This window comes from Amaranthus tricolor, chromosome 4 (assembly GCF_026212465.1).
Source record: "Amaranthus tricolor cultivar Red isolate AtriRed21 chromosome 4, ASM2621246v1, whole genome shotgun sequence".
In the NCBI taxonomy this organism is placed as follows: Eukaryota; Viridiplantae; Streptophyta; class Magnoliopsida; order Caryophyllales; family Amaranthaceae; genus Amaranthus; species Amaranthus tricolor.
In genome coordinates, this window is record NC_080050.1 from 3,180,415 (window position 1) to 3,324,593 (window position 144,179).

The window sequence follows — 144,179 nt, forward strand, 5'->3', positions numbered from 1 at the left end:
TATATATATACATATATATATATATATATATATATATATACATATATATATATATATACATATATATATATATATATATATATATATATATATATATATATATATATATATATATATACATATATATATATATATACATATATACATATATATACATATATACATATATATACATATATATATATATACATATATACATATATATACATATATACATATATATATACATATATACATATATATACATATATACATATATATATATATATATATATATATATATATATATATATATATATATATATATATATTTATATATATGATCATATCATATCATATATAATGTATTATGTTTAATAGATATAACTATAACAAAAATCACCCGTTTCGCAAAAAAAAAATCCTTTTTCCAATATATAATCTTTCACAAAGTTTTGTATGAGACAGTCTCGCTATGAGACCCGCCTCATTCTTAGGTTTAATAGCTCAAAATAGAAATTTTTAGCTTATGGGCTTCTTATTTTGAGGTCGTCTCATCGTGAGACGATTTTATACAAGATGGGCTGATAACCTTTTGATTAATTAATTCTAAGTTTTTTGTTGATAATGCATGATCTTCTTGTATTATTAACACTTAGAAAGGTATGCTACCATAAATAAAGGATGTATTTTTAGAAATTGATTTTAGATTATTTTTTAGATATTATAATTAATTACAAATTATATAAGTGAACATTATAACTATGCTATCATAAAGTTTAACTAAAGCACTGAATTTATATCTTAGCCACTACATTTTATCTTTTAATATTAAACCTTACTTAGCCACCCTTTTATTTTGTTGGCATTGGTTAAAGCGGGGTGTAATGAATTTGAATGTGCATTTATCTCGCCTCTTTTTATCAACCTCCAAACCGTTGACGGTGCCAAGTCTAAACATGTTGTCACATCTCTAATGCAAGTACGTTCGCCAATTGGTTTAGACTTAAGTATGTTTGGTGGTACCACGACTCTTTTTCTTCCATAGTTTTTGTACTTCAATTCTACAACGTATAGCTTGTTTGCTTGTTTTCATAAATTTCTTATGGTTCTATGATGATAACCGTATTTTTTAGCAATCCGTTTGAATGTACCATGAGGAAGTGAGTCACTAACTTTTAATGACAACATTTCTTGAAAAATAAGATGTCTTAACTCATTGCTGAGCCTTGGCTTATAATGATCTATTGGTTGTGCCTGTTGTTCCTCCATGTTTTGTGGTTCTTCTTCTAATTCTAAAATTGACTCTGGATCGTATGCATTTGATCCAAAGGATCAAGCCCCCTGTTCCTCATCCTGTTTTCCTTAAGCCATTAAAAGGCAATGATGCACTGAAGTTATGGACTGTTTTGGTTAATAATTTATGCACTGATGGTACTATGTTGGTTTAGCTTTGTTTCAATGGTTCAAGTTTGTGTTTTTGGTTCAGAAATTGCAGGTTGTGATCCTGATTCCTTATGGAAGGTTTTATATACTCCCAAACCAGAATTTGGAAGGTTTTTTTTAATGATTATCAATGTAACTTATGATTAGCTAGATTTAATGTTATTAATCCATGTACTCCTAAATTGCCCGATGCAATTGTAAGTTTCTGGATCTTCAATTTGGTTTTTTTAGTTTTTTTCCTCCTTTTTTTAGAATACTCACCAAAACCTTCTTAATTTGGAAAGTTTAGTGGGTTTGTTACATTGTACGGTTCTCTCTCATTCAATTTAATGCAATCTTTTTTTTAGTTTATGTTTTGTTTCATTTTAATTTTCTCTCTCATACTTCCAATACAATCATTACTTTACACTACTATCTAATTAAAATAACACCCACTATAATAAAAGATTATATTTTTCTTAATAAGTATGAAAAACCCAAAGTGGAAAGACATAAAAGAACGAAGGGAGTATTTCAATAATAAATAATTAATCCTATCGTATAAATATTTCATTAATGTAATAAGTTAAACTATTAGTAATACTTTATCTTCTAATGTTTAAATTGTAGATGTATTAATTTTTCAACCCTAGTCACCTCGTCTCCCTCTTTTCTCTCCCTTTTTTTCAAATTTTAAATTTTTGTACCCATTTAATAAATTTGTAAAAGTTGGTTTATTGATGAAAATTTTTGTAGCGTTAAAGTTCGGATATTTCATGATATACCACTGAGTTTCTTCAAAATTCACCATATACCACACGAAATTTTCTAATTCACCATATACTATTGAGTTTACGTCCGTTAGCACAGAATACCATTAATGAAAACTGCCGTCAGTGTGCCATTTGTGGTAAATTAATAATTCACCATATACCATTTACTTTTTTTATTTGCGTCAAATACCATTTTTTTTAAATATACCCCTTGGAATTATGATAAACAAAAGAAGTGTCATACAAACCAAGTAGTTAACATTTTGTTCAAAAACAACTTGACAATAAACAATGCTCACCCAAAAAATGACACTAAACAATGCTAAGTAGCAGCCTTTCTCTTCCCCCTAGTGTTGCCTTACTGTGAAGAGGAAGCTGCATGTGCTGTCTTCTTTGATGATGCCTTTTTTGCCTTGCATGTCACTGCATTGTGGCCTAGTTCTTTGCATAGGCTGTATTTGTTATTCTTATGCCTCTTTCCTTTTTTTGCTTCACGAGCAGCTCTTCTCCTTTACTTAGGTGGTCTGCCAGCATTTCTTTTCCCTTGGGGTGGTGCAATTTCTGGCACATCTAGTGAAGGCCAGTGAGTTGGATGAGCCATGGGGTGGATGTGGTCTCCATATGTGAGATTGTAAGCAGCCCCCTTGTAGAAAGGTGAGACAAAGTCCCTAGGATCAAGTCTCTGGTTGTAAATGACCCTTAGCCCATGCTTGCAAGGGATCCCTGATCCTTGCCATTTCCCACACCCACAAGTCATATTTCCAAGGGTGACAGGGAACTTGACATGGCCATCCCTCACTTCAAACTCTCCACCACCAGCTGCAGTGACATGGCAGAACCTAGAATTATCAGTCCTAGTCGCCAGCACCCCCTTTGCATGCTTTGTTAGATCATTAGGTTCCATGCTTACTGCTTTATCGAACCTGGAACCCATCCTTTTCATGCACCAATTCCTGACATCTTAATTATTCAAAAAACCAAAAAAAAAAAATACACAGTAAGCAACAACAATTTTTTTGCATTTAAATAAGCAAAACATGGACACAAATTTACCTCCAGCAATGTCAACACAGGCATGTCCCTGTTGGCCTTTGTTATTTCATTGAATGACTCCACAAAGTTTGTTGTGTTATGATCACAACAAACTATCCTGTCAAACATGTGCACACTCCACTGCTCTTCTACATTTTTGAGATAGTCATATGCTGTTGCATCAAAATCTTTTATCTTGGACATAGCTTTTTCAAAAATGTACTCATTGTAGGCATTTGCCGCAATCCAAAACATCTTATGAAATGCTGCCCCACTCCATCCTGCAGCCTTGCAATTTGAGTACAAATATCATCAAATATCATATATAACGATCGTTATATCTAAAAACATGAATTAAGAGTAGTTAAATAAGATCAATTCAGTAAAAAACAACTTTTTTTGTTTAGTAAAGTTAATCATATTCCTCCAACTCTCTTATGATATGGGTATAGTTAGATTGTTCATTACTTTCCCTCAGACTTTATTTTTGAGTGGAATATTCAGTTGATAATTATAATGAGTAGTAAAAGAAGCAAACAAAAATTTTTTAGTAAATTTAAGGAAAAATTAATTGGGAGTTAACCAATACAAGAAAACCAATCACACTAACATAAAGTTTTAACAATTTTTTATATATCTAAATAAAATTTATGACTTTAATTTTAATGAAGCTTTGTGATTCTGTAAAAATAAATTTTAGTTTATAAAATAAAGCGAAAATAACACGATAGGTGGGGTAATTTTCCCTTATTTTTTCTTGGTTTTTGACTTAGTTTGATGAAATTTCCGAAAATGAAAAAATAATATTTACTTGGACTTGTTGGTTGGAACTTTATCGGTCATTCTTAAACAAGTGTGATTGCTTATTGTGTAAATTTAACAATATTGGATTAAAAACACAACTTGAGGTATGAAGTGGTTTATAATGAGACGTGCTTTGTGCAAAATAGTCTAACAAACACAAATAAAAAAAAGAAATTTCTGATTAGAGCTCCAAACCATCTTACCATTGTAGCTCATTAAAAAAATTATATATAAATTACTAAAAAAATAAAATTAAATCTTTCAGAAAGAAGATTAAGATTTAAAGTAAGAGATTTAAGACTTAAAGTAAGAGTTTTAATGCTTGAACTTAACAGTTTAAGAATTAAAATAAGTGTTTAAAAAGTTGGGATAGATAATAAAAAAATAAAGTTAAACCTTTGAAAAATGAAGATTAAGACTTATAATAGGGAGTTTAAGTGTTGAAAATTGCATTTTTAAGTCTTTAAGTGAATGTTTTAAGTCAAAGAATTGATAGTTAAATAACATAAATATTCTCACTTTTGAGTTCATTGGTAAATATTTCTCAAAAAAAGAAGCTCTATTTTATATTTCACAAATTAGTGTTCTTGCAAGGGGTTATAGTTTTTTAAATTTGAAAACTTTCAACCTTTGGTTTTTTTTAAAGACTTACACATTTTCATTTCTAATCCAAAAATAAATTAATAATATAGATAATTACAACTAAAAGTAGTCGCAAATAAGAAAATACATTTTAAATACATATTTTAGTATTCTTTGTAACACTGTAATTTTTCAACCACAATTTTTTACAAGAGCACTAGTTTGGGAATATTTTAAAATTTTTATTACGAAAATGCATCTAAATTAGTTTGGGTAAGATGTGGTGGGAGGTGAAATTAAGTTAGAAAATAAAACAGATGAAAAAAATAAGTAGGTAAGATGAAGAGAAATAATGAGTTCTTAAATTAGATTAAAAAAAAATAAAGTCATTACCAAAAGAGAGAATGATAAATAATAGATGAGACAAACTAAAATAAAAAATAATAATAATTAAAAAAAAAAGTACAAATCAAGAAAAACAATGAGAATAATAAAGAAATTTTTAATTTTTATAGCAGTAAAATATCATTACCCTGGATTGAAAGTGTGAGTATTTACTCAAAGTTTTGAAAATAAATGTAATTGGACAAAGGCAGCCCCTCTCACAAAACCCAATAGTTGTGGGTACATAGTAGCAGCTTTCTTGTCTTTCTCTCTCTTCTACACTTTCCAATTTCCAGCTAGGCATTATCTTAATTAACACATAGTGATAGTACCCTCTTCTCCTCCCTATTCTCCATATTTCTTTTATTTTATTAATAATATCATTATAAATTTCTTTCAATCCCATATTTATCTGTTTCTTTTTCATCTTCTTAGTCTTCTCCCTATTATCTTAAAAATACCTATATTTTTTCATTTTTTAGTCTTTACTGCATATTAAACCATCTAGGTTTTAGTTTTTGAATTCTTAAACCAAAAATCCAAAAACTAATTTTTATATTTTTTATCTAAATTTATACTTTTTTTTCATAGAATAAATCATCAATTATTATTATTATTATTATAATTATAATACATTTTTATTTGAATTCCTTTGATTATGTCTCAACCAAGGCAATTTCATATAGTTGGAGAAAATTATAATTATGGAATTCAGTTCATAAATAATGATACAACTTATACAAAAATATTTGTGGGTGGTTTAGCTTGGGAAACTCAAAGAGATACTATGAAGAAATATTTTGAACAATTTGGTGAGATCTTGGAAGCTGTAGTCATCACTGATAAAACTACCGGAAGATCTAAAGGCTATGGATTTGTAAGATTAATTCTACCTTTTTTATCATTTCGAATTTCATTTACGTTTTGTTTTGGTTTATTTGTTATACTTTGATCAAAATTATAATAAATTTTTTAATAATTAATACAAAAGTATTTAAAATGGGTTATTTTGTAAATAGTTTTTTTTATGGGATTATTGTTATTTAATATTTTCTATTCACTATTATTATCTCATTTGTTATTTCAAATAATTATTTATCAATTAATCTTAATATGTATTTTATTCATTAATAAGTTAAAAAATAATCAAATAAAATCATAATTGATTCTTATAGATATAGATTTATTAATATCAAATTTTTGTTTTTTTTTTAATCGGAAAAAATTGTTTTTATGTGGATGATTTTTAGGTAACATTTAAGCATCCGGAATCAGCTTTTAGGGCATGTCAAAACCCATCACCAGTTATTGATGGAAGAAGGGCAAATTGCAATCTTGCTTCTTTTGGTGCTCAGAAGAACCGTCCACCCACTCCTCAAAATGGTTTATCTCTATAAAACTAACAAATTTTGGTTTAGTGGGATTGGTTGGGTGATTTTGACCAATTTCAATGCAACTTAACTGCATAGATCATCCCAATTGGTTGTTTTTGGACCACTAAATGTTTATACATCGTAAAAATAAGAAATAATTTCTTATTATATTTATTTGTTATAAATATTTAATCAAGAAATATCTCATATTTTTGTTAAATATCTCATATGTTTGCAAAAATATTGGTTGGACGATGTGAATGTGCAAAAACAATCGCATTTTGGGTATATAATATATTTGTTAATTATTTAACGTTACCATAACTGTATCAGTTGACTGCATTGTCGTGTTGTTATACTAAGAACTCTACGATTATTTTAATTGATCTGCATTATATATTATCATGATTGATTATATGTAAATATTTTTAAGTTTAGTAAATTTTGGATATATTTTAGAATGGGTTGCATGCAAGAAATTTTTGATGAAAGTTCTGTCAAAAAAATTAAAATTTTGGAATTTGATTTGATTCGGTTCGATTCGATTTGATTTGATTTGATTATTGCATACAGTTGTTGCAGGAGCAGGAAGGTATAGAACATCACCTGGATTGATGAATGCGCCTGCTTATCCAGGTTCATCTTCACCAGCTTACTATCATCAACCATCTGCTCACCAACCTCCATTTCCTTATTCATCTTATGGGTAAGTCATAATAATGTGGCCATTTTGTTAAATTAAATTAATATTTTAATTATTTTAATTTTTTTAAAAACATTATCATAATTACTTTTAGTTAAGGATTTACCATGATCCATGATTTCACTTTTTTGTGAATATATCATGTTATTTGGGGCCAGTTTTGAGGAGTGGTCAAAACTATTATAGACAACTAGACAAATACTAATGCAGAAAAAATAGTCCAAAATACAACAAAAATATTACTTCTATTTCTTTTACATGCTTATGCAACCCAAACTTTAGTGTAAAGAATTTTAATATTAACTTTATATATGTATTAAACTCTTAAACTATATATGTTAAAATTTAGTCGTGTGAAATCTTGTTTGATTCATCTTAGTACAAAGTTTTATAATAGGAGTATATATAATTTTAATTCAATTAAATTAGAGATATCAAAACTTGAATAAATGTCTAATATGTTTTTTTGACACTATTCCGCAATTACTTTTAGTTTGCATTTTATTCACAATCTATAAATCAACACATAGTCAATTGAAATCTTATTTGATTCATCTCAGGTTAAATTGATTAGTATTAAATTTTTATAGCTTTTAATCAAATACAATAAGAGTTTTAGGGTTGAAATAATATATCAGCAAGTCTGCAAAATCAAAGGAGAGTGTATGTTCATGTAATCAAATTTATACTCTTCCCTTTTTTTAATCAAATGTCGTCTCATTTGTTTTTACTCTATTTTTAATCACTCTTAGTTTAAAACATATTTTAAGCGAAATGTTGCTTAATTCGTTTTAGTGTAAATTTTATTTATATTAATTTTTTAGTAACTTAGAATCAGACACAATTAAAAATATTAAAGATTGAAATAACGAATCAACAATTGTATAAACTCAAACGAGACATTTTATAGAATAGGAAAGAGTCAATATAGAACATTTTATCTTCTATTTTACCAAACTTAACAAAACTGAAAAGATTTTTTCATATTAATTATCTAAATTAAATTTTCAACCATTGTCTTTAAATAGGGTATAAAGTTTTTAGAAGGGTATTTTATTATCCCTATGAAAGCAGTAATTTTAGCTACATTATTATTATTGAATAATAAAAAGATCAACGAAAATGCCAGTGCCCCCTTTTCAGATACCTCTTAGGTAGTGAGATTTTTATCCAATTAAATACATGTAACTTTTTCCCTTTCTTTTAAAAAACATGGTCAAAGAACAAAATCACTGTATTTGACTGCATAATGTCTTCCTAATTGTTACTGTGGTAAATGCAGTTGCAGAAAAGGGAATATCCAAGGAAAATGTTTTATTTTTAAAATTTAAAACCTAATCCTATTAGATTAGAGTAAAATTTTTTAGTAATTTATTTACTGTCATATTGAGATTGCTATATTTAATTTTAAAAATTATTATATTAATATATAATAGTAACAATTTCATAGGGACAAAAGGTAATACTTTTTCTATTGCCCTATCTTAGTTAGTATATTTGATTTCAAAACTCAAAAGCTCTCGTATTGATACATATAATGTATTAATTTCAGTGGGATAAAAAAAATTAACACTTTTCTAATGTTATATTGAGATCGTTACATGTGCTCTCAAAAGCTCTCTTATTGAAACGTAATTTTTTTTTCACCGTCTTATTAAAATTGGTACATTTAATTTCTAAAATTTAATATTTATATATATAAGTATAATGTATCAATTTCTATGTAATCCGAAAAATTCAAAATACATTCTAAGACACTTAATAAAATTCTATCATTAATCATTATGTTTTTAATGGACTTTGTATTATTAATCCAAGTTCAAATTAAAAATCCATTAATATTTCCTCTTTGTTTTCTTGTGCCTTGATTATATTTGCAGATTCACTGGTTATGCACATGATACAATGTACCCTATGGTAATTGCTAGCTTCATTTCCATTATTTTTTTTTTATTAGTACACTCTCTCTTACTCATCTTGATAGTCTTATTATTTAACTTTTGTCACTGATTATCGATTATTTTTAACTTGTATTTATTCTTAATTTATAAGTTATAATTAACATAGTTAAGTGAGATCATGAATATCTACTTTTTACAATATGGACAATTAAATATATTAATGATAGAATTATTACATTGGTAAATGTGCTCAGTCAAATGAAACTAGGGTGTTCATTTGAACCATCGGGTTAATTTCGAATTAGGTATTTCAGTTCGGTCCAGAATAGAGTGTTGTGTCTACATTGGTTTTTAGATACTTTTACGTGCATTTTAAAGTCGGATCAAGTTGAATTCGGTTACAATGTCGGATAAATATCAGATCGAATAATGTGTTTTAAACACCTCTAAATAAATCTATTAGGATGAAAAAGAGAAAATATGTGATATAATGCACTAAAAATTAACTTAAATTTAAGTTCAACAATTTCCCTAAATAAAAATATTTTATGACCCACAGAATTACTATGGTGTGTATGGTCAACAATTTTCTCCATACTACCCAACAACTGGAACAGCAACAGCAGCATCATCATCAACAGGGACAATAGGGTATTTTCACAACTATTACCCATATTATGCCCCTTATGCACAAAGTAATCAAGCTCTTGGTTTTGGGACCCAGTATCCTCAAATGCTACAACAATACCCTTTCTTACCCCAGCAACTTAATACCAGTGGAATCTTATCACTTCCCACTTCAACTATGCCAATGCCTAATACTATCACTTCTACTACAGGTTATTATTTTTTCTTTATTCTATTTTTATTTTTTTTTTCTGTTTTTTTTTTTTTTTAACTTGCAATACATTCGTGATACCGATCGATATATATGGAGGAAGAGAACGAATAATACTACCTTAGGTCTTTAATAGTTATTGTTGATTAATTGATCTTATTTAGCCTATATTTTTCTGTATTTAACTAGAACATAATTAAAATGAGATCTTTATAGATTCATCTTGATACATATATTTATAATATAAGTTTTTAAAAACTTTTTATTATATAAGACTAAAGATATTAAGGATTAAAATTACACATTGAATTGCGTGAAAAATAAAAGTAACTATAAAAACCAAAAAAAGTATAAATAGACATACTTTCTCGTTCCATATTACTTGCATCAAACCAATTTTTTCACTATTCTTCATTCTATGACAATTTACTTATTTCGGCTATTATAAGAGGAAAAAACACAGTCATGTGGGATCTTGTTTTATTCGTCTGATCATATATTTTCATAATATCAAATTTTTATAGTTTTTAGTTATGTAATACTCTAGATATAAACGATCCGACAAACTTATTAAATTGCGCAAAAAGATATTTGGTGAAAGTATTTTGAAACGAGGAAGTATATATTAGCTTTAAAACTTACTCACCGATACGATAAAGATGTTATCTTAATATGGTTTGATTTATTTTAATTGATCTGTCCTTTTACTTTCTCTCAAAATGAATGTTTAAATGATGAGTTGCGACTTTCAGTATAAAGAAACAAAAAAAGTATATATTTATAAATAGGTATTTATTTTAGCTATAATACAAAGTTTTCAATTTCATTTAGAATAGTCTAAAATGATGTGGCTTGACTTTGGAATGACGTAAGAAAACTCACATGGTTTCATATCATTTGGTGTGCATGATCTTGTACTTAGGTAGAGTTTGGGTAGTACAAGAGTTACTATTAAAATGACATAAATGTCCTAATTGATTTTAACATAGTTTTTCCTCTTTATTAGGACATTTTCATCGTTTAAATCTTATTTTATGAAAAATTTAATACCCTAATTCCTTTGAATTTATTACATTAGATCCATAAAAATATCGCTTTAATTTGTATAATGTAACAAATTCAAAACAAGAAATGAATATTTATTTAACATGTTAGAAAATGCATGCAACAAAATGAGAAAATTGTAATTAGATAAATTTAAAGAAACTACACCCTAGTCGGTGTTTAGCAAACCTTTAATTTATTTCATTCTTTGAATTTTGACCGTTCTAATCCTAAAAGTTTATCTTCTGAGTGATTATTGTCTTCTGATCTTATTTGTACTCATTTTCTCAGCATTATTTTCTCATTTGATAATGGTTCGTATGATTCTTTTTTAATTCATTTACAAATTCATTTATTCTTTCAACCTCATTAACCTATTCCTTAAACCGAGGTGCAAATAAAATAAATTTCTTTTTTAACACAAAATAAATAATAAGTGCAGGAGTGACAACAACTATAGAGATAATGGCTGTATCAACAGAGTCAGGTCCTTCTCAAGCAATTACCACTGGAGCAATTACCTCTGAACCCATTTCATCAACCTAGCAAGAAGAAGCCCATGTGCTTTATATTATAAAGACTAACAAATTTCATAAAAATGTGAAAAAAAGAAGAAAATATTTCCCATTAATCTTCAACATTGAAGCAACATAAGCTCCATTTCTTCCCGGGATCGCGATAACAAGAGCTTGAAGAAGATTTAGCCATGTTTATCGTCCAAGATTTTCATAAGATTGATCAAATTAAACCATAATATGATCAATCTTTTAATCTTGGTTTATGTTACATGTTTAATTATTAGGGTTATTATAGTTAATTAGTAGTATTAGGAGTCATTAATTAGCATAAGTAGGATTATGAAGGGGGGAAAATCATATTGATTAAATTTAATTTTTTGGCATATTTTTCATGAGGTTGGAACCTAAAATTGGTATTGGTTACAACCCAATTAGATAATTTTGGTTTATGTCATGGATGCATGAAGCATCTCTAGGGCATAAATCTTGTTCATATTTAGTAGCATTATTTTTATTATTTGGTTCAAAAGGTTGGTTTTATAACTTTTGAACCAAAAAATTTGTTGTTTTTATAGGTGCATTTAGGAAGGGGAGATAGGATTCAAACCCTTTACCTAATAGTCAGGATAACCAATATGTGGCTATTTAGGCCCTTTATTGATCCAATTGTATTTGTTCTTTATTATAAAAAAAAAAAAAAAGAAGGCAAGCTTGGATGGCCTTGTCAAATGTTGACTAGTAGTACCCATTTTTTGTTCTAATTTTGTTAATTTATAATTTATTCAATAATTTATTGATAAATATTCAAATATGGATTAATCACAAAGTGATCAAAGACTTTCCTTTTTACCCTTGTAATAAAAGAGTTTGATTTTTATCACCTATATTAAGATACATATTCCTCTCCTATTTGTCTGTAATGGATTATTTCTACTTCGAAATCAAAATACATTGGAGTTAGTTTCATTCAATTCAGTTTTATTGATCACTTTTTCTACCATTAGAATGAAGTTAAAGAAACAAAAGATGTAGATTGTCTTTTTTAACATGGTTGTTATACTAGTACTTGACAACCCTTTTAGGTTGTGAACTTGTGATGCTTCACTTTCACCCTACTTTCTCTTTTTCTTTTGAAAGGGATAGTTTATTGTGTCTTCTTATATGACTTTATTTTATTTTTGTCTCCCTCTAAAGGTTGCATGTAGAATGTAGTTGGAATCCAAGGGATCTTGTAGAAAATGTAATGAATTTAGTCCTTTTTTGCTAGTGATCTCAAAGTTGAGCATGCAAGTCTACATGATATGTAATTCTCCATTGGATTCCTACATGACAAAGATTTATTCATGTAAAAAGGAAAAAGTAAAGGTAAGAATCCAAGGCATAATAGTATTTGAACATACTATGAAAGTATATCTACAACTCTAATACAACATTCACATGCAATAAGTGAACTATTATCATGAAACCATTGGTTGAAACTTTGGTTTCAAACAAAAAGCATTGTGTTTTTTGTGATCAATAGGTTGAGTAATTTGAAAATATGTCAACTACAGTCCGTTTGATAACTTGTATTATATAGTGGGAATGGTAATAAAATATTAGAGTAATTTTGGTAGAAATATATTTTGACAAGTTTAATGGTCATGATTATTCACCTTCAACAACATGATTGTCTTAAAAAAAATATTCTAATTCTTTACCATTTGCAAATGTGATATTAGATGGTAATAGAAAATCGTGAACAAAAAAACTTTTTTATGATTAAACTTTCATTACCATAGAAATGACTTAATACATATCATGAAATTTTACACTATAAATCATTTTCATTCCTACCTTTTAATACAGATCAGTAAATGGGCCGTTAAATCCAATCTCAAGGCCAAATAAAAGAAAATGTCCTTATGAAGTTGTTAGGATTAACTATTGGCTTCTTCCCTTAAAGTCCGAAAGTGTTATCATCTTGTTACAAGTTTTCTTTCTAGTACTAATATCGAAGTACATATATAAAATAAAATATTTAAATATCGATATAATATTTTTATCAAACTATTATAAATCTAAAACAATTACTAAACTTGAAATAAAAATTCTAAATATATGATTCAGCTTTTGACTTTTCATATAATGTGTAGTAAAAATAACATTGTCAGTCTATTAATTAACATCTTATTATACCACTTTAAGCAATGACATAATTTAATTTGAACTTTTTTTTCCTAATACAATACTACGTAATGACAACTTTAAAATCATACTCTAACAATGGTTAGATTAGTGGTAGAGGTAATGTTTTCAATACTAAGAGGTCAAAATTTTAACTTTATTTTTTAACCTAAGTTTTGAAGTTTAATTATTTATCCCTTTCCTTTTTAACCCAGTTTTAAGATCTACGCCTTTGCCCCTTCTATTTTTCATTAAGTTTCGATATAGACTCACTTTAAAGCGTCATAAATCTAACACACAAAGTTAACAAAGTAAAAATGAGAATAAAAGTAATAAATTTTAGCTTATATTAATGGCATGATATAGGAGGAAATTCATGCACATGGAGATAAGTTTTGGCGTTTACTACAAATTAATACTTATTATAGCTAGTTGATAAATGATAGTAGTAGTTTATGGATGGCTATGATTGCGGGGAAATGGCGCGATTTCACTCGAAATTGGCAACAATCCCATTCTCACCTACTTGACTGATTCCTTTTTAAGCACTATATGTACCTTACCTAGCTGTAGCTCATTGCTCTTACTCCTTCACTCCCTATGATTATGCAACAATCATTTTTCACAAAGATTTAAGATATACGGAGACGATTAAATTATATGGATAAGATTAAAAATAAGAAAAATAAGAAAAACTGTGTAGATAAGAATAAAAAATATTATAAAAAATATTATCTAAAATAAAAAATATAATTGCAAAGTAGAAAATACGGATCAAAATAAAAATATTGGCAAACTAGTAGGAGTACCATTATACTTAACTTTCACTTCTTCCCCAATTTATAACCGTTTGCCATCATTTATTTTGGTCATCTAACATGTGATATACTAGTATATCATGATTCAATTTTCAATGGATGCTTTCTTTTTCAATGATTTACCTAAGAAAATTATTGGTTTCTACTAGTTAAATATCTTTCCTTTTTTATTGTTGGTTCGTTTAAATTATATTTTGTAATTTGGTTTAATTTTTGGATTATAAGTTAGGCTGATAGAAGGGAATGATTAGATGGGATTTAATTTTCGAATTATGTCTTTAAAAGACGTTACTTATTCCAATTGAGACAAGACTAATATTTAAGTTTGGTTTAAGTACTAAATTAAACCATGTTCACCCTCCAATTGAATGAAGATTAAAAAGTAATTAAGAGTATAAAGTATCTTACAAGTGCATCTTATAATGCCAAATTAATTCTATAATCAAACCCTAGATGGCCACATATGTGGCCTAGATTGTTCAACTTTTCTCATTATACATTTCATGAATGAGTTTATGACCTAATTGGAATTGAAACAACCCCCTTAAAATATAAACCACAAGGATACAATAATCGATCAATGTGCTAATTATTCAACTTTCACAATGATGAGAAGAAAAGAATAATACTTATTATCTTAACCATTATCACTAAATCATGATCTAGTATATCATTTATGCTCGTTGTAAGAGACTGTATTTCAGTGAGACGATATCAAAACAAAGAGCTCATATTCTCATTATTAATATTATCAGCAAATTTTGTATGAGACAGTTTCATTGTGAAATGAGTCAGTTCTCTAATGGATCCCTTTAAAATTGTAAGTAATCGCTTTTAAGGTTATGAGTGATCACTTTATTATGACTACAAAAGTGATCACTTTAAGGTTTTAATTGGTCACTTAAAGATTCTAAGTGAGCATTTTAAAACTATAAGTGATCACTTTAAGATTATAATTACTCAATTTAAGACTATCATTATTTATTGGACCATCCTAATAAAGATGGTCTATCCGTGAGACTTTCTCATTTGAAGATTTATGTCATACTAAATGGGTTTTTTGAACCATGTATGAATTGTCTAACAATGAGATTGCCTCTTACAATAATTCATTATACAATTTCTCTTGAGACGAGTTTATACAAAATGTCCATTATGCGAAAAATTTCTATTATTAGACTATTTAACCCAAATATATGACACGTCTCACGGCGAAATCGTTTCATATAAGAAATTGTGCTTATAATATCCTTCAAAAAAATTAAAAGAAATTAATCCACATTCAAACCAAACCTTGTGATTGGATGAGAGTCCATCCAAAAAAATTGAAAGAATAGGGCCTAATGGTTCAAAAGATTTTATGAAGCGCATATGAATTATGAATGGACCTAAGGAACCAATAGGACCACCATCTATTGGTACATAACCATAACACGCTTCTGGGCCTAACCCTTTTAAAAGCGGGCAGCCAGCCTACCACATTTGGATAAGAAGGATATAGAAAATTTGAAATGTATAAGACAATTTATTAAAAAAATAAACAAAATAATATAAGTTTCAACTTTATTCCAAAATCAAACGCAAAATTCTCAAATCTGAGGGAGATTTGGGGCTGTTCACAGTTAGTAACTACGAACAGGTTAAAAAAGACAAAATAGTTGTTCGCAGTTACTAACTGCGAACAGCTATTTGACCTGTTATTGTGGAGCATGTTGTTCGCAGTTACTAACTGGGAATAGATAAAAATAGGTCAAATAGCTATTCGCAGTTAGTAACTGCAAACAACTATTTTGTCTTTTTTGACCTGTTCGCAGTTACTAACGAACGGCTCCAAACCTCAAATTTGGGAATTTCACGTTTACTTTTGAAATAATATTGAAACTTATACTATTTTATTCATTTTTTTTATAAATTATCTTATACATTTTAATTTTTCAAGGATATACCTAGTGGCCCGAATATCCCCATAATCTTTTGCTTGAAAAAACTATACTGAGTTGCTTTTATAAGTGGCTGATCTTCGGTGATACAATTTTAAATAAAAAGCTTAATCTCATATTATGTATTAGATGGATTATTTAACTCTTAGGTACTTTCCTGTGAAACGGCCTAAGTCGTGTAACTGATCCATGCCCAATTATTTATAAAAAATTCCGACATACTAATTTCAAGACTTAAAAGGATAATTCAAGACTTAAAAACTAATATCAAGAATTAAAAGGTCTATTTTAAGTTTTTAATATCAGTTTCTTCATTTAAGTCATCCTACTTTAAAGTAGAAATGAGAATTTTAAGTCTTGCTATTGGTCTTTTAAGTCTTGCTATTGGTCTTTTAAGTCTTTAAATTGGTCTTTTAAGTATTAGAATTGAGCTTTTAAGTATTGAAATTGTCAAATTCCACGACTTAAAATGACAATTTCAAAACTTTAAAATTGATCTTTTAAGTTTTCAAGTTGGTCTCTTGAAATTGATATTTTAATTTGTGAAATTGGTTTTTTTTAAAAAAATAGGTCGGCCCAATAAGACGTGTCTTACAAGTGAGATGATCTCATCTAAGATTTTGTGATTTAACCCATGTATAATGTGTGTCTTACCATGAACACCATTTCATTCAATAATTTGTGAGTAAAAATTTGTGATACTCACAAATTTTTGAATAAGATGGCGTCATGGTAAGACTATTTCTATTGGGTTGGTTCATATACCTTTAGTCTATCAAAGTGACTATTTACTATTTTTAAAGTGAACAATTAGAAAAATTGACTAATTATATGGGCATGTCTCATGGTGAGACGTTCTCATACATTATGAGTTGTAAAGTAGTCAACAAGTCTTGTATGAGACTGTTTCACCATAAGACGGACTATATAATTAGTTTATTTCTCTCAACGATCACTTTCAGACTCATATTTAAAGTTATAATTGGTCATTTTAATATAATAAGTGATTATTATAAGTGATCACTTTAAAACTGTAAATGTACATTGAGTTAGCCCAGCAAAAATGTTATCACTGTGAAACTACCTTATTTGAGAATTTATCTATAATTGCTTTTTTAATATAATAATATAAGATTAATTGGACGTATTTATTTATGTACATTATTAGAATTTTATAAAAAAATTATTGAACATTTAAAATCATCATCCGATTTTGCATGTAAACATAACGATTTTAAAATCATTGATTATATTTACAATGATTATCACCTAGATGGATACCCATGCACTTATTTTATATCTTATATGTATGATAGATTTTTTACAATTCATATTTACTATGTATTATTCAATAATTTATCCAATATGTTATAAAATAATATTTGTATCATTAAATAAATAATATACATTTATTCAAAATATTACGTAAAGCTTTTTATTAAATCTTTATCTTTTTCAAATTGGCACATTTCATATTTAGTTTTTAAATTGTTATCCTTCCTAAAATTTTGATATTTACGATCATTATCAATTAATTTTAGAGCATTATTTAAGATAAAAAAAATCAAACTAATATCCCATCTTGGAGTGGTGAGCATATATCCTATTCATAAGTGGAGAATTTTTAACCGCCGCCTTATTGGGTGAATCACATTTTAGCCTTTTATTTATATTATTTATTTAAACTTGATTGGTACCGTAAACAAAGTATTGATCTAATTTTTAAAAAAATATCTAATTTTAACTATTTGTGCTATATAAGTTGCAAGTATATATGAAAAGTATATTTAAATTTTTTTTTTTGTGGGATGATTTATTAAATTAAATGTTGAAATGAATTAGAGTAAAAAATCTAAACCCGAACCTCACCATAAAAAAGTTTAAATTAAGATAAAGGGTGACAAAAATAATAAATATAGAAAATTTAAATAGTGGAAGATATTATTAAGTCGAGACAATATTCTATTATTATAATTTCATTAAGTGGTTTCTACTTTCCACACAAGTGAGATAATATTAATTATTATTTTTATTTTACTTATAATTAGATCTTAATGGTTCGACTTAAATTCGATCATTAATATGACCCTATTTATTATGAGCCTATTATTTGATACTACTTCTATACATCAAAAAAATTACAATATGTTAATATAGTGATTAGGGTTTGACGTTGATTCTTAATCCTTGATTTATATGTTGTGGTGAAAAGATGTGAAAAGGTGTAAAATTCATATAAGGTAAAAATTAAAAATATGGATTCTTAATCCTTGGTTTACTTAGACTTATACTAAACAACTTATTAATATAATGGTTACTATTTTCATTTCCATATCATATTTGTCACCACTTCCTTTCCATTTCATGACAAATACCAAACAACTCCTAAGTGTATTAGTCCCTATATGTTATAAATAGGGCTAAACACATAATTATTAGACTAATGCTTTCTTAATTTTTCTCTCTCTCTCTCTCTACAAATTAATCTCTTCTCTCCTTATTCTCTATTTCTCAATTGTAATCATCATCATCATCTTTGTATCTCCATTGGAGGATCTTTGAAGAACCAATAACACATCTAGGCTAGAACCATGAATGTAGTTCAATTAAGAGTGAATCACGTAAATTCTTGAGACTTAAACCTTTGTTCCTTTGGATATTGGGGTTAAATTCTTCGGTTAACTTTTACACTATTTACGAACAAAGTTTAACGCAAATGATTATTCATGTATATGAGCATTTGATCTTTTTGATAATGCTAATTTAAAAATAAATTTTGAACACTTGATTTTTATTTTTAGTATTATTTAATTTTATCAGCCCGTTAAATTTAAAAAATTTTAAATATTAATATTTTCTATTTATAGTATACAATATTAACTTTAAAATTAACTTTAGCTTAATTCTTTCAAGCTCACTTTATATAAAATTCAAATTCGTTATTTATATGAGCATTTAATCTTTTTGATAATGCTAATCTAAAGTAAATTTTAAACTCTTAATTTTTTTTTATTATTTAATTATATCAGTCCATGAAATTTAAAAAATTTAAAATATTAATAATTTTTATTTACATACAATATTAACTTTAAAATTAACTTTAACTTAATTCTTTCAAGCTCACTTAATATAACATTCAAATCCGTCACTAAATAAGGCAATACGTGATAGATTTTTTTTTTCTATTTATCAGCTTAAATTAATTATGTGACACAAGATTTCATTAGGGTAGGAGTTTTTCATATTTTTTTCCAGTCTTGCTTTGCTTCAAGCTCCAAATATCAGAGCCTATGAGGCTGTGACTCTGTGAGCAAATCCAGCAGTTTCAACTGAGCAAGAGCTGAGAAGAACACTCTTTTAGTTCATCAAAACAGGTTGTTAACTTGTAACTTTATTAATTAGATCTTCAATTTCTGCTATTCCTTACAATATCTATTCATATATTGCTACTAAATTTTAATTTGATTCTTCATTATACTTGAATTGATTTCTCTTTACTGTTAGCTATAAAGTTTTCTTCTTTATTATTCAATCTCTTCTGGGTTTTTTGTATGATTTTTGTTTCTGGGGTTTATGGGTATATTGTGTTAAGTGTATGTTTTGGGAATGATGTGAAATGGTACAATTAATTAGATGGGTGTTGCTAAATTTGGATATTAAGTTGTAGACTATGATTTTTTGAAAGGGTTAATTTCATTTTTGCTTAGAAATGAGTATTGTCAAAAGATCTGATCTTGGCTTGTTCTAACACTTTTAGGCATTTTCTAGATGGATAGGTTTTTAGAATCCTTTTCTGGGAGGCATAGGTTGTGATTAATCAGGAAGTATTTGTTTGAAGGTCTTGCATTTGTTAAGGGCTTAAGATTCAAGTTCAAGCAGCATTTGGATTCAATTTTTGCTATACAGAACTTGAATTCTCGGGTTGCTGGACAGTTATACACGATTCATTACTCTTCTCGCGAATTGAAAAACAAATTATGGTTGGCTGTGGACTATTTTGAGCATTCACAAATTCAAAACACAGATTAGTTGGCGAATTATGTTACACTGTTCCTGGATATGCTAGTTGTCTCTTGAGTCTTGACCTTGATCTACTTCCAATTATAAAACTATTTTACTAGGTAGCTAACATGAACTAATACCATATATTCATTAATTTTAATTATAACTTATGAATACATAACCGACTCTCCGTATTGTGACATTTGATGACGCACAATTTCTTCATGATAGATGAAAGGAGCTTGGACAAATAGGAGCAACATATATAGGGATATAGGAGGGGAGAGGGAGAGTTCAATGTGCTTGTGCTTTCCTTGATGTGTCGTGGTAAAGGAGATTTTCGGTCACGCTTAGAAGATCTTCTTTGCCTATGCAAGAATCAGGAAGAGAATTGGGCGAAGCTTGTGTAGCACCACAGTGTGGATTGCTCTCATGGTCCGCTTCAGTTTGGGCTTTGCTTATCCTGTGTTTATCTACTGATGCTACACGGCAGTTTTTTTATTTGAAAATTACCTTTTATGAGTGATGTATTATAGGTACTTAATAAGCATTTATGTTGCCTGCAGCAAACCTGCAGCGAAATTGATTCATTACGGATGGCTGGTAGTGGTCGTGCCTCCCGCACAATTTATGTTGGAAATCTTCCGCTGGATGTAAAGGAATATGAGCTTGAAGATCTGTTTTACAAGGTTGTGTAAGTTTTGGCAAGTTGGTTACTATCTTCGTAGGTATTTGTGCTCGTTACTTGAAAAAACATTACACTTGAAGACCAAATCATTTTTGTTTTTTTTTTCTTTTTGGAAAAAACTTGTGGGAGACGGATGCAAGAGTAATATACTGAGATACAAATAGCATTGAAAGTCACTGTAAACAAAGTGTGAACTTGGTTGATGAAAATAAAAATCCTTTATTGTCATGGCTATGTATTTTTCTGTGTATTTTCTAAGTTTCCATTGTAATGATTTCAACATTTTACTATGCTTTATTGTACGGATGGTATTTCTGTCATCATAAGTTTATCCTAATAAGAGTAAGGTTGCGTACATCCAACCCATTAAACCCTCGAAGGAGCCATTTTAATGGCATAGGGGTAATAAAATCATGTTGTTTAAGTTTTACTGAGTTGTTAAAGACGGTGATGCTTTCTTGTAATTTGAAATTCAGAGACATGATGCACCTGATGTTGCAATGACGTGTAGTGTATCTCAGTCAAATTTAATGCATTATTTTGATCACTAAATATTAAGCTTCCATGCTGGGATGTACTATTGATATCTATGATTGACAATTATTAGAAGTGGCTTCTATTCACCACATTCAGAGTCAGAGTCATCAACCCATTTTCCCGCACAAGTCAGGGTCCTGGGGGGAGGGTAACGGATATATCATATCTATGCCCCCTCCAAGGAGAGGACAAGGAGATATGTGCTCACTCAGTTTATCCCCCACGAGTATCATTTCTTTATACCTAACATGAGACACTGACAGATTATTTTTAGCTTCTTTTATCAGTATTTATGTGTTAGTTCTTTTGATTTCTACAGTGGCTGCGTCTCTCATCTTATTTCCTATGCTCTTCATTGCTTTAGGATAAAGAAGAAAGTTAACATGTCATTAACAATGGAAAGTTTAAAAACAAAACTGCAAAGTCGAAAAACTTCTATTTTGTTGGTTTTTACTATTTTTTTATTGTCTGCATCATCTGTTTTAATCATAGAATGATTATGAATACTTAGAAAAACTCTTTCCGCTTGCTGCAGTATGGCCGTATCGTAGATATTGAATTGAAGCTTCCTCCACGCCCTCCAGGCTATTCTTTTGTAGAGGTATACCCTTCATCTTAAAATGCATATTAGCTCCATATTCAAGGTCAGTCATTGAGGTGGTTTTGAGGACCAGGCTCTGACGAAGGACTTGTACTACAACCTTTGGGCAGCCTGTCGATGTTTTGATGCCAGATTTACACCGAAGTTATCCGTAAAACATTCTTACGTTGCCCCTTTTAACTTTGTATTTCTTTTTCTTTTTTGGTAGTTTGAGGATCCTAGGGATGCTCAAGATGCAATAAGGGGTCGTGATGGCTATAACTTTGATGGTTGTCTTCTGAGGGTATATGCCACTAATTACAAATACATGTTTTACTTGCTGCTCAGTTTTCAGTTTATTAAGTAGCTTGTTATTCAGGTTGAGCTGGCTCATGGTGGTAGGGGTAGGTCCCCTATGGGCCCACGTGGTGGCAGAGGTGGCAATAGTGGAGGTGGGCAGTATAGTGTTTCCCGTCATTCTGAGTTTCGAGGTACATACAATATTAAATGGACATTGTCATCATTCTGCTTTCTATACTTGTTCTGGGGTTTAACAACAATTATGTGAATAAAAGACTTGGAACTTTTTTCTGTGTAATTTAGATTTCAGCAGCAATTGGCAATTGTTTAGGGGAAATTCTAGTGCATCTTGCATAGACTAGTTCAGAGATGCTACATGGCGATGTGTGGAGTAGCTTCTGAGGAGTAGTAGGAAGTAGGATGCAGAAAAGACTTAAGAGTCAGTTCCTTTGAGGAAAAACATATAATCTTCAATGATCACAATTCACAAGACCCTTTTTTGTACTTTTCCGACCCATCGTTTGTTAAGGACCAGTACATGTATACAAAGACGAATAACACTTGTACAAGGGATTGAACAAGACAAATAGTAATCACAAACAACACTAGAAAAACAATTGCATAAAAATCAAGTGGCAGTGAAAAACCGGTAGATGAATTCATTTTAAATGGAAGGGATTCTAGAGAAATTCTGAAAGTACATGCAAGAGATCTCTCTCAGAGATCTGCTATTCAAACCCTCCCAATACAAAGAAAATACAAGATGCTTGTGGAATATTTGTTAAGGAACCAACTCAACCAAAAGGTTACGCTGATGGTTGAGGCCCAATGATATGTTATATACTCTAACACGCCTTCTCTTACGAGAACCTTTGGGCTTGAAATGTGGATACAGCACAGATCCTCCTCATACCTGGCGCTAACTATTCTACTTTAAATGAGGGGTGGTTGAGATTCGAACCCGTGATCTCTTTTCTCGCTGGCTTCTGATACCATGTCAAGGAACCAACTCAACAAAAGCTTTAGCTGATGGTTAAGGCCCCATGATATGTTATAAACTCTAACAATATTTATACATTGGAGTATAAAAGATAGAAGTAAAATCATATTATCTTTTTACAAAACCCATTCCTCTAGATGTTTAGTTCTTCCTCTATTTCTTATTGTCAGCATGATATTGATTTATATTTTGTTATGTAGTTGTTGTGCGTGGACTGCCCCCTTCGGCCTCGTGGCAAGATCTGAAGGTGTGGGAACTGAGAATTCTATATATTTTAGTAATTTCGGTGCTCAGCCATCACACATCCTAATTGTTACTCTATCTTATAGGATCATATGCGTAAGGCTGGGGATGTGTGCTTTGCGCAAGTTTTTCGTGATGGTGAAGGTATGAAACTATTTTTGTTGATTTCTTGATGTGGCTTTGTTCGGGTGTACCAGAAAAGTTATCACCAGAATTCTCTTAATTGCAACTTATACTATTTTAGATTCGATTCATATTTTCAATGCTCTGTACCTTGATGCATCAAGGATGTGTACTAAATCTATTTTATTTCACATTTTCGTTGCTTCTCTATATGACTTCTCATTTGTCTGAAAATGTTATTTCAGGTATGATGGGAATAGTTGACTATACTAATTATGAAGATATGCAATATGCTGTAAGTATCACAAGTATTCCAATCAGTGTAACATTATTTGCCAGTTAATTTGCTTTTTTAATTCACGATTCGCTCATAATAATCCTAAAATAGCCTAAAACTGATCATAATTCACTTTATTTGATACGCGATTTGCAAGGAGATTATTGAATCATGTGACAGTGAGTCCAATGCCTTATGATAAATATGTTCTGTTGAATGCTCAATTTTTAACGATGAGATTTATTTCTCACACAGATACGCAAACTGGACAACACTGAATTTCGAAATCCTTTCTCAAGATCCTACATGCGGGTATATCTCCTTGACTATAATTTTCAATAGCTTGTTGTGCATAGCATTTTCATTTTGCTTCATTACAATCACCTCAAAAATAAACAAGATGCATCATATTCATGGTATGGGGGAACATTAGAAAGCTTTTATTATCTTTTGTGCTTGGGTTTGGGCAAGTAGTTTAGAATTTTTGTGCTTTGTTTTACACTACCATTGCTGCATCAATTGTCGTCCATCAATAGACTGAGACGAGTGTAAACTTTTGTGGACTTGTTGTACCTACTACATACTTCATTTTGCACATTGAAGTGAAAAGCAAAGCAATAGCAACAGCATGCTTGGTCACATGTTACATTTTTTGAAATTAAAGGGGGATCCATGTATCAAGAAGAGTCATTAACCCAGTATCCCGCACAAGTCAAGGTCAGGGTAGGAGGGTAGCAGAAAGATCATATTGCTTTACTTTTCCCGACTTCATTGCAAAGGCTTGCAATTTCCTATCCAGCTAATCTGTGAGCTACTTGATTATATCTATGGTAACAAAAGGAAAAACTAATAGCCAAAAAAAGTTCAAAAAAGAAATCACATGTTACAATTTCTGAATCTGACATGCAATTGTATTTCAAAGTTAACTTCATGAGTCTCAATTCTCATTTCTTACTTTCTGAAACATGTACTTGAAGATAAAAGCTTACGAGGGTAGTCCACCAAGAAACCGGAGTAGGAGTAGGAGCCCAATCCGAGATAGAAGCAGAAGTTTAGAAAGGAGCCCAAGGTATAATGACGATATTTCTCCATGCTTACGGTGTTGTGCTTTATTTATTTGTTAGTTCATATGTTTTCTGCATGCTGGTTAGTGTTGTTTTCTTATCATGTTTGTTGCTTGGTGTTGACAAAGAATGACATGATTATATATGTAACCCAGACCGGCTCCAAGATCTAGCTCTGCATCCCTTGCAGAACCATCAAGGTACTTTTTAATTTGATGAACTTTTTGTAGCATTATGCTTCATCTTTCTATGTCTTGATCTGATCATCTTATGCATTTTGTTGCGAATAGTGAATAAACTAAGAGTCAATTAACAAATGAAGGAAATCAGGAGAACTGCCGGAAACCATGATTAAAACCATTATATGAAACACATAGGATGATAGGAATATAATCTACCCCGTATTTGAAAATCGATAAGATGTTGAAATTTCAATTAGACTAAAGAGGTGGTGTACCTTCAGAGTCTAAATCCCAAGTAATTGGAAACCATAAAGAGTTCTTAAGATACAAAATCCAAAACGACACTCTGTTTGGATAGCAAATTAGGAGAGAAAAGAATGGAAGGGAAGGGGAAGAGAAAGGAAGGGAAAGGAAGGGGAGGGGTAAGCAGGACGAGTGCATATTATTTGTTTAGAAGGGAAGAGAAGGAAAAAGGAAGAAAAACAGGTGTTTTCTCTCCAAATTCCTCCCCTCTCTTTCTGTTATCCAAACAAGGGATCCTTCATTCTTTCAAATACCTCGCCTCCTTTCTCTGCATTTCTCTCTATCCAAACACAGCGTAAATAAACAGAGGCCAAGTCAACGTAATAGTTTCAATGTCACATGCTACTGTTGACTAAGCAACCGCTTTAGCATATAGATATGCTTTGGCGTTTGGAGGTGTTAAAAGTTCCAAGTAGCGTGCCTGGGCCGATTGGGGTGGCCCAAGCCAACTGACATAGTACAAAACAAATCGAACCCACCCTAAAATGCCCAATATTTGGCCATGTGCAAGCTGATCAGCTCTACATTTATGCTTAATGATGCATTAATGATCGTATTCCTGTTTTCTGAAATGAACTGTTGTATATTGCTTGAACGTTTGTTTTTCTTTTTCGACAGGACCTTTGTTACAGGGGATTAACACCATCAGGAAATGTTGTTTCCCATCTCAGAAAGTAATGTTTGCCTTATTGATGTATGTTGAATCATTTTTGTGGCAAATGGTACTTCATATGGTATTTGAATGTCGTGGTTACTTTGCTAACCATGCACATCCGATTGTAGGAAGGTTATTCGTGTTTATCCACAACCTTGGCCTGCATTCGAAGCCTAGAACTTTGTAATACATTAATTGTTGAACCTCAATGCCATGCACTACACATGAGGATACACTTGTGCTTTTTGCCTTGTGAATTTGGATCGGTTTCATCTCTTTTCTTGGTTACCTGTTTTGGAACTTCATATTGGATTTCGTTTGTTTTGGTGGAAGTTGTTAGACCATGACAATTTATCGCATAATTATTTTATGGGCTTACTCGTATGAAAATTTGAGAAGAATAAGCAAATTAATATAAAAAATTCAAAAAATAAGCAACTTTTAAACTTAATTTTCAAAATAAACACTTTTTGCCCAGAGCACAGATTCGGAGTTGTTCGCTATTAGTAACAACGAATAAAGAAGTTGCTTATTTTGGGAATTAAATGCTTATTTTGCTTATTTTGGGAATTAAGTTTAGAAGTTGTTTATATGTGGAGGAGGAAGAAGACATGGGTAAAATGATAATTTCTCAATTTAATGGAAAATAAACGTTTTTCCCTTATAATGTTACTGTAGTTAATTGTTCAACAGTTAAGTGATATTTCATGGAAAGAATTTTAAAAATTGCTACCACTCGTCTTTTGCAATAGTTGATGCCTGCCATATAGAATAAACCTTTTAAAAAATAGCGTTATAATGAGTAAAAATAACGTTAAATATCTTTTTCGGTTTACGTGCCGAAAAATAGACAAATAAGTACTTGTTTCAATCAAATTTCTAAAAGAGTTATCCCATAAGGATAATAGCGACGTCTGTTTTTTGAAAAATCATCGTCATGATGGGTAAAAATGGCATTAAGTATCTTTTTCGGTTTACGTGTCGGGAAATGGGTGAATAAGTATTTGTTTTGACTGGATTTTTGAAAGAGTTATTCTGAAGGGTAGTTAGGACGTTCGTTTTTTGAAAACCATCGTTATGATGCGTAAAAATAACGTTGAAAATGACGTAAAAAAATATCTTTTTTGTTAATTTATGTGTTTTAATTTTTAATTATTTAAAAATATGAGGACCCATGAAATGCTGTCACATACACAACTTAACCTCTCAAACTTAACGGTCAATTAATGTTTTCTGTTAAGTGGTATTTATTTGCAGATAAATATATCACATTAGGTAGTTTTTTGCAAAAAGAAATACATTAAGTAGTTTTTTGCAAAAAGAAATACATTAACTAGTTTTTTTAAATAGACTTATACATTAACTAGTTTCATATAATTTTTCCTTTTAAGAATGTCGTACAATGTATTGATATTTTGGGAATTTATCATACTTATTTTGACAATTAGTTTTTAAAAACGCTTTTTTAAATTTTTATATATGAAAGAGGTTTATTTAATTTAAAACTTATTCACACTTTTAGATATTAGAACGTTTATTTATAAAAAATTTAGACTTACGTATGGATCAGTCTCCTAGACGGTCCCATTTATTGAGTTTGAACTCAAGTTAACAAAAATAGTTTATTTTGTATGAGATTGTCTCATCATGAGACAAGTCTATATAATTAAATTATTTTTCTATTAATCAATTTAAAATTTTAAGTGATCACTTTATACGGTAAATATACATCGGTCAGCTCAATTGAGAACGTGTCATCAAAAAAATCGCAAGTTCTCTAATCACTCGGTTCAAATTCTTTAATAACACGGTCTGACAATGAGACTATCTCGATTAAGCTATGAGATCACTTACAAGTTTAAAAGGATAGCTTTTTTTTATAGGCATTTAGTGATTACTTATAACTTAAGGTGATCATTTAAATAATCAGTTAAAGAAATAAATTAATATATATGGATTTATTAATAATAATTGTTGTTTAACAAAAAATAAGAATTGGGCCGAAAGAAAATTGGGCCTACTCAATCAAACCCACCCGTTAGAACATAGAAGTAGAATCAAAAGAAAAACCCTGGATTTTCCCGTATAAAAGCAAACTATTAGCCATTTCTATCAAAACCCTAATCTATCTTCTCATTTGAGTAGCCGTAAACAAGCAGGAAACCCTCTTTCCTTCGGTAAATCTCTCTTCCTTTCAACATCCTTCGATTTCTTTCGATTAAATTTAATTAATAGTCTTCCTAATTGATGTTTTCTGGTTATGTTTCAGTGATTTGTTTATAAATATTTCACGAAGTGGTGTTTTCTTCTTAATTTTACAGTGATTTGATTGTAATTTCATTCAAAAATATCAACAATGTCGGTTGGAGAACTCGCCTGCACCTACGCTGCTTTGATCCTTCACGACGACGAAGTCGCCGTCACTGTAATCTTCTACTTTTTTTTATCTTTCCCCCTCTTTGGTTGATCGGAATTCTATCTCATCTCATATGTTTTTGTTGATGATTGTTTAAATTTTCTGTTTCAGTTGTGATACGGCTATGTTGTTTGTAATTTTTGCTGCGTAAGCCTGGTTTTTTCGTTTGGTGAAATTTTGTACCGTTTCCGACTATTTCAATTTATTTATATTTATTAATCTGATTGTTTTGTGTTTTTGCTATCTGGAAATTGTCTAAATACAATTTGCATTCAATTTTTAATGAACTTTGTTTTGTTCGAGGAATCTGCATCTTTTGTTAGATATACCTAGCAAGTTATTTTACCATTCATTTGCATATATTTCAATTTGTTAAGTGTATGTGAATGTTACGTGTTTCTATTCTAAATTAGGTATATTGCAATTTGACTTTTAATTTTTTCCATCAATTTGTTTGTTCGAGTATTTTTTATTGTCTGAAACATTTTTGCGTGGTTTTTTGAGAACCGTATTATGATAGTTTCAAACTCCTTTATTGCTCAGCTTTAAAGTGATAATTGAACTGTAAAGATTTCACTGACATTTGCAGTTGTTAACAAAGATGTTGGGTCTCTTCTTTCACTTTGAACAATGAAATTTAAAAAATTAAATGTATTGCAGTTAAATCGTGAACTACAAATTCATTTTGAGTTTTATTGAAGATGTTGGGAGTTTAATTGGACTCATTGGTTTGTTTGATGCTGTCTTATTGGATTTGTTTGCTGTTGTCTTCTGATTGGATTTGTTTGCTGTTATCATTTGCCTTGTATTGTTGGCTCTAACACTTGATTGTGTTTGTAATTGGTTTGGTGATTGTTATGGAAAATGTTTTCCTGAGAGTTTAATTGAAATTTCAACATTGCTTTTGAATGTATAACTTGCAGGCTGAGAAGATTGCTACTCTTGTCAAGGCTGCCAATGTTGAGATCGAGTCCTACTGGCCTAGTTTGTTTGCCAAGCTTTGCGAGAAAAAGAACATTGAGGACCTTATCCTTAACTGTGGTGCTGGTGGAGGTGCTGCACCCGTAGCTGCAGTTGCAGCTGGTGGTGGTGCTGCCCCTGCTGCGGAGGAAAAGAAGGAGGAAAAGAAGGTATACTTTGTTATTGTTATTTCATTTATTTGTGTTGGGATATTTGAAGGATTTCGAGTGCAATGAAGTTCAGATTGTTAACGTTGGTTTTGGATACTTTGCTTTTACAGGAGGAGGCCAAGGAGGAAAGCGATGATGACATGGGATTCAGCTTGTTTGATTAGATGGCAAGATTCATGTCTTTTATCTATATCTTAGCTTATTAGTATTGTGACAGTAGCTATATGTTTCAAGAGAATTTTGTTGAAGTTGTTTTTTGTGTTTTCAGAGATGGATTACTTTAAAGTTTTGCCGTGGTTACCATCATGGAGTTTCCTGTTTTTTAATACAAAGAATTCTGGTGATTTTGGGCTCTATGAATTAATTCTAATTGTTCTATCATTGTGTTCTTTGTTTTTGTTTTACAACTTCCAATTCATATGCTGTGTGGCTTAAGTGCGTGATTCTGCAAAATTGTTGAGGGTCGTGCATTGATCTTGAATTCTTTGCTCGTTTCAAGTTTTCACTTCGATTTTAACTATTGCTGCTTAAATTTTTGTTCAAAGTTGTGCAAGTTCTTGTATATGGTGATTTTTATAGGAAAAATTAATGTGAATAATAGAACACTTTTGTTGAATTTCTATAATACTAGGTTTTTTATTAACTTTGAAGATATCAACTTACGAACTAATTTCCCAGTATAAATATTAATTAAACTTTGGTCATATGACTTGATAGATTTCCCTTTGAAATTGTATTATTTATTGCAAATCAAAAGTTATATTATTCTAAGAAAATTAGAAAAAATTGTACTTTTTCTGTTTTTTAATTTATTTCCGTTTAAAATATTTTATTTTGGAGAGATAAATTTGATTAAAATTTTTAAGACATATATAGATGATAAAATATATTTATGTGGGATTTTGTTAGATTCGTCTTAATGCATATTTTTTATCATATATTTTTTATTATTTTTTAGAATGTGTATTTAGAGATATTGAAATTCGAAACTTAAAGAACAGGGAGTATTATTCATGCAAATCTCTTAAATTGTTTGGCTGTATCATGTGAATTGGGATCTCTTCATTTGTTAAGACAGCTAAATTAGCTTGTATGGCAATTGTGCAAGTTACATCCCAAATTCCTAAATCCTAATAATGAGATGACGAATAATAAGTTTATGGAAAAATTAAAATTTTTGGTGAATTTTCTTATAATAATACCTATTTTTTATTAATCATGAATAACATGAACTTATGGAGAGTTTGTCCTAGAATAACCAATATAACTTTATTTACTAATTTATCAATTTTTTATTGTCATATAATTTTTTATAGTTTGATTTTTAACATGTTAGAAATATTTTAGGAAACACTTCTTAAGTTGGTATTATTTATGGTTAATCAAAAGTTAGTATTATGTAGGAAAATAAGCAAAAATTTGTATTATTTTTGGTAATTTTTCTTAAGTTTATTTTGATAATTAAGTTATTTAAAGAGTTAATTCATAAAAATCCTTATTTAGATGATCGTATTAAAATAAGCTAAAATTGTCTAATAAGTTATTTTAGTAAACATTCCAAACATGTGTTAGTTGGTGTTCACTTCCAGTTGTGTGCTTTCACCAACTTCAAAACTTTAGAGTACTTGTTCTCTCTAAGTTATTTTTGTTTATGGAAAATTGTCATTAATAATACAACCTATACTCGATTCGTTGAAAACATTCATTTATTTTTTATTTTTGGGAAATTATCAATGTTATTCCTGAGTTTTTGCACTTTACTAATGTTATTCCTAAGTTTTTTTTTTATTATCAATGGTACCCTTGTACTATTGATCATTTTTTCCGTCTAAAATCGTTCAAAACCTTTAATTTTCTTTTATATTTTGAATTGAAAAATATAAGAAAAAGTTAATGATTTTGGATTGACGGAAAAAGTTTAAAAATGTTACGCTTGCAAAACGCTCAATAGTACGAGGGTACCATTGATAATTAAAACATATTAGGGATACCATTGATAATTAAAACAACTTAGGGATACCATTGATAATTAAAAAAACTTAGGGATACTATTGATAAAATGCCAAAACTCTAAAGTACCATTGATAATTTCCCAAATTTTTTAATAAACCCACTTAATTGGGTACATTGCTCATAGCATTCCTAACAAGTGTATTTAAAAAACGGTTAAAAAATCTTTATTTTTTAACTTTTTTTTGTCATTTTAAAAACGCCCCCTTTCACTGCATTTTCTTCTATCTCTAATGTATTCCATCTTTCACCATTTTTATGTACTCCATCTCCTTTAACATCTTTAAAATCATGATCTATTATTTCGCTTGAAGAAGTAATCAATGGAATTCCTGATTTTTTTACTTATTCCATTTTGTTTATAGCAACTGTCATTATGCTTGCATTACTTCCGTTCATTACAAGCCATTATGCAATTTAAAGTAATCAAAAAATTTAAAATCCTCAACACTGCATACTTCCATTTATCTCCCAAAAGTAAAATCCAACTTACATTAATACATTATTTACATTACATACGAATAGCAAAAGATGAGGCATTACATTATGATTCTATTAGCTGTTCAAATAAACATTGAAGGTAATTAAAATTTAAAAACAATCAATGGAATTCAGATTACTTACCATTTTGCAGAGAATGAAAGGGTAACTCGTCGTTAGCAGCAACAACAGTGGAGTTTTATTGCCTTTTAAAATCTCATTTCAGTTGTTAATGTGTCTTAGGAAAATGTCTTTAATTAAGGGAGTTAAAAACTGAATTCATGATGGTGAAAGAGAGAGCATGAGTTAATGTGGGTAGTCGCAGGTAATCTAGGAGTGCTATGACAATGAACCCCATTAGGTGGCTTCGGTTTTTCCCAATTGATCCCCAGGACAACAATACTTCATTTGCTTCATCGCATCACAAGAGGCTTTAATCTTCTGGAACAATACACACAATGTCACAATAATCACAAATAGCATACCCGCAGCATAAAGAGCATCAGCAGCAACTTAGCTTTTGGGAGCATCAAACCTCAGCAGCAGTAGGCCTTTTGCAACCCCTCCACACAGCAGCAACAGTAGCTGGAAGCCGCCAGCAGAAGCACATGCAAACAAAACAGTAGTTAGCACTAATGTCAGCTGTACACGCATTTAGCCATTCACCAACACATGCTAGATCAAAGACTCAATGACAATGCAGTAGTAGCACAAAAAGCATCAAAAAAGCATCAAAAAACATCAGTGGCAATATCCAGCCCATTACCATCAACATATATCAGCATGTTAGCGGCATTAGTTACAAAAGCTTTAACAGGACAGCTCCCACAGCGATCACATTGAGTGGCTTCAGCAGGCAGCCAACCTTATCGGTCAGCCAGCAGTAGCACAATGAATGGTTGCATTTTATCGACAACTTTTGCTAAGCCTCAAAACGCAGTAATAGCACCATGCTTCTCCAATACAATGGTAATATTGCATCCCAAGCATTATCGGGACCGACTTCATAGAGCACTAGTAAGAGGGGAGGGGGGAACCAACAGGTACCAGGGACCCACTACCTTTGCGTCCATCACAGCAGCAAGCAATACATCCTCCACTCATTAGCAATGACCCCCATGAAGCTAGAAAACCTAACAAGGGTTAATAATAATAGCCAAAACCAGCAGCCATACCCTCACAGCCCCATAGATTCATCGACAAACAAAATAAATCCCGTATTAAGTGTTAAATCCGACAAACTAAATAACCTTTTAATGCTTTAGTCAGATTCACATGTTATGATCGTATCATAAGCTTTTCATTTCTTTGTTAACATATGAATTATTATTGTTGGGATCCTTGTTAACATCAACATGGTTAAAAAAAATGGAATGTTTAAATTAACACTTAAAAGTGGCATTTCGCAACAAATAAATATTCAATTTAGTTATATCAACGGCACCTGTTGTTGTCCAGTATAAAACTTTCATGATCCATCCAAACGAACTCAATTTGATCTCTGAAACAAGCTGAAATTGGCTCACAAGAACGATGAGCTAGCCACCTAAGTCTTAATCCTATATAGAGCATTAACACGAGAAGATGTGAGCTTAAAGCAATTAAACCGGACACAAGAAATGGCTGTAAGCCTGCAATAGTTTTTGCCAAATAATTGGAATATCAACACTAAATAAATTACAAGGAGCACAGTTCTAAAAGTCATAGTGGTTTTAATCAAAACACCCTAAACTAGCTCAATTATGTACAACTATATACAGTAATTCAGATGCTGCTACAAAGAGAATGAAAATCGGAACATAAAAAGTTTATTGAAAAGGTAAACGCATTAAGTCCAAAAAATTTATTCTTCAATCAGCAAAATTTGCACTAGAAGGTTCTGAACTTGATTCCGCAAAACAGACATGTTAATTTACACGAGATTTTTCCTTGCCTGCAGCATGTTTCGTCTATGCATTAGAATTTGATGTTACTAGTCAAGCCAATAACCAAGTAATTGGAGTTAAAAATCAAACTTACCAAATATTTTTGATTTTAATGGAAACCGAGAACCTTTTACTTTGAGATCTTGGAGTTGCTTAGTTCTACTAGAGTTTTCAGCATCCATACCTCCATTACTTGCTCTAGAAGAAAAATGAGTTCTTTTGTTTACTTTCTCATGATAAACAGCCGGAGGAGCTAGCCTCAGCTGTGGCATCGTATCATTTAAAATCAGTCTCTGGTTCTTTTTGAGATTATTCAAGATTTCAAACTGCAACATCAATTGTAAGACTACATTAGAAGATTAGTTTTTGGCTGTAATGGAATGAATTTGAGGCATTACAAGGTTATGGGACTTTGTCCCACATAGGTTGTATGGGCAACTAATGTGAGGTTTATAGAGCAAATGGGCTCTCTCACCTACTAGGCTAGTCTTTTGGGTGAATTTTCTCGTTTGTTTAATAACAATAGCTTGCAAAGCAAAGGGATAAGTTGATGGGAGCACAACTGCACCAAAACGGAGTAACAAGGGAGCAAAACGATAGTTGCGGATTGTAGTGTAATCAGGTTCTAATAATTTCTGATACAGGTCGTGCAGAATCCTTTCAGATCAATTTCTTAAGCAGTTCGTTTGACCTCACTGCCTCACCGTTCCCCAGGCCATACCCAAGGTCCCAAACACCTCCCCTAAAAAACAAAAATAGAAGAAAAAAGATTGATATTGTGTATACCCTTTTACTCTACGTTCATACACAGTAAAATGCAATTACAGTGTCAGATTCATAATTGTCAACTGTCATTGGAGTTGAATAACTAGTTTCATAACATTTTTGGGAACTTCAAATTAATAGATTTATATAGTGGAACCATAATAGAAGAATAATGCTTAACATAAGAGTCAAGAGATAAGACGCGTACTCTTGAAATTTGAGGGCCAGTAGAATTATCGAACACATCAAGTTCATGCGAGTGAAGATTACTTGCCCCTTGTGCTCGGAGTGCAGTAGATGGCAATGCACTGACTAACCCTTGCTCTACCATACCTTTCAATTTCTGGATCTTTTTCTTAGGCACACATATTGGACATCCACCAGAACATTGACTTGACGTTAAATTATCCTGAACTTCGCAATGAAGATGGGTTGCATGACCACAATTAAATACCCGAATGCCCGAGCTAGATGAACTCTTAAAGGAACAGTTACAAATGCAACACTGAAGATTTCGAGGGGCATATCCCTTAGAGGCTCCTTTTTTGAGTAAGCTCGTGATATAGAATGTATCATCCTCTATCAAGCATTTGGCAGTATCCTAACAAAGTAAAAAGAAACATTTTAAATACTACGGATGAAGGCAAATTTTTGAATAAAGTCTAGTTAATTCCGTCATTGCACAAATCAGTCCCTCATAAAACTACAATGAAGCATTACCTTTATAAAATAAGAGCAGAAAAGCCCCATTAAGGCATTAAATCATGTTCATGAGTTAGATTAAGATGAAAAAGGACTAGCTCATAAGAATTTGGATATCCTGGCTGCTAATTCATGGTCCTACAACATATAGTTGGGAGGTATTCCGAAGTCTGAACTTAGGATGAAAACTCATACTTACCACATACATACTAAAGAGAATTGAGAACAGGATGAGGGTTTAAAGTACCACACTACATCTGCAATCAATCTTTTGGGAACATTCCTCAATTATGCCTTGCACTTCAAAGTTACAATATCCTTTATTTAATAAGATTTGAGATCTCAAGTAAATCCAAAATATAGAAGTATTCAAGATAAAGGACATGCTCCAAAGGGCAAAAGCACATACCAGAATTCGCCTCTCAAAGCTGTATGTTCCTAGCATTCCCAAAATAGTCAGCTTGAAGTCACCAAATTCTTGACTTCCATTATCTGCCAGAAATTTTGTCATGATAGACAGAAGACGAACATATCCTATCATCCCCTCAACAACTTCCTTAACAAATTGTGAAAATAATCCCTTCAAAATTGGAGCATATTTCTGGGTATCATGAACCCTCCATGTGATGGCATTAACCTCTGTGTTATCCTTATCGCTTGAAGACTGAGTTAGTATGCCACTTTTATAGTTACCTTGGGACATAAGTACAGGTTTACAAAACCTGATAGCAAAAAAAAAGTCATCACCATGCAGAAAATAGCAAACAAAGCTCTACACGTCATATTCTGTTAAAAATTCAGAAATGAAGATTACATATATATTCACTTTTCCCCAAACTGACAAACCACATTTCAGCATCAATAAAATTCATTAATCATCAAACACAATAGTAATAGAAATCACCTCACAGAAAACACTACAGTTCTATCTTAAGGAAGCTAGGCTCATTGCTCTCTTTGGCTAGTGTAGCTCATATGCAAAGAGACCTTAATCACCTTACTAGGGGCTAGGAGGTATTCCCAGTTTTTACTAGCAACTAGGATAATGTTGCACCCAAAGTTAAAATTGAAGAGTACTTCCATCTAAATCAGAGTTAAGCCTCGGAAACCCATCTGCTCAGATATTCTACATTTGATTTACCCATGTCTTGGAAGGAACATCTAATAACTATTCAACATCCAGGTGTTATAGCCAATGCAAACTTTGAAACTATGTCTCTCTTTTTACTAAAATATTGACGCAACATTGGAATATGACCAACTTAAAACAACAAAATCCTATCCTACTCAGGGACATGTAAATTTTCCTCTTACATGATTGTAAGATATTCACTACAATTTTATTTAAGCTTGCCACAGTACCTTTAGCCAAATTAACAGATTAGTCCACAAAATAAATTCTACAGAGCCACGTCATTGGGATGAGCATTACGGAAACCAAACAATTGCGTAAATCAAATGGCAAAATACAGTTCTTACGAGTCTAGTAAATGGAACCACAGTGATTCAGACTCCTCCGGATCCAGACGAGGTGAATTGCGTTGGCAAAGGCCTATACATGCATGTAGTATTTTTGTAATATCCTGTACCTGCAAAGCAGCTAAAGAACTCACAAAATAATCTAATGGCATTAACAACATAAGGCACACTTGATCACAAAGATCCAAAATGTACCCACCTCTTTCAGCTTTGAAGCAGCAGCAAGATATTTATGTGCAGGTTTGGCAACGCCTGAAGTCATACTTTTCAAAGCCGAATCAAGCATCATGAACTTATCATTGAGTCCAGAAAGGGTAAGCAGAAGAGCGCTTCCAACATCACCCACCCTTTCTAAAAGAAAGGCAGAAGCATCTACCACGCCATATTCTTGGCATAATTGCAAACATTGATCAACTCTATAATTTTCAAATGTGTCCAGGAACTTGAGAACTGAATCTGGTTCAAATTTACATAATAGCTGTAAAAGCAAAATACAATCTCATTCAAAGCTATGCGACAATAATAAGACCTGGAAAGAAATAAATGCTGAAGACAACTTTAAAGACGAATGTACAAACTGTAGATGCAACGAAAGGAGACATGATAACTGTAGGGTAGCAAGCAATACTTTGCATTTTATAGAGCATTGATTCATGCTAGAAATGAATACTTATTCTTGTTAGAGTGAAAAGCCTAGAGTGTATGAGCAGAACAAGAGCCATGCGACAGGTTACAGCAATTGCTAAACTACTAATTCATAAAAGCAGAAGGGCAATGAAAAGGAAGAAAAGGTAACCTGACTGCTTTACTTGAAAAAGAGAGTGAATATGTCTCATCACATATGCAGTAAAACTCACCTCAAGATAAAGTTCAACAATGTCATCAGTCACTTCGATAGGTTTGTTACATATAAACTTTGGAAATTCCTGAACTCTTGCCAGGTAAGAATTCAAGCTATTTTCCCAATTATTCTGTCTGCCCCAGGAACCATCAATAACATTTTCCACCTTTACACAAGAAAAATCGAGGGTTCCTGAAAGATAAACTTCAAAAAGAGTCTTCAAATAAAGGAAGAGGCTTCTAGGAGTTGATCGAAGTTTGGAAAGAACATGCTCCCTGTCATTGCTCAAGTGATAACTGACCAAGCAAAATGTGCATTCTCTGAAAATTCCAAACCAAGAAACAAGAAGACAAACAATAGTAACATTTTCTTTTTTTAGTTTGAGATAAAACAAATAACTTAAGAGTCTAACAATCCTAGTGAGTAAACTACACCCAATTTGGTTGTTGGTAATGGAAAAGATTTGTAGTATTAATTTTCAAGAAATGTACCATGTCATTCCATGGTAATGAAACTTTGATCATTAAAAAGTTTCTTTGCACAATCATCCATTACCACCTAATACCATATCTCCAATGGTAATGTGTTGAAATAAATTTTGTGAAAAAAATGGGATAAATGAAGTAGAACAAACATGACTATAAATCTTGTCAAAAGATTTTCCTATCAAAACCATTCTCGCAATCTAATACCGATAACCAAACAAAACGTAAGGGGTCTGTTTAACAAAAAACACTTTTGATGGTGAACAAAAACTGATGATTAGTTATTATATGTTTGGTCTGACCGAAAACTCTAAAAAGAGAATACTGAGTGGAAAACTCCTACTCTTCCATTCTAATTATGTTTTAACCAAACAATGGAAAGGGGGAGAACAATTATCCTGAAAGTCAAATCAGACAACATTAAGAGAAAAGCCATTCATAAAATACAGCTACCATTTCCACAGTTTATTGTAATAGTTTATATACGTGATTCAGCAAAACAACATTATTTTTTTACCCCAATACCACCAAGTGACTCCCTCCTAGGAAAGGTTTGACAAGTTGAATATAGGCAACCTTACCCTTGTAAATACAATGAGGTTGTTTACTTTGCAAACATCATCAACAACTTCACATAAATAAGTACACATCATCTATTAAGTCAATTTTATATAATACATACTATAATCAAAATCCAAGGGTCAAGAAATTATGTTCATTTCTTATTTATGTGCAGTTGCACACACCCCACCCTAGGTGGGAGCCACTTAATTAATGGCATTGAGGTAATGAAACTTAAAACCCAAAGAACTATAAATCATTAGCCTCATCAAGAATGGACATTAATCCGAAAAAAATAGAGTAAAATTTTCAATTCATGCATTTCGATATCCACCTGCTCAAAGTAACTAGCTCAGGAATCCGGGAAATGATTGCTGATCGGAAAGCTGTAGATTCAGTTTCACTTAGCTGCAGCAATACTCTGTCAATAAATGAAAATGCATGAACTGGTTCATCCACATCCTTCATATAGCTATCCAACGCAGCAAGATAATCGTGTCTAATGGTGTGGATCAAGCCACAAACCTGAAATAAGGAAAGAAACAGTTAATTATTTTATGTCAAGTCTGCATCATGTTTAATTTTCCCTTAAAAATCACATAGCATAAACACAAAGCAAACAGCACCTGGTGAAACTTTGCTTTATCACACAAATGCAAGACATAGGATTGATTCCACTCTGTTTGAGGAACTGCGTCCAACAGAGAAAGTACTTTTTTCTCCCTTATCTTAGATTCATTTAGCTGCTCACACTCATTTAATACAATATGATTCTCTGAAGTAAGGTACTCTAATATTTGGCTCAAGACACTCTTAGATACATCAGCTCTTTTAGATGCAACATAACTTGCAACAAACTCAATGAGATGACCTATATCTTTCTTTGAAGGCCATACTACCTTGGCAGTATCATCACTGCCACAAGACCTGACAGATTGAGAAATATCTATATCGAGAACAATTACGAGAGCGTCAACAGTTTTCTGAACTAGCATATTCTGGTCATCAGCGTTTAAGTCATTATCTTTTAGATTATCAACAGTTGCATCCCTGAAACCATCATCCTCCACAAAGGCTATCCTTAAAACATCTAATGTAGACTCTGTGTCCAACTCTAAAAGATAGTGCAAGTGTAGGTAAGCTCCGGTTGAAGTTAAGCTTGCACCTGTCTGTGACTTGGGACCACCAGAATCTTGCAGCAAAAATTGCAAAAGCTCCATCCTAAGAGAAGGCAACCGCTCAAAAGGGAGTTTTCCATGTCCTGAACAATAGAGATTCAAACATTTAACAGCATCTTATTTTGTCATGGAACCAAAGTGAATTATCAACAAGCAGGATGGAAAACCAAAGATAAGAAATAATATGCATTCCTAGGTCAGTTATAACAAACAGAAAACACCATAATTTTTAGGCGTCATGTTCATAGGAAATTATATTTCCATCACTTAAATTTTCTCATCTACTTCACTTCTCTGATTATAAAAATTTGACACTTAGATTACAAGTCAGAAAATTCCGAATGCAATAATTGTAGGTAACAGACTGGGATAACAAGATAAGGCTGAGTGGCTGACTCATATAATGAGTGATGACTAAGATGTAATAACAAAGGCATACAATGGAAATAATTAAGATATCTAACAGCAGCTATAGTCACCAAAATTACCTTTGCTGGCAATTATAAGTTTCAAGATCAACAGTTAACCATGATACGTCAAAGTACTCTCAGACAACTGAAAACACATTCACAACATTTTCAAGTCATGTCACGTTTGACCTTCATCTTCCTCATGCAATCTTTGTTCAAAGACCTTTTTGAAAAGCACATTTCAAATAAATATGATTTTTCCAAAAGCAAAATTTGTTTCCAAACAGTTCAATCGGACATGGCCCTAAATCAGTCCGGTTCAGATTGGGCATGGACCGGACCAGTCAGCTGTGTGGGTTGGCCATCCTTCGTTTTCAATTAATAGCTACACTTGAATAGTAAACACTATTCATCAATCAATCTTTTTTTACATTTTTTCTAGAAGTAAAGAGAAACATAGTAAAGTGAGATCTTGTTTGATTCATCTTTATGTATATTTTCATTATATTACCTTTTTATAAATTTTGTATCATTAACATTCAAAGATATTTAATGTTAAAATAATGCTATAAATCGCATGAAAAATCCAAAGTGTAGCTACTAAAAAGATACAGTGTAGCATAATTCATTAGAAAATTCGTTATTTAGATTCGCGATTCGCTAAAAATGGCCTGAAAATAGGCCAAAACCGACTATCATTTGCTTTCTTCGATTTGAGATTCACGAGAAGATTAACAAATCATGTGTCTCTAGAAAAGAAGAATAGTAAATGACAAATAAAAAAGCCCCAATATCAGAACCTTAATCCCAATCCTGATTTCAGCAGCCCCCTCCTTTCTCTCCTTCAACCCCTTCTTTCTCCTTTAGCCTCTCACTTTCCTGTTCTTGATCCTTCATCCCCTCCCTTCTGCTGATTCAATCTTCATCACATCTCCTTCATCGTAACTGCATCATTATTCTGCTGCTTCAGCTTCAAACTTCACGGGTTCAAGTAATACTATGAGTTGATTCTTTCATTCATCACAGATTTTCAATTGAATTTGGGGATTCAAAGGCTCCATGTTTTCTGGTGATCGAGATGTATAGTATTGGAGAAATGATAGACGCACTGCTACTGCATTCATTTTCCTGAGTGGGGGAATGAAAATAAGCATGAAATATAGGTTCACATTTTTTATTCCTTGTTCACATGCATCCAACCCCGTCCCAGAAGTTCAGGCTTCAGAAGAATCGGGCTGGTTGGCAGTCCGATTCCGAACTGGTTGATGGTTCATAATTAAGACCCTGAACCGAATGTCCGAACCAGCGTAACATATCGCTTTTTGAATTCGTGATTCGCTCAAGTTTACCCAAGAATAACCCAACACTGACCATAATTCAATTTTTTCGATTTGATTCACGAGTAGATTAGCGAATCATGTGACATTGGAAACTGTATGTTACACCGGTCCAGGCCAGTTTTCAAACAGTATTAAGGTTTTGGACTGGTTGACTTGATTCAAGGAAAAACCACATTTTGGGGACCTCTAATTGTAAGTATGAAACATGAGAGTTCCTATAAACTTGAGGATACTTGCTATTGTAGACAAATAGGCTTCTTCATCAAATCCCCAAAGCAAGAAGGGAAAAAAAACTAAAAAAACTCCAACCCATGTGACCCCTTTGCCCTACCCAAATATCTCAACCTTTACCAATTCTTGGATCTCTCAAATATGCAAATCCATGATAAAAGCCGTTGCAGACTTGAGATATTATATGGCATCATGAAATGGCGAAGAACAAAAAGCACACTGCCTTTTAAATATGCATTAGAAGAACTCAGGAGTCAAGGTTAGAGAGGTCCTTTTAATTCAGACTTCTATATTTCAACAACCAATACTTACCTTACTTCATCAGCAGAACAAAATTTTCAATAGTGACACCATTAATTCATCATCATCTTTCCCAGTGTATCCCGCTCATAGAAAAACTATGCATAGGGTCTGGGGAGTGACATATCAATTACTACTTTTAAATACCTTGACCATTTCCAATCACCGACCATTAAGCTGGCAATTTAGGAGCAGCTTTCACACAAGCAAGGTTCCAGAAAGAATTTGTTGAGGATTTGAATAATTGTATAGGACTGTCAATAGTGGTTAGACTTATGGAGTTTGCTGATTCATTTTACTTTGTAAATCGTAAGGGCTTGGTGAAGAAACCTATTCACCTCTTTTTATGACAATTTAGAAGTGTTTTTTAGATGTGAGTGTGAGAAACACCCAAGTCTCAATGCCAAGAATTCAGAAATTTCAGTGAAAGGTTAGAAAAGAAAAAAAAAGACAGAATGTTGAGAAAAAAAAGATTCAAGATCAGTAATATGCATGTTTCGAGAATTGCGACTCCACTTCTATATTCCATATACTTCTTATCTGAATAGAACTTACATTAGCCACCTATTTATATAGTTCTATTTCAAGGAGTCCTAATACGGTATAATAAAAGGCATCACAAATATTAATCCACCTAAGCCTCTTATGTCCAGCTGGAGCTAGCTAATTAGACATTCTTCATTTTACGCCTACAATATGTCTTAATTGCTGGTTGCCCTTTATCCTCCTTATCCACGTACGGTACAAAGCAACTCATCCGACAAAGAAAGTAACTACTAGGATAGCTTTAGGTAGAACTTGATGGCAACTAGTGTTTTACAGATTACTCTAAGATAAGAAATTGATGATCCAAAGGATCATCATCATCTTCATACCCTATCCCGCTCATAGGAACTATGAGCAGGGTCTGGGGAGGGAAGGAAGACGACAACCCATACCCATAAAGAAGGAAGCGACCAAAGGATAGCCAATGCAATTGTTCTTTTTGTCTGGTATTTGGACTAAAGAACGACAAATAATTTGGACAAAACATGTACAATAACCATAATGACCACAGAAGGAATAATTGCAGCGAATATACCAAAATTATACCTGGAGGAAAAGAAAGGCCTGAAAAGCAGTACTTCAGATAAACCAGCATACGATACCTGAAATTTTAAAGTTAATGAGAATTAAAATACACAAAATTTGTACCATGTGATAAATTTATAAATAAATTATCATTCCATCACCAAGTTACGTACCCAACAGCAGCACAAGCGGCACCTCTTCCGTGATTTCTCAACACACTCAAAAGTTCCTCCAAAGGTGTCTTGAAATCATCTAAGCCTTTGTTGAAAAGGTAAATCAAGGCACCATACAATCCATTCTCCCGACATAACCTAACAACCTGTTCTCAGATCTAATCAATGTTAGACACGGTTTATGGAAGCACAAGATACCAAAATGTGTTGAATACTGTAACAAATCAGCCAAGATGGTAATCAAAACAACCTTATTAATGAATACAAGAACAATAATAGAGGACATTTGAGTCTCCCAAACACTCCTAAGTATGGGACGTTCGAGTCTCCCAAACACTCCAAAGTGTTTCCACTTCTCTCTCTAGATATTTCCTATCCTCCAAAACATCCCATACTCCCCTCTCTTTTATAAGAGATGGGAGGGCAAATACAAACAAGAATACAAACTAATAAAAGACTACTAACATAACACCCTTAAAATACAACTCTAACAACTTTTATTCTTTTACATTATTTAAGACCCTATGCGTATGCCATGTATGACAAATACTTGATTTTAATCTACAACCACGATATTGATATGACCTGATTAAAGTCCAAAGATGAAATATCCATGTGAAGAACACATTGCTCTACACGCTGCAACCATCCTTTCCTATTGTAGTGCTCCACCAATGCTTGCATAATCTAATGAAGGGAGCAAGAATCAGTTACAACTTGATGTTTTTCTCATGGACAAAGACCAATTACTTTGCATTAGAGATACCTCAGGAGGAAGTGATCCAAGCATATCCTTTAATATATATGGCTCTAGAAGCTCCAAAAATGTATCTACAAAAGAGAAAGTAGATGTCAAATGTAGAATAACTAATTCATCCAAGCTTAAAACCCATTAGGAACAAGAACCAGAACTTCAAGTTACAGTTTTAGGGAAGATAATTGCATATCACTCCCACTCTAACTATGGCATTACAGATATCAAGTACAAGTCAATATGTTGGTATTTTTAATTGCATCAGATCCATCATCCATCCCCATATCTAATTTTTCACAGCAAATTACTGTGGCGCTTGATGCATATCACCAAGTGCATGAAGCAAACTGACACTAGTGTTAAGCAATTAGCTGCAGGAAACTCTTAGACTGTGACGCAACAAGGCAGATGAACTGTTACGTGTTTTTAAACACCATCAGTAACTTGGATTTGAGAACTCATATTCAACATTCAACATGGGTGCATATCCAAATGTAGACTTCATTCTTTGATGAGAATGTCTCAGACTTTTGGCCTAGAAATACAAGTCCCCCGATGATGCCCAAGTGTTTAGGATTTGACATGAGTACTTCAAGTAAAATGAATAATCTGAGTCATACAGATTTCAGTACTTCCTCCATATTGTTTAATTGCTACATTTTTCTTGAAAAGCTCTAACATAAACGGAAGATATGTGGCAACTGAAAAAACACATAAAAGCACAAAACCTGAAACATTGCCCCACACCGCGATTATATTGTTCGTACCTTAACGGTATGGAAACACGATTTGAATCACTAACAGTATCGTATTGGTTTATTTGACAAGGTATCACCTTTTTACTACAGCGTATAACGAACTCGAAACACCCCCCACCACACCAATCAATGTATTTGGACAACATTATTGACCTATCATAGCATTTATTCGATCAAATTTCGTTTCTTAAATGTTCTAAACACTAAATTAATATCAAGGAAAAGATGAAAGAGAATCATTTAAGATGGTTTGGGCATGTACTAAAATGGGATATTAGTGAACCCATAAGAAAGATGAATGGTTGGAACTCGGGGGACTTAAAAAGAGGGCAAAGAAAACAAAAATGACTTGGAGGACAAGAGTGCAAAGGATATGAATAATTTAGACTAACAAATTGAGATAGTAGAAAATCGAAACAAAAGGAGAATAAAGAATTCATGTTGACCACCATTGGAACTAATATTTTAGTTCATGTAGTCAAACCCAATTTTTTGGGATTAAGGCTTTGGCATTGTTGTTGTTATAAATTAATGTTTCTTGTTTTTTGTTTCGTTTCTTGAATCAAATCACGTTTCAGGTAACATTAATTTCAACATTGTTATGTCATTGACATTTAGTGAGAGAGCAAAATTTACAAACAGTTTGTGAGAATGTGAGATGAATTATAAACAACCAAATGATCATAAGCATAAAACATAGTTTGAAATTGGCCAGACCCACAAACAATTGGCTAAGGATGTGATAGCATGTGTATTAATGCTCTAATGCTTACACAATATGAACTCTGAACATTTTTCTTTTAATCTTTTTTTCATATGCTGCTTTGATGGGTAAATAAGTAGAATAAGCCAATATTAAGAAATATACATCACCAGGTGGAAAAGAACCGACATCGGGACACGAAACTTCCCAATAATGCGTGACTTGTATACACAATCAACCAGCTATCCATAATTAAATTTTTACCTTTAATCCATTACTCATTTACTTGTAAACAAAGTTCTATACTTTCAGATATGACATACTACATTAGCAACATTCTGCTTCATCTACTGCGAAGACCTTTGAAAGTTGCTTGTTGTATAAAATCATCACCCAGAGATATAATTGGGAATCAGGAATATATAGGTTAAAATTTGTTTATTAATATTAATAGAAGTGAAACGGATGAGATCAAGGTTGTGTAACAAAAAAAAAGGTTGCAACAAGATATCGTGAAAAATTAGAAAGCATCACTTAAAAGAACATGAAACTTCCGCAATTTATTTTAACATAACTAATAATGCATCCAAAAGAGATTAGATAGATCAACATACCTCTATGCTGAACTGATACGAATTTTGAATATATTTCATTAAAAAGAATATCAGTCCGTTTGATATGAACACAAAATTCAACTGCTACTCCACCAACCCGGGTGAATTGCTCCTTTATTTCAGAAGATGCTGAGTTGCTCACAGTCACGGAACCATCAACTTCTTTTTCAATCTGGTTGAAACAAGCTACGGAAATGTAGGAAAAAACCTCATCTACGTATGAAAAGAGCAATTCCACCAGATAGGGCATAATAGCCTCTTGTATAGCATGCAAGTCTCTGGGAAGGTCAATAACACCATGGGCCTGACCGTCATACAATGTCATTGCCATGTTGAAGGCACCCATCCAGTCGCCTGCATTTCGCAACACCTCAATACGCTCCCGCCACAAAAGAAAACGACAAATAACAACATGTGTAGGAGCAAGTATGTAAACAGATGCTCCTCTGACATATAGACTATTCTGATAAGATTTCTCAGGGTTGCCAAACACATTGGTAAAATAAGTGTGATAAGAAATAAGATCATCTCCTCCATTTCCATCAATCCCATAGCTAGTTTGGTGAATAAAAGTCCCATCTCTTGTAAACAAGCAAAGTTGGCCAGATAATGTAAGAATCACCAGCATCTGTGCAAGCACAAAGTGATTTTTTTCAGTTACTCCCAACATCTTCCACAAAAATAATATCTCCCAAAACCAAACAAAGAGCTATGATAAGCATGAGAGATAATAATATGTAATTTACATTCTGAATGAGAAGAGGCTTCTACCTGATCATCAAGCCACGCCAAACCTACAGCTGGACTTTCAAGTGTCCAGTTTCCACACACTTTAAGCATCCACTGGCCACTTTCTTTAGGTTCTGCCTTTCCAGACTCTTTAAGCTCAGATTTCACTAATTTAGTGACTTGAACTTTCCGGTCCCATGCTAATGCAAGCAATGAGATCCTTTCCAGTGCTTCACTTTTTGTACTTTCTGCAATAATGTATCCTGTTAACCACCTTTGACGTCATTGTAAAACGGAAATAGCTAATATACCTGAGGAGGGACCCCGTGACTGTGTTGTACATTTCCAAGCAGTATATGGAATTGAACCCTCCCGAGCACCTTCTAGCTTAGGAAACTGTACATATACTTCCAAGATAGGACTAAGCCTCACCTACAGCACAGTCATCACTTCAGCATCAAGCACAAGGTACAGAAAGAAATGTCAGCATGCTTGCATGCTTAACATACAGTAATTGGAATTTGTCCAGTAATCTGAGGACTTCATACCACCAGAGCAGTCTGATGGGTGACAAATATGACCACACCTTCTTCAGACAAGGAGGAACCTTCAGTAAAGAGTTTCCAAGAAGTCGCTCCCCCAACCACAGCACCCATGACACTGCCTACACTGCTAGCGGAGCTTGTGGTGGTCCCAGAGAAGGAAAATTCATCAGGTAGTAGAGGTGAAGCACTCAACACTGTGCTTGTTTTTTCACCATCAAGAAGACACTGTTTCAGCAACATCATGAATGTCACTAGTTTGTCATATCAGGAAAATAAAATTATGTTCCTTTGTCCTCTAAAGAAAATTACAAAATTTTTATGAAAAAAATTGCAAGGCAGATATACAGTAAAAACAATTTTTGGGAAACAAGTGGTTACTTTTGTAGTTACAGAGAGTCCAAGCATTGCAGAGGAGAAATCATGTAATTGAACCAATCCTTTACTATCACCAGTAATTGCTTTAAATTGTCGAGTAACTTGAGGATCCTGCCCGAGAAATAATGTGTGAACAACGGGTGCCTTATGCCCTCCAGTTATAACCTTCACCACTGTTCCCCTACGTACATTCCACAATACAATATGACCATCACCATAGCCTGCCAAGAGCAGGTCACCTTGCTGATTGAAACAAATAGACATAACAGGAGCTTGGGATCGATCTGCTTGCATACCAAGGAACATCGTCTAAACACATGATTTAATATACATTAGAATCTTATCCAAAAGGATCCCCTAATTGAAAACAAACAGGTCATAAAGTTAGTTAACATTCCAAGAAGTATGCTCAGGTTACCGAATGAACCTTTGTATAGGATACAAGCTTCATTTACATGCATATCATCATATTGCAAGGCATTTTTTAAATAATAAATAAATAAAATCTTATTAAAAAAAGAATCATCCACAATAATTGAGTAAGGTAGTTCTGTTTTGGTGAATACAGGCACATTAAAAATCACAAAGAAGCATCAAAGCAAATTCCATGTAAGAGACATATAAAGAAAAGGAAACCGCAATTTTAAGACGTAAAACAAATGTATGCACCAGAAAAAGGAAAAGGCAGCAACCTTTGAAAGATCTATGTTATCTGGATGCTGAGCAGAATATTTACTAGGCACAACAACAACAACGCCCTTTGACATACCCAAAGCAATGTAATTGAGATGCACCGCAATAGCCTGTGGGTTACCATAATCACGAACAAACGCCTGTGACTTGATAGTTCGACTTATAGAATTATCAGCATTAACATCAAAATACCCCAGCACTGTTGAACTTCTACGCGCACCTTCAAGCCTCATAGGCTGTGCAGCTGCCCCCTCCTCCCAATCCTGACCAGTTGAAGCTTGCTTTATCTCAATGTCCTCGGCTAATTCTAGTGCCTTCTTTGGAGGGAGCAACTTTTCCTCCTCCACCATTATACTATCAATCTGAGTCTCTAATTCTGCGATAGTATCCTCAACAAGATCATTAACATCATCACCAATCGAACATACCCCATCCCTATCGGTACTCAATTCATGACTATCTAAAACAACAGCACAAATCTCAGCTTCTTGTAATTCTCGTGTCGAATCTTGCTCCACCTCTTTCTCATTATCATACTCTAAAGATTCATCACCTGTCCTTGCCTCCCCCACCTTATGCTCATCGTCAGCAAAATCCTCATTCTCAATTTTCTCCCCATCTCCAAAATCCAAAACTCCAATGCTTTTGGATGCAGAAATCGTCTCCTCTTTTTCGACACTTGAATTCAACACTACATTCGCAAACTCGTCATTCTCTAACTCACTGCCTACTTTTTCATCAATACTTTCACAAAAATCAATCGCATTCTTTTGTCTCTCCTCAATGACCTCTTCTACTACCTCATTTACACTAAGATTACTATCACAACCCTCAGATTTCACATCTTCCTTAAATAACCCTGACAATTCATCTAAATCCGAAACTCTTCCTTCCAAATTCACACTCAGCGTCCTCCTCCGAACACTTTTCGACGCAGCAGCAGCTGCCGCAAGCGCCGCGCCAGGTTTTCGACTAAATCCGCCGCTGAAAATCGACGAATTTCGCGAGTTTTGCGACGAAATAGGCAGTTTCCGAGAAAAATCCTCGGATTTTATTCGTTGAAATAAATTAGACTTAAATTGAGTAGAATTAAACTGTTTATCACTCGAAATTAGGGTTTTAGTATGAGATAACGTAGAAGATACCGAACTAACAGGATTTTCGGAATCGGAAGATGATTCGTTAAGGATATCATCAACAGTACGAAGAAGAATGTCGGAACCACGATGAATTTGTTCCTCTTCTTCATCTGAGGAAGATGATGATGCAGCGTTATGTCGCCGGAGAAAGGAATCCAGATCGAGCTCCTGATTTTCCGGTGTCGAAAACGTTGAGGTTGAGTGATTTTCCGCCATGGTTGAAAGATTGGAGGATTTTTGGATTGATGAATTGCATACGAAGACAAAAAATGGTGAATTTGAAGAAAATGAGATTGAATTTGATAGAATTTCACTGATGAAGTTGTGAACTTGTGATCAAGGTTTGAATTTGATGAACTTTGTTTACCTGTCTCACTACAGTAGTTATCAAAATTCCGCATGGTTTTTTAATTAAATGAGCTAAAAATGACAAAAATAAGAATCTAAATTAATTTTAAATTAAATAAAGTTAATTATTTAAAAGTGTTTTTTACATTAATTTTTAAACTCAAATAAGAGAACGATATGCCTAAATGTAGTTAAAAAAGAAATGTTACTCACTTAAAAATATTTTTCAAAATGGTGTTCATATCACTAACCTATTTTAGTTTTGGTTTGAAGTCTTCAAATCTTATTGTGAACCAAAAAAAATAATAGGTTTAAGTAGAACTAGAAAATAAAACAATATAGTCTCTAGTCCTCACTAAAATTTATTTTCTAAAAATGTTTTTTATAAAGGAAAAAAATTTAACAGATTTATCTGAATTTGATTTGAAAACTTCAAACATAAAAATTAGACCGATAAAATAATTGGTATATACATCATATAACATGTAATACATAGAATCAATTATGATACAATAATATACATACAAAATCGCAACAAAGAATTAAAAGTCAGCTTTCTCCTTTAAATATGTTTAAAATTGTCATTTAATTATAGGAAAAATTACCCTGAATAATACGAACTTTCACTGATTTTCCTACAATAATACGAACTTTCAATTAACCATGAATAATACGAACGTTGATACATATTTCCCGCTGGCATACCTGACCGGTTCTTTACCTGCAGAAACGGTAAATTCTCCTTTTCTTCCTCATTTGCAGCATCAGAATGCAGGGTATTTCGACAGCTTTTTTTCCATTTGCTCACTCTCCTCTTCCAATTTAATTACTTCTTCCAACATCTAAATTTTTTTTTCCATTTTCATTATAATCTCTAAAGTAATTTGATATTTAACATGTATTCTCCTTCGCCATCATCTCAATCTAGAATATCAATTGCAAAAGGAATTCCTTTATGTAAACATGGTGTTCATGCTAAATTACAAGTAGTCAAAAAAGGAACAAGGGTTGGTGAGAGGTTTTATGGATGTGCATTTTGGCCAGTAAGTTTATTTTTTTCAATAGCTTTATTTTGTTTTATGTTATTTTTGAATTTCTTTATCAATTAGGGTTTCATTATTTGGTTTGAAATGTAGGCACAAGATGGCAAATTTTTTAAGTGGGAAAAAGATGTAGAGTATACAAGTGAAATTTCTTCTTCTTTGGAAGAAGAGAAAGCTATGTTGATTGACAAAATAAGGAAATTGAAGCATAAGAATGCGAAGTTGAAAGAAAGCGAAGCTATGTTGAAATTGAAAGTTGTTGAATATGTAAACGCACAAAAAGTGTTAAGTTTTGTACTTGTTGCATCATGGGTTTTATTTGTATTGTTCTTATTTATGTTAAGCTAAGTATAAGAATTTGATCATGTAATAGAATTTTATGTATTGAAAATCCAATGTAATGAAAAAGTGTAACAAAGTTTCTTCGAATCGAGAATTATAGCGTCAATCCATACATCTTATAGCAATATTTTCAATAATTACCTTTACATACATAAGCATTCCTTACACACAAAAGAGCTAAAATGTTTTTGCAAATGTAAAATTTGAACAATGTTCTAATCCATAGATTATACCATAATCGTAACTTGATACATGCAAAAAAGTTATGTTTTCCAATAGAGCAGCAAAATGACACTTATTATTACAACATCAATTCTTTGTTGTCGATGCTTGGGTTGATATTATTTCAGAAGGGTTCTTCTTAGGCTTTCCCCTTTTAACAGTACTGACACCACTCCTTCCGCTTGCACTACCAGTCCTACCCCCTCTACTCCCTTCCCCTGCTCTAATTGTCCTGTTGCCTTTACCTAAAGAACTCGGTTGTGCAGACATGTTGTGATGGGATAACTCTGGTGTGTTCGTTGCGACATCAATAATCTTTTTTGGTCTTCCTCTACTTCTTTTCAATGGAGGTGGTTGCTCAACCGCTTTACCCTTTTCCGGACAATTCCTTTTATTATGTCCAACCGTATTGCAAATGCCACATGTCATTTGAACCCCGTGTCTTGAGAGCTTTCCCGGTTTTTTAGGATCTTCATGCGGATCCTTGATTCTGTTTTTTCGTGGTCTACCAGGACCAATCTTAATTGGAGGAGGATCGATCGGTTTGTCAATTTTAGGCCAATGCCTCTCGCCAATACAAGGATTGATGTTTCCTTCATAGGCTCTCAAATAAGCCTCTCTAGTGTAACACTGATCAACGAATGACTCAACCTCCTTGTGCAAGTAAAAAATAGATGCAACTGCATGTCAACATGGAATCCCTCTTAAATCCCATTTCTTGCAAGTACAAGTTCTATTTTCAATATCAACCTCTAAAACATCCATACAATAGGCTACTTGGAAAAGAGTTGATGTTGAAGGAATGACAGTGCACTTAGTTGCTTCTTGCTTCTCTGAATCTAACGTTTTCTGTACTTAGGGACATAAGAAACCCTTCCACTTCTTCAATGCCTCTTCCTTTTTATTAGCCATCCTCTTCATTAGCATTGTTCTAATATCTTCAAGCATATCTATTAAATGATGGGATCTAGCATTCATGATGTAATTATTAAAAGTTTCTACCATATTGCTCAAAATAACATCACACTTTCCATCTAGTTTGACAAAAGATCTACAAAACAAGTGTGGACCACATTTCCTAAAGGCATCAACAGCAACCGGATTAACATCCTCCATCTCCGTAATTGCTTCCTCAAAATCAGCCAAGTTGTATGCTTTGACACATCTCCAAAAGAGTAATTTTAACTCTTGTCCTTTGAACGACTTGTTCCAATTTGCGTAGATGTGCCTAGCACAATGCCTATGTTCTGCTTTTGGAAGCTCCAGCTGGACTGCCCTCAAAATGCTCTGTACAGGATATAAGTGTATTATGCAAAATCAACATTTTCATGTTTCATCTTTCATGAACAGCATTTTCAATGTTGAATGTACAATGCAGATGCAGTGTGTTATGTTTCATGAGAATGCAGCATGTACATCATTTTATTCAGATTGCAGCATGTTTATCATTTCTGATATGGGGTTCATCAATTGAGAATGCAGCATGTTTATCATTTTCATGAGAATGCAGCATGTTTATCATTTTCATGAGAATGCAGCATGTACATCATTTTATTCATATTGCAGCATGTTTATCATTTCTGATATGGGGTTCATCAATTGAGAATGCAGCATGTTTATCATTTTCATGAGAATGCAGCATGTACATCATTTTATTCAGATTGCAGCATGTTTATCATTTCTGATATGGGGTTCATCAATTGAGAATGCAGCGTGTTTCTGATATGGGGTTCACAATACAGAATGTTCATACTTTCAATATATGACTATGCACAACATCAAACATCCAGCTAAATCCAGCACAGTATACTAAATACAAATTAGCTAAATCAGTAGGGAAGGGTGTATACCTGGTGTTCATCTGATATTACTATCCATTCTTTACCATTATCATAAGGCACACACTTCTTCAATTCAGAAATGAACCATTGCCATGATTCATTGTTTTCACCCTCAACAACAGCCCACGCCAATGGATACATTTGCTCGTTAGGGTCTCTCCTAACTGCACTTAATAGACATCTTATCTAGGTCTACGGAGATGGTTTTACATATACCATACACATACTCAAAGACCACAACTCCTTTTTTAATACCCCATCATACCAAAACTTCAAAGTAATTGATTCATTCAAATTAGCCTAAATACAAGCAAAAAACACTAAATTACATCCATAAAAGGCATAAACGTTTTTAATCAACATCAAACAATAATCATGTATGGATTAACAAAATGGAAACAAAATTCCATCCATTTTCGAGTAAATGGATAGAGACTTTCATTCATTTTCGGCTAAATGGATAAAAACAGTAAATTACATCCATTTTCAAAGGCATAAACGTTTTTAATCAACATCAAACAATAATCATGTATGGATTAACAAAATAGATACAAACATCCATCCATTTTCGAGTAAATGGACACATAATTTCATCCATTTTCGCCTAAATGGATACAAGCCCTAATTTTTGGGATTAAAACAAAATTTAGGGATTTATATTGCAATTGAGAAGAATTAACTAACCATGAATGAGAAGAATCAATGGAAATCACGAGCTTGAGGAAGATGATTGAAGAACAAGCCCTAATTTTCACTGCGTGAGGAAGATGAATGTAGAATGCTCTGCGTGAGGAAGATGAGTTCTGTTTCCTTACTTAGTTTCATCAGTGGCTATGGTTCTGTTTTCTTACTAAGTTTCATCAGCAAAAAAAAGGATTTTAAAAAGAATGTGTAAGTTTACCAGTAACAGGTAAACTGGTATGCCAGCGGGAAATATGTATCAAAGTTCGTATTATTCATGGTTAATTGAAAGTTCGTATTATTGTAGGAAAATCGGTGAAAGTTCGTATTATTCAGGGTAATTTTTCTTAATTATATGGGTTAGGGGAATTTAGAAAAAAAATAGGAATGCATGGTTAAAATAATTAAGACGACGTTAGGCAGTTTACTTATTTATCTACTTTACTAAAAAAGTTGTTCCCAATAAAAACAAGAAAAATCTGACAAAATATCAATTATAATTTATCTACTATATGAGAAGGATCCACCAATTGTAAGGATAATTTTGAGTTTACCAATACTATGAATTTTTTTGAATTAACAAGATAGAGTTAAAATTGTTATTAACAAATTTTCTAAAAATAAATTAACATCCAACGATAATTTTATATCTAAATGTTCATTATAACTTTTCTTCTTTAGTTTTTACTGTTATTTTATTCAGATTGATCCAAGTCTCAAATGCATCAAGTAGTTGTGGCTAGCTATAGGAATATCAAGAGAAGCAATTTTTACTTTTTTTTATCGCAATTCGAAGAACTTTCAAATATTCTTAAATATTTCAACAATTGTTTTAGTGTTAAACCTTACCTACATGACCACTACTTTGGAAAATTTTTTTCAATGAGCACCAAAATAGGAATTTTATTCTTTATTAACACTTATACGAAAATCATTCTAAATCAGAATCTAAAAAGATTAATGAATATTATATATTTCAAGGAAATGAATATCCTTTTGTATGATTAAATGAAAAATATACGTGTGTTGAAGTTCTAGACATAGTGAGTGTTAGCTTGAATAAGGGGAGTGTTAGTCTGGGGCGGAGCAAACAATTTTGAGATTCTATTTATTTTTCATAAATTTTTAAAATTAGAGCCCTTCATAATTGAAAAAAAAAAGATTTTTTAAACAAAATGAAAATTCGAGCCCTTCATAATTGAAAAAAAAAGATTTTTTAAACAAAATGAAAATTCAACACAATTTTAATTTCTTAAACTTAAATTAAGTTGTTAAAAATTAAACTTTCTTCTCTAATGTTAAAATGAAAGAGAAAAATTAGTAATAAAATGATGACCAATAACAAAAAGAGTAAAAATTTGAAGGGTTGAAAAATTTAAAAATAAATTGCCGATTATTTTTATAAATTAAGTTAGTGATACTTATATTTGATGAATGTGTAAACATTAAATGAGGTAAGAAAAAATATTTGGAAGGTAAAGAATTATTTTGAAAAGTGATAAAAAATAAGAGAAAAAATACAATCAATATGTTTAGAACTTATAATCATTGATACGTTAAGTAAAACTTTACCAATTACTCTATCATAATAGTACGTTAATTTACAATAATTTTTTAATATGGGCTCGAAAACCCTGTGCAGTTGGACACCTCGCACAGCCCGTAACTGCTCTTGGTGTTAGTGATACGATTCAAGTAGTTGCAGTGATTTTTGGAGAATTAGTTATTATATTTTTTGTTAGTGGCTATGTAGGAGTCGCCGAGTCGGTTAAATTAAAGTAACTGTTTAGTTGATTAGTTCATGGTCATTATGTTTATTTTTAGTTTAGTACTAACTTCATTCGTTAAAATGTACTTATTTGTTGTTCACTGAAAATCTTTTTATTTATATTTAAATTTTTAAAAAATAATTTTATTTGTCCTCATTTAATATTTTAATGATATTTATGATCCTCACATATGTTCTACTAATTGTATTTTAACATTTAATTTTCTCTAATTGCTACGGTCCTTACATGTTTCCCACTAACTTTATAAAAATATTTTTTAATTAGTTTTGGTCCCTATATTTTTCCACTAATTATTTTTTAATATTTTTAATGTTCAAGGTCTCACTTTTTCTCTATCAAATATTTCATATTATTGAGTAATTCAATAATATATTTATCAGAAAAGTGGGACCATAAATATTAAAAATATTAAAAGATAGTGGAAAAAATATAAAAACTAAAACTAATTAAAAATACTTTTATAAAGATAGTGGATAAAGTCTCTGTTATCTTCTTCTCCGATTATCTTTTTTATTTTCTACGCTAAACTTCTCTGTACTTGATGTTTTCAATAATCTATTAATATATATGTTTTCGCCGATTGTTTGATGTGTACTGCTCTCACCTTTGAAACAATAAAACTTAGTAAAACTAAGAACTTGTTAAATGCTTTAACATCAAATTTAGGCCGTAGTGAAAAAAAATTTATGAAGATTTTGGAGGTTTATTAAATTCTTAGAATTTGTTTGATGTTCTCTCCTGCTGAACTTTATATGTTGTTATTTTCTACTTGGAAGTGTTTCTTATTGTGATTGTAATCAGGGGCTGACCCAGCTAGGGGCAAGGGGGGCAGTGGACCCCCCAATCTGAAAAAATAAATGAGCTTTAAAAAAAAAAAAAATTACTGTAGCGACGGATTTGCGACCATATTCCCGTCGCTAAACATTTAAAAAAATTGAAAGCGACGGATTTGCGACCATATTCCCGTCGCTAATTCGTCTCTAATTTGCTTTTCCTTTTGGCGACGATATTTTGCCCTCGCCTTTCCGTCGCCACAACCGATATCCGAAATTTTGACCCCCCAATTTGAAATTCCTAGGTCCGCCACTGATTGTAATTGGTTTGTTTTTTAAAGGAACTGGGTACAAGGATTGGAAAAGAGCAATGGTCATTTCTCTTAAGGGAAAAACAAACTAGGGTTCGTTGAGGGTACCGTCAAAAGATGAACAAGTAGTGTCACATCTGGAAAAGCGTGGGATAGAGTCAATAATGTAGTGATGGGCTGGCTGCTGTCAGTAATTGATGAAAAGATTGCAAACTCACTACAATGGCTAAAGACTGCAAAGGAGATATGGGATGAATTGAAAGAGAGGTATGGCCAAACATCTTATGCTCAATTGTTTTCTATCCAAGAAAGGATAGGAAAGGCTATGTAATCTTCAGTTGAAACTGTTGAGAGTAGGGTTGTGAGATGAGTTGGAGAATTTTGATCTCACCCCTGCATGCGTTTGTTCAGGCTGCACCAGTGATTTGAACAAGAAAATCACTAAGATTCAACAAGGGAGAAGATTGATGGAATTTTTAATGAAGATGAACCCTAAATACCAACATATTAGGAGTAACATCTTAATGATGAAAGAGTTACCCTCAGCAGCTGAAGCATATAGAATCTTGATGCAAAAACAAACACATCAAGAGCAAAGTAAAAAGTCTATGAATGAGAATCAAGAAACTCCCATTGCTTGTAGAGTTGATAAAAGAAAGCATGGTGAGAAGGAAAAGTTCATTCAGAACAAGAGAGGGTCTTATTACTGTGACCATTACAAAATGTATGGACATAGTATGGAAAGCTGCTGGAAAATTCATGGGTATCCTACCAACTATATACCTAATACATGGAAAAAGGAAGGATCTAACAAAGTCAGTGTTGTTCAAGGACATTCAACTCATGCAAACAGTAATGCTGAACCAAAATTGACCCAGGAACAATACAACAAATTGATGTGTCTTCTCAGCAAACACACAAGTCAGACAGAGGAAAAGGATCATTCCATAGCAGCCTCTGCACATCATGAAGGTATACACTATCCTAGCACTTGTAGAGTATCTAAATGGATCCTTGACAGTGGGGCTTCTAACCATATTTGTTGTGATATCACTTTGTTCACACAGTATGACATGATACATAATAGCCAAAATAGGGTAACTATTTCAGATGGCACACAAGTTAGAGTTAAATATGTAGGCACAATCCTTCTTCAAAATGGACTAAACTTGAGTAATGTCCTGTATGTGCCTAATTTTCAATATAATATAGCGTCTGTTCACAGGTTGTGCAGGAGCAAGAATGTTAAAATTAGTTTTATTGCTAACATATGCATTATGCAGGAGCCTTTGATGAAGCCTTTGCTTCTTGGTAGGCTTAAGAACAACCTCTAATACATTGAAAAAAAATTGGTTCCTACAACACTAATGATGATCATGCAATTGCAACTCCCCTGTATACTGTCAAAGATAAAGGGTCAAGTCACTCAATTGCTTGCACACAGAATAAAACATCAGGGACTGTAGAAAGCATCAAACTATCGCATTTAAGATTAGGCCATATGCCTTTTAATAGGCTTCATATTCCTTTTCCTGATTTGAATTGTAATGCTTTTGATAAGCAATTTCTCTGTACTATTTGCCCTCTGGGAAAACAGACTAAAAGAATGTTTCAAAGAAGCTCAATAAAGACTACTGATTCTTTTCAATCATTGCATATAGACCTTTGGGGTCCTATGAAATTCTATACAAGATTGAAGTGCAACATGTTTTGGCTATTCTAGATTTAGATTTACATGGGTGCTGTTTATCAAAACTAAAAGTGATTTTTTAACAATTTTTAAGCACTTCTATGAAATGGTAAAAACACAATTTGGGAAGAAAATAAAGATTGTGCGCACTGACAATGCAAAGAAACTAAGTCAAGGAGACACCCTAGACTATTATAGAAGTAAAGGGATCGTTCATCAATCTAGTTGTGCTGAAAATCCACAACAAAATAGAGTTGTGGAGCACAAACATAAGCATTTACTAAAGGTTGCAAGGACTCTATACCATCAATCACAAGTTCCTACAATGTTTTGGGGAGAATGTGTGCTCACTGCTTCACACACAATAAATAAGATGCCCCTAATAGCTTTAAACAATAGCACACCATATGAAAAATTGTATGGGACTAAGCCATCTTATGACCTTCTTCTTAAAGTATTTGGGTGTCTATGCTTTGCATCCACCTTAAAGAGGGACGGAACCAAGCTAGCTGCAAGAGCTGATCCATGCATGTTTATAGGATATTCTCAATAACAAAAGGGATACATATTGTATAACCTTAAGACTAAAACCACAGTTATTTCAAGGGATGTATGTTCTCATGAAAGATGCTTCCCATTTAGGTTTTCTAACATTGATCAAACCCCTATGAAACATTTATTCATACCAAGATCTAATTATCCTATAGATGCAACAGAAACTAGTGATGTTGAATATACAAAACAGAATTCATCACAACTTTTAGATCAAGCAGATCATTATGTTTCACCAAGACACCAAGATTCTAACAGTGATTCTGAATTGAATCCTGATCCCATTAGCAATATTCCACAAAGCCTTCCTAGGCCAACTAGAATTAAGACAAGACCTGTACATTTACAAATTACAAGATTATCACTGTCATTCCAAAGAAACTGCACATTGGTGCAACTTAATTCAATTCCATGCCCTATCCAGCATACATAAACATATTGCTCAGGTTCATGATGAGTACACTGAACCAAAGTCATATCTTGAGGCATGTAAGAATACTAAGTGGGTGGAGGCTATGGAAAAAGAACTTAAAGCCTTAGCTCAAAATCATACATGGGATGTTGTACCTTTACTCCAAGGAAAAAAGCCAATTAGTAATAAATGGGTATATAAAGTAAAGCTTAGGTCAGATGGTTCCCTGGAAAGATTTAAGGCTAGATTAGTAGCAAAGGGTTACAACAAAAAGCAAGGCATAGATTATGAGGAAACCTTCAGTCCAGTAGTGAAAATGACCATAGTTAGATGTCTAATTGCTATTGCAGCTAGTCAACAATGGGTGGTAACCAAATGGATGTCAACAATGCCCTTTTACATGGGGATTTACATGAAGAGGTGTACATGACCATGCCACAAGGAGTCCCAAATCCTAATAATAATGTTTGCTTGCCAAAAAAGTCTTTATATGGATTGAAACAGGCTTTAAAACAGTGGCATGAAAAACTTATGCTTGAGCTCAAACATTTAGGTTTTATTCAATCAAAAAATGATTATTCATTATTCATAAAGAAGCAAGATGATATTCTTATCACAGGTAATGAAAATAGTGCTATCAGTTCTATACCATCTTGATAGCACATTCACCATCAAAGATTTAGGTTAATTACACTACTTTCTTGGAATTGAAATCAGTTATTCTCCTCAAGGCATGGTTTTGACTCAACAAAAATATTCTCAGGACCTTCTTATTACAAGAGGTTTGACAAGTTTTAAGAGGGTTGTCACCCCTTTACCACTTAATTTGAAACTTAACCCTACAGATGGTGAAGTACTGGAAGATGGGAAACTCTATAGAAGCCTTGTTGGAAAACTTAACTTCCTCACAAATACCAGGCCTGACATATCATTCACTGTTCAGGCATTAAGCCAGTTTATGCAATCTTCTAGGACTCCTCACTGGGATGCACTAGATCACACTTTGAATTATATTTCATCTACATCAGGACAAGGCATTATTTTAAAAGGCTGTGCCAAACTAACTCTACAAGCCTATACAGATTCTGATTGGGGAGCATGTCCCACCACTAGAAGATCTGTTTCAGGCTATTTGATATTACTTTGACAATTTCCTATCAGTTGGAGGTCCAAGAAGCAGCCTACTGTCTCTAGGTCCAGCTCTGAGGCTGAGTACAGAGCCATGGCCAATGCTGCATCTGAGGTGACCTGGGTTATACGGCTACTTCAGGATATGGGAGTCACTAATTTGGAGCCTGTCACCTTGCATTGTGATAGTCAATCAGCTATCTATAAAGCTAAGAATCCTGTGTTTCATGACAGGACCAAACATATAGAAATAGATTGCCACTTTACTAGGGATAAAGTCCTAGAAGGGCTCATCCAATTGTCTTACCTACCAACACAGCATCAATTGACAAATATACTCAATAAGATTTTACCCTTTTCTCAATTTAGATATCTATTGTCCAAACTAGGTGTCAATGACCTGCCTTCTAGTTTGAGGGGGGGCTATTAAGGATATCGAGTCATGTGCAAATCATGTGCCACAAGGATGAGTCATCTTGAAGAAGAATGATGCAACCAGTGAAGGCAGCAGCAACTACACATGGAACAGAAAGCTAGGATAGTCAGTGTGTTTGCTAAAATAGTTAGTTATAACAGATTCTTGATTAGGCACATGTGCTATATAGCTTTCTTGTATAGTAGTTAGTTGTTCATTATATATATATATATATATATATATATATATATATATATATATATATGTATATATATATATGTGTATATATATATATATATATATATATGTGTATATATATATATATATATATATATATATATATATATATATATATATATATATAAATAAAGATTTTGTTTTGCTGTTCCACCTTTTCTGTTAAACATTGTATTCGAATGCTTTGCTTTTTCCTGAAGAGCCCAAGGAAAAGAGTGATGATGGCATGGGATTCAACTTGTTCGACTAGATGGTGAGAATCATGTCTTTCTTTATTCTTTTATAAGTACGGTAACATAGAAAATGTGAGATTTTTGTTGAGTTTTATTATTTTTTTTTTTCAGTGATGGGCTTATAAATTTTGCCATTGTTTACTTATCATGAAATCTTTTGATTTGTAATACCAAGAATTCTGGTGATTTTGTGCTCTTTGAGCTATAATCCAAATGGTTCTATAATTGTATTTATTTTGTTTTTAGTGTTCCAATTCATATCTTATTTTCAGTAGGGATTTGCATATAGTAATCTGGTCCTAATTATCCATATCCGATTTCGAAAACCGGATAATTTAGATCAATCAGGTCTCTGGATTTCAAACCTGATGCTCCCTCCAATTCACTACTAATGTCTTATTTATTCTATGCACTCTCTCCAATGCACTTATTCAAATATTAATACCTCTAATTGTGCATAATTAAAATTATGAATAGCTGATATGGATAATCCTTGCATTGAGACGAATCAAACAAGATCCCACTTAACTATGTCTTAACTTATAGATTAATAATAAAATACAAATTAAGAGTAAGAGATAAATAGTGTCCAAAAAGCAAATGAAATATTAGTGCTGAATTGAAGGAAGTATTTAGGATTGAATTTGGATTAGGATTAGAATACTAAATCCTTTCAAAACAACTTCATCCCCATATCTCTTGACCCCTAACTAAATGAAGTCTACTCTGGTATATTGAGGCTTTGAAATGACCCTCCTTTAAACCACCATCCCTTTGCATACCCATTATCTCCATAAATTAGTCCCTCACTTCATATCTAATATTTATGCCAAATCACATTAATTTTTACAAATCCATGACATTTTCGAATCTACATGATTGTTTTATCCAAATATGAAAGATTTTTAGAAATCCAATGTTAGTCGTGGCGATTGAGAGAAAGAAAGAGAAAGGTGGAACAGATGATAAACATTTAGAAAGAAATTTTCTTATATTCATTTTCAAATCCAACCATCATAATATGAATTTAAAATCCTAATAATAAAGTGTGAACTTGTGTAATAAGGGTAAAAATGAAAAATCAATAGAAGACATATGTCACTCAAACACATGAAGACACCTCTATACATCATTTCTAGCATCAATACAAGGTAAAAAAAATTGTAAAAAATTCATTAGGAAAATAGTAACTTTTGTATTGGAATTTTTTATAACGTCTCTTATGAAGACCACCTTAAAATTCTTCTTCATGCATAATAATTAAGAAACGTTTTTTCAGTCATATATATATATATATATATATATATATATATATATATATATATATATATATATACTCATCTGTTCTCTTTGAATTGCATCAAAGAAGTAGATTTGTTTTAAAAAAGTAATAATAAATAAAGAGAGAGAATGAATTATACAGATAAAATTAAAAGAAAATCAAAATATATGACTGAAATTAAAAAAAAGTGAACAGCCATTATCCTAAAATAAAAACAATGCAAATTAAGTGGGACGGACTAAAATAAAAAAATATGTAAATTCAATAGGACCGAAGGAGTATATATCAAAGCGATACAGATATAGATTGTCTGTCACTTTCCCTCACCGTGACCTTGCTGGACTGTTGATGATAAAGAATTTGCTCTCCTAAACCAAACAATAAATAAAAAAAACCTCATTAAGTTGAAGAATGAGAGAGAATAGAACATATAGGCAATTTACAGTATTGAGCTTGTGAAATTTCGACAAATATTTCAGCAAGCACCCTATTCAAAAAATCAATGAGTTAACATCATAATGATTTAAATTTTCTTTTTATAAAATATGGTTTGAGCAGAAAAAAAAAGGTGAGAAGCTACCAGGCGTCCAAGAAGTATAATATATGATGATAGGATGAAAGAAAAGAGTGGTAGAATAAAAATGGAGGACTTGACAAAAAGGTTAGAGCAACAAATTAGGAGGCATATGATGAGCTCCTTGCAAGTAGTAAAAGAAAAGGACATTTCAAGGTAATACATGGCAATTTCAAGTGAATTGAGAGACTAGTATAAACTATAAACCACCCAACCAATCACGTCCAAAAAACCAATACATACCCCTCCCAAGTCCCACAGTCCCACTATGACTTCCTTCGTCCATTTGCACCGAGTTTCTAGTTAAAAGTTGTTTTTTTTAATCCCATCTATTCGTCTTTGCACAAATTATTTGTTTTATTCTTCTACTAGTACCTATTGATATGTACACCTCTTAAAAAAGGTATAAATCACATGAGAGTTGGGACGAGGTCGAAGGGAGTGCCTGTTACATACTCCATCATAACACAGCTGTAAGCCTGAATATTGCAAGTCATCAACAAGCTATGTAGCCAAAAATTATAATCTTACAATCACTCTTTCCCTTTGTTGAGTGAGTGGGACATTGAACTATATAACAGCAAAAGGAAAATAGGAATAGTTAATTTCTCAACTCCTAAGTATAACCATGTAAATAATGATACTAGTAAGTAGGCCTTGGTTCTTAAATGCTTAAAGACCAAAAACAATAATACTCTAAGAGATACTGAAAGTCTGAAACTGATTTCTCGTCTCCATCCACACATATTAGGCACCATTCACATATATTAGGCTCCGTTCGAACCCTAATGAAAGACTATGACAATTCCCAAGCATAGCCCATGCAGGATTTGAACCCACAACCTTTGTGCAATTACACAATGCTCTTCCATTTGAGCTAATAGGCTCCAAAATCATTGTACCACAGCTCAATTGAGTACTCCCTCTTATCCTAAAATGCGACATTTGACTAGAATACACAAGAGCTTAATTTCTTCTACATTCATACCATAGTTGAATACCTCAACACTAGTCTAACCATTAACGCTACAACATCATTCTATCACCCCATGCTACAATAAGTGGTTCCCACCTAGGATAGAGTTCAAGAGATCTAATGTATGCAATATTAACCTTGTTAACAATAACAAAAAGATTGATTTCGATTGACCTTTACTAACAAACATCAACTAAAACTTCACATAATTAAAAAAAGCACATAATTTAGATTTACATTGTGTTCCCTATACCAAGAGTCATTATCAAAAACATCAGGTTTAGATGTTACAATGATAAGATTCCATATATAAGATACCTCAAACCCTGCCTAGATAAAAGACAATGTAGAAATAACAAATTGAAATTAAGATTATAAGATGGCAGCATGACTGGTACATCTATACAACTCCAGCTCAATGATCTATGGCCAGCTGGTGAGTGTAGGACACGAATTTGTAGCCATCTTAAGAAAAAAAGAACTCCAAGTTTAACCAATAATATGTATCTTTGTTCCTATGTCACAAATCACAACTCACCAACTGATTTCTATTACCCGGACTCAGCCTCGAAAACTCAACTGATTAAGACTCAGCTAAATTATGAAAACAAAAAAATTGGGTTAAAAATAAAATGTCCAAGTGTACATCTCCGAGAGTTGAGAATACAGCACATGTATGTAAGGTTGGTAAAATGAAAATTCAGGGCAACAAGTGATAAACAACAAATAAGCACCACTAAAATGCAACAATTAATTGTTAATTAATTGATGCAAATAGCGTTACATATCAGACTTGAATATCCACTTCGATACAACAATCACAAAGCATACAAGACTTTCTTGCAAAACAATGTTTAGTATCCAATGAGCTTTGCCATCAGTTTTAATTACTTGATGGATTTACCTCCAATGTTTCCACCTCCTGCCGCCTGTGCTGCCTTCTTGGTTGCCTTCTCTTGAAGCGCCTTCGCATCCCTGCCAAAATCATCACACACATTATCCAACACTAACCAAACATTAATACTATACAAAATTACATAATTGTATTTGTTTCATTACACAGAAACACAATGAGGAAAAACAAGTCATACAATTGTTAGAATTTAGATGGGCCTGAGCAATCTCAAACAAGGAGAAGGAAAGATAACCCATATGCAAACCTAAAGGAGGTTGACTATTGAAACCAATGGGTAGTAGTAGAAGTTACTCCTCAAGATAATCTTCTTCTCTTTCTCCCATGTGTGATAACTCACATATAGGTAATAATGGACACTATAACTAAAAATATTGATGTATAAACTATTGTTGATGGATTCAATAAAATCTTTTAGTACTTATCACTGAAACTGAATGTAATTTAAGATTAGAGAGTTAAACCTAGTAACAAAAAAATATCATAATAATTCTCTAACTTTTTACTTTATTTGATTGATTACTTGTTATCAAAGATCAAATAAATATGTTCGCACTGCCTAAGTCCATTTGAATTGATGAACTCGACTAACATCGAAGAACAAGTGGAGAATTTTCACCTTTCGCGGCGCTGTTCAGGTGTCAATCCGTCATCTTTAGTTTTGCCGCTCTTTTTGCTGTTCCGAGCGGCAGCTCTTTGACGATCGGTTTCCCTCTGATTGCCACGTAGATTTCAGTTAAAGAATCACAAACATTAAATTATAAAAGACAAACTAATCAATAAGCTATACGGATATTATCATAAGCTAAACGGAAAATCGACCAAATCGAGAAAACCTAATTAAAATAACATTTTAATGTCTGGATCAAATTTTTTTAATCTATACAGCAATAAATCCATATCAAGCACATCAGATTCATAAAATCTTCAAAAATCTAGAACAATGAATTGAAGATTTCGTAAAATTAACAAAATTGAATTGTTGAAGCCAATCAGAAGACGAATTTACAAAGGATATGAGACATTTAGACGAATCTGACAGTAAAAACCGTATGACAAAATGAAGCCTGCAACAATCAAATCAAATCACAATCACAATCACAATCGACAGTCAACAATATAGTCGTAATCAATAATTAGTGGAAGCGATTAAAATGGAGATGAAGCAAAAGCAACAGTAAATGGAAAAATAAAACATTATAAAACCTGATCGGCGCTTTCTCAGATAGCAGAAGGATGAAAGAGTGGAAGGGAGATGCTCGTAACAAATAAGCGGTGATTTGGTCACTGGGACAGTTGGCAACTTGGCATTCTAGACGCTTCTATAATTCTCCTGTTTCCAAGACAACAAAAGATAAATTGGACATTATTATAGTTCACGATCCTTTTTATTTTGTAGTTACCTCTTATATATTGAATTTTTAATATTATCTTTTATGAAATTTTATAATTTTATCTCTTTAATTTCTCTCTAAGAAAACTCTCTGAACTAAAATTCAATATCGAAATACTATGACAAATGAAAATAATCACTAAAATGATTCGGAAAGCATTGATAACGATCGTTAATTTCAAAAAAATGTTTGTGTTAAAATTTGATACATGTTCACTATTTTGACTATAATTTTAAATAGGAAAATCACATAATTGCAATGTTTGCATTAGAACATAGTTTCAAGATCTTTCCAATGATATATTATATGCCCAATTTGGATAACCAAGCGAGAATTATCGAAATGACAATCGTTTAAAGTTTATTGTGCTGAAATTTAATACGTGTTCAATGTTTTAGGCATAACTTTTTATAGAAAAATTGTATTAATGGTTTGCGTCATTAAAAACTAGACTTCGAGAACTATTCGACGACATAAACATGCCCCATTTTGACAACTGAGCGAGAAATGATAACCATTTAAAGTTTGCAGGGATTTTTAATATCCAGTCGCACGCGACCGTCGCGTAAAACGTGCAACCGAACTGCGGTTTGGTTGCGTAAAACGCGCGATTCCACTGGTCCGGTCACGTGTTTTACGCGATGATACCGCAGTCCGATCTCGCAACTGGATGTTAGAAATCACTGCAAACTTTAAATGGTCCTTATTTCTCGCTCGATTGTCAGAATTTGGCATATAATATATTATTGGAAAGCTCTTGAAGTCTAGATTCTAATGCCTCAAGTTCATAAATACGATTTTTCAATAAGAAGTTATGCCCAAAAGATTGAACATACATCAAATTTCAGCACAAACAAATTTTAAACGATCATAATTTCTTGCTCGATTATCGGAATTGGGCATATAATATATCATTGGAAATATCTTAAAGTGTAGGTTCTAATGCCACAAACATTGTGGTAATGTGATTTTCCTATTAAAAGTTTTTTCCAAAAGAGTGATCATATATCAAACCTCAACACAAAATGTGTGATTAGATTTATTTTCCGATTTTAAAAATTATTTCCTTTTTTAAAAGTAATATTGTTTATTTTAATTTAATTATTAGTAAAAATTTAGTTTAATAACAATAGTTGATTTTATAATTAAAAATAGATTTAAGAGCATTTTTGTAATTTCAATAAAAAAGGGGTGGCTACACAATAAAAAAGGTAGTGAACTTTAAGGATTTAATCATTGAGAAAAATTTTGAAAATTAGCAAAATTCATTTGAAAAAATTAATAAAAAATAAGTTTTTTTTAAATATTTTCCAAAAACTTAGCGTTTTTCATGTTCGAATGAAACTGAACTTGCACAACAGTTGCTCGTTATTAGTAACAACAAGTTATTTAAGGGAGGGTCAAAAAGTCAATAGGACATTATTGTTTACTGTTATTAATAGTTAGCAACATCGAACGATTCCTTTAATAATTTTTCTCTTAAAGTTAACCCACTGTGGCATTCTCATGATGAAAGTGATATGAAACATCCATCCAAAAAAAGTGAACTACGAGAAGAGCTGCACATCGCCTTCACATTCATAAATTGTACGATCATGATGGAAAAAGCTTCGTTCATTATCATTATCTCTTGATCATTATCAACTTCTTGCGGTTGTATTATCGTCAATATTATCATAAGCCCATATTACCTTCACCTCTAATGGTTCATCGTTATGTTATTCTTTGACTTCCTAATAAGTAACCTTCGAGGAGCAAATATGGGTGTCTATGTTTCAAGGGGAAATTGTGTTTTTAAGGGTGATTTGTCCATAAAGGAACGAATCTCAGAAGAGGCACATAGTTCTAAGTATTTTGTGCCTCTTGGGGGTCATAAGATGTATCGTGATTTACAATGCATTTCTTTGGTTGTCGAGTGTGAAAATATAGCGACATTTCTTTCTACATGTTTAACTTGTTATGAGGTGAAAAGGGATTATTAGTGACCAACGGGTATGCTAGATACTTTGGAAATCATGGTGCGGAAGTGATATGACGCATGGATGGATTTATCGTGGCCATGCTCCAAACCAAGGCAGGTGACAATATGTTGTGGGTTATCGTGGATCGTTTAACAAAAATATGCATGAATCATTTCGATGAGTTGTAAATGAGAGTTGAACTAGTTGGCAAAGGCCTATATTAAGAACGGTGTACGCTTCCGTGGGTTCCGCATATGATCATCTCATACAGGGATACTTGTTACTTTAGGACCTGATGTGTTACTTAAATTTCATAACAAGTTAAGTTGATCAGGGATAAAATGAAATCAACTCAAGTTCGACAAAAGTCATATGATGGTTTGAATAGATGTTTCGGGGAGTTTGCAGTTAGGGATATGAAATCTTATGTGTGTCTCTAATGCAGGGTGTGATTTGTTTTGGTGTCGGGGGAAGAAATGTCAAAATGGTGAATTAAACGGAAATTGTCAAGACTTTAACGGAAAATGCTACGACTGTTATATAGTGCATAAATTAGATGCTACCAAATGGAAAAATCTTATAAAAGTGCTACCACTCGCATTTAATGAAAGTTCAATGATATAATATGGAATTTCCCTTGGTTAATTAGCTAATGTGTCAATCCACAACTCTACAAGTCAATGTACATCCAATTGTCAATCAGGCAAGAAAGAGACTCACTTGTCCAACTTGATCCATCAACAGATTCAACACATTTAAAGTCCAATTTTTTTGGATGATAAGGTTAACTTCATTGTGTGTGCACTTTCTATATGTGTGGTTGAGTTGGGTCACTTATACACTTTTTTTTTTCTTATAAACTTCTACTAATCTTTACTAGTTCATCTTCCCATCTATCTTGATCAAAATCTCTATAAATTTCTCTTTGTTTTCTCCGCCATTGACAGTATATCTAAGCTCCCAACCCACTTTACATTTTCCTCCATTTTTTCCTCTCTTATTCACCATTCTCGTATTCCTTCCCTACAATCATGTCTTCTTCTCTTGTTGCACCAAAAATCATGCAACCCCTTAATTTTAGATCTAATGAAAAACCCATGTTTGATTCTATCAAATGTTTTACCCCAAGAACATCTTTTCTTGGATCTGCTGAAAAATTTCGCCTCTGTTCTCGATTACACTTTCTAGGTTCTCGCCATTTTCGATCCGTTTCTACTAATGTGGTTGCTGTTTCGGAGGCTGTAAAGGAAAGGAAGTCTAAAAATGCATCTTCTCCTTCAAATTTGGTAATTTTTCTGTAATACACAGTTGTAATTTCCTTTTAATTGGGCAATAATGGATTTTAATTTGTATTTTTTCACGTTTTTTTGGATTTGTATTGCGCAAAGAGTGTACCCTTTTACTGTTTTCTCATTATGTGATTTACATCTGATAAAAATTCGGTAATTTTGTGAATTTATGATGTCTAATTTTGCTTGTTTTCCTTGATTAATACTTCCATTATGTAAAGATTGTACCTTTAAATTGTTATCTCATTAGATGTAATAATTTGTTATTTTGTGATCAAAATTTGCTTGTTTTAATTACTGGGTACTTCTAAAACAATTGTAATTTTTTTTGTAAATTAGTCATTGTGGCAAATTATTTGGAATTGAAAAAAATTTGATTTTTGGATTTCATGTTTGCAAAACTTGTTCCATTCTACTGTGTTTCAATCATGTATAGGTTTATCATTATGTGTGATCAACACTTTGCGAATTGCGAATGGTAAAAAGTGAATTATGGCCGATTTTAGGCTATTTTTGAACCATTTTGCGAATCCAAAAGTCGGACTAAATAAACTAGTCACTGGTGATCAATATTTGCTTCCTTCATTTACTTTTATGTAAGCAAATTGAACTGTTTAAACTTTGAAGTGATTCAGTGATTGTTCTTGTATATACTGGAAATAATGAAAAGTTTTGATTTTTATTTATCTTTTGGGTGGTTTTTGTGTGTAGTTGATCACAAAGGAGGAAGGTCTTGTGCTTTATGAGGACATGGTTTTGGGTAGAGTGTTTGAGGACATGTGTGCCCAGATGTACTATAGAGGGAAAATGTTTGGATTTGTACATTTATACAATGGGCAAGAGGCTGTCTCAACTGGGTTTATTAAGTTATTAAAACAGTCTGATTCTGTAGTTAGTACGTACCGTGATCATGTTCATGCCCTTAGCAAGGGTGTCCCTGCCCGGGAAGTGATGAGCGAGCTTTTTGGCAAAGCCACCGGTTGTTGTCGAGGGCAAGGAGGGTCTATGCATATGTTCTCTAAAGAGCATAATCTTTTAGGTGGTTTTGCCTTCATTGGGGAAGGAATTCCGGTTGCCACCGGGGCTGCTTTTACTAGCCGTTATAAGAGGGAGGTGCTTAAGGAGAATTGCGATGATGTGACGGTGGCGTTCTTTGGAGACGGGACTTGTAACAATGGCCAGTTCTTTGAGTGTTTGAACATGGCTGCATTGTGGAAATTGCCCATTATTTTTGTTGTGGAGAATAATTTGTGGGCAATCGGGATGTCCCATTTAAGGGCAACCTCAGATCCCGCGATTTGGAAGAAGGGGCCCGCTTTTGGGATGCCGGGAGTTCATGTGGATGGCATGGATGTTCTAAAGGTGAGGGAAGTGGCAAAGGAGGCTGTGGACAGGGCTAGGAGAGGGGAAGGCCCTACCTTGGTGGAATGTGAAACTTACAGGTTCCGGGGACACTCGTTGGCGGATCCGGATGAGCTTCGTGACCCCAGTAAGCCTAAACCTTCTATCTCCTTTTCAATTCTGTTTTCGCACTTTTAATATATTCTTGCTACTGACTGAATTCAAAAGTTTGTGCGTAATCATAAATTTGAATGTTGCAATCATTGTTATATGGAATGACATTCGGTTTGGAACGGGGAACGGGAACACGGAACGCAACCTAAATTGACAGAGATACATTATATATAAAATGTATATTTGAAAACAAAACTAAATTAAAATGATTATTTTGCTTTAAGAAATTATTTTCAGTGGAATTTCTTAAGATTTTAAGGTTTCATCTCGGTTTTTTCTACCTTCTTTTTTCTTTAATTTATAAATGAAGGTCAAAATACCTTTTAAAAACGTCTTCTATACCGGGACAGCAACTCGAGCGATTTGGGTTGCGTTTCATGGTGATTGGGGACGGACGTTCCCGGATCGTGGAACGTGGCAACGTTCCACGTTCCATGTAACTATGGCTGAAATGATATCAATAACCAGTATTTTAAAATTGGTAGCGACCTTTTTTTTTGAGTAACATTCTTTTGTTTGAATAACATTCCATGTTCTTATTTCAGTCTAGATTTCGAACTTTTCTAGGTAATTTGATGCCTTGCGATTTTGAAAGAACCTAGATTTACCAGCCTTAAGTTACCAAAATGCCATTAAATGGCTCCCACCTAAGCGGAGTTTGGTGGTTTGGTTATACACAATCTTACCCTTGTAATAAGAAAGTGGTTGATTTCGTTTGACCTTTGCTAGCAAACATGATAGGTGATTTCACATAAATATGAAGTCTGCATAATTTAATGCGCTATATTACTATAGTCCTAGTCCATTATAATCTTAAACCTAAGAAACGATGGACAACGTGGTATGAAGGAAATTCTTCACAATTTCGAGGTTGATGAGTTTTTGGGAAAACTGGAAAACGTTCTGATTGAACTGTGATTGTGATAAAATTTGGGAAAACTCATCTAATTGTTAGTCAACTTGTTGTAGACTGCTAAATACTGATTTATTATCTATAGGATATGTAAGTTGTCAATGTAAAGTGAACAAAAAAGACTTAACACATAAGCTCTAGATAAAGAGGTGTTTGGCAAATAACTTTTTTTCGTAGCTTTTTTGGCTTTTGGCTTTTTGATTGGTCAAACAGCCAGAAAGTGTTTGATTAACGAACTTTAAGCCAATTGAAAAACTGACTTTTAAGCCAAAACCAAACAGCTACTTGGTGTAGCTTTTTTATTGGCCTTTTGCCTTTTTACCCATTTTTCTTATAAACAAAGACAATGATTAATTTACCTAACAACCATTTGCCAAACATTACCCGAATTATCCAAAAACAATGGAAAATTGTATGTTCGGCATTAGCCACTGTCACCTCAGTATGTTTTTTTTATTTTTTTATTTATATTTTTTTTTATTATTATTTTTATCAATTTGCAAGTCTAGCACTTATCTTCTGTCGCATTGTAATTAGCATTACAAAACTAAAGAAAGAAATATTTTCTGATGGTGTTGTATGCAAATTTACAAATATTCACAGCCGGGATGCCTTCTTGAAGTTGCAATCAGTATATTGTATACGATTGTGTCCATTCTCAAATATACGGCAGGATATGCCTTCTGATTATCTATTATTGTTCAACCTTAGATATATAAAAGCTGTATACTTTGTTAGGTTTTACAGTTCAGCCTTATGTTAGATTTGATTTCAACAATTTTACTTCTCTCTTGGAGTATCTCATTTTTCTTGAAAACATCTCTGCTTCCGTTTTCTTTTTTCTCTCTTCTGATTTCTACCATGCCTTTTTCCGTTTTAGTCTGCTTGCTGTGCTGTGTTCATGTGTGTGGTAGGCGTAAACTGGAAGGCATGGTTCTCAATTTTAAGGAATTCGTAAAATTTCTTATGCTATGTTTTAGGAATGATGATTTCATTTCGTGTTTGGCAAATTAATAAAGTTCAAATTTGAATTTAGAATGATAAGGTTTAGAATGTCATTCTCAAATTACGAGTATCTCTTTTTCTTCGTCATAAATAGTCTTCGTGATTGTTGAGCATTAGGAGAGTGGTGCCTTTGTATGCTTATCAGTTGTCATTGTTTTCGATTATCATTCTCGTCTTTTACAACATTAGGAGAGTAATCACAGAATTATCGTCCTCGTGATTAGATGTGATCATGAATTTGTTGTTTTAAAGCATTCTAGATCTAACAACATGAATCACGCGTTGTTGACAGCTGAGAAGGCTCGCTATAGTTCTCGAGATCCAATTGCAGCTTTGAAGAAGTACTTATTCGAGAACAACTTGGCCACCGAAGCTGACTTGAAGGCCATCGAGAAGAAGATAGAAGAAATGATCGACGATGCTGTTGATTTCGCTGATGAAAGCCCAGCTCCACTCCGAAGCCAACTTCTCGAAAATGTTTTTGCAGATCCAAAAGGTTTCGGAATCGCACCTGATGGTACATACAGATGTGAAGATCCCAAATTCACAGAAGGCACTGCCCAAGTCTAACTATTTTTATTTATATATTTTTAGGATATTTATTTTTATTTTCTTTTCTTTTTCAAATATTTGTTTTAACCCGCTTTTCGGGCCCTTTTCGTTGCACCTTGTTACTTTACCTATGTAGGGCTTACGTTCTGTTTCGCTGTTGCGTAGTGACTAGTGTGTATCGGTTGCTTTATAAATGTACTTGTTATCGGCTTATTGCTCAATATACAAGATGTAGTATTCTCTTCGTTTTATTGAGTTTGTTTCATAGTATTCAAAAAGAAGCTGTGTGCTCTTCTTGGTGCATGTACTGTCAAGTCGCTTACCGCCCGTCTTACGGAGAGATGACATTAGAACAATAAGTTCATAAGCTAAAAGTTGTTATTATTAGGTTATAATCTAAGTATGAGGCATATCTCACGGTGAGACCGTCTCATACGAGAATTTGTGATGTGCAATAGCAATAAAATGCAAGTAACTAGTTGTTGCACTTGCTTTCATTTATCGTACAAGTTATATTCATTTGCTTGACCATCGACAATACCTTTTCGATTGCTTTGCCAAGAATGTCAAACCGAGTCTCCATAATATCTAACATGCGTGTGGCACAATCTAGACCTGCTTGTGGTACGACAACACACGACCACATAGAAAGGCACGTTATGGCTAACCAACTACTATAGTGGGCCATGGGCGCGCCATATTACTTTAGAGTGTTTTGCATGCTCGTGGCACGGGCCATAATTTAGGGAATTGCAACATGTCACGTGTCCCCAGGCAATTTCTAAAATAAATTGAGAAAAAAATAAATATTAATCACAATTCCCTACTGTTTTCGATTTTAAAACCAAACCTTAAAACCCATTTTACTCACCCCACCCAAGAGTTGCCAATGACCTCATTAAACTTCTCTTCCCAGCCTCGGTATCAGACTACACTTTCCCCACCACCAGCTCCACATCAACCGTCTTCGCAAATTACAATTGCCACCCGTTAATCACTAAAGATTTCGCATCTCAGTAAGTTTCTTTTTGTGATTTTCACAAATTGAGTGTATTAGGGTTTAATTAAGTCTAATTAAATTAGTTGTTGACTGTTATTGATTGTTTGATCATTGAATTTCTATTGGATGCTTCATATGAAATTTCTCATGTCGCTTGTTAATCTCCCTAAATTGGACATTTGGCGCCCACAACCTGTTCGATGAAATGCTTGAGTGAAACTTTTTCGTTGAACTCTGTTTGTTTTGGTCTGAATTTAAAGTAGAGTAACTGATTATTTTTTAGTTTTTGGCAGGAAGGGGATATTACGATGCAAAGATTGTGTAGATTTGCATCTTCACTTTCTAATGTGGTGACCAAAACTTTATGTTCTCCTTCGGTACAAGAGGTTACACCAGGGCGTTTTCTTAAATGGACTTCATTGGGTTTTGTTCGGACTTCCAAATTTGCTTCTGGGTTTTCTCCACTGCAAGTCAAACCGTTGAATTCGATCATGGATCTCGAACGAGCTAAAAATAAGTCTCCTGAGGACCTTGCTTTAATTTGGGATGATGTAATGCATTTCAACTTTGTTTTTTCTCAATTATTTCTTGCTGAATTGCTAATTTTCTTTGCGGGTCCTTATAAGATATAGTAATTGATGCAACGCAGTTGTTTTCCCCCTTAATTATTTCTTGCTGAAGTGCTAGTTTGCTTTGTAGGTCCATAATCCATATAATCAGATTGTTTGAGATGGTTAGTTAATTAAGGGTATAATACTGCAGAACGTGGGTCATCTTCTTTGTCGATTTAGAAATGTGTAATTTTGATCGAATCATTGGAGTTTAGCATTCTTTTATACTTGCACTTACAAATGTATAGGGTCTTGGGAGGTCACCATTGATATTTGTTGATATGATTACATGTTCAAGGCACTTGGACTCTATTCCTGAGGTGTTGATTACACTGCTCAGACGATATGACAGCAAACATTTAACTTACTGTATAGTGTTGCCATTTATCTTCTTTGGCCTAAATGTTGTTGCCGTTCATGTACCTGCACTTTGCCGAAGAACATTTATCCCTTGATTCTTTGAGATTGAAAGGGAAAGACTTGTTATGCCCTAAATCTAAGCTCTTAGCAAAAGTTTTGCCTATTAGTTGTAAAAATAATAGATATTATAACACCAATGAGATCAAGATGCACAAATTTTGTATTACAACGAGCTTGAAATAACTGATATAAAATATTGCTATGGAAAGTTGAATTGCATTCAAGGCGGGATGAAACCTTTCCTTAAGCAATACTTCTCCCACTTTGGTGTCTAGGGATGAACATTGAAGTTTGCTTCGAGATACAATGCATGCTAGTGAAGGTTTTGACGCAATGCCCTCACTCAATGCTCAGTATTAGAATGATAGTGGAGAAGATCACAGAGAAAGATTGCAAGTTTTTTCACTGAGAAAGAGAGTTTATTAGAGAGAATAGGTTAGAACTGGATTTGTATATGTTTTGAGCTATATGGACACTCTATTTATAGAGATCCTCTTAAACCCTGACCTAACACCTAACTCCACGTCACTAGGGTCAAAAACCCTAGATTTTACCATTTCCAAAGCAAAGAACACGTAAATGCTACAGTTTACAAGTCGCCTAGTCGACGACACGTTGAGTATCAGGGTGTCCACTGGCTGTCAACCCCTCGACATTTGATTGCTTAGAAAATCAATTTTGCGTCAATTTAATGAAGCTTTGTGTAATGAATCAAGAGGGGGACCACAACTGAGATTCACTTATTCTTGGAAGGGGACAAGAAGGTCGAGCAAGGATAACATGAAGTTAGTGGGAAATGCTTTTTCTTATTTAGTAGTGCTTGTGTTAGTACCTTAGTAGTATTTTGCTGTTTATAGAGAGACATGGATGAGTAGAAGTATTATATATACTATGGGATTGTAATGTGTAATCTCTCATGTTTTTAGATATGTAATACCTATGGCTATTTTGAAGTGAAAGCCACTCAAAGTGCTTGATTAATTAATACAACAATCCTTCTCTCAATCCCGTATTTTCACTTACTGTTTCTCAATCCTTCTCTCATTGCCTTAACACGTGATTAATTCAGGTCACTTAAAGTTATACCCCTATTTAATATACCTAAGTTACACCTGTCTGGTTATGATTGTAATAGGTGATAATATACTGATATTATCCAACTTCTTTTCAATTTTTGGGTTGATTGGGTCTTCATACTTATCTTATATATGCATATTTATACTTAAAAGTCTAAAAGATAACCTGTTCTTACTTTCATGTTATATTATCCCAAATCTTGCAGAATACAAATACTGTTTCTTTTCTTTATTTCAAGTGGCTTTGATCTGCAGTTAATGAGTGTTTTCCTACTTTGTCAGTTTCACTTGGGAAGAGGTCATATTGGCGCTTCCATGAAAACGAGTTTGTACCGATTATTCGAGCAAAGAGCTGCTGATTGGTACTTCCTTGTAGCATTGTTCATCCAGTTGCTTTGTATTATAATGCTTTCTTTTAATGTCTGTTTTTTGTATTGTAGTCAATATTTTGTCATTCCCTTGTGGAGAGGAAGTGGATATACAACCATGTTTTCCCAAGGTTTGTCCCTTGCTTGATATCGTTGAAAGATAAACTATTTTACTTCTTGGGCTAGTCTCACGACTAGACCTTAGTCATATAGTTAACTGTATGAGATATGAGTTTATATTAAATGATTACTCTTAGGCTTTTCCGTGATTGGAACAACTTTTGCTTGCAATCTTTGCTTGTTTTTGAGTTGTTTGCAATATGCTTCTGTTTATGATTGTTTTTGACTTGTTTGCAATATGCTTCTGTTTATGATTGTTTTTGAGTTTGCAATATGCTTCTGTTTATGATTGTTTTTGACTTGTTTGCAATCTTTGCTTGTTTTTGACTTGTTTGCAATGAGTTTATATTAAATGATTACTCTTAGGCCATATTGGTTCATGACTCCATAGGTTGATTATTGGGATTAAGGCTTTGGATTTATTAAAATTTGCAAAAAAATGGAAAAGAAAAATTAGAGGTATTGGCTTGGAACGGCAACATTCCTCGTATACAACCATATATAAAAACAAGGCCGCATTGTATCGTATCGGCCATATCGTAAAGGTTTTCAAATTTGCCCAACCGGTATTACCCTCATCGTAAACGTGTAAAAAACCCTGGATTTTAGGTCTTTCCAAGCAATATGTCATGGTTTAGGCCGATATTTGCGGTACAGCAACCACATCACCGACAGTGCATGACAATGTCCATTTTTAAGTGGGCTGCGGTTGGAAATGACGCAGTTTATTTGCTCATTGAAAGAGGGGCTAAACAAAAGAGGGTGGGGTGAATGTGAATTAGAAAAGGTCATGTTTTAACAAAAGTTTAGTTGAAGATATCTGCCTGCTTTAGCTGAATTGACAAGGAATGAGACTAGACATTGTAATCTATCTGTTAACATGTAACATGACACTATAGAACTCTCCTAACTTACATACTATGCTCTATAAACAGCAGAGTATTTATTTAAGCATTATGTTAACAATCTAAGCTTAGCTCAATTGGTAAGGATTCTTATGACCTCAAGTTTTGTGGTTTAAGGCTTATTTTTCATGACTACTTTCTGACTGTCAGTTAGCAGGGATGTTGAATTCCAATGCCTGAATTTCGGTTTTTGCTTTTGTGGCAAATGAGTGTTTACAGGAAAATCCTAGTTAGATTTTGAGTCTTTAACTTGTATTTAATCTAAAATGTTGAAGTTTCATTAAGTCTGTTGTTTCTTCCCCTTGTCTAAGAGCTTCTACATGCTGAGCTGAATTTGGGTTACTTGCTTACTGCCTATAACTGGTTGAAGGAAACTTTTCAGAATTCAGATTAGGAGAATATTTGGTTTGACATAAAAAGTTTTCCTGGAGGACATTTTGTTTAATTTCTTTTGTTTGGTTTGTATAGGCTGAAAAATAGTTCTCTACAGGTTATAAGATAGTTTTCCCAATTTTTCGTTTAGTTGTTGAATGTGGAGAAGATAAAAGTATTACTTACAAGGCATAGTGTAAAAACATGGCAGCATCGCATTGCATCGGCCAACTTGTAAAGGTTTTCAAAATAACCGAACCAATATATTTTCCAACACAATATTCACTGTCGTAAAGGGGTAAAAAAATCTTGTTTGGGCTGTTTCAAGAGATATCTTAAACTTTTGACTAAAATTAGGCGTTATGATAACCGCATCACTCCTGTTACCGCATCGGCGTATCGTTACCGTGATCGCGACCGTTGCCGTATTTTTGCACTATGCTTAAAGCTTGTAATCTATTTTCCCAAGGGTGGAAACATTTTCTTTTTGAAGGAAGGATGCCGTATCATCATCATTCCTAACTTTCCTTTTTCTCCCCTTGTATGCATCCCTTCATTTGCATTTTCTTTCTCACTTTCATAAATGATACAAAACATGTATAGTTGATCTTTATCTATGCTTGTTCCCGAACCTGTTTTCATGGAAGACCATTTTCCTTTCAGAATGTTCTGTCAGACCAATTAGAAGGGGGCTTGGAATGTAAACAGAAATATATAGGGGAAAAATGTCAGCATCGACATTCATCTTTTGAGTTTTGTTTGACACTTCATCTTTTTCTTCCTAGATCGTGATGCCATGTGCTGATTTAAGACTCAAATCTTCCAAAGAGGATGCTTATACATTACTAGTGAACACCCAAACAATGATAGCTTGAAAAATTTGAAATTGGCTCATTTGAGCCAAAGTGAAAGTTGGTTGAGTAAACATGTTCATGGAGAGCTCGAGCATGGAGTTAGGCATGAATATGTTGTGCTAAGTGGTCTAAGTGATTAAGGGAGTTGCATAGCTGAATGTGAATATGTGATGAAAAGAGATGGGCAGTAGGCTCGGAGAAAGGCTGCTTGAATGAGCTACCAAAATGCTCAAACGACCAGCGAGCACAAGCTATCAGAAGTATGTTCCGTTCAAGCACCATGATTGCTCGAGAAAGCACTAAGGGTGGTCGAATTAGCACTTTTGTGCTTGAACCAGAACATAGTGTTAGAACCTCATTTTTGGTGTCTTGGCGGCATGCATACGACTTTGAAAATCTGAGGAATGATTTCTTTGATGCCTTTGGCGTATAAAGAATGCTCCAATGGTCAAAGGAAGAGCATTGGAGTGCAACTAAACACTAGAGTATGTTTGTGGTATAGAATAAACTAGAGAACTCACCCAAAACACTAGTCTCGTGTTTACATTGTTTGTTTGTTGTGTGTTGGTTTGTTTCTTCACCTTCCTTTCCATCCTTTGCTTAACGTGTTCAATTTCACAAAACCATGCCTAAAATATAGCATTTTCTATCTTTTTTTCTTATGTAATAGCGACTAAATTCTGCTATTTCCTTGATTTAGCATCAAATCTATTTGCCAATTATGTGATTCTTCAAGTTTAGCATCATTAATTCAAGCTTCTCACCGACTCTTTTACAGTGAAGATCCCACACATGATTTTCACCGGGCTGGAAGATTATAAAGCTCGGGGAACTCAAGCCTCCCCCTATTTCACTGTTGCACATTACACAGAATTTGCCGATAGCAAAGACTTGGTACTTGTTCGTGGTGATATAGTCTTCTCTAGCAAGCTCACCGATGAAGAGGCAAAATGGCTTATAGAGACCACTCAATCCTTTTACGTCAATGATACGAGGTACAAGTTGGTGGAACTATTCAACAAACAGACTCGTGACTTCGAGTTCAAGGATGTATTGCAAGCTCTGAATATGCCTTCAATGTAATTGTTTTTTATAGCAAAATCAGACTCCTCCTTAATTTAGAACAATTTGGAAACTATGTAGAATTGGTTTTTGAAGCACTTGCCAATCATAAATGTTATGCCTTTGTAGAGTAGTTGCCCACATTAAACTTCATTTGTTATCTTAAGGGTTTTGTCTTTAGCTTATGCTTGGTTGATACTTGATATTAAGGCTTTATGCCCTATTAACCTTTTTCACACTTAAAGGTTTTTGGTTTTAAATAAAAAAGGTGGTTAATTTCTCATTTGATTACTAGTTTACTAGGAAGCACGGACACGCCCCTGACCTGCGTGTTGCGTGTGGAACACTTGTCGGACACGGACACGCGAAAATCCGTGTTCGACACGCCAAATGAAGTGTCCAATATTTTAATATTTTTCCGGACACATGGACACGGTAAGGACATGCGACGGACACGGCGAGGACACGAAAGGGACACGTGCCCCACGTGTTTTTTTTTGTAAAAAAAAAATATTTGAAAACAGGGGTTTGGTTACTCAATTTCTCCCTCCTGCAGACCCGCACTCTTTCTCACTCTAAACCTAAAAACTCTTCCTCTAGTCACTGCCGCCCTCCCGCACGGCCGCACCACGCCACCGCCGGGCGCCGACTGCTTCTCGCCTGCTCCATCACAGACGTTGTCGGTACTACTGCCTGTCTGCTGTGATGATCAAACTTAAATTTACCTATTTATTTGGTTTTCTTTGATTTGGTTTGTATGACTATTTTTAAATACTCATGTTGTTTATTAGGTACTTATATGCATTTTATGTGAGTTTTATGTTTTTAAAGTGTTTATTTACATATATCAAATGAAAGATTGCAAAATTATCTTTAATTTGATATACTTATTATATTACCATTTTCGTGTCCCCGTGTCCGCCATTTTTAAGTTGGTGTTTTCCCGTACCCGTGTCGTGTCCGTGTCCATTTTAGTGCAACTTAACTAGTTTAATGGTTTTAGTGTTGCATTGGCAAAATAATTCAGGCTCCTCACTAATACTACAATATACATATAGTTAACACTACAATTTGCATTAGATGAAACAATATGACAATTTTTAGTAACTCAATCTCAATAAGTGACTTCTACCTAAGCATATACGCTTTCGTCTGTACAGCCTTATCATTATATTCCATAACAGTTTCAAATTCATCCTTTATAGCAAATGTCATATGCAATTTTACAAAAGGATAATATGTTTCCTCTTTCTATTTGAAAAAACGCAATTTCATGATGCTTTCTTAGAAAAATACACCAATGAAAACAAGGCTCACAATACAATCCCAAATTTCAGTCATTTTTTATTTTTTTTCCTGTTTAGACCACGGCCACTAATTGTTGAAAAGAAGAATGTGACATCATACAATTAAATAAAAGAGTTGTTAAATGATAAATGTCATATTTATAGCATTCTTGCCAAATATTATAGGTGTTGTGCTTATGTGGCATTAACTTTACAACTAGAATTTGAAATCTATATAAAATTAAAAAAAGATAATTAGTACCATATCAAAGATCATTTGTGACAATTAAGTCCCTATAACAAATTGTTTTAGTAAAGTATTCAAAAGTGGTATAATTACAACATTATATGTCTTTATAATTTTAGGTATATTTTTAAAAATTGATTACAGGTAAATCAATTATGAACTACTCTTGAATTTTTATTGTAAAATTTTAAATAAAAAACTACAGATAATATTTTTTTTTACATGTTAATACATTTAAAAATATGTGCATTGCGTAGGTTATTACATTAGTATGAATATAAACTCTTTACTCTAAAGTGTTAGATGCTCTTTTACGAGTGTCATAGTAATTATCTAATATAACATCCACTATGCATGTGTTGTATTGAGAAGAAAAACTAAAAAATAATAAGAAGATGCCACGTGTATCTTGTAAAATAAATTTGAGAACGCATCTTTGCGTATCTCATTATAAGGGTAAATTAGGCTAATTTTAAAGCTTCCCTTGAAAGCTAGTTACATACTTGGCTTTTTCATGAATTGGTAGAATGGTAGTATCTTTCGAAAAGGATAATTACTATATTTATTCTATAAGCTTTCTCTCAAATGTGCATCCCTCTTTATTTTTATTTCTTTTTTCCATTTATTTATGTTTCTCTTTATTTTATGAAAAAACCTTTTCATGATTATTTCTTTGATATATGTTGGGAGTTTTTGAAGACAAAAAAAAGAGTTCTACCATATAGAATACAAATAAATTTAAGCTTCTGTAAGGTATATAGTGTGATTATATTTTGTTTGAGTCAATTTCGGTCTAAAAATTAGTATATTTGGGGCTTTTAATTTCAATTTTTCAAAAAATATGGTTTACAATTTACAGTTTGTGAAATTAAGATTTTTTAGGTTTTCAAATTGATTAGAGATATCGTGAATTTGAGACTTTTATGATTAAATATAAATTTCAATTTTTTATTTTTGGCTTTAAATTTAGACAATGTCACGTGTAATAGGGGTTTTTATATGGGTTTGATAAAAAAGTGTTGAATTTTATTTTTCGTTTAATTGCTTTTCAAATCATTCAGCTTAGTTAAAAATGCTTATATTAAAAGGGTAAATTTTAGTTAAGAATCTGTTTTATGCCTATAAGTATATCTAGTGTATACACTGAATCTAAATAGTTAGTATTTCTTTGACAAAAATAAAAAGTTGTATAGAAATCTATAAAACGTGTGCTAAACCATGCGGATGAAGTACATTTTATCTTTATTGTCAATGTTGTAATTGATGGGTAAAAAAGGCTAAAATTCAACAAATTTAAGTTTCTAACAAGAAAAATATGATTATAAAAAACTTGATACAAATATAAAGTTATACATACCGTGCATGGCAAGGGTATTGTACTAGTAAGCTATAATTATCACTATTCGTAAATAAAACTAAAATTCTCGGTTCGAGTAAGTATTTTTTTTCCATGCAATGTTCTGGGATCGAATCTAGTAATGAAGCTTTCACTTGGAACTGACTTGATGACAAACAGGAACACCTCGTCCCCATCTGATTATCGATGAGAGCTGTAAACTGGACCAACACAAATCCTTCCGGCGGACCTTGGCATCACTCTACGCACTCGAGAAAACTTTTCAGGAAGTCCCCCATCCTAAAACTTCTCAAGAGGTCTCCCAACCTTCCCACCAAGCAGATTCAACTGCAGAGTTCTTATCAAATGAATTCTCTTGAAAATCAGATGCACCTTGTTAATATTGAATATGTATTATCAATCCTTTCTAAAATTCAACTCGAGATATCACACTGATAATGTCCTATAATCACATTTTCAACCCAGGAAAACATCAAGTGTGCAGGAAGCAATCATAATTTAACAAGAAAACCTCATTTTTTTCCTGTATTTAGTTTGTATCTTCTTGATCAAATACTCCTCTAAGGCTGCACCTGCCTCTAATATTCTTGTATGAGGTTTTAACTGCACCTTATTCACCTCATTCACTAACCTATCCAATCTACATACATCCTCTACCTCACAAATCCTAGGTATAACTTCTTCCCATGTTCCAATATATGGTGCTTCACCATACTTCAAAACTTCTCCAAGCACACTAGATGCATCCTCTACTCTACCAACATTACACAAACCCTTGATCAACGAATGAGTAATCGAAAAATGTGGCGAACAACCTTTCGAAACCATTTCCTCTATATACTTCCTCGCCTCATCATACATCCCTTGATCAATTAATCCACCAACTAATGTCCTATATGACACCAAATTTGGCAAACACCCATTAGAATACATATCATCTAAAACCTTAATAGCATTGAGTGCTTGCCCCTCCCGACACAAACCGAGCATAACAGTATTATAATGTGTAAGATTTGGATTACACCCTTTAACTTTCATTCTACATAGCAGCTTATAAGCCTCCCTTAGCTTCTTTTTCCTGCACAGACTGTTCAATAAACTAGTATAGCTCAATGTATCTGGCACAAAACCTTTGTTTAGCATATCATCCAACAAATCCATAGCTTTAGTCACCTGACTTTTTCTACACAATGCCTGCATCAAAATCCTGTAAGATTCAACATCGGGCAAAATTTCTCTTTTAAACATTTCATTGAACAGCTTGTATGCAACACTAATTTGATCATTACTGCAAAATGCCCTCATCAAAATATTGTAAGATTTCACATTTGGGGTTACTCCAAAATTATGGACACTCCTAAAAAGATCAAAAGCAGGTCTAATAAACCCACGTTGAGCTACAAGTACACTTAAAACATCATTTAGGTGTTTTGATGTCGGTTTACAATTGTAATCAATGATACTGTAGAATGTCTTAAGAGCCTTTTCTGGCATCTGGGCATCACCGTAAATGCAAATTAATCGAGAAAACAAAACTGGGTTTGTAGATAATTGCAATTTCTTTAATTGTAGAAGAAGCTTTTCCATGAGGGAAAATTGACGAGCATTTCCAAGTTTGAGGATTAGAGTGTGGTAAGTGGAGTAAGAATGTTGGAAATTGGGTTGATGAGAAGCTAAATCAAAGATTTCTTTAGCTAAAAGAGGGTCTGATTGAGAAGATATTAGCTTCTGGATTCGAGTTCGAGAAGCAATTAAGGGTGATGAGGATGATCGTAAGTCATTTTGGGGATTAGGGTTTCTTATTTGGTTTGATGATTGTTGTGGGTTAACATGTTGATAACAAATTTGTGGGTTGATTGAAGAGTAAAAGGAGCATTGACGAGCGATTCGTAGAAGAGGATTACAAGAATAGATAAGATTTTGATGCATTTTTCTGATCTTCTCCATGGTCAGCCTGTGTTCAATTGACTGACATCTACGAATACACGGCTATTGTTTGTGACATTTAAGGGTGCGTTTAGAAGATGATTTGAAATGATTTTTTAGTAGGGTTGGCTGAGACAGTCTTTCGACAGACTATTTTTAAAGTTCAATTTAATTCATTTAAAAAATATTTATTATGCGCATGTATCTTACAAAATACATGTTAAATTTTTAGTACGTATTTTGTATATTAAAGTAGACATATCAACACCTATAACACATAATATAAATTTCTACACCAAACAGCTTAAATACTTACAGTACATAACATATACTTCTATAATATATAACATAAAATATCTACAATAAATAATTTAAACACCTACAGCACATAACAAAATCACCTACAACACATAACCTAAACCCTTACAAGGGTATAAATTTTTGAATAACTTTAAATAGGTTCAATCGGATACATGTAGGTTATTATTGTTGTCTATTTAAATTGTGTTTATTTTAAATTATTTTTGTGATTCTATTCGTAAGTAAAGAAATTTAAATGTTTTTGAATATGCTCGATAGTCAGATGAAAAGAAGTCGTTGAAGTTAAAGTTATAGTTTAAGAAGCAACGATTCAACAGACACACAATTTTTTCAACCAACAAGCTTGCAAAATTTGTTAAAGAGAAAAATTATACAAGAGAGATTTCATTTTAGATTGCATTATTCTTTAGAGTTCTTATTTTTTGATCGAGTTGCAATTCTTTAAACCCACATTTTGTTATTCTTAATTTAGAAATACAAAACGTGTTACAAGATTAAGGAACTTTATCTTTAACGTTACCAAGGTTAGATTCACCTTTTAATTGTTTTTGAGATTTAGCTTGGTAAAAGTCTATGTTGAATTAGTATTTCTTTATTTTTAGAAATAAAGAAAATCATACTCTATTCAACACTAATTTTTAGATATTCAAATGGGATTATGAGGTAGAAGTAATCACATAGTATAATTTCACTTTGATACCAATTAATTTTAAGATATAACAATAATAAAATAAATTAATAGACTCCTATAATTTGATGTTTATTTTATTTTATTTTATATTAATCTCTCTTCTTTCTAGAAGTAGTATATACTATTTAGTATATAATAAAATTAAATTTTAAAGGGTGTTGAGAAACATAATTCATTCCTTGAGAAAACACTCATTATTCGCATTATTTTATTGCTGAACATAAGATGATAATACTCGACATCCTCTTGTTCAATCACAATAGTGAACCTACAAAGGAACATGGGATGTTATGACTCCACTAAAATTTTTAAAATGTAAAAAATTTAAAATAATATTTGGTAACATAGAATTCATTTGAAAATAAGAAATTTAATTTTGATATTCAAATTTAAGAATTGTAAATCACACTCATATACTTGGAATTTGCAAATTTTAATGCTTGACCAAATTTTACATTATTATTGTAATTCTATGGAATTAACTCAATTTTACATTTTTAAATTTAAAATTTGCCAACCATAATATTTGGCTCAATTCAATATTTGGAAATGAATTTCAAATTACCAAATATACAATAACAGAATTTAAAAAGCAAAAAAAATAACGTAAGAGAGTCCATCCAATATTATGAAAATATATTTATAAATACTAAAACTCAAATCATACTTAACATTTGAGCAAAAAAGTCAAATTTAATCAATATTATGAAACTGAAAGATTTTATACATTGTAATACAACATAAAAATTAAAAGTGCTTAACATTCAACATTTAATAACTAATGTAAAATATCTTTATAGTTTGAATTCTAAATTCAGCTCTGATTAATTATCTAACATGCTTTTATTTTCATTTTCAATCTCCTCCACACCAAATATAATGTAGGTGCATGCATGTATGCACATGCTAAGCATTATTCTTTTTTATCTTTATTAGTCGTGGGATCGTCTACGTAAGTTACACTATTAAATATAATAATTTTATATATTTTTATTAAGAATAATGCGAATAAAAATATTAAAATGTTAATGTGTGGTGAAGGGTGAAAAATATTAAAGTCGTTATATGTGTCAGGCACTTCGTCTTAATTTCAAGCCTGTTGTGCCGACTCTAATATCATTAGCTACTTCGTCCAGCTGAAAAATTAGCATGAAACTAATTTTGAATTTATTAGCCATTCTCTTCTTCAAAGCTTGAATGTTTACAACTCTATTAACGTAATCAACGTAACAAAAACCAAGAAATAATTTTTCAATCAAAGATAACAAAAAGTACTCCAAACATAAAAAAGGCATTTAGCGTCCTGCAATATAATTCACCGGCTAATCCACTTTCCGAATTTGCAATTTGTTTAAAATGATCCAAAAATAACCGACAATAATTTGTTTTTGACGAATGTAGGTTCACATCCTGAGAAGATTGAAATCTCCTGTATCAAAAAGGAGCAGAAGCCACCATATCCTTAGACTATTCTTTATGCTTAATATACTGCTCCATGATAGCAAGCCTAGCAATCTCAAAAGCAAAAGTACCTAATTGCACAAAAACCAGTACTATGAACAACTCTAGGACCCATTCCTCTAGTAAAACCAATCCATCCTTCATCCATTATAATCAGTTTAACAATGGTACTAACTCCACTCAATGTAGCAGCAACCTTATTTACACCATCACCAAGAACTTGAGTCATCAACTTAGTCTTGGTCACATTCAAAGTTGTCGATGAAGCTGAAATCACCCAACTAATGCTCCACAACAAACACACTCCAATGGTGTCATCTTCTCCTTGTTTGAGTGGTTTAAAACCGCCGCTTTAAACCCCTCGAACAACGAGAAATTTAAAACCCCAGAAGACAAATTCCTCAACAATGTAGCAGATTAACCAGCATACAATCCTAAAACAATCTTTTTCGAAAATTTTAACTAATACCTCCCAAGATCTTTCTTGTGCACAAGCTTGCATTCTTTGAGGAATTAATTCTTTAGGTACCATTATTGCAAATGATACAATATTCCCCATTACTCCTGCTGTAAGTGGGATTAACAAAGTTGGGTGATTATAAAATTTTGATAAAATTAATTTCCAAATTCACAAGTTGCAAAATAACCAGCAAATGAGAAAGTTGACCATACAAGTACAGCATACGCTATGACTATCCGGAGGTAAGCACATGTGACACAATCGATCCGAACCCATTTATTTTCGACTTGATCTTAGCTAAGATGAAAATTGGAAAAAATAATCCGACTTAAAACACCTACTTATAATCGGGCCTAAAGACCTGAATAACCAATCTCAAATTCCCGTAGCTACAATCTTTCCTATGTCACCATCTTCTATAACACATATAACATGGTCATCGCCCTCAGATACATCTCTACAAAATCTATCTTCAAATTCCTTGTTTGAGACTCAGCTGTTGTAGCAGCTTTATAAAACCCTTCCTTTTGTCGGTGATCTCGAGCCTTCTGAGTTTGTATTTCTCATCATTGTTAAAATTGTCGGCTAGCATATTCTTGTCTGGAAAGTGTATCAAGGAAATGGTATGACATTATCAGCCAAATGTTATTTAGATAAATAAATTTGAGCCAGTGAGGTCTATTAGAAAACTAAAGACAAATTTAAGTGGATGCTGAGGCATAACCGCGTAAGAGAATGTAATAAGATAAATATGGGATGAATATATTTTGGGATATATTTGCTATATATGGCTTAATCTAAATTAGGTAGCCAATTATCTTGATTGATTCCCTTGCCTATTATCTTGTAAATATATAGTTATGCATATTGAATGGAAACGGAGACAATCAAGCTTCCTTCTTCAATACAGTCTTTCATGGTATCAGAGCGTTTTTTTTAACCCCCGAAATATGACAGGCGGCAGTGAACCACCACCACCACCACCACTTAAAATTGACATGTGAGACAAGATCCCACGTCGATAAAATTGTGGGTTGTTGACTTACATATATAGTGGGTGAGCTAATCTTCCTACCACCATATGGTTTTGAGAAATAATGAACCTCAACAAGTGTATGTGCAAGTCAACGCTCTTGACTCGTGGATTTGTAGGCTCAAGCCCACGGGTCTCCCGTGTCCACATGAGTGGGCCATGGTGAAAATTATGTGACGAATTGTCACGGCTTAATATGGTATCGGAGCCGAAGGTGGTTCTTGGTATGATGTGGCTTACATGTGAGGGGGAGTGTTGGAAATACTTCACATGTGAGACAAGATCCCACGTCGATAAAATAGTGAGTTGTTGACTTACGTATATAGTGGGTGAGCTAATCTTCCTACCACCATATGGTTTTGGAAAATAATGAACCTCACCAAGTGTATGTGCAAGTCAACGCTCTTAACTAGTGGATTTGTAGGCTCAAGCCCATGGGTCTCCCGTATCCACACGAGTGGGCCACGGTGAAAATTATATGACGAATTATCACGGCTTAATAGAATGTGATGGCACCAGTACAATAGAAACTTCACGCAAATAGCTGAGATAAGCATCTCATACGAGCATACAATTGACATTAACACCCCAATAACTTAATTCATTTACAAATCAGTAACATTTAGAACTTAATTCAGAACTTCAGTATACACTGTGATTTCAATAACATTCATATACATTCATATACATTCTGAACTTAATTCATTTACAAATTAGGAAAATTAGCTACATTGTCTACTTCATATACATATACACTGTGCAAATGAACTTCTATAGCATTCTGATTTATATACACATTCTGATTTTTGCACATATAGCTTAATCTCATATACACATTCTAATTTGTGCACATACTGGGAGTTACAGTTGAAAAAAAATCAAGAATCAAACTGCAAAAAAATAAAGAACCAACTGGGCAAAAAATAACTTTTTTTCAACAGATCGTGTACCTCTTCCAATTTCCAATGGAAAGAGCATAAGTAATATCACACAATCATGTGAAAAAGCGAAAACTGTATCAATGCACAATATCTCATTAAGTGGCTACGTGAGGATGTTGTTCTACAAAAGCAATGTAAACTTCATATTACAGCCAGCCAGGATAGTTTACTGCTCCGCGCCCTTATGTTTTCATTATTTCCTCATAAAGGGTCTCTCATATTAAAGGGAGGTGAGCAGACTCATAATATTCCCAAGTCAACTAATGTGATGCTCAATCTTCAATCGCTAAAAATAAACATATGACTTGTTTTATCAAACAAAACGTATTTACAAGATGAGTAAACTCCAACTTTCATTAATTTAATAAAACCACAATCGGAAAATGCCAAAGCTTTAATCCTAAATACATGAAACCACGATCAAAATAAGAGGAGATACAATTAAGAGCTCGAATTGCATCAAGAGCATCTCTTTTTATCATCAAACTCAATAAATGCATATCCCAATGGCCTTTTAAAACAACCCGCACACCACTGCATACTTCCATAACCATTTGCAACCACTAGTAAACCAACTTTTAAAACAAAACATGAACAGCTCTCACAAGAGTGAACCATTGAAAGCTCTTCATGAAAGACCTCATTTAAGGGACTAACAAGACAATCTTTTCTGTCCCCTATAGGCTATAGAAGACCCATGGAGAAACAACCAAGAAATCCCATAATATATCTCCTATAATGCAAATCTTTTCAATATGGACGCAACAATTTTCAAGAATTAAGGCAAACTTACATGTCAGCAAGAGATTCAAATTTACTGTTACAAATCCTAGTTAGACTTAGCCCAACACTCTAAAAGGATATATCTTTGAAGATCGCTTATTTAATACTCCCTCTGTCCTTCACAATTTGCACAGTTTATCCCACTCGTTTTGCACCCTTTTTCTTTTTGGCAATGACCCCACTTTATTTCTAAAATCTCATCCACAAACTTATTATCTCTCTGTATCTTAACCACTCATTTCTATCATCCACTTATTTTTTTGTCTTATTCTCCAATCTAATTTCACTTTTCACTAAATTTCACCTAAAATAATTTGGGTGCATTCTCATAGGGATAGAGAGAGTAGAATTTTATTATTCACTATACCACTAAAAATGCAAATATGAAGATGAACAGGAGGTAGAAATAGCAAGGATCATTATTTAAGATTATTTGAAAATGTAAACAGGCCCTTACATCACCAACAGCAGCTCCCTTTGCAATGTTCAGGAATGAAACAAGTTGTCGGCAAGATGAGAGACAATAGCACAGAAAGCACCAGCAATGTATCCACCAGCAAAGCTCACTCCAAGCTGCAAATTCTTGCAGCACTCACTATTTGGAATGGGGATAGCATGCTTATAAATAAGTTCAACATTAGTCTTGAATGGTGCAAATTTCATCATTGTGTCTGCAAACAGATAAAAACATAAATGGATATTGTAACTTCCATGCTCAAAGCATAAGTATAAAAATTCGGAGATGGATGAATGAAAACATATGCAAACTTTTCAAACCCTAATAGCAACTACTAACTTACTGCAACTGAAAATAATCAACCAATTTTCATCAACCCACAAGATAGTTTCTATCAATCAAGGACCTCAAGAATAAAATCCTTTAAAACATATCAGAACTCAACAGCTAAAGCTTAAAACAACTAAAGAAACCACAACGCTGGGAAATACTGTAGCTACATGGACGGACTACATACTGCTTTAACATCCGTCACGTACACAACAGGTTCCTAATCCCCCACCCTTACCCCAAACTAAATATCTTACTAAATATCTAGAAGTGTAGATTCTCAAGTCAATAGACATCCGAAAACTTTAAAGAAATTAACAATGATTAAGACTGGAAATATCAGAAAATTCATAATAATAAATGATGGTGAACAAAATGATACCAACACCAAGGTGAAGTTGATAGCACAAAAGAAAAATGGTACTTCAAGCAATCAAAGGTAAAGAATTGAAATAGAAGTAAGAAAACAAGCCATGCCAACAAAATCACAGGATTAACATAAATAACAATGTCAAGAAAAAACTTCAATGGATAAGTAAAGGACCAAAGTAGAGCATCAAAACCCTAATTTTTCACCCAAAACTACCACAATCAAACCCAAAAATACAAAAGAAAAACTAAGAAACTACAAAAAGAAAAAAAAAAAAAAAAAAAAACTAAGCTTCAGCTCACATACATTACATAACAATGAGATCTAAAATCATGAATTCGTCAGATACCAGATGAAATTAACTAAAAAAATGAAAACCCATTCAAACTATTTCATCAAAGCCCAAAAATTTAATTCATACCCAAAAAATAAATGAAAACCCTAAAAACTGAATTTCAGATGAAAATCAAAACTAAAGTTTCCCTGAATTTGCATAAATTAAAAACGAAACTAACCCAAAAAATTAAATTTTCATTCGTTAATAAATTAAAAGCCTAAAAAAATTAATGAAAATCCAGAGTAAAAAACTGAATTTTTATTTGAAAATCAAAAACTAAATTCTCATAAAAAAATCCCAAAAAATTTAGTTCATACCCAAAAATAATTGAACACCCTATAAACTGAATGCGAGAATCGAAACTGAAAACGATTTCATCAAATAAAAGCAAAACTAACCTTGAGAAGACAGAGTAAAATGATTATGAACAAAGAAATCAGAGTCGTTTACTCACTTTAGTGAAGATGTGAAGGAAGGAGGACGCAAATGGGGAGAAAAATGAGAAAGGGAGGAAGAATCAGGAGGATGAGGAAGCAGGAGTAAAGTTTAAAGTGAAAAAGCGAATGAACAGTGAGTGTACTGTTCATGATGAACAGTATTATGCTCTTCCAAAACGTTTTATATATAGAGGATTTATATTCTAACTGTATTTGCACCTCAAGAATCAAAACCTAGCTTGTTGCCTCACTATCGCAAATCAAAATGCAAGATATTATTTGCATGTTGTTGGTCTCAATTATGTGGTTTTCCTTTTTTTTTTTTTTTTTTCCTTTTTCAAACATCCAATGTGACTATGTGAGTATACCATGCATGCATCATATCTTTTTTTAAAGTCACATAATTGCTATTATCTCAATTTAGTTAATAATATTGGATAAAGTTTGTAGATATATTATTTATTAATTATTTATATTTTTTTATCATTTATATTTTAAATTATGCTTAAATTAAAAGTTTCAAAGTCTAATTTATTAAAAAAATTTAAAAAACAAATAATTCATGTATTTGTAATCCCTTATTTGATCCCCCTAGCCCCCGGCCTCCACATTGCATGCAATTTATTGGATTATTTTCCACATCATAAGTGATTAGAAAATATTAAGGTATTTATTAGAGTATATAATTTATTATAGAGCTTCAAACCTTAAGTTAACTAACTCAATTAAATACTTTTATACTATGTTTGAATAGCAAATTTTAGAAGAAAAGAAAGGAAAATAAGGAGAGGGAGGGAAGGGAAGAGAAATGAAAGGGAAGAAATTCTTGTTTGTTTTGGATCGAAGGGGAGGAAAAAGAAAAGAGATAAGAATTTTCCCTTTGATCTTTCCAACTTTGGATAAATTGACACCTCAACAAAAAAATATTCATCTAATCCCTCTAAATTCCTTCACATCTATATTGTTATCCAAACAAAGAATCCTTCATCCCTCTAAGTCTCTAACTCCCTCCCTTTTTTTTCCTTTCATTTCCTTCCATCAAACATACAAAAGTTATGATTGAAGCCAAATGATATAATATATACTCTAACAGTATTGGATATATATTTTTTTGTTATATTGAATTTGGCTGGTATATTTCTCTTATCAATTTGTCATTAAATTTACTTTTTTAGGCTGATTTTTCGATCTTTCAATATTCACATTCCCATATTTAAGCTCACTCTTTACATCTACTACATATTTCAAAATCTTTTATCCATTAAAGATAAAGGTAAAGGACACTCCCAGTTGAAAAATACGGACAAATCATATCCATTCCTCTTAGGGAGGAGTAAAGAGAGATGCACACGGTCAGAAAATCTCCCAACTGATACCTGCGCCCAATTAGGATCGAACCCCAAACCTTCTCCTCCACGTACAAATGCTATATCCATTGAGCCACAAGCACTTTTGGTTCAAAATATTTTATCATATGTTGTCCAAATCCAACCAAATTAAAAGCTTCATTATAACAAGAAACAGGGCTAGGAATATATACTTATCTCTTTCTATTTGCAACATTTTCAAGTCACTTGACAAGAATAGTGAAAATATATAAATAAAAATTGATAGAAAAATTCATCCTTTTTGGTTCTTGTGTGAGAGTACTGTTCCTAAGATGCTCTTGATACATGGGCTGAACTGCCAAATAAATATAATTATTAGTATTGAACTCTTTGTTTTGAGGTCGTTTCACCAAGAGACGGTTTCTCACAAGGATAACGTGTATTATATAAATATGTTTAGTTTTAAGAATTATAACCGATTTTTTATAGCAATCTATTTTATAAATTAATCAAAATATTATTTAGTCATTTTCAAGACCTAAAGTATTTTTGTGAGTTTATAATATTGACAAGTTTTTGAAAAAATCATAGAAATAATTAGTACGACATTGGAGTATAAAATATCACCATCATAAAATTGTGAGGTTGGTAGCATTGTTGAAACTTTTAATGTAGTTCACTATTGAAGTAGTTTGATTATTTATTCTTCACGACTTTAAAAATCAATATTCAAGAGCAATTGAAACTTCAAGAACAAGTCATTTATTATATGTTATCCACTTAATTTGAAGGTTCCAAATTTCCAATGAACTTCAGCCATCCATTCATACTTACAAGTTCACTTTTGACTTTTTTTCATTAGTTAAACCCTGTAATTAAGCTTTTTATTCAACGAACAATCAACAATCAATAAATAATTTTTACAAATATTTTTTTACAAAAACATATCTATAACAACTGAAATAATAACTTACTTCCTCCGTTTCGTAATACTTGCTACTAATAATGATATTTTTCCACACAACATATCATACTCAGTAGCAAGTATTATGAAACGAAAGAAGTATATAGCTAGCTTAAATAACTAATTTTTTAGTCAATACTTTATATTGGTCAAACTAGTCGATGTGTATTTTCCAAATAAACTCCTATCAACTTGGGTTTTGATTGGCAAACACTTTTTTTAATGGTCATTTAAAATATATTTATAGTTAAGCACGTGCATCAAGAAATAAATAAAAATTAAACGAGACAATAATAATGAATAAAAAAATAAATTTTATTAAATTAATAAATAATCATAATTTATCCAAACAAACTCTATTAATAAATACTCTCTCTGTCCCTCTGAAATAACACCATTTAATTAAAAAATATAAGAGTTTTTTATATTAAATGGCGCTCGTTAGAATAAGCGAGATTTACCTAAAAATATTTGACGTGTGTAAATGGATCACATGACAGGCGACAAGGGAAACTAAATGAGAGCCACATATCAAAAGATACAACAGCTGAATACGTGTCGCAATCTTATTAGGATATCTTACCCAATTTAGAGAGAGAGAAAAATATCTTGATTTAAGGCACCTAACTGCATGACACGTGTCTATTGTGTGTGATTCTTTCAATACCAGAAAAAATGTGTTGGAGTAGAAACAGAGCAGGCGGTAGGCATCAGGGCGTGACAAGCTAAGAGACTATGCGGCATATTTTGTGGCACTTTGTTATTAGAGCAACTTTTAGAAATATTGTACTCCATCCTTTCTTTTTCTTTTTTTTTTTCGTTAATTTTAAGTTTTTTTGATTTTTAAAGTATATATTTAAGATAAAATATATTTAATGGGATCTTGTTAAATTCGTCTCAATACAAAGAATTTTAATATATAATTTTTACAATTTTTATTATGCATAATATGAGATATCGAGACTTAAAATTTGCGTTAAAATAAGTGAAAAGGTAAAGTTGACAAACAAAAAGGAACTGGGGAGTATTATTTATTTAATTACACTTAAATTGTGATTAGTTTTTAATTTATAACTTAAAATAGACTCTTCTCATTCTCTAAAAAAGTTAAAATATATTTTTTCTGTTTCTCAAAGAAGTTATCATTTACTAGGATAGAAACCCGTGCAATGCACGAATTTTTAAATACGTTAATATTTTAATGAAATTTTAGATTGCAAATCATATTTCACATTTTTCCTAAACTTTAAAATTGTAATTATGGTAGTCTAACAATATATATAAATAACTGATTTTAATGATTAATTAGTTGAATTTTATGTCATTTTAGTTTTAAATAACAATTGATGGAAAAAGAAGTTATTATGTACTTCAAGTAATTTCCTAAATTGTTGCATAATTTTATACACGGTGTAATTTTGCAGTATAATTTTCTAAATTGTGTAATTCCAATTACACTAGAATAAATTAAATTTATTTTGTATTATAATATTCTACACGGTGTAATTTCAGATTTTTATCAGACAATATATAATGTTCTACACAATACATTATATATTTCCTATTATATTTTTTTAAACAGTACATTTATATACAGCTGTGTATTTGAAATAATTGTGATTTATTGCATTCATCAATGTATGAGTTTTTCCGAAAATATAAATTTGTAAATATGGTAAATGTAAAAAATGCAAATCAGTCAAATTTCATTAATACTAAGTACTAACCAATGAAAAAAAAGACAAATGGTATGCTCACAATCAAACTTCATTTTTGTTATTATACAGTAAAATTAATAGAATGTATAATTATTTTGGGATGTTCTTGTTGTTTTCATAAAGAACCTTTTTATTTATATCATAAATTTTGGACAAAAATAACTTTGTCTATCCTCACAATCCTATTATTAATAAATTCAGCTAGAGTTATTTCTAATGTCAACATATAATCAGAAGAAGGTACATACACTTTATAAGGCAATGAAATATTATCCAAAATCATATGGAATAGTCTCAAGCATTTAGTTTGCTAGATTTTTAATCCCATAATTGAGATTTGGGACCATAGAATAATGAATCATGTTAAATTGCTAAATTGGGTTTGGATGTAAATAATAATATGGAAGAAAGTATAAGTTTGTAAATGAAATTAAAAGAAGGATAATAGAATCATTGTAAAAAAAAGTCAAAAAATAATAAGACAAATCAAAATTAAAAGAAGGAACAAGGTATTCGGATTGCCATAAAGTGTGATACGTATCCGACTCAAATACCCGGTTTTAAATCGGGTACCCAGTCCGGATTATCCGATTTTGTTAATCGGGTAAAAACCGGATACCGAATAATTTGGGTCGGGTTTTTCAAACCGGATATTTTTTAACACCTCTAGTAGGCATTAGGGCTTGACAAGCTAAGAGGCTAGGCGACATATATTGTGGAGCTTGGTTATCTTCCTCGTTCCAAAATACTTACAAATTAAAATGTTATATATTTTTTTTCATTTTTATTTTGTGATTAATTTTTAATTTATAATTACTAGTTAAAATACAATTAAGTGAAATTAAAATTCGTCTTAAAAAAAAGATTTGAAAGATCTTTATTTATGAATAAGGTAAGATTTTGGATAAGTTATAGACTTATAGTAGAATATAGGAGTAATAGCTAGTTGGATGAAAATTTTGACAAAATTAATTTGATAAAACCCAAAAGTTAGAATAACAACTAAATTGGTAAATTTGAACATGCACTACAAATTGAATGAGATAAAACCTCAAAAAAATGTAACTTTAGATTTTGGTGGTGGTGGCTTATGGGAGGGGTTTTGGTGATGGTGGCAAAGGGGAAGGGATGAGGTCTAGTAGAAATATTTTATTTTTGATTTTTTTATTATAAAAAAAATGTAAATTCAAAAAAATAAAAATAAAAAAGGTAATAGATGACCTTATGACTAAAACCCCTTAAAACAAAATTCAATCAATATGTGAGACTTTAAAAAAAAATAGCGAAATGGTGAACTTTTAATATCAAATTTAAATAATTAATAATATGTTTGGCAATAATGATTTGATATGAAAATTTAAAATTGGTTTAAACTGTTCGACAAATAAAATAAATTTAAATTTGGGTTTAAGTCGATTTTACTATAATTTTTAAAAGTAATTAAAAATACGAATTTGAGAATTACTATTCAAAACTTGTCATTATTGAATTTGTTTATTTATAATTTCGTAATTAAAATCTATAATTTGAAATAAAATACTTATTGTTAAACACCACCTAAACTTAACTAGAATTTTCTCATATAATCCTACTCTAGTTAGTTAATGATACTTCCTCGTTCCTTCTCATTTTTAACTTGTTGCAAAGTAAGTGAAATTTAGAGGAAAATAAAATTAGATTGGGGAATTACACAAAAAAAAAGCGGAGGATATAAATCATAAATGAGTGGTTAAGATATAAAAAAGCACTTTCTCCAATTTTTTTAACTTGCACCCAGACAACTTTTATGGAGTCCAATGTATTTGTCGAATTGTTTTTATCTAGAGTTATACACAACTAAAAATTATAAAAATGTAAGATTATGCAAAAATGCGAAGAGACAAATCAGACAAGTTCCCATATATGATTATATTCATATGTTTTTTTTCTTGTATAATAGTCGCAATATGTAAAATACTAACAGCCCATTTGGTAGGTGGTAATAAACTGTTGTAATGGACTGAAAAAGCTCGTGTAATTTTGGTTGAAAAATATCTTGGCTACCTTGATGGTAATGTTTGTTCAATTTCAATCATCTCATCTTTTTCATAAAATTCATTCCAATGCATTATCATTGGGAAAAGTGGTATTAAGTGGTATGGAAATTTGTAAACAAAAAAACTTTTTTTGATTAAAGTTTCATTACCGTGAAAATGATATAAAACTTTTGATGAAATTTTATAATATAAATCATTCCCATTATCACCATTTAATATCATTAACCAAACGGGCCATAAAGTTTGGGTGCAAGTAATAAAATCGAAGGAAGTAAAGTTTGTAAATAAGATTAAAAAAAATAATAGAACCATTATTAAAAAAAATCAAAAACAATACAACAAAACTAAAATAAAAATGATACTCCTATAAAATGAAATAGAGATTTACAGTATTTGGTGTGACATAATGACTCAATTTAAGTTAGAATATCAAAATACGATGATGTGCAATTGAAATCAAATTAGTGATCAGAATTATGACAACTCAGCATGAACCAACCAGAAACCAATGGCGGCCCCTATTTTGATTCCTCTCTCCTACTTTCCCTCTCTACTCAACAGATATTTTCTGCGGCATTAGCGGCTCTAAACTAAAGACCATCTTATTTTCAACTTTGGGTATTTCTAAACTATTAAACCTTGTTTCTTTTCTTTTTTTAAAGCATCCATAAACCTCTTCAATCACACAAAATAAACAAGTGAATTTCAATTATTCATATTATTATACTCCATTACATCATCAATTGCCCCAAATCATTCTCACCCACTAGATATTTTGAGAAAAATTATAGGATTTTTCCTTTTGATATGGGTCATAGTGGGGTTAATCTTAAGGAAAAGTGAGAAATTAGAGATTAAATTAGGATGAAGAATGAAGAATTTTTAGTTTTATTTTGTGGGTATTTTGTAGAAGATAGAGGAGGTGGTTAAAGTTCTAATCTTTTTGATTATTTTGTGATTGCGGGTTTTAATGGGTCAAATGGAAGGTATGGAAGCTGTGGTTTTGGAGGTTGAGGATGAAGATGAAGTGGAGGAGATTGAAAATCAGGAGAAATGGGAGAATCTTTTACCAAAAACGGTTCTTAGGGTTCTTCTTGTTGAAGCTGATGATTCTACTAGGCAAATTATTGGTGCCCTTCTTCGCAAATGTAATTACAAAGGTAAAGATTAAAAATTTCTTCATTTTCAGTAGAAATTTGTTTTGATTGGTGTGTTAGATTTCATGGATTGATTGTATTTTGATGTGTTGTAATGTCAATTTTTGAAAATTAGGGTTGTGGGTTAATGAGATTATGTTGATTGTTGAAATGTTTAATTTGGTAAGAAATTTGGATTGTTTGATGAAATTGACTTGAAGCATAACATTGATCAATCATTCTGGCTTGATTCCTAGGAGGTATATGAAATTGATTAATTGTACAGTTGGTCTTCTTAGGGACCGCTCATCTCAATCCATTAAAGCTTAATACTATTCACTACTATTCACTGTATTCTTAATGTCTACTTACACCATACTTACTACCTACTTATTATATCCTTAATGCCCTACTTATAATATCCTTAAAAACCAACGAATAAGTGTATAGTACTTATAATATCTAAAATGCCTGCTTATAACATTCTTTATGCCCATCAAGTAACTTACTCTACGTTTTCCTTTATGGCCGGCCCAATTAGATACTGTCTCTGTATTTTGTAATTGAGCTTGTTGAACCTTTGGGATAGGGGTTTGATTCTCACGAACTAAAGGGACATCGATTCCCCTTCCTTTCTTGCCTACCCGAAATCAAAAAGAAGAAATTTAAGATTCTGTGGTTAGTGTTTTAATTTTTTAGTTTTTGTGTTTAGTGAAATTTCAAGATATTTGGACTGTTTGGTGATTTTTTAGTGCTCATACACTAAAGTCTATTTGTTAGTTTTGTTCTCTCTGTTTCTATGCTTTTAATGACTAATTCTTGGAAGATTTTGTGCTTAGCTTATTGTTTGAAAGGGATAAGGAACCGGGCAATTAAGTTTGACTGTCAGTGACTGGTTCCTTCATTCAGTGGAATGTGGTGCTTTTGAGAGTTCTTAATCATCTGTTGCCATTTTTCTCAAATGCAAAAGAGGATATTCGGTATTTGAAATTTTTTGTTAGCTATTTTTACTATATTAAAAAAGTTTACATATATGAGTTGGTCTCGTATGGACTTAGTGAACACTAAAAATAGTATGCATCATTAGAGAGTGTGATTGAGTAGAGTGGAGAGTGGAGAGTGTGGAGTGTGGAGTGTGGACTTGTGAATGAAATATTAGGGAAGGATGCACAATGAGAATAGTGTGGCCTAAGTTCATTTTAGACTTACACTGCAAATATGTACTTTTAATTCATAATCTTTCCCTTCTTTTTTGGATGGTTTTTGCAAGCATCTATTCATTCATGAGAATGGTTAGACACAAGGTTGTACACATGTCTTTCACAGAATCTTTTACTTAATAGTGGCCTTTATGCTATTGCGGTATTTCATTATCTCCAATGAAGTTGTTGATGGTTGATCTTGGGCACTGTCACATGATTCACTAATCTCTTTACGAATCGCGAATCAAAGAAAGCGAATTATGGTCGATTTTGGGCTATTTTACGGTCATTTTGAGCGAATCGCAAATTCGAAAGCGAATTAACTTGCGGGCTTATGTTACACTGATCTTGGGTTAAAGAACTAGTTTCATGAGTTTGCCAAATTACTAAATACTAACTTTGATATGCTAAATATTGCATATCTTGGGTATTATGGTGTTCCGGAGAAAGCATGTGGTTATTTGGGGGAAATAAGGGATATTAGGGATTTTGATAAAAAAAACTTTTTAGAGGTGTATATTTACTTGCATGCCAATAGTAATTTAGCATTTCAATTGGCTTGCTTGCTTGTTTGAGTAGCGTCAGTTTTGTTACAAGGTAATGGCATATGCTTGTTAACAAGTGATAAATGACTGTAATGAGAATAACGTTACATGTATTTTCTAGGGAAAATCTCACTTAAGTGCCCTTGATACTAGTACGTCTACTTCCAAGTAATAAAATTTTCTGGTTGCACCATAGTGAAAAACTTGCATAGTGAAAACTTGTATGAATAGGTAAATAAGATAAATTTCTGGTTGCACCATAGTCAAAAACTCGCATGGCCTCGGTCGAACGAAGCGATAATTTTTGCGCTGCAAAGGTGTAAAAGAATCGCAATTTGGGCCGTTACAAGGAATAGCTCACACTTTCGGCCAGTATTTGCCGCTACGATAATCGCATCATTCGCGTTACCATTTTTTGTACTATGTGTTGCACTGATTCAATATTTCTAAGATCATAAGATTTCCACTAATCTTATGTTTGCTTGACAGTTGCGGCTATATCTGACGGATTGAAGGCATGGGAAGTCCTTAAGCACCACCACAATAACATAGATCTCATATTGACCGAACTGGATTTACCATCAATATCTGGATATGCACTTCTTACATTGATTATGGAGCATGATAATTGCAAACATATTCCTGTTGTAGGTGTGTTTTATGAGCTGAATCGATTTCGTTTGCTCTGATTAATTTTTATTTCCATCTCAGCCAATTAAACTTTTTTTAAATGATGCAGTTATGTCGTCACAAGATTCAATTAGTTTGGTGTTGAAGTGCATTTTAAAGGGTGCAGTGGACTTTCTTATAAAGCCCGTCAGAAAAAATGAACTGAAAAACCTGTGGCGCCATGTCTGGAAGAGACTTGCTGTATTTTCTCGTGCTATTTTTTTTTCCGTCTCTTTTTTGTCTCTGCTTTTGGTTTCGTTAAGCCGACTAATGCTGATCCTGGTTCACAGAACAATGTTGGATATATTCTGCAAAAGGAGCTTGCTGGACAACATAAGACCGAGGCAATGGAGAATAATCGAGTCAATCTCTCCGATGATAATGTCTCGTCCAGTAATACAAGTAGAGCTACTGATGTCCAAGTGAGTATCATCATGCAGTTTCTATGCTATTTATTGCTATTTTAGTTAGCAGTATTCAAAACAGATTCGATGACCCGATATTTACCTGACTTTGTAACCGAACCTGACTTGACCTGATTACAAAATAAATATAAGATTATGAGAAAATTAATGTGGACACATGACCCAATTTTGAACCGACCCAAAACATGTGACCCAAATCGACCTGATGACTCGAATAAACACCTCTAATTTTAGTTTTTGTTTGTGTGGTTATAACTTCAATACAATTAACATATACGCAAATTTTTTATTTCTGTTTTGTAATCTTTATATATGTTACTTGGATTTTTCATTTCATTTGTGTTGGATACTCAACATCTTGGCATGGATAATTGGGTTATATACTGACTCTTCGGCCTTCACTCTTATCAAGTACATGGCTTTTTTTATTAAATAGTTGAGTTCGACACTTGAACATATGTATTCAAATCGAGCTACATGGAATCTGTAAAAGACCCGTTGATATGTGAGTGAGGCCGTAGAGAATATGAATCCGAGCAACACTTCTGCCGTACAGAATTTCAGTTTAATCTCAGGTGGCTTCACAATATTTACATTGAGAATGCACTATTTGCTACATATAAAGAACTCTTTTACAAACACGTTATGTCGAAGCTGAGAGTATATGCATGGATAATTTACAGGGTCTCTCACAAAGGAAACTCGAGGAAGAAACTGGACTCGGTTGCAAAGAAGGGAAGCATCAAGCTAAACACGTCAAGGTAGAGGGGGAAATGCCCTTGGCTAGCCGTGTCTTCGAAGGTATGTGCAAAATATCGATAGTCGACTCATTTAGTTCAAATTGTGGCCTATCGTTTTGACAAGTGATGACGATTATAGTCGATATAGGGCACTTTTTTTTCTATAACATTTGTGCCATGTCATTGCAGACAGAACGGAAAATTTCGGGTTTGCTGTTGAAACCTCAAAAGATATAAATGATTCGACTGCATGTAGAGTTGAAGAAAATCGATACTCTACTGGTATCGCAACGGATGATGCAAATGACGGTATAAGAAATCAATCATATAGAGATAATAATATTACCCATGAACATCCGATGTCTTCTATAGAAGCCGTAGATTTTATAGGCAAAATAGATTATAAACCAAAAAGCATAGCGGCGAAATCGAGTGTCTTAAAAGAGCCAAAAGGTCAGAATTCTATTCCGGAGCTCGAGCTTTCGTTAAAAAGGCCCCTTGATTCGCAAAACAAAGAAGCTCACGAGAGGCCTATACTTAATCATTCGAATGCTTCGGCCTTCTCTTGGTATAGTAGCAACAAGAATCCTCGGACATCCTTCGCAGCATCGGATGTTAAAATCCCGACAATCAAAGGTGTAATTGATTCTTCGTCATGGCCAAAGCCGTCTAGTAAGAGTGGGGAGAACAAAACTCATACACTGCATCACATTGGGTTTGTTCCGCTGACGGGACTGACCTTTGACAGCGGTAGATGGCCCAGCTGTGGTACTGTAATCCAGTCCGCGTGTAGCCCACAGAAAGGCCCAACCGCAAGAAGCCCGAGTTCGTCCCTGCATAGAGAGGAACCGCCTTTTCTGACAACAAGCCCTTCACTATATTCCGATCCAGGGACAAATAGCTCAATTCAAGGGTGTGGCCAAGCAGGAGATGAGCTCAAAACGACGGATTCTGTCGAGCAACATGGGCAGAGCAGCTCACAAGTCGTGGACCCGGGTTCCAGCGGTACGCAGAGTAATCATTTTGGAAGTTACTATAAAAAAAGTGCACATGGAAGTGCATCGGAGATCACTGATGTTAATGCGACTTCTTCGGGCACGAAGGGAATGAGTTCTGTTGTCGAGAGTGAAAGCTGCATACAAATAACCCGTGATCAATTCAAGTCGACAGTGGGTCTTCACTCTGCTGAACGGGAAGCAGCTCTTGCTAAGTTCCGACAGAAACGAAAAGATCGATGCTTTGAAAAAAAGGTACACAAAATTCGGCCGAATCTTGCTTATTTTTCGAATTTCTTTGGAGTACAATGTTGCTAAAAATGTTACCTTACATACCTTTATTTTCTAGTTGCATAATGTGTTAAATTTGTTAAATGACGTTTTTTGTTAGCTTTTGGTGTGTTACTAGTCAGCAAGCCATAAAATATGTTTGGAAATGGCTTGTCAAAAAAGCTAGTTTTGTTAGTTTTTTTCATTGGCTTGGCATGGCTTGGTTTACTTTTTCTCTAATAAACAGTCAACGACTTAATTTATCAAACTTCTCCTTAAAAAACCGACTTATCCAACTCGCAACAAAAACTGCCAACACTTTCAATCGGTCAAACAAGCTAACAGTTGACATCCATATTCCAAACACTCTTGAAAGAATTAACGGGATTATGATTCCTCACCGATGATTTGATTGTATATGTAGGTTCGATATCAAAGCAGGAAAAGACTGGCAGAGCAGCGGCCTAGGGTGAAAGGACAGTTTGTCCGGCAAAGTCCGAATGAATCGGTGATTGCAAATGATATACCATAGACTTAAAAGTTTATTGTATATCTTCTCGAAGAAAAGAAAAGGAAGAAAATGAAAGAAGCCAAATGCTGTAGACTGATGAAGTTCAAGTTGTGGATACATGTAGGGACTTAGGAACATACTTGTAATGTTTAGATTGTGTTGGCTCATAATTCAGATTGCGTTATCTTAAGCATATATTATCTTCTTGAGCTTCTACTTATACTATATACACTTCTATACTTTCATTACATTTATTTATCTAGCAATTAATGACAATGGCAGTTTCGTCCTTAAAAATAGGGGTGTTTATAAATGGTACCCACATGGCTGTTTCTGAAGGTAGTTTTGAGGTGTAACTGCCTAGAGTCCAGCTTTGGGGCCGAAATTGAGGTAATCGTTATGATTAAAATTTAGTATCTGCAAGTAGCTTCTAGCATGGATCGAACTTATAGCACTAGGTTTCTTAGTTAAGTACATGACCACTTAACTATATAGTTGGAGAAAAAATAATCAAAACTTTACTTATATGAGGACTTTTTTTATTTTTCGCATAGAGCTCAAAAATTATCAGGTACGGCACTGGATACCATACATTATGGCCAAAAACTAGCATTAATCAAGTTTTAGGTTCCAAAATGATACTCCTGTGTCTCCTTGAGGTCATGCTTGTATTGCAAGTAGATATTTATGAAAAAATATAAGTCAAATTGAGAAAATAACGTTTTTGAAATAGATTTTTATAGGTAAATAAAAAGGGGTTCATCTCACCACGGACCAAAAAACTTTTATACGATCCTTAAAATAAACGCTTTTATAGGACGCTAATACACTTATATATATACACCCTTTTCATAGTGATTTATTTTTCACTACTAGCCTAATACATTTCATTAACTACTTTTTAAAGTTGTTATTTTTATTTTATTTTCCAATACTTTATTTTCACTATTTTTCTTAAAAAAGTGAAAGTTACTATGTTGTCACTTAAACATCACGTTAAGGTAAAGTGCTTTAATAATCACTTAATCTCTTTTAATTATTGCATTCATTACTTTAATTGTCAAAATTGTATAATTTTTAACTCGAAGTTGCATTGAGAAGAAATGATAACTCAATTTGAATCCGACTCGATTCGATTTGAGTTTGATTGGAGATAGAATTTATAAAAAGTCAAACAATCTGACTCTACTCATTTTCTATACAATCTGACATTTGTTAAAATATTTATAGTTTTAGTTTATTTTTAGAATTAATGTAATATAAATGTACCTATTTCAACTATTTTTCTGTGCTCATCATTGAAGTTACAGATCCCATGGTAGGATTTCCTTCGAGACTCTAGCACTATTAGAACTTCTATATGCCTTTTTATTAGGTAGAATTTAGGTGAATTGTGGTCCATTCAAGTCACTAAATTGTATTTGATTGCATATTGTAAAATGAATTTGAGTCTCCGATTTTTTTTAATTATAATATGATTTCTTTGGAGGTCCAAGAGTTTGAGTCTGAGCAAATTTTGAGTACAATAGATCTGAGTCCGATTTAGAGTTAAAGTTGATTTTTTTTTATCTGGATCAAAGTCAAAACCACCTTAATCTGGGTGGCTCTAACCCTTTACTATGAGGCTCTCCACGATTTTCATGGCCATGTCAATAGTCTTTATTTTCACATGTCTTATCCAACTTAATTTGTTTTCGCAAAGCTTAGCCGATAAACGTGCAACTCCTAACCTTTCTTTCAACTTTTTTTGTTCCTAATTCTATCCATTTTTGTGTGTCCACACATCCACTTTAACATTCGCATCTCTGCTACGTTTATCTTTGTTCAAAGGAATTTTTTCCTGGTCAACATTTCATCCCATGTAACAATTGTTGCCTAATTACAACTCAATAGAATTTACCTTTTATTCTTGTGGAGAAATTCTTATCACAAAACACCCTAGTGACCGCTCTCCACTTACGTCACCCCACTTGTATTCAATGAGTTACATCATCCCTTATCTTCTCACTACTCAGGATAACCGACCCTAAATATCTATGTTTGGTCGTATATGCAACAAATTTGTTTCCAACGATCACCTCGGGATCACTTTCAGCTCTATCTCACTAAAATTGCATTTCAAGCTTTCTATTTTTGCACAACCTTTTGCCTTCTAGCTAGAACCCTCCTTCACTCTTGTTATTTCGTGTTTGTCTCCTTATACACTGTTGTTTTTCCCATCGACTCCCCTAAGATCTCTTTTTAGCAACTTGTCAAATGAGTTTAGCTATAGTTTCTCACATTTGCTTAGCATCATCTGATTGTCTCGCATAAACCACGCAAGTTGATCTTAATTGACAATGTTGAGGTTATCTTCCCTTTCAGTTTATCCCACAAGGTCCTTCGGTTAAATTCTATCCTATTTTCCATAACTTTCTTCATCATTCTGAAAACTAGCACTAACAATCGATGTTAAGTTGAGATTTTCGTTTCCAGTACCACCTTATAATCTAAGCACAAGGTTCAATCTTCCTTGCGTATTCAAGCATAGTCAATTTGAATGCGTGCCCTCCACTCTTATAGGATGCTAATACTTTAGTACTTCTTCCTTCTCTATTTGATATTTCCATAAAAAATATTCATGAAAATTAAGAAAAGTTGAATTTTTTAAATGATAAGAGATTTTATTTTATTGAATAATAAACTAAATGGAGAAAAAGTAGGGACCATAATCATATATATATATATATATATATATATATATATATATATATATATATATATATATATATAAAATAAAGTAAATAAAAAAATATGAGGGCAAGAATCATCAAAAAATGTTAAAATAAAGTTAGTGGGAAACATGTAGAAACCATAAGCATCATAAAAATTTTTAAAAAAAATTAATGAAAAATATATAGAGAACTTAAGCATAATTAATTATGTCAAGAAAATATAATACAAATAAAAATATTGTTTAGGAGAATAACAAATAAAATTGTCTAAAATAGAAAATGAGAACAAACAAAGCGAGTATATAATTGTGCATGTATGGCTAGCCAATCAAGTGTCCAAGCATATATTCTCTTCTCAAGATTAGCTGTTTATTAACAATTAATAGTACATGTTTTTCTTGATAAAGCTAAGTGCTAAGGAGTATTGTCCCTTATAATGTAAATTTTTTCCTCCAAATTGGAATCTAGACCTACCACCCATCACTTTTGCAAAGGTCTCAACTCTCACCTCACACTTTCAAATCCTTGTCAAATTCTTCCAAAATAAAGAGGAAAAAAATTGTTTATCTTAATCCTAGACCAAAATATAAAAGCTTATAACAATGCTTTTAATTTTAATTACTACTAATTAAAAAAGAAATTGGATAAATATAATTTTGCCTTCTATTAACTTCATATGGCTTGTCAATGTACTAATTTAATCTTAATAGTTTTAATTCTGATAATAAAAAATTAGTACTAATAAAATTCATATGAAACTGTTAGAATTTAAGAATAGGGCATGGACAACTCAACACAAGGAGAAGAGGAGTGAACCCACTTACAAGGTGATACAAATGTGCCAAGTGTATCAAGTGATCAAGACCTTGCAAACAACCTACAAGTACAAAACAGTGTTTCTGACTTGTCATCTACGCCAATTGTACATGAAGGGCGGAACCAGGTCAAGGATGCTTTCCAAAGACTAAACATGATCTCAAGACACTATGTTGGGAACAAGGAAACCAAGACAATCACAAGGAACAACGACATACACTTGGCAATGGGAACAGCCAGCAGGACCCAAGCCACAGGACTTTCTGACGACCAGCAGACCTTGCTGAGTCTCTTGAGTGCAAGCTCGGCCCATCTAGACCCTGAGCAAGCTTGGGACGTCATCCTTACACATGGACCAAGCCATCAAGGGTCCAGGACCTCTCTAACAGTCCACGAAGATTCCAAGAGACTAAGTGGAAGAAGGGCTGCTCGACAGTTTTGCTAAGCCAATTTGTCTAACTATTTTTATGTCTGTTTCTGTTTGGGCGCCTTGTAAGGCCTTGTAATTAACACGTGTTCTTTAAACTAGGCGTGTAATTAGGATATAGCCGTTAAGGTAGTTGAGTGCTCTATACAAGGAGAGCCTCACCCCATGTAATAAGCAGCTTAGCATATGATTTCATTTGATTAAATACAAGTTGAGGTATTTTAGAAAGTTTTTTCTGTTTTCCTTCTTGAAGTTGACGGTGACTTCATCAAAGGTATACGGAGTATCCTTTGATCCTTGTGGGTTCAAGGATTGTGGAACAATCATTGATACTGCAAGGAAACCGTGTGTGCATAGTCTGAAAGACATTGCACGTTTATCATTGTTAGAAGGGCGTTGAGATAGCCACTGATCAACACCATCAGAAAACCAAGAAAGGATTTCTTGGCTCTGGTTGTGTTTGTTGAGTGATCTTTTCATTGTCATTTTGTAGTATTGTGTGTGTAATCAATAAAGGCTTCCGCTAAACATTAATCCTTGCATAATCAAGGCCTTAATCAGCCTCGATTTTGCATCACAAGGCCAAAGGAGGTTCACTACTAAAACCAATTGATTATATAGTAGGAATTACTCATCAAATTTATAGAATGATATATACACTTTTTCGTTCTTTGATGTAAGACAACTCACATGTGACAACTCACATGTGGACAACAATAAACATTTAATATTAACTATGAAAGATTTTATTTTGTTAGAAAATATAACATATCTTGGAGTCTCAACCATAAGTTTAAACTTATTGTTGAGGTTTCAAAATATGTTATATACTCTATAGGTTGTTTTATAAAGAATTTTTTTATTAAATAGTTTAGATGGAAATAAATATTAGATTTTTTTGACATGAAAAGTCTTTTTCTTTTTAGTTTTTTTTTTTTTTGACAATTTTCTGAATAATCTATATCATCATCTATGCATTAAGGTAAATGTTAAGATACCATTTAGAGTTACATCATGTGCTAATAATAGTATTAGGATTCAAACGCCTTAGATAGTCAGATTGCTTGACAATAAAGATATACATAAATCAATATCTTATACAAATTTGAATAGATTTAAATTTCTAATTATATAAATATTAATTTTATCACCTAAAACAAAATTAAATTGAAAATTTATCATCAAATCATGCCTCATACTCATAATAAATATTTCATATTTCAAAACTTTCTGTTTTTTGCTTCCTAATGTGATGACACACAGTTTATAACTTAATACTCCCTCCAATTTACAACTAATGTTTTATTTACTTTATACACTCTATCTAATGCACTTATTTAATACTTAATATTTTTAATTGTGCATAATTAAAAATTATGAAAAGTTGATATAAATATTCCTTGCATTGAGACAAATTAAAAAAGATCTCACTTGACTATATTTTAACTTATAGATTAATAATAAAATACAAATTAAAAGTAAAAAATAAATAGTATCCAAAAAGCAAATGAGACATTAGTAGTGAATTGAAGGTAGTATATAACTCACCAAATCGATCATGCCTCAATCGGTGTAATAAATATTTCATACTTTCCTAATCTTAATTTATTTTGTTTAATAATCAATAGTTAATATCGCCAACCAAAGCTCATCCTACATATACTTGACCTTATATAATCGAATTTGACTTTGTTCCCATTTCAAAATCAGATTTACAATGATATAAAAAATAATATGGACAAACACAAAATCGATATTAACCCGATTTAAAAATGATTCGATAACCCGAATGAATACTCATGTAACAACCTACATCATCATCATACCCAGTGTATCCCGCTCATGGAGACTATGAAAAAACAATATGAACAAAAAATTCGATCTTAACTCGATTCAAAAAAGATCTGATGACCCGAATGAACACTCATGTAACAACATACATACATTATCATCATCATCATACCTAGTATATCCCATTCATAGGGACTATGAGTAGTGTCTAAAGAGGAAAGAAATACAACAACCTATATCCATAAAAGAGAATACGATCAAAGAGTGCCCGACACAACATTTTTTATTATTTTTTTCAATGGATAGGTATAGGTTTATGTAGTTTACTCCTAGAGGGCATATGCTGAATTAAATGCTAAACAACGTGAGAGTATAATATTTTGCTACAAAGCAAACATACATTACCTAATTTTTCCACGTAGAAGTATAAAGCAAATGCCAACTTGAGTTACATGCACACTTACACACCTCACCTTATTACTTAAACACTTGCACTACTTTAGTATGTAAGCTTCTACTTTCTTTACTAATCATTCCTTCCTCTTATTCTACCTCACTTCTAACTAATTTATCATACCTCCATGTACCAAGGAGAAGAGCCACCCCACCACCACCACCTACCTAAGATGAATGATGACGATGATGACGATGACAACGACCACCACGACCAGGGCAGATTTGATCACCAAACGCCTTACCCACCACCTGGAAGCCAAGCATATCAGCCTCCTGCCACCCCGCAACAACCACTCCAACCACCAAAACCCTTATTCTCTCCCGGGTCCCGCCAACCGTCGAAAAAACGTTCCACCCCAACCGCCACCCCTCCACCAGCACCGCCGATTGTCCTCCCCCCTCAACAACCCTTACAACCACCTCAACCAATTTTCGTCCCGAACTCCCCACCGCCTAAGGCTCATCCTCCTCCGCGGCCCCACGGTGATGACAACCGCTACTATGGCGATGGTGACGACAGACGCCGTCAACTTTTCGCCGTTATCACAACTCTCTTACTCCTCATAGGACTAACCGCCTTAATCCTATGGCTTCTCTACCGACCGTCAAAACCCCACTTCACAGCCATATCAGCCGCCGTGTACTCTCTCAACACCACCTCCACGCCACCATATGTGGCGGCGTTGATCCAACTTACCATCCTCTCCCGGAACTCTAACAAGAGAACTTCCCTCTATTACGACCGCCTCGCCGTGGCGGTGCACTACCACAACCACCCCATCACCCCTCCGATTTCACTCTCGCCTCTACATCATCGTAAACGGAGCACGATTATGATGTCTCCGGTGATTGGTGGTGGTCCGGCGGTGGCGGTTCCACCGGAGGTGTTGCAGGGGTTGGCGGCGGACGAGGCGTATGGGGTGGTGGGATTGAGTTGGGTATTAGTAGGGAGAGTAAAGTATAAAGCAGGGTGGTTTAGAAGTGGACATAATAGGGTTTATGTAAGGTGTGATGTTATGGTAGGATTTAAGAGTGGTGGTGCCAATCCTACCGGTCAAGTTCCTTTGCTTGGGAATCCTCCTTGCTTTGTTGATATGTAACAATAATGTTTTTTTTTTCTTTTTTTTTTTTGCATGAGTAAGTATCTTGCACCATACATTCTAAACATTGGGGTAATTAGTTTATTAAGAAATAAAAAAAATAGTTTATTGTTGTACTTATTTATAAAATCATTATCATATCCCGTTAATAGAAAAATTATAGTTAGGGTTTGAAAAGAAAAATAAACGGCAACTCATACTCATAAAGAAGAGTGCGGTCAAAATAGTTAAATTAAAAAAGCAATTACTTGTATTGCAAGACTCCCTTGATGTTTTCTTTTATATTTTTACCTTTATTTCTTTTTCAATTTGGAGGTGCGTGGTTATTTGATCGTATATTTTGAAGGATGCTTGAGGAGGAAGTTTTATTTTCTATAGGACTATGTATGATTGATTAAATGTAATAAGAAAATTAGTGAAATTGTTAGTTGTGGAGCTTAATTTCACAAGAAAAAATGAAAAATGTAATTTGTAAGTGTAAAGACTTATATTCATATTTCCATTTGATTCTTATTTCAACTAGTCTCTTAGAGATCGTCTCTTTGAGAGACGTATCTCAACCACAATCTATTAAAGCTAAATATCCACTTACTATATTTTTAATGTCTATTTACATTATCTTTAATGTTACTTACCGTATCCTTAATGCCTACTTTCAATATCCTTAATGCCTATTTTCAATATCTTAAATGTCTACTTACATCATTCTTAATGCCTACTTACAATATTTTAAAAAATATATAATAGACCGGCTCAATTAGAGATGATCTCTTAAACCGAGTCTCGCAAAAATTTGTGTTCTTATTTTTATGATCAAGTTCCAACTAGTTTTTGTCTTTCTCATTAGGCTCTTTAATCCTTTTGATAAATTAAATTTACTTGACAAGCATTTGATGTTGAATTATACATGGACATCTAAAGATTGTATTAATTTTAAATTATATGACATTTAACATATAAAATGTCAGTCTAGTTAGTTAGCATATTAGGATGAGTGTTCAACCCAATAAAAGTATGAGTATATATTAGGAGAACTTTATAGTGTCAATTCAATCAACTTATAAAGTCAATGTTCAATTCTATTGTTGGAAAGAACATTTGCAATTCTAATCTAAATTACTTTGGTGTTTGTTTGAGGTTCTAACTTCTGAATAGGCCGACTCCTCTTTTAAAATTAACTATTCATCTTATCAAAATAATATAGAACTAAAAAAATTTAAATCGTAAATGTCACTATGTTATAAAAATTATATTTCAAAAATTTTTCTTACACATATTGTCTTTAAATTTTTTTATCTTTCTTATTTTAAGTAGTCGTTTTATATATATATATATAGAGAGAGATCAAATAAGAAGAATTTTAAAAAAAGAAGGATGAGAAGGATTTTTGTTTAATTTTGTTTTGTTACTATATACATAAAAAAGGATACTATATTATAAAGTAAGAACATTTTAAAAATTTATGTCATAGTTACTTTTCTGTGTGACATAGTTACTTTTACAATTATGTGTTTTTGGATCAATCGTGACCATAGATTTTTTTATTTTAGTGAAATTAAGGGTGTAGAGTCCTTCTTACCCTTTTCATTTTCAATATATATAGGGGCAGAATCAGGTCAAAACCACTAAAGTGATGAAAACAGAAAACCAGACTGAGATGTAAATATTGTGGCAAAAGGTGTACATACTATCTTATACGATGCACATATTTTTGCGAAGGAAAAAAATTCATATTATTTACTGAAATGATATCCGGATATATATATATATATATATATATATATATATATATATATATATATATATATATATATATATATATATATATATATATATATATATATATATATATATATATATATATATATATATATATATATATATATATATATATATATATATATATATATATATATATATATATATATATATTCACTTTATCAGAAACATTAAATTGTTGTTGGATTGTATTGACGATGATAAGATGGATGGTAGTGCTAAGCAGATAAATCTGAACGGTAGGAGATACAAACACAAACGAGCAATGTTTGGAGTTTATAAATGAGGTGATTGACAACTGAAATTTTGCCAAGGACTAACAAGTGTAAACTTACATAGAATTAGTCAATAATAAGGTCAACATTTAGCAACCTTTATCTATGCTGTTACCTCCAAATTTTGCCAATCCTATTACTATTATATCAATGCGAATCAAAGATTGGATTCTATCTCGTTTTGAACATGTACCATTTTTTCGAAAGTAAGATTTTTTGAAAAAAAATTATAAATTTAACCCATATTTGATCTCACATTAAAGATTTGAAGAGAGATTGATTAACATATAAACTTGATCAACTACCTTTTCTATTAATAATAGGTTTTAGGATGGAATCATATTCAGTTGTGTATAGTCAACTCTACTCTGATGTGAGTTTTGTAATGTGATAATAAATTTATGATGGTATCAAAGCCGAAAGTTCTGATCTACTGGAAACACAAATTCTCATCTTTCGATAAATAACGTACAGGTTCAAAATGTATGGCATTCTTGCTCAATTAAAAAGAATTAACTTCTAATTTAGTTTGTAATATTATGAAATGTTTCATTAGCTAGTGTCACTCTCCTCATTATAAATTCGTGAAACATAAATTTAGGTTTTAAGCAATGTGCTAAGTTTATTTATGTTCTAGACATAGTTTCATCCAATGAAAATTTGTTGCAATTAAAAAAAAATGCTTAACAATTAGAGTTTGTCTAATGATGATTCACATATTATCGTCAAACTATTGTTTATCTATAGGTCGATCAATGTACAAGTTCAATTTCATTTCCGATAATTGATGATTGGGTTTGATTACCTATATCTTGAATCTTGGATGATTGATTGGCTTGACTTATATTCAGTTTGGGTTAACTTTAATTTTGGGCCATTTTAGATCAACACATTTTAGATGTCAGATTAATGTCGGTTCGATTAAATTTGAATATTTCAGAAATAAATCGGTTCACATTCGGATTTGAGAAGTCTCCGAATCGAGATAAGTCCAATTTTCAGAGATATTTTTCTCAGTTCAAATATGTATCAACACACTTGAATTTAAGCGGATCTATCTAATCAAGTCGGATTTAAATACCTTTAATTACCTCTATTAATTTAAATATATACTGTTTCTAAAAAACCATTGAATACCACTCATATATATATATATATATATATATATATATATATATATATATATATATATATATATATATATATATATATATATATGCATATGTTGAATATTAATGAGAAGAATTAATTGAAGACCACTTAGAAAGATAAAAAAAACACTATAAACCCCTTAAAAGATGAAAAAAACTAAAGCGAAAAGTAAAAATGACAAGTTAGTGAAGGCTCTAAAAATAGAAATAAGAGATAACTAATAAGGGTGCAACTATATGAACTCATGATTATATTATATTTAATAATTAATTTAACAGCTTCATTATTATATATGGAGTATTAGGGAAAAAGTTCGAATGTGTGATGACCATATCCCCTTGAATATTTATTCAACACTGTATACGATAATTATTCATCACAAATTCTTAATTAAGACAGTGTCACGATGAGACCATTTCAATTGAATTGATCGAATATATACTTTTTCTGAAAATGATCACTTATAGAGTTTAAAATGATTACTTATAATTTTAATATAATTACTTTTTATAGTTTTAGAGTAATTACTCATAACCTTAAAACAATTACTTATTATTTTAATGTAAATAATTAAAGAAATGGGCTATTATATGGACCCATCTCATGATGAGACGGTCTCATACAAAACAAGTTGTAATATGCAATGATAAATTCCTTAGGCTTATAAGTTACTTCCTTTCTTTTTTAGTTACAATTATGTTGACTGTAGTATATTTCATCAACCTGATTAACCAACTTGCTTATTGTTATTAATTTATAAGAAATTTTTTGATTTGCATTAAAAAAAATATTAACGATGAATTATTAGATGGTGTAAAAATGCAAACAATACAAGTTAAAAAAACATAGAAGTATAATACAACTACGCAAGTGATGGATCAATAATGAATAATGGTCGCTTTTGATGAAAGAGCATCCACTAATTACATCCCAAAAAAAGGCATATTAGTGAGGAAAAGAAAAAGAAAAAGGCATGGTCTTGTTAACTTTTACTTTTAGCCTATTGTTATCCTCTTAAATACCGTTGGATGAGATGCTTATAAACTTTCACTTTATTCCAAATATTATTAGTTTTGCATGCTAATTCAAGTTATAGTACATGAAATTTAGGCCCTAAAAAATTGATCAGAATCACTTGACCTATATTCAATTTGTAAGTTGACATAGATCGTAATTCGTAAATAATTTAAATCTGACTAGATGCTGAACTGTAATCTGATATAAAATCAATTATATTCTACTATTCATTACTATTTCGAGAATGAATCCCAATATTAACCAAAAATTTGGTACAAATCTGACTTGCATCCATAATTATCAGAACCTCGATTTTAATCTACGATTCCAAAATCCTATGATCTAAAAATAGGCGACCGATACAGATTGTCGATAGGATCTTAATTTGGTAGAAATGTCTAATCCTACTTAGCTCAAGAATTTAAGTGGTAAGATCATAACACGATCCTACGATCCGATTCTAAAAGGGTAGTTTTAATTGTAAAATAGTTTTATATAATTCAGATTTCACTTATGTATAAATATATATTTAAAATACAGTTTAAAGTGATTATTAAAAGTATTTTTATTCAAATTTAATAGATGAAGTCAAATAAGTTTTTACTTACACCTTAAAACTTAAAAAAAGGAACAAATTTAATTGATTCAAAGCACATTAATGCATATTTGTAAGATCACACGATCCTACGATTCGATTCTATCCCCTCAAACGATCTTAGGTAAAATCTCGATCCTGATAACCTTGTTTACATCTGATTTGTTATTGATTCAAACCCAACTTTAGCCTGTAGGCATAAGTCATTTTGGAAGTACCTGCAACTGTCCCGAGCAAATATAAATATCGACCCATTGATGACCTGATCCAGTATCGACATAGTTCGCAATTGAGTTGCAAGTTACACTAATTTCTTTTCAAACAAAATAGTTTTTAGGCATCTCTTTTCTAATACAAAGACAACTCTTTAGTTTTGTTCTTATAATTAGTAAAATTTTACTACTATTAGTGTATTATTAAAGCCCGTGTAATTACGGGTGTACATGGTCTAATTTGATCTAGTTTGATACTAAAATCAGACAAAAACAAAAATTCCAATCAGGAAATTTTCCAGTCCAGAACAAACCGTTTAAATCACCAACCAAATCGGACCAAACCGTTCTACAATGGTCTGGTCTACGATTTTTTATGTTTATATTTTTTTCAAATTAATATATGTATTTATACAAATATTTTGCACCTAAAATTACCAAATATAATAATTTGTAATTAGTTGATTACATCAACATCATTCAAGGATATATTATTAAATAAAAATAACTACATCTCTTATTTTTTTAAAAAAAATTATGGTTTTCGGTTTTGGTACGGTATGAGATCTGGTCTGGTTTGAAAAATAAAAAATTAGGACCAAATCATGAATCATAATTTATTTTGAGTAAAATCAGACTAGATGATTTAGACCGTAGACCTGACCAAATATTAAAATTACGATTTAATCCGATTTGATTTACGATTTAGACCAAACTTGCAAAAACTGCATGGAATTCATGAAATTATTAGCATTGACATAAATAAAAATAGTTTTTTAACAATGATGGAAGTTTATATTGCCATTATCAAGTTTTAGTTATTCCATTCAAAAATATAATAATCGATATATATTGCAACAATTTGAATGTAGACAATTAGATGTTAAGAATGATCTAAGTGTGTGTTCATAATAATAATAATAATAATAATAATAAACACTAAAAATATTTTTATCAAAAGAAAATGGATTGTGTTGATGACATTGATAATAAATAAAGAGAGAGAATTAATTTTGTTGATAAAATTAAAAGCTTTAAACCGAAAATAATTAACCAATGTAGTCCCATATCAAATTTCAAATCAAATAAAAGATTGTGTTGTAATAGTTATATATCTAATAACTGCCATAATATTATCTGGGATCAAATTTGACTGTGATTTAAAGCTTTGAAATTGTAGAGAGAATAAATATAAGAGGGAGGAACTACATTCACCCATTAAAAGATTAGACAAGCTAAGTACATTAAGTTGCAAGCTCCATGCATCCATTCAGTTGCTTTTATGTATGAAATACAACATTTTATTATCTTAATGTCGATAAATGATCTCCTTAGAGTGGAGTTTGAGATGTACAGAGGGTGAAAAACAATGTAACAAAGGATCAAATGATAATTAGGATTTAGGAGTACTTGTTTTAGATAATTATTTACCATTTTATTCACTTAAATCCACTTTAATACATTATAATCAAATTAAGTTAAATCATCATATCATATCATACAATATAATAATTTTGTTGCAAAATGACAAATGTCAGTCTTACAATTCTTTGTTAAATGCATTAAAATTATTGGTAAAGAAAGACTTGCATATGGCAGGGTTCGTTAAGAGAGAACAAAAATGATTAAGAAAAAGAAATGAGATGGAAAAGAATAGAAAAATTAATTTGAAGAGAAGCTTATTTTTCACTTTTCATTATGAAAAACTTAAAAATTAAAAAAGTATTTGTTTGGTCATAAATGAAACTAATAGCATTGGACTTACGTGAACAACACCGTGTTTGGTGTGGGCTGAAATGTTGAAAATTTTGTTAAAAACGTTACAGCCCACATGTTTTAAAAGCGAATTCCGGGTGCTCATCATGGACCTCCAAGGTTGAGCCTGTATAAAACAAGGCTTTGCAAGCCCATTGGACTACTCGGTATGAGTTTTTCAGAAAATTTGAAAAAAATGAGCTTACTTTCTGACGTCTTATATGAGACCGTCTCACGGTAATACTACCTCAAAACAAGAATTCTATAAGCTAAAAATTTTTATTATTGGGTTATTTAATCCAAGTATGAGGCATGTCTCATGGTGACATCGTCTCATACAAGAATTTGTGCATTACAAAAAAATTTCAAAATGAGCCACAAAAATTTTAATTTTTAATATAAGTCTTCATGCCAAAGTTGAGGTTAGGTATATGTTCGATATAACTACAGCGAATAAATAAACTGGTCAAAAAAGTCAAAACCTTTTGTTCGTTGTTACTAAAAACGAACAAACAACAAACAAAAGAAAAACAATGTCATGTTTTTATAAGGAAAAATATGCCAATGTTGGTTCGCTATTCATATCCGTGAACATCATTTAGTTTTTTTTTTTTGTCATTTTAAAACTATGGTATTTTCTTTCTTTTGTTTGATGTTAGTAACACCGAACAAAGTCATAGTAAATTTTTTTTCTCTTGTTCGCTATTAATAACAGCGAACAAGCGTTGATCTTAGGCTCGGACACAAAGACATTTATTTTGGGATTAAAATTTTCCAAAGCTTATTTTGGGATTTTTTTAAAAAAAAACTCATTTTATTCAAAATTTCTAGTTTTTCACAGTTATTAATAAAACTCGTATTAAGATTACAACAAGTCTTATATGAGACCGTCTGTTCATGAGACGAATCCATATAATCAGCCTATTTTTTAATTGATAACTTCAAAATTGCACGATTACTTTAAAGTTATAAGTAATCACATAAAAACTATAAAAAATGATCAATTTAAAACTGTTAGAAATTATTGGGTAAAGTATGAGAAAGAGAAACTATGAGAATATGCTAAGATAGAGATCTAGTAAGAGATGTTGTAATATAAGTGTAGCCAGAGTTGCTCTTTATATCATCAAGAGAGCTCGCCAAATAACTACTTATGAATCCAATTACTCTTAGACAAGTAGTCATGGTTTAAAACTGAATATCGAAGCCTAATATTTCTTCCCATATCTTAGAAGTCTCTTTATTGCTTCTAGCTGAAATAGACTAGGAGTTTAATCTTTTAGCTGAGCTGATTTAATTATATATAAAACATATTCCAATCTACAACCAAAAGCTTAAGTTGAATATCGAAGTTTCTCCATATTGTCACCATTAATAATTAAAGGTCTACATCTATTTCAATGTATATTTGATCATTGTTGTCTTAGCTTGAAATTGTACAACGAAACATCAGGACATGGCCATTCTCAACTAGATCGAAAAGGATAAGAAAACACAATGAGACACCATAGATCACATGCACCTTCTTGGATAAAAGATAAGATATGTTAGCCCCCCATCTCCCTTTCCTTGAGATATAATATGAATTGCTTCAAATAACTTTGGTTTTAAATGCATGGTATAGAGTATCTGTTACTAATTATCTACGTGGTTGACGTATATATATTTTGGTGTCACAATCAAATGGGGAGAACAAAAAAGCATCTCTTACAAGGAGAGAGCAATATATATGTATTTTAAAAGTATTTTGGGTCAAAAAATAATTAAACCAAAATATTAATAATATAAATTAATTTTCAGGAAATCAACTCAATCAAAAACTTAATCGATGATTGAAGTCCAAAGATATGTTACATACTCTCATGTGCCCCCTCATACAGGAGTCCTTTGAACTAGAAGATTAGATGCAGCAAACACCCTCTTTATATCTGGTGTCGAATATTTAACTTTAAATAAAGGGTGATTGAGATTCGAATTCTTGACTTTTTAACACATTGGCTTATGATATATCATGATAAATTTATTATTGAGTTTGTACACAATAAGACTCGCATAAGTGGAGAGTTGGCTACACACAAACCCGATAAAGTTTCATCTTAAAACCAATTGGTATTAGAAGGAGTAGCTCATCAAGTATATATGATATTCAACCTCTTTTTAGTTTTTCGATGTGGGATCGTATGTGGGTTATTATCTAACACTCCTCCTCACATGTGAAACCATTTTTTTAATTTGATGGGAACACAATTTTTTTCAAACCCTCATGTTGTTTTTTAATAAAAGACCAAGTTTTTTTGTTTTCAGTTGTATCAAAATCTATGGGCTTTGATACAATATCAAGGAAACAACTCATCTAACAACTTAAGCTGATGTTTAACAGTTTAAACTGATGGTTGAGGTCCAATGATATGTTCCGTACTCTCACACTCATATATATAAATTAATATTTGACATCTCTTAATATTGGATATGATTTCCTTGCCATTTCATTTCATGATATGAGAATAAACACAAAAATAATCTTAGAGTTTAGGAAACTAAATAATTATAAAATAATTACCAAGATATAAAGATTTACAAGATATACAAAATATTCTATTCTATTACTTAATTTAAGAGGCGTTATTTGATCAGACATCTTACACATGCTCGGAATTACTCTGGTCAGTTAGCTAGTGTGTCCAATCCAATGTGTTAACGTTTTGAAATTAAGTGGGTCCAAAGTGTAAAACTCTTGCAGATTAGCTCAAATAGCAAAGTTGCCTGCTTTAGTAGGGAAGCTAATAGTAGTTCTTATAATAAGCTTATGGCCCCCATTATCTGACTTGATAAAAGATCAGTTACAGACATGCCCCTTGACTTGTGAATGAAATTAATCATGAAGTTAACGGTTCCTTAGCTTCACCCCACCTACCTAGTCTCTTCAACTAATAAAATTGCATGCCCCTTTTCAACTGACCTTAATTATGGACTAGTAGTCAACTTCTTGAGGGTAGTTTAGTTAGTTCTTTTGTGCATACGAACAATCATAGTGCAATATAACGGTTTTATAGTTGATGAGGATGATCTTTTGTGGCTTATAATTCGATCCATTGTAGTAAGCTCAAAAATATTTATAATGGTCTTATTATGGTGATGTAACTATAATAATAATACTAAATCAGTAAATGAATTTCAATATTTAGCTTATCTGAATAAAAATATTAGAATTAAATATACGTAATCTTACGTACGTATTTTTGTGTTTTTGTGATAACAAAGAAATTTGTAACTTAATTAATTCTAAGTTTTGTGTACAACTTGTAGAAGTTTTGGTCCACTTTGATTGTTGCTATAGCATGTTGACATATTTAGGATGTGTCTAGTATATTGATGAGATTATTGTAGTGGCTAATTTGAAGAGGTAGAATAATTGGTGGAAAATTAAATAGGAGATAAAGTCGAGTCTGTTGTATTTTTGGAGTTTAAAAAATTGATTTGACTTTTTATGATGAATCTAAGAATTTGTGTGAAGAATTAATTAAAGTCGACTTGGCTTTTCCTATAAAGGCGTTTTTCATACTTTGGTTTTTACTTGATAGTTTATTATAATTGTATCATAAATAGTTTAATTACACATTAGATTGAATAAGCTAATACTTACTTATCTCTCTGCTTCCCTCGTATTGTTATCCAAGGGTAGGCGTGGACGTAGTTCTTTTTGGATGAAAAACCATGCTAATTCTATGTGTTACTTTTTTATTGATTAGTTTAGCATTTTTTTTTAATACATTTTTCCCTGAATCAATTAATGGCTCTAATCATTGATCTTAGGCTAAAATAGACAGACCGATTGATTTTCAACGTCTTAGAGTCAAACCAATTTTTTGTATTTGGTTGCATGGTTTTGATATATCTTGCAGAAATTCCATTGGGTGAACAAATAAGAATATGTAGTTTCCAAGATGTCATTAAAAAAAAAAAATTATCTAAGATTTTGTTTACTTGTTCAGTGCATAGGATTCCGTAGTGTTCTTTAATTAACTTTGTTGTTTAAGTCATTTTCTTACTAATGCAACCAAAAAACTTCACTCTCTTCCATATGCCGGAGAACACACAAAGACAACCCATCACCGACCCGAATTACCAATATGAAAGAGACTAGTTTTAGGGTATATTTTCGAATATACAGAACACTGGGCTGATGACCATTATCATAATTATTATCAGATTTAATCGATTTTTATTGGATTAAAGTGTATTATATGTCGATGTCACTGAATGTCTTTCATGTAAACGGGATTTTGAGGCTAGATATTCGCAACTTTATATAATATTATTAAGAATGCATTTTAAGGATGATTTTTAGTTGTTTAAACGGGAAATTAGAGGTTAGATATAATGAATTTTATTCGATTTAAATACCCTTTTTAACTATGGGATGTTTAATTATTAGTATTAAATAGTTGGTGAAATAAAAATGAGTTTTGGTTTTAAAAATTCACAAGATGTGATATATGTAAATGTTTGTATTGCTTCAATATTCAAAGTAAATACAATTTATGTTTATATATATGTAAAGAATACATAAAATAATTAAAGATAGCCTAGAATAATTACTAATATATATATTTAGCTAAAGATATAACTTAAAAAAAAGGCAAGATTACATAATATCATAATATTAAATATAAAAAAGTATGACTAAGGAGATAAAGGAGATTATGGTATAATTGGCAAGAATCGTGGATGACTGGAGGGATATGTTGCTCATATACTGCTTTCCTTAACAATACATCATTTCTGGCACTCATTGATCATTATATTACCTATAAATCCTACTCCTATTTTCCTTTCTATTTTCATTTGTTCTTTCTATTTACTTTTTATGGAGATATCAAAACAAATTTAAAAGACAGATAATTTTAATTGTAAGTTTTAAAAATTTTATAAAGATGATATTTAAAAAATGTACATTGAGACGAATCTATCAAGACCACATGAATATATTTTTCACATAAATCGGTGAAAAATTATGATCAAATTTGACACTAAAATTCATAAATTCTACTTGACATGAACATATGAAAAGGGAGGGAGTAATACCTGTAGGAAATAAGAATATTTCCTAAATATATTTAGGGAATGTTATTATTCTGTAAATAATAGTTTGCCATATTTAGCTTTCATCTCAGTGTATATTTACGTGGTGTGATACTTAGTTTAAATAATACAAAACGTATTCACTCAAATCCTTTATTTCGCTAATTTAATTCTTTTCATGGTATCAAACACACGGGTCAAGAGCGTTGACTTGCACATATACTTGGTGATGTTCATTGTTTCCCAAAACCATATAGTATTAGGAAGATTAGATCACCCAATATATATGCAGGTCAACAACCCACTATTTTATCGATGTGGGATTTTGTCTCACATGTAAAGTATTTCCAACAATACCATCTATTTAAGTAGTACTAAATGTGAATAAAATTTATGAGGCTAAAATATATAGAGTTGAAGAAAAATGGTCATAAACCATTTTTCATAGTTTTTCTAGCTAAATTAACTTAATTTTTATTATCATTTTCGTAATTTAATCTCAATTACTAAATAGGCTGTTTGTAGCAAATATTATTTTTTTATGCACGCAACTTCACATCAATAGAAATAATTGTTTTAACATGATACGGTACTTTAAATATATAAGAATAAATATTTAATAATAAAATTTTGTGGGAGATGTAAGGTTTCATCTTTGAGGATATAGTAGTTATCAGCAAAAAAAGGGATGAGTGGAAGGAAATTAAGACCTGCCTTATAAGACATTACTGTACTATTTTTATGTGCATTCCTGCAACATGCAGCATATGCTGGTGGGTCTAAGGGGGGTTCATACTAAGCTTCGTTTTTGGAACAATTATAATACAAAACAAATCTATCAACGAATTTATTATTTATGTCTTTTTATGCAAATAGGGCTCACTTTTTATAGAACCTAATTTAATTTTTATAAGTTTTCGACTTCGAATTATAATTAATTATTGTATAAAAAGACTTGTTAAATTATTTATTTTTAAATTTCTTTAGTTTACGTCATTAAAATAAGGAAAATTCCACATGGTAGCATCGAACTTTCATGAAACGCCAGTGGTAGTATTTTTGTAAGATTTTTCTACATGGTAGCATCCAGTTTATGTCTTATCTAACTGTCGTAGCATTTCCCGCTAAATTTTTATCAATTTTCGTTTAATTCACCGTATAATTCGCCCTAAACCATTTATATGCTCTCAAATATTTAATTCACCATTGTGATGTTTAATTCACCATTTAGTTCATCAACGCTCTCAAATGTTTCGGGCAAATTATAAAGACAAGAACCAACACTTAATAAGGGTAGAAACGTCATAATGGTGAATTAAACGGAAATTGACAAGAATTTAACGGAAAAAGCTATGGCAATTAGATAAGGCATAAACTAGATCCTACCATGTGAAAAAATCCTACAAAAGTGGTACCACTAACGTTTCATGAAAATTCAATGCTACCGTGAGGAATTAAATTTAAATTTAGAATATGTTACAAGCAATTAAAACCGAAACATTAGTATAAGAACTCTAAGTATAAATTACTCCGATCAAATTATTTCTCTCTCTAAAATAAGAATTAGTTGAATCTCCTCTTGCTATTAGAAGTACTATATTAATATATACTCCTTATTGAGAGGTACATTACTGAGGAATTAAAAAAAAAATCTCTATCATTTTAATATTATTATTGATAATAATATTTTTCTTTATAAAATATTACTTATTTTTATTGATAGTGACATTTTTCCTTACAACATATTATTGTTAATAACAGTCTCAAAAATAGAAGAATACTCTATTATTCAAGAATGAAAAGAGTAGTACTCCTATTTATTAATAAGAAAAATTACTTAGAATAATCCAATTTGATTTTCCTACAATAATTCCACCTATTGATTAACCATGAATAATCCCAACTTTAAGGGGTATTTGCCTAGAGTAAACTTGAGTAACCCGATAACCTGTTATAGTAGGTAATTTACCAAAAAAATTAAAATAAAAATTAATAAATTAGAGAAAAATTTTAAAATTCTACATAAAAAATTATAAATAATAAAAAAAATCATAAAATTTTTTTCAAATTTATTTTAATTTATCTATCTTTTTTAAAAAAAATAAAGCTTGTTATAGCAAGTCATCCTGTCACCGGATTCACTCTAAGAAAATACCCTTTAAGTTGGGATTATTCATGTTTAATCAATAGGTGGGATTATTGTAGGAAAACCACGAATAGATTGGATTATTCTAAGTAATTTTTGTTTATGAATATCAAAATAGGAATTTATAAAAAAAGTCAACGGATATATAATTGAGCTATCAACAACATATATATTCGAATCAAATATCCTTCTATTGATAATTAATATCCACAGTTCAAATTTTATTTCAAGAGTGAAATTAAAGAGTATTTTGGCACCATTACAATGACTTCCAAATATTAGTTAATATTCAAAATTTAGCCACAGCTTTATATCAAAAAACAAGAAAATAAAAATCAGAGCAAGTAGAGTTAAATGAATAAATTGTCTTTTAGTCTTTTTAATTATTGTCAAATTAAAACTTTTTGCAAGTAATGAACAAAAAGAAAAAACACAATCAACTAAATTAATATGGAGCCAAACATAACATGATAGTATATCCTAAGTAATGTTAATTATCAATTAATCATTTTAATTCCAAAATGATTATAGGTATTTTGGATTTTCATATTATATCAAGCTTAAAAATAAAGACAAATATTTTTATAAAAAGAAAACAACTTTTTTTTATTTGAGATTAGGTCTACATAATCTTACTTTTTTAAGCAAATAAGTCATTTTTGACTGATCATTGAAATTAATTGTAATCAATATCATCAACACATTTACATAAGTAAAACGATATTTAATTACTTAATTTGTTTTTTACTGATTTAACTGATTTTTATCGATTGAAATTGATTAAAATTAATTTTATTGATTGTAACTAATTTATACTGATAAATACTGATTTTTACTTATTTTTATTGATTTATAATGATTTTTAATTGTAAACGTATTTTAGTATTTTATAATTATATAGTTCGAAATTATTAAAAATGAACAGCACATATTGCAACCAATAAATAAAACTCATTTACTTATAATTTTACAAAACCGGCAGAGAATTAGAAATAAGGAGTTTTAAGCAAATGTTGCAAAGTCTACACCATATTCCACTATAACCTTGAGTTTGCTCTTTAAAGGAATGGAAACACCAAATGTGACACTACTATCAAAAAATTAGATTGGTTGAGTTACTTTTTAATTTTTTTATATATTAATAAAAAATTAATAATGAGAAAATAAAGAGTAAAAATATATTGAGTAAAAATGTATTAAAATGAAATAAATGAAATTAGAAGATGGTACGACAATCTCAAAAGTATAAAGGAATTACACTTATTTTTTGACAAAAATGTAATTGAATTAGAGTGATTACACTCTTGATTTATTTAGAGTTTTATTATTGGAAGAAGTATTGTTCCCTACAATTAATATTTCTAAATAAATTTAAAAGTTATATACTTCATAATATATCTCAACCAAATTTCATATACTCTATCTCTCTTTTAATTTGTATTATTTTTCATTTTAATATCTTTATATTCATTTAGCAGCTTTTTCTTTTCCCATCTTAATCACTCATATTTATTATCTATTTATTTTTTCGTGTGTTTTTCTAACTCAATTCTCATTTTTATCATTTTCTCAAAAAGCAATAAGTAGTGTATCCCAAATAGAGTTATTCAAAACAGACCTGATAACCTAATATTTACCGGATTCTGTAACCGAATTCAATTTGATGTAAAACCAAAATGAACACATGACTCTATTTTAACTCGACTATAAAGATTTGATCCAAAATTAATTGGATAACCCGAATAAATAGAGAGTGAGAGAACTATTATTAAGTTACTTCCTCCGTTCCAATTTACTTGCAACGTTTGCTTGTTCACGCAGTTCAATGCACTAATTTAATCCTTAATATCTCTAGTCATGAATAATAAAAAATTTAATATTAATAATCTTTGTAATGAAACGAATCAAACAAGATCTCACTTGACTATATTTAAATCTATAAATTAAAACTAATTAGAAATTAAAAGTAATGAATAAATAGTATCATTTTGACCAATATTGCAATTAATTTGAAACGGAGCAAGTACAATAATAGTAGTAGTTGACCAATGATTTTAGATTAAATAAATTTATGAACTATGGAGCATTAATATGCAATGATTTTGTATATAAAGGATACAAAATTGATTTGATTGTACTTACTATTATTACTAGCAACTAGTATCGGGATCTATACGATAGTGTACAGTATTTTGCCAATGTACTGTTAAGGATGATGTATTTGCTTATATCTTCTTCCAATTCGTAGAAACCAAATGGAGTTTTATTCAAATTATTTTAGCCATTAATTAAGGTTTCAAAGGTCCCATTTAATCCTCTCTTCCGACATTATTATTTCATATGTAGCCCACACCTTAAAATCTTTGGTCTATCCTATCATCTTATTTTCTGTGTTTTTTTCTCTATGTAGCTACCAACTAAGTGTAAGGACACCATTTTGTACAAACCTAGTCTTTTCCTTTTTTTTTTAAGATTATAATACAATTTCATAAAAATATAATAAATTTAGCTGTGACTTTTTGTTATATATATATATATATATATATATATATATATATATATATATATATTTATATATATATATATATATATATATATATATATATATATATATATATATATATACTTTTGATCCATAAAAAACCGCATATCTTTTTGTTTGATTGTATGAATTGTAATTAAGTTTAATAAATTTAAGAAAAAAAATTAAATATTACTTTATGATTACACGTGAAAATTTAGTAGAAAAATATTATACATTCTATTAATTGTTATGGGTAATCATACAATAAACGTACACATACAGAACAGGTTTAGACAATGAATCAATATATCTAAACTAAAATTAAAAATATTGAGTTAGTATTATTATTTGTAATTATACAATCCACCCTCTTTTGAATTCATAAACCTTATAGTATTATCAAATTTTTAAAAAGTTCTTTTAATGAAAGCTATTTGTTGAAAGCTTTATGGTTAAGCGAGTTTGGCGTGATTTACAGTCTTAACAAAATAAGGCTTCTTAAAAAGTACTCATTAATCATTATATACATTCAAAAGGGCAAAGTATCTTTGATTAAAATCTATATTGATATTTAAGATTATTCTATAACCTCTATGCATATCATCATCTATGTTAATTATTTGTCATTATACCGTGTAAACATAAAGGTAGTATAATTTATGATTTATTCGAAAAATGAATTATGACCAGAACTATTAGTTGTATTTGTTAGTTGTTTTGACCAGCTTGAAATTTTTAATTGATTTATTATCTGTTTTAAACAAATTGTTTAGTCAAATGTTATGGAAATATTTGTTAAAATCAAATTAATAAGTGTAATTTGTTAGTTATTTATCAGAGAAAAAATAGATTAAAAAGCAATAAGGATGTAAAGATGACAAAAAATGAATAAATCTTACAATCAAAATTCGATACTTAGCCACAAAATGGTCAAAAATTATTTAAAAACTAGCGAACAAAAATCATTAACGCCAAAAATGTGCTTGATATAAACATTTCATAAAAAGGGGAATCCCAAAACAAGGAGGTATTTAATGCATATGTACGTCCTTAATCTGCATTTTATTTCTCAGTTTTTGGTTTACATTGTGCTATTTTTGGGCATATCTTGAGCTCTAGTAACTGATTTACTGCCTTACTCATGATGACCATTGTTCACCTACTTAAGGCCTAAGGAGATACTTAGAGCATCTCTTGTATACTTCCTTCCCTATTAAATATTTATAATATTTGACTTTTTATGCAGTTTAATTCTTATAACATTGTTCATCTATTTTAAAGGCCTAATTTAATTCTTAATATTTTCAATTATTAATAATATAAAATTATAAAAGTATGATACTAATAATCTTTTGCATTAAGACAAATTAAACAAGATCCCACTTGATTATATTTTAACTTATAGATTAAAAACTAATCACAAATCAAGGGTGATGAATAAATAGTGTATTATCTTGTAATGCAGCAAGTAATATGAAATAGAGGAATCGGAGAAGTATATCATACTCTTTTACACGAATTTTGATAATTAAAGTGTAACATTTATTATGACATGTTAAACATTTAATAATTATTTTAATAATTATTATTATGACGTGTTAAACATTTATATCATACTCTTTTGCGGTGTAACATGCTTATAAAAAGCTCAATTTTCAAGAAAAAGTTATCTTAATAATTTAAGTGTCAATTTTAACATTTATTATGACGTGTTAAACATTTAAGAATGTGTGTTTTAAGTATGAAAGTAGATATTTTGATTAATTTATTAACATTATTTTGCTCAATTTAAAATTGTTTCACGATGAGATCATCTTAAATGAGGATTCGGGTAATACTGAAAACCTAATTCTTTTCTAGTCCAATTGCTATTATATTTTATTTTATTATTTATTTTTTTCTAAAAAGATACCCCTCTTATTCTAATCAAATGTCCGATTTAATTTTGCACATTTGTTAATGCACTATTTCAATCTTAAATGTCCTTAATTATGCTAGATAGGAAATTATAAAAAAATATTAATAAAATTTATTTTCAAACCAATCAAACAAAATCTCACTTAACTATGTAATAACTTACAAATTGTGAATGAAATATATAAATTAGAAAAATAGTGTCAAAAAATAAATAAGACATTTGATCAGTGTTTCTCTTTGGAGCCGGATACAATTAGTTAAGCAATAAGCTTGGTTACTACTGAGGTGTCCGTGTTAAAAGCAAATTTGTTTGTTGAGAAGCTTGCCATTGCTATCTAGCCCATCTTACAATAAGACCGCTCCAATTACCTTATCTGCACAAGTAAAAAGTGTTAGGAGGACCCAAAGGTGTTCTTCAAGCACTTGCTCGTATTGACGTCCAAGTCAGGGAGAGTATGAGACCAAGGTTGTTAGGATCAGGATTCTACGTATGATTAAAATCAACTGGTGGAAATTGGAATTGGATTGTAGGATCGAATGATCCTACAAATTTGCAGAATTAATAACTTGTGTTATGTCTATATTTATTGTTTGATTATTTTCAATATAAAAAGCGTTAGGAAATCATATAATACCTTTATTTTTATTTTTTTATTTTATTTGTGTTTTTGATTTTGGTTTCTTAATTAATGTTTTTAATCTTTAGATAATATTGTCGGTCGTTACTCATTTTCTTTTATGCAGGGCTCTTTCTTTTTAGGGGTAAAATAGACCACTTTCCTCTAGTCCTCTCTTTAAGGGAGTAGGGATATGGATTGTTCGTCACCTTCCCTCACCCAGACCCTGCCTTTATGCCGGATATTGGGTACGATGATGATGATGATACATATTTTTATTTTTTTAATGTCGTTTTCTTCTGTATTCTTAATGAAATGAAAAAATATATATAAGACATACACTACATATAATATATTTAGAGTACATACACACAAGGATATAATAATAAACCATAGTAAGCAAAAAGAACAAAGATACTAGAAAAAAAATTTTAATTTGTAGTTTTGAATGATCCTACCAACGATCCTACCCGATCCTAATGATCCTACCAACGATCCTAGTCGATCCTATTCGATTCTACCGATCCCACCAACAATCCCACATGATTCCGATTCCACTAACGATCTCTAATTCAGATAGCGATTTTAACAACAATGTATGAGATTAGTGCTTAGTATGCCCAAATCCAAGTACACAATGGCCTTAGCTTAGAGGAACTCAACTAGGAGTTGTTAGACCTTAAAAGTGCCCTTGCTAACAAGAGGTAGTGTGGATTACTTAATGCCAAATAATTAAGAGCAATAAGTTTAGTTAGTTTTCTCTGAAATTTGTTAGTTACCTTGAGAGTGATGAATATGGAAGTATTTATATTTTATAATTTCCTCGAAGCTTAAATGGTATTTAAAAAATTACAATCAAGGCATACTAATTAATTTGTATAATAAGTTGGTAACAATCAAAAATTCAATGTTAGTATTATAATCAGAACTATTTTGTAATAGAAGTTAAATGTTTTTATCTTACATATTACATAATTAAGTGAGTGGCCTCTCAAGGTTATTCTTTCTTAGATGTAAAATGAATAGAAGTACAATAATAATAATAATAATAATAATAATAATAATAATAATAACATTAAATTACATGTATTTTAGTCTATATTCCATTCAATCATAATTAATTGAAAGATTTTCTTAGAACTATTATTTAATTTTATGAACATTTTTATACAGCTTCACGTGAAAATAAATGAAAGTAAATATGCAAAATTTAGTATTTTAATATTGACATATAGGATTTCAAAAGCAATAGCATTATAACAAATATGCATTATATTATATTATTATATTATATAATATAATATAATATGATGGAACTCTAAAGAACAAATAATAATCATAGTCTAAAAGCAAGCCCTTCATATAGGGAGTAGAGAGACCTAAATAATTTCATGAATTGTTAAATTTGAGCATGGCTCAACAAATTGTATAAGAATATGGGTATTGAACCATCTAAATGGAGAAAATGATGTATGACTATGCATTACTTGGTGGCCAAAGTGTACTTTTAGCAAGAAAATAGCAAAAGAAAAATGGTTACCCAAAGGAGGAACTTGAAACAAATTCATCAAAATTGTAAAGGCAATTCACAATAAACCCCACCATCCTCCATTGATTCAATGTTACATGATTCATCTTAAACAAGACAAGTGAATCCTCCTAAAGTTCAATTTTGTTACAATTCAAATTGAAACACATAACATGAACTATTTACGTGCACTACCCCATAATGAACTACTCCATTAAAAGGGAGTATATAATATAGGACTTTTTTTTTTTCATGTTATGAAAAATTAGGAAAAAAAAGCTCTGATACCATGTAGAGATTAATGGCACGCATCAAAAAATGTCGCCCTTGTATTATGTACTACTTCTCCATATATAATACAATGAAAGTTAAATTAGGCAAAAGATAATTTCGGAAATGCTCCTAAATTATCGTAACCAAATTAGTAAATATTCCTAAATTACCTTAACCCCATCATATGAGATATTTACACAATAATATCGCAATATACTTCTATATAGATAAAGAAAAACATACTCTTATCTACATATTATGATAGAAATAGTACATTCGTTGAACATTCAAAATATTTGTTTGTTAATTAAAACATTTGATAAAATATGTTTTTAAAAGGTAGATTTTTATTAGGAAAAGTAGGCCAATTAATTTAGCAAAAGCAAATAAGACTTTTCTATATATTTTTTTTGCTTAAATTTTTTTCAAAAAACTAATTCGAAAATCAATCCTTAAATAAATAATGTATCAAAACTAATAGAGTACTTGTATGAGAATGTACCCAAAATTAAACATAAACCATACCAATGAATTACTCCGTCTTGCTCATTTAAGATTATGTCATTAGAACCATCAAAATTTTGACTAAATAAATCACAATCAATTATGACTTGACTTGATTTAAAATAATGTTATTATAAAATCTAAATTACATTGTCAATATATTTAATATTTAATTTAATTTATAAAAAAATAAGAATCAAAATTAATCAACTCTGAGATTACTATATCCAATTTAAGGTCCATTATTTTTAAGGGCCCAAAAAAATTAATATATCCAATATTTGTATTAAATAATCTCTCCATTTTAATGACTTTAATTTGTTCATTTTATTTGGGCACGCATGCCAAAATATATATTGAATTCTTAATATTTCTAATGGTGCATAATTAAAAATTATACAAAATAGATATTAATAATCATTGCATTGAGACGAATTAAATAAGATTCCACTTGACTATGTTTTAACAACAAAATACAAATTAAGAGTGCACTGTGAATAGTATTAAAAAATTAAATAGGACAAAGTCACTGAAACGAAGGTAGTATTAAAAAATACTTCCTATGTTTTCAAATGTTCTTTCAATTCATTTTTTTTACAGATCTCAATGCATACTTTAAATTCAAATTATTTTAATCATGGGTTTTTAAGAATTTTAAAAAGCTAATATTTAAAATGTATATATTGAGATGAATCTAACAAGATTCCAGATAAATATGTTTTTTCTTATAAGTTTGACACTGGTAAATTCTATTCTAGAACACATATATATGATCCATTAAACAATTGTAATTAGAGAGATAAAAGAAGCAAATTAGAGAGAGAAAGTAAGAAGAAGAAATCCTGATTCCCCACAATAGTCTGTACTGAGTGTCCTGAGTCCTCACTGATGGACAAATCTGGCACACCAATAATGCTTAATAGGAATGGGGACCTTTTCCATACCAGACAACTCTACCTTTCTCTTCCTACTCTCTCTTTCTCTCTTCTTCTTCTTCCACCTACTCTTTCAGACCTTCCCTAATATATCTCTTCTTCCTCCTTCTCTTCTCCCTATTAATTAATTAACTCTTTTTTTTTTTCTCTTTTAAAATAAAAAAACAAATCATTTTTTTCCATTTCTGTTTGCATTTTCCAATGCTACTACATCTAAATTAAACTAAATTTTTTACTTTTAATTTTAATCTTGGGACTCCATCATTTATTACTACTCTTTTATATGAATGTTTGTTTTCTTTTTTAAAAAATAAATAAATTAGAGAGTGTAATCATAAGAAGATTTGTTATTTATTGCAAATTTGTACTTTTGAGTTCACCAAACTTTTGGGTTTTGCTATTATGGAGAAGCTCCGAGGACCCATTAATCCTTGTGTATGTTTTTTTCTATTTTTTGTTCATTTTTTCATGCTTTATTCATACCATTTTTGATATTATTATTTATTTCTACTTTTTTTTTCTAATAGAGGTAGGTCGAGAAAACAAAAAGAATTGAACATAAAGTAATAGTTATTTTAATTGAGATAAAATTTGATTTTCTATTGGTTAAGGATATAGACTTGCATTTACTCACCTTACCTTCCTAATTCTCTAACATTTATTGCTTCATAGTAACACCATTAAAAAATGGAAATTCTCTAGTTATTTATTACTTGTTAAATTATTTCATGCTTTAATCATACTATTTTTGATATTCCTATATATTTTTTAAAATAGTTATATTTTTTTAATTGAGATAAAACTTGATATTTTTTATAATTTATTAAGGATATAGACTTGCATTTACTCACTTTACCTTCCTAATTCTCTAACATTTATTGTTTCATAGTAACACCATTAATATCTCCCTGAAAAATGGAAATTCTCTGGTATTTATTCCTTGTTAAATCATTTTTTTCTCTGTCTCTAATAATTAATTTATTTATTTGGGTTTATTTTTCAGTTGATTGCAGAAGATTTGGAAGTGGGTTGGTTAGAAGAATTCATAAACACCACAGGAAATCTCAAATTTGAAGATAACCCTTATAAATATAATCTTGAAGAATGCAATTATGGAGATAATAATAATGCAGATTATTTTCATAATAATAATTTTCCAAATTTAGAAGATAAAATCCCATTTTTACAAATGTTACAAAGTGTTGAAATTCCCCAACAACAAGAAGAACCAAATTTCCAGCTTCTTTTAAGATTACAACAACACCAGAAATTGATGGGTTATACTGAAATTGAGATTAATCATGGGGTTAATGATGGGTTAATCATGGATTTGCCTGTGATTAAATCAGAAAATGATGGGATTAATCAAGTTATTATGGAAGAAACAAAGAAATTTAAAATTAAGAGAAATAATTTGGGGAAGAATAATAATAATAATAATGGTGCTAATGGTGGTGTAATTAAAGAAAAAAGGAAAAGAAAAAGAACAGTAAAACCAGCAAAAAATAAACAAGAAGTGGAAAATCAAAGAATGACTCATATTGCCGTTGAAAGGAATCGAAGAAGACAAATGAATGAACATCTTAATGCTCTTCGTTCTCTCATGCCACCTTCCTATGTTCAAAGGGTAAGTTTTTTTTTTTTCTTTTAATTATTATTTTTTTTGGCTTTTTTTATTTGTTGAAGTTAATAAAAACAATATACAAAATATATTGTTTGTATTACTTTTGAATTTTTTGGGTCCCTCTTTATTTTTGGTGGGTTTTTTTAGTTGCTTAATAACGTTCATTGGTACTTCCATTATATTCTAGTAGTAGAAGTATGATTGAATATGCAATATTATATAGTTTATAACATTTTGCATGATAAGGAAAAAAAATGAAATAATTGTACTTTCATTAAATTAATTTTATTTTTATAAAATTTTTTGGGTTTAATTTCTAAGCATAGGCACAGCTAGGGTTGGTCAGGATCGACCATAATTCTTAATTTTTGAAAATTTCCTTTACGATATTGGCTATGGGAACTTAATTATATGAAATTTGCGCCTCAAGCAATTATAGTTTAGTCTTTTGGCTCACTTTCATTATAAGTGTTGGCTTCACTAGTGTTTCTAAATACACACAATGTAATTAATAGGAGTAATATGAGATTACTTAGCTTATGGTTAACTTGTGGTTGAGGCTCCAAGATATGTTATATATTCTAATATGCCACCTCACATGAGAGTCCTTTGGACCTGAAGTGTGGATGCGACACAGGCCTCTTAATACCTAGCCCTGACTATTCCACTTTAAATAAGGGTTGGTTGAGATTCGAATCTGTAAGCTCTTGTTTCACTGGCTTCTGATGTCATGTCAAAAAACCAACTCAACCAAAAACTTAAGCTTATGGTTGAGGCCCCAAATATGTTATATACTCTAACATAGGCGTTTAAAGCGATAAAATTATTTAGAAAGTATCATAAGTTATAAAATTACACAGGGCGTTCATAAAATTTGTTGATTTTTACTCCACCCTGTGACGGCTTTGCTGGTATTTTGTGAAAATTGACTTAATTTTGAAAAAATAATGCAGGGTGACCAAGCATCAATAATAGGAGGAGCAATAGATTTTGTGAAGGAATTAGAGCAAATGCTTCAATCTCTAGAAGCAAAGAAAAAAATAAGACAATATGAAGAAAACGGCGACGTTTCAATGACTTCAACATCTACATCTCCTTCCTCAAACATGCATTTAAACAACAATGGATTTATGGCATCCCCATCATCATCATCATCATCTCAATTTCAATTAAGGAATCAATTCCATTCCCAAGAAGAAATGAAAGGGAATGGGAATGTAGGGGAGGGAATGGTAATGAGGAAAAGTAATAATACAAATGAGGAGTTTAGTGCAGAAAGGAAGTCAGCTTTAGCAGATATAGAAGTTGTGGTAATTCAAAATCATGTCAATTTAAAAATAAAATGTGAAAGAAGACATGGTCAACTCCTTAAAGCTATTGTTGCTTTTGAAGAACTTAGGCTCAATGTTCTTCATCTCAATATCACTTCATTGCATAATTTGGTCCACTACTCTTTCAACCTAAAGGTACTTCACTTTTTTATTTCTCATTTTTCTATTTTTTTTATTATTTTTAATTTGTTTTTAAGTTATTCTGAGAGCTAGATGAAAATTAAATTTAAGACTTTATATAAAAAAATTAATATTTACTTTAATTAAAATAAAACCCGATTTTAATAATGTTTGATCTTAAATTAAGTTTGATACTCTTTTGTTCCTCTCATAATTCTGCATCTAAAGTAATATGATTAAAATTTAGTGAAAAAGAAAATTCAGTCGGAAAATAAGAAAAAAAAAACACATAAATAATAGAAATAAATAGTTTAAAGAATTAGAGAATAAGAAATAGAGCATTGTAAAAAAAAATAAAATTAAAAGTAGTATTATAGGAGAATTGTGTATTTAGGTGAATATAGTACAAGTTTTTCACATTTTAAGCTTCACATATAATACTATGTGAGAGCTCATATACCTCTAAGTTGAACCATTTTTATTAACCTTTAAGAAAATGGAATATGACTTATGGCGTATGTGGTAAAGATTATGTAGTGCATTGTCAATGTAATTTCCGTTTATCATGAAAAAAATATAAATGGATCTCACCTACAACTTTATTATAGGGTGGACGACTTTACATATAACTTAAGGATAAATGTTAAAAGCAAGTAAAAATTGTACTTCCTCCTATTTATAGAAAATGGGATATTTGGGTTTTGCACCAAAATCAAAAAGAAATGCGGGACTATTTAAAGGTGGGTGAAAACTCTCTTTTTTTTTATAAAAGGCATTGATATTTATGTGTTATATTATTGTTATAGTAAGGATAAAAGGGAAAAAAAATGATAAAAATAGAAATGAGACATTGTCAGTGAATTAGCCCAATAAAAAAATGTCTCATTCTCTAGGAATAGGAGGGAGTATTATTTTGGAAAGTGGAAGACACGTATATAAGATCTAAATATAAAAGTATAATTTAAACTTTAATGTGTGTATAAGAATTAAAAATTGCGTAAGCCATAACTAAAAATAGAAATGTAGTAATTTCTATAGGATGAAATAAAATAGAAAATGTAGGAACACCGATGGAAATAATGTAGTATATCTTAAACTCGACTTAACTTCCATTTTTTTTCTGTTATATACAAATATACGATTCAGTATTGATAGAGTTTTTAATGAAATAATCCGGGGTTAAGTTGGGCAGATTCTGTCCTAAATTCTCGTGTCTAGATACTTCTTGGCAAAATATTTGCTTAATAAAATCTTTTTTTTCCAACAAAATGCAGATTGAAGAAGATTGTAAACTAGGATCAGCAGATGAGGTAGCAAGGGCAGTCCACCAAATATTCAGCTTGATCAACCTCAGTCCTCAGCTAAATTAGGTCAATGAAAAAATCTTTAGATTTTAGTGTGATTTGTTTTTTAAGGCATATAGTATAGAGTAGTTTAGAGAAGTAGAAAAGGAGAAATTAAAAAAAAGAGGAGAACAAAATTATATGAAGTATATAAATTATATTTTGACTCCTCAAAATATCACATGGCTTCTACTATAAAAACACATAAAGAAGAAGCATATGATGTTTTTACTCCTACTTGTTTAGGATCAAGTTAATGTTCTCCATGTATTGCACAAAATAATTTTTTTATTTCTTTTCCTTTGATTTATCTTGTATTCTAAGTTTATTATAATTGTAGAGCTGGTTAACTGTATGTGTTTGGACTGTGACATCTGGGAGTCCAATCCTTGGTTAACAAAAAATAGAGATCAAGAAAAATTCAATAAGCATGCATTAAGGTATAAAAAAGACGCGTATACAGGTGAATAGTAAAAAGAACTATTGTGTTTATTTTGTTTCGTAAAATTTAATATGATTTATGATTAAGAGTCGATACATGTTAATTTGATTGAGTAGTCCATAATTTAACTCTAGTTTGAATATAGATTCTAGAAAATGGATTAGTAGGCTAGGGTTTCAACTAAAATTTGGATAAAGTGTAAATAAAGGTGAATAAGAAATAAAAAGTTATAAAAGGTTTGAATTTCTTCTAATTTCATGATTACAAAGGGAATGATGCATCTCTTTTTATATTGACTTTTAGGAGTTTTCATTTTCTTGCTTCATCATTTTAGAGGGACCTTGTCCCCCCTAAAAAGAATCAAGGATTTCAAATCACAAATCCATATATAAAGAATAATGGATGTAATTATTTAGATATTATTTTATGATATATTTCCTCCGTTTCATAATATCCGCTATATTTTTTACTTTTGGCAATTTCGTATTATTTGCTACATTTCCGTTTTTAGTAATAAAACAATCATTTAAAGTTCTACCTACCCCTATTTTTATCCTACTCTATACTCTATACTCTATAATAAAATACTATACTATACTCTATAAAGTAACCTAACAACCTATTTTTCCTTTTTCTTTTTCAATTAACAATAATAAAATACTATACTCTATAAAGTAAACAATCAGCTACAGTGTAGGTCAATCACTTTTCTTAATACCTATATCCATACAAATGTAGCGAGTAAAACGGAACGGAGAAAATATAGAAGTTGTAATTAAAAAAAAAAAAAGAATCCTTTTAGATTTTGGTTTTTCTATTGTTCTCTTCTCTCAACTTTTTCCATCCTTTTTGGTGTTTTTTTGAAGATGGACCCCACGTTTTATGTGTAGTCCCTTTCTTTTGTGCATGTCTACTAATCGTCTGTGTATCTCAAAGTAGAGGATAAAATAAGTAAATAAGATTGAGAGAAACTAAATTTGTAGATGAGATTAAAAAATGAAAATAAAACTAGTGACAAAAAGAAAATAATAGTACAAAATTAATAGGACATATTAAAATAAAAAGTGTTGCAAAATTGACGTATGGAATATCTTTTGTTGAATTTTTTAAAAATTTTATTAGATCCTATTTTAATGAGAGAAACTCTTGTTAGTCCATACTATTTTAGAGTTGACTAATTTTAAAAGTACTAAAATAGTAAGTATTTTTACTTATAGTAATTATTTTTACTTGACAAATACAATCAAATATATAAAATTATTAAAAACATTAACTATTATTAAATTAATACATACTAAAATAATGTAAATCAAATCTCTTTAAAACTTTTACTTCTAGTAATCGATATCCTCAATTACTCACAATACATTTTGAAAATGGCACTTAATAACTTTAAATGACCATATTATCTTTATTATTTGGGATCCCATCATTCCTAAAGTTTAATTTACAAGGGTAAATTTGAATATATTTATTCAAAATTTATTTATTTATTTATTTATTTTATTTTATTTTTTTTTTGATTTTTGTGATATCTTCATGTTGCATATAATAAGGACTCGAGGAAATATTTTAGCCCAAGATGTAAATTAGTTGGCTGAGCCCATATAGTCTATATCTTTTGTGGTCCATTTGCTATTATTTGCTAGAAGGCAGAAGTACCTTCGAATTGTCAACAATAGTGTGATCCAATGGGTGATAATCTTTTGGCTTTTTTAATGTAAAACAAGGTAAAAGCTTAAAATAATTAATACTATGGTGAACATATTTGTATTCTTTCAATCTAGTGGTGAAAATTTTAATTTTTAAAAAAGTTTTGAAACTTTTGAATATTGAATTATTACCTTTAAATTATCACTCGTTGTTATAATTTAACTTAAAAAAATTTTATATATTAGAGTGGATTTGTTAGTCTAATTATATTATTTCTTTTTTTGAATTTTACATAATAAACTCAAAAGATTTCATATCTTCTTTTAGGAATTTTAAATTAAAAGGGATAGAAAAAAGTAGTTTTACAGGATCTTTTGAGTTGTTCATAATAATGAGTTTATGCCCCTGAGCTTGGCTCTTGGGTTAAGTGGATGTAGCTCAAGACTCAATATGGTTGATGTAATTGAGGGAGTATGAAGGTTCTAATAATCAATCTTGAATTCCAATATTAATGGCAAATTCTTGATTTATAGGTTTAATCACAAAATCGGAGAAATTAGAAATTTAATGCAAGAAAGAAAAAATCACCACAATCAACAACATCAAAGGATTTATCAACATTTTGAAATGTACTGACCTAAAGTCGAAAATTTAATTTATTATATAGTGAAAATTTTGTATTTCAGCGAGCTAAATTCGACAATTTAATTTGCTTGTGATAGCCATGATAAAAAGTTACAAAACTAGAAGTATGTCAAATTAGTAGCGAATTTAAAATAGAAATGAGTGATGTGACTTTAAGTATAAATCGTCAACTGGGTTTTGATCTATAATTGCATATATGAAAAGTAATATACTAACCAACTCATTTAGTTATTTATATGTAATATTTAATTTTATTTTAAATTTAACTGATATCAACCGATTTTAATGACATCACTCTAACTCCGCTATAGTGTCAAATCAAATGTTACTCAAATGGAGTAGGAGTATTGATTAAATTAATTGGCTTGAAAGGATCAATCAAATAAACTTAGGGGGTGTTTGGTATAGGAATATAAAATGTAATGGAAAGAGAATCGATATAAAGGGGTAGGGGTAAGAGTAAGAGTTGTAGTTATTTATTGTTTGGTATAACAATGTAAGGAAACACTTGTTTACATTTCCCTTACTTGTTATTTGGTTTAATTTTTAATTGCTCTGGAAATGTGATGATACAATGAAATCGATAGCAATATTTAAGAAGTAAAATTATACGCTCTCTAATAGTGGAAGCTATGAAATTGCAATATATAAAATTTAAATTATAATTAGTTGGCCTTAATTACAGTTTTTTTTAAAATTTGTTCAAAATGACCTTTAAAAGCTTATCTTCCTTGACCCATTATTTTAAAAGGAGTTTACTTCTTTCATTGTTATATTATTTGAAGTTTTTTTTTCTCATTATTCATCTTATTTGTTTTTTTTTTATAAACTATTCTTCTAATTCTTGCAATTACTTTTATATACAAAATGTATGAATTAATAATAAATGTTATATTGAGAAAAATTAAGAGAAAAAACAGTAAGTAATTTTGAGTAAAATAGGAGAGAGAAAAGGAGAAGGAAATAAGAAAAATGGCATGTAGACAAAGAGTAATAGCAAATCAGTATAATTTGTTGATGGAGGAGGGTAATGGACTTAATGGTTTTTGTTACAGGATGTTTATGGGAGGTAACAAATGGAAGGAAACCACTACCCCTGAAAAATGGATTAGGTTATCTTGGATGTCCAACCAAACGCTTAGTAACGGTAATGCATTATTCATTCCGTTTCTTATACATATAAAATTATAAATTTTACAAATCAAACGC

At 31.5% G+C, this 144,179-nt stretch overlaps 13 protein-coding genes, 1 long non-coding RNA gene and 1 pseudogene across 28 annotated transcripts; 9 read left to right on the plus strand and 6 right to left on the minus strand.

Moving 5' to 3' along the window:
* Positions 1–2,688: 2,688 nt before the first annotated feature.
* On the minus strand, positions 2,689–3,111 carry LOC130810656 (uncharacterized). The gene has a single exon (XM_057676799.1). The coding sequence runs from the start codon at positions 3,109–3,111 to the stop codon at positions 2,689–2,691; it is 423 nt and encodes a 140-aa protein (XP_057532782.1).
* Positions 3,112–5,217: 2,106 nt separating this feature from the next.
* LOC130811057 (uncharacterized) lies at positions 5,218–12,100 on the plus strand. Its single transcript, XM_057677214.1, has 6 exons — positions 5,218–5,856; positions 6,230–6,362; positions 6,926–7,058; positions 8,936–8,972; positions 9,516–9,795; positions 11,281–12,100. The coding sequence occupies exons 1-6, from the start codon at positions 5,638–5,640 to the stop codon at positions 11,382–11,384; spliced, it is 906 nt and encodes a 301-aa protein (XP_057533197.1). The 5' UTR covers positions 5,218–5,637; the 3' UTR covers positions 11,385–12,100.
* A 7,383-nt stretch (positions 12,101–19,483) lies between these two features.
* On the plus strand, positions 19,484–26,546 carry LOC130810452 (serine/arginine-rich splicing factor SR34A-like). 8 transcript variants are annotated; one of them, XR_009041058.1, is made up of 14 exons: positions 19,484–19,654; positions 20,514–20,717; positions 20,849–20,971; positions 22,043–22,108; positions 22,317–22,391; positions 22,467–22,578; positions 23,588–23,634; positions 23,717–23,774; positions 23,999–24,048; positions 24,286–24,342; positions 25,008–25,099; positions 25,250–25,294; positions 26,198–26,273; positions 26,363–26,546. XR_009041058.1 is itself a non-coding variant. In XM_057676521.1 (14 exons), the coding sequence occupies exons 3-14, from the start codon at positions 20,715–20,717 to the stop codon at positions 26,217–26,219; spliced, it is 750 nt and encodes a 249-aa protein (XP_057532504.1). In that variant the 5' UTR covers positions 19,485–19,654; positions 20,119–20,401; positions 20,514–20,714; the 3' UTR covers positions 26,220–26,546. The 8 variants fall into 8 exon arrangements, 5 of the variants coding, with proteins under 5 accessions (XP_057532504.1, XP_057532507.1, XP_057532503.1 ...); XR_009041060.1 differs by having other exon boundaries at positions 19,485–19,654; positions 25,223–25,294; XM_057676521.1 differs by adding an exon at positions 20,119–20,401 and having other exon boundaries at positions 19,485–19,654; positions 26,198–26,546.
* Positions 26,547–28,275: 1,729 nt separating this feature from the next.
* On the plus strand, positions 28,276–30,161 carry LOC130811120 (60S acidic ribosomal protein P1-like). Of its 2 annotated transcripts, XM_057677297.1 has the most exons (5): positions 28,276–28,411; positions 28,556–28,659; positions 29,574–29,780; positions 29,891–29,947; positions 30,049–30,161. In XM_057677297.1, exons 2-4 carry the CDS (start codon positions 28,591–28,593, stop codon positions 29,942–29,944), a joined length of 330 nt encoding a protein of 109 aa, XP_057533280.1. In that variant the 5' UTR covers positions 28,276–28,411; positions 28,556–28,590; the 3' UTR covers positions 29,945–29,947; positions 30,049–30,161. The 2 variants fall into 2 exon arrangements, with proteins under 2 accessions (XP_057533280.1, XP_057533279.1); XM_057677296.1 differs by having other exon boundaries at positions 29,891–30,161.
* Positions 30,162–31,796: 1,635 nt separating this feature from the next.
* Positions 31,797–50,450, minus strand: LOC130811119 (uncharacterized). 6 transcript variants are annotated; one of them, XR_009041115.1, is made up of 20 exons: positions 48,902–50,439; positions 48,213–48,518; positions 47,838–48,059; positions 47,601–47,721; positions 47,332–47,537; positions 46,561–47,188; positions 44,498–44,562; positions 44,317–44,418; positions 43,732–43,877; positions 43,580–43,635; positions 39,655–40,289; positions 39,363–39,553; positions 37,999–38,302; positions 37,341–37,619; positions 37,142–37,251; positions 36,072–36,384; positions 35,169–35,561; positions 34,290–34,521; positions 33,037–34,203; positions 31,801–32,855 (listed from the first exon to the last, which is right to left on the minus strand). XR_009041115.1 is itself a non-coding variant. In XM_057677295.1 (19 exons), exons 2-19 carry the CDS (start codon positions 48,513–48,515, stop codon positions 34,178–34,180), a joined length of 4,332 nt encoding a protein of 1,443 aa, XP_057533278.1. In that variant the 5' UTR covers positions 48,516–48,566; positions 48,902–48,993; the 3' UTR covers positions 31,797–34,177. The 6 variants fall into 6 exon arrangements, 2 of the variants coding, with proteins under 2 accessions (XP_057533278.1, XP_057533277.1); XR_009041116.1 differs by having other exon boundaries at positions 31,802–33,394; positions 33,715–34,203; XR_009041117.1 differs by having other exon boundaries at positions 31,807–32,855; positions 33,715–34,203.
* A 6,811-nt stretch (positions 50,451–57,261) lies between these two features.
* LOC130811022 (uncharacterized) lies at positions 57,262–60,652 on the plus strand. The gene is made up of 2 exons (XM_057677159.1): positions 57,262–58,364; positions 58,676–60,652. The coding sequence occupies exons 1-2, from the start codon at positions 57,860–57,862 to the stop codon at positions 58,705–58,707; spliced, it is 537 nt and encodes a 178-aa protein (XP_057533142.1). The 5' UTR covers positions 57,262–57,859; the 3' UTR covers positions 58,708–60,652.
* A 2,756-nt stretch (positions 60,653–63,408) lies between these two features.
* LOC130811077 (uncharacterized) lies at positions 63,409–67,164 on the minus strand. Its single transcript, XM_057677235.1, has 5 exons — positions 67,011–67,164; positions 66,823–66,871; positions 66,424–66,529; positions 65,796–65,866; positions 63,409–63,709 (listed from the first exon to the last, which is right to left on the minus strand). Exons 2-5 carry the CDS (start codon positions 66,827–66,829, stop codon positions 63,627–63,629), a joined length of 267 nt encoding a protein of 88 aa, XP_057533218.1. The 5' UTR covers positions 66,830–66,871; positions 67,011–67,164; the 3' UTR covers positions 63,409–63,626.
* Positions 67,165–69,840: 2,676 nt separating this feature from the next.
* On the plus strand, positions 69,841–74,682 carry LOC130810206 (pyruvate dehydrogenase E1 component subunit alpha-3, chloroplastic). Its single transcript, XM_057676184.1, has 3 exons — positions 69,841–70,445; positions 71,160–71,937; positions 74,174–74,682. Exons 1-3 carry the CDS (start codon positions 70,191–70,193, stop codon positions 74,449–74,451), a joined length of 1,311 nt encoding a protein of 436 aa, XP_057532167.1. The 5' UTR covers positions 69,841–70,190; the 3' UTR covers positions 74,452–74,682.
* A 457-nt stretch (positions 74,683–75,139) lies between these two features.
* LOC130810207 (uncharacterized) lies at positions 75,140–81,354 on the plus strand. Of its 2 annotated transcripts, none has more exons than XM_057676186.1 (5): positions 75,140–75,449; positions 75,717–75,984; positions 77,823–77,902; positions 77,981–78,039; positions 80,938–81,354. In XM_057676186.1, exons 2-5 carry the CDS (start codon positions 75,742–75,744, stop codon positions 81,240–81,242), a joined length of 687 nt encoding a protein of 228 aa, XP_057532169.1. In that variant the 5' UTR covers positions 75,140–75,449; positions 75,717–75,741; the 3' UTR covers positions 81,243–81,354. The 2 variants fall into 2 exon arrangements, with proteins under 2 accessions (XP_057532169.1, XP_057532168.1); XM_057676185.1 differs by having other exon boundaries at positions 75,142–75,449; positions 75,727–75,984.
* Positions 81,355–83,953: 2,599 nt separating this feature from the next.
* On the minus strand, positions 83,954–86,152 carry LOC130811130 (pentatricopeptide repeat-containing protein At4g01400, mitochondrial). The gene has a single exon (XM_057677311.1). It carries the CDS (start codon positions 86,056–86,058, stop codon positions 84,610–84,612), a length of 1,449 nt encoding a protein of 482 aa, XP_057533294.1. The 5' UTR covers positions 86,059–86,152; the 3' UTR covers positions 83,954–84,609.
* A 1,743-nt stretch (positions 86,153–87,895) lies between these two features.
* LOC130810809 (protein MITOFERRINLIKE 1, chloroplastic-like) lies at positions 87,896–89,263 on the minus strand (annotated as a pseudogene).
* Positions 89,264–91,280: 2,017 nt separating this feature from the next.
* On the minus strand, positions 91,281–93,957 carry LOC130810810 (uncharacterized). Its single transcript, XR_009041074.1, has 2 exons — positions 93,620–93,957; positions 91,281–92,398 (listed from the first exon to the last, which is right to left on the minus strand). It is a non-coding gene; the product is annotated as an uncharacterized LOC130810810 (long non-coding RNA).
* A 6,161-nt stretch (positions 93,958–100,118) lies between these two features.
* Positions 100,119–106,494, plus strand: LOC130810542 (two-component response regulator-like APRR3). Its single transcript, XM_057676646.1, has 7 exons — positions 100,119–100,864; positions 103,077–103,238; positions 103,327–103,457; positions 103,547–103,678; positions 104,365–104,482; positions 104,611–105,671; positions 106,111–106,494. The coding sequence occupies exons 1-7, from the start codon at positions 100,675–100,677 to the stop codon at positions 106,216–106,218; spliced, it is 1,902 nt and encodes a 633-aa protein (XP_057532629.1). The 5' UTR covers positions 100,119–100,674; the 3' UTR covers positions 106,219–106,494.
* Positions 106,495–112,059: 5,565 nt separating this feature from the next.
* On the plus strand, positions 112,060–113,997 carry LOC130811195 (NDR1/HIN1-like protein 1). Its single transcript, XM_057677394.1, has one exon. It carries the CDS (start codon positions 112,527–112,529, stop codon positions 113,499–113,501), a length of 975 nt encoding a protein of 324 aa, XP_057533377.1. The 5' UTR covers positions 112,060–112,526; the 3' UTR covers positions 113,502–113,997.
* A 21,685-nt stretch (positions 113,998–135,682) lies between these two features.
* Positions 135,683–140,585, plus strand: LOC130811040 (transcription factor bHLH57-like). Its single transcript, XM_057677190.1, has 4 exons — positions 135,683–136,247; positions 136,816–137,439; positions 138,390–138,902; positions 140,162–140,585. The coding sequence occupies exons 1-4, from the start codon at positions 136,215–136,217 to the stop codon at positions 140,255–140,257; spliced, it is 1,266 nt and encodes a 421-aa protein (XP_057533173.1). The 5' UTR covers positions 135,683–136,214; the 3' UTR covers positions 140,258–140,585.
* The last annotated feature ends 3,594 nt before the right edge of the window (positions 140,586–144,179 follow it).

What these genes read in the sequence shown, in the direction of transcription:
- LOC130811040 (XM_057677190.1), top strand. Translation starts at nt 136,215, where the DNA reads ATGGAGAAGCTCCGAGGACCCATTAATCCTTGT. An exon ending in CACCTTCCTATGTTCAAAGG is followed by an intron (nt 137,440 to 138,389) that starts GTAAGTTTTTTT and finishes AAAATAATGCAG; the next exon opens with GGTGACCAAGCATCAATAAT. An exon ending in ACTACTCTTTCAACCTAAAG is followed by an intron (nt 138,903 to 140,161) that starts GTACTTCACTTT and finishes AACAAAATGCAG; the next exon opens with ATTGAAGAAGATTGTAAACT.
- LOC130811057 (XM_057677214.1), top strand. Translation starts at nt 5,638, where the DNA reads ATGTCTCAACCAAGGCAATTTCATATAGTTGGAGAAAATTATAATTAT. An exon ending in GATCTAAAGGCTATGGATTT is followed by an intron (nt 5,857 to 6,229) that starts GTAAGATTAATT and finishes GATGATTTTTAG; the next exon opens with GTAACATTTAAGCATCCGGA. An exon ending in TTTCCTTATTCATCTTATGG is followed by an intron (nt 7,059 to 8,935) that starts GTAAGTCATAAT and finishes TTATATTTGCAG; the next exon opens with ATTCACTGGTTATGCACATG.
- LOC130810206 (XM_057676184.1), top strand. Translation starts at nt 70,191, where the DNA reads ATGTCTTCTTCTCTTGTTGCACCAAAAATCATGCAACCCCTTAATTTT. An exon ending in CATCTTCTCCTTCAAATTTG is followed by an intron (nt 70,446 to 71,159) that starts GTAATTTTTCTG and finishes TTTTGTGTGTAG; the next exon opens with TTGATCACAAAGGAGGAAGG. An exon ending in GGATGAGCTTCGTGACCCCA is followed by an intron (nt 71,938 to 74,173) that starts GTAAGCCTAAAC and finishes CGTTGTTGACAG; the next exon opens with CTGAGAAGGCTCGCTATAGT.
- LOC130811120 (XM_057677296.1), top strand. Translation starts at nt 28,591, where the DNA reads ATGTCGGTTGGAGAACTCGCCTGCACCTACGCTGCTTTGATCCTTCAC. An exon ending in ACGACGAAGTCGCCGTCACT is followed by an intron (nt 28,660 to 29,573) that starts GTAATCTTCTAC and finishes TATAACTTGCAG; the next exon opens with GCTGAGAAGATTGCTACTCT. An exon ending in AAAAGAAGGAGGAAAAGAAG is followed by an intron (nt 29,781 to 29,890) that starts GTATACTTTGTT and finishes TTGCTTTTACAG; the next exon opens with GAGGAGGCCAAGGAGGAAAG.
- LOC130811077 (XM_057677235.1), bottom strand. An exon ending in CCTGAACAGCGCCGCGAAAG is followed by an intron (nt 65,867 to 66,423) that starts GTGAAAATTCTC and finishes TGATTTTGGCAG; the next exon opens with GGATGCGAAGGCGCTTCAAG. An exon ending in AGGAGGTGGAAACATTGGAG is followed by an intron (nt 63,710 to 65,795) that starts GTAAATCCATCA and finishes TGTTTGGTTTAG; the next exon opens with GAGAGCAAATTCTTTATCAT.
- LOC130810656 (XM_057676799.1), bottom strand. Translation starts at nt 3,111, where the DNA reads ATGGGTTCCAGGTTCGATAAAGCAGTAAGCATGGAACCTAATGATCTA.
- LOC130810452 (XM_057676521.1), top strand. An exon ending in CCTCGTGGCAAGATCTGAAG is followed by an intron (nt 23,635 to 23,716) that starts GTGTGGGAACTG and finishes TCTATCTTATAG; the next exon opens with GATCATATGCGTAAGGCTGG. An exon ending in TCTCAAGATCCTACATGCGG is followed by an intron (nt 24,343 to 25,007) that starts GTATATCTCCTT and finishes ATGTACTTGAAG; the next exon opens with ATAAAAGCTTACGAGGGTAG.
- LOC130811195 (XM_057677394.1), top strand. Translation starts at nt 112,527, where the DNA reads ATGTACCAAGGAGAAGAGCCACCCCACCACCACCACCTACCTAAGATG.
- LOC130811119 (XM_057677294.1), bottom strand. Translation starts at nt 50,257, where the DNA reads ATGGCGGAAAATCACTCAACCTCAACGTTTTCGACACCGGAAAATCAG. An exon ending in TGGCGTGGCTTGATGATCAG is followed by an intron (nt 47,189 to 47,331) that starts GTAGAAGCCTCT and finishes GTGCTTGCACAG; the next exon opens with ATGCTGGTGATTCTTACATT. An exon ending in CATCTTTGGACTTTAATCAG is followed by an intron (nt 43,878 to 44,316) that starts GTCATATCAATA and finishes ATCTGAGAACAG; the next exon opens with GTTGTTAGGTTATGTCGGGA.
- LOC130811130 (XM_057677311.1), bottom strand. Translation starts at nt 86,058, where the DNA reads ATGGAGAAGATCAGAAAAATGCATCAAAATCTTATCTATTCTTGTAAT.
- LOC130811022 (XM_057677159.1), top strand. Translation starts at nt 57,860, where the DNA reads ATGGAATTTTTAATGAAGATGAACCCTAAATACCAACATATTAGGAGT. An exon ending in AGCCTCTGCACATCATGAAG is followed by an intron (nt 58,365 to 58,675) that starts GTATACACTATC and finishes TGCATTATGCAG; the next exon opens with GAGCCTTTGATGAAGCCTTT.
- LOC130810542 (XM_057676646.1), top strand. Translation starts at nt 100,675, where the DNA reads ATGGGTCAAATGGAAGGTATGGAAGCTGTGGTTTTGGAGGTTGAGGAT. An exon ending in CAAACATATTCCTGTTGTAG is followed by an intron (nt 103,239 to 103,326) that starts GTGTGTTTTATG and finishes TAAATGATGCAG; the next exon opens with TTATGTCGTCACAAGATTCA. An exon ending in ATGTCTGGAAGAGACTTGCT is followed by an intron (nt 103,458 to 103,546) that starts GTATTTTCTCGT and finishes CCTGGTTCACAG; the next exon opens with AACAATGTTGGATATATTCT.
- LOC130810207 (XM_057676186.1), top strand. Translation starts at nt 75,742, where the DNA reads ATGCAAAGATTGTGTAGATTTGCATCTTCACTTTCTAATGTGGTGACC. An exon ending in TTGCTTTAATTTGGGATGAT is followed by an intron (nt 75,985 to 77,822) that starts GTAATGCATTTC and finishes CTACTTTGTCAG; the next exon opens with TTTCACTTGGGAAGAGGTCA. An exon ending in GAGCAAAGAGCTGCTGATTG is followed by an intron (nt 77,903 to 77,980) that starts GTACTTCCTTGT and finishes TTTGTATTGTAG; the next exon opens with TCAATATTTTGTCATTCCCT.